Source organism: Onychomys torridus, chromosome 13, assembly GCF_903995425.1.
Source record: "Onychomys torridus chromosome 13, mOncTor1.1, whole genome shotgun sequence".
Classification (NCBI taxonomy): Eukaryota; Metazoa; Chordata; class Mammalia; order Rodentia; family Cricetidae; genus Onychomys; species Onychomys torridus.
The window spans coordinates 49,215,592-49,340,208 of NC_050455.1; the positions used below are offsets into that span (position 1 = coordinate 49,215,592).

General features: G+C 51.0%; 2 protein-coding genes, 1 long non-coding RNA gene and 1 pseudogene across 5 annotated transcripts; 3 read left to right on the plus strand and 1 right to left on the minus strand.

Moving 5' to 3' along the window:
• Positions 1-17,195: 17,195 nt before the first annotated feature.
• LOC118594877 lies at positions 17,196-27,202 on the plus strand. The gene is made up of 4 exons (XR_004946422.1): positions 17,196-17,373; positions 23,498-23,592; positions 25,254-25,318; positions 27,087-27,202. It is a non-coding gene; the product is annotated as an uncharacterized LOC118594877 (long non-coding RNA).
• LOC118595053 lies at positions 24,990-25,174 on the minus strand (annotated as a pseudogene).
• A 9,754-nt stretch (positions 27,203-36,956) lies between the features above and the next one.
• On the plus strand, positions 36,957-43,396 carry Arsi (arylsulfatase family member I). Its single transcript, XM_036205159.1, has 2 exons — positions 36,957-37,519; positions 41,180-43,396. Exons 1-2 carry the CDS (start codon positions 37,209-37,211, stop codon positions 42,594-42,596), a joined length of 1,728 nt encoding a protein of 575 aa, XP_036061052.1. The 5' UTR covers positions 36,957-37,208; the 3' UTR covers positions 42,597-43,396.
• A 6,940-nt stretch (positions 43,397-50,336) lies between these two features.
• Camk2a (calcium/calmodulin dependent protein kinase II alpha) lies at positions 50,337-113,301 on the plus strand. 3 transcript variants are annotated; one of them, XM_036204576.1, is made up of 19 exons: positions 50,337-50,590; positions 66,744-66,838; positions 73,819-73,878; positions 78,541-78,595; positions 79,382-79,447; positions 79,552-79,624; positions 82,595-82,697; positions 84,526-84,609; positions 84,711-84,805; positions 85,602-85,724; positions 86,030-86,113; positions 87,528-87,570; positions 91,219-91,259; positions 95,983-96,015; positions 96,952-97,000; positions 104,254-104,329; positions 106,855-106,949; positions 111,361-111,589; positions 111,847-113,301. In XM_036204576.1, exons 1-19 carry the CDS (start codon positions 50,529-50,531, stop codon positions 111,848-111,850), a joined length of 1,470 nt encoding a protein of 489 aa, XP_036060469.1. In that variant the 5' UTR covers positions 50,337-50,528; the 3' UTR covers positions 111,851-113,301. The 3 variants fall into 3 exon arrangements, with proteins under 3 accessions (XP_036060469.1, XP_036060471.1, XP_036060470.1); XM_036204577.1 differs by lacking the exon at positions 95,983-96,015 and having other exon boundaries at positions 50,340-50,590; XM_036204578.1 differs by lacking the exons at positions 95,983-96,015; positions 111,847-113,301 and having other exon boundaries at positions 50,338-50,590; positions 111,361-111,593.
• The last annotated feature ends 11,316 nt before the right edge of the window (positions 113,302-124,617 follow it).

Consider the following 124,617-nt stretch of genomic DNA (forward strand, 5'->3'; position numbering starts at 1 on the left):
TGGTGGACCACACCTTTAATCCCAGCACTCGGGAGGCAGAGGCAGGTGGATCTCTGTGAGTTCGAGGCCAGCCTGGTCCACAGAGGAGTTCCAGGAAAGCCGGAACTACATAGAGAGACCCTGTCTGAAAAATAAAAGGGGGGTGTTTATTGCAGAAACAGGACAGCCTGTGGTCAGGACAAGACAAGGACTGTGGGGCATCCTTGTACCAGAATAGGGCTATGGGGAGCCTGTAGGCTAGACCTGAGAGTGAGGTCTGGGGAGGTCCACAGTCTCCAGTTGGTGCTGCCCTCATAACATAAGGCCTTACTGGCCAATCTGATGGCCCATCTGAAGGAGCCTGTGGAGAGTGGGAATGAGTTAATGGAAACCCATGGGGGGGGGGGTTCGGGGCCACACCCAGGCCAACTCCTGCCGTGCTGAGAGCCCATGGCTCCTGCCCAGGCAGTTGCCAAGATTACAGGCTGGCATTGTTACCTGCTTTCTCAGGTGGTGGCTTCAGATGGTGGCCACTTCAAAGAAGTCCCATTTAAAGCAGGGCCTCCCTCAAGTTTCCTAAGGGCCTTGTCCAGGCTAATGAGATCATTTAGAGCCTCCTTGTTAAGTGGGTTTAAATAGAGTTTGCCTGTAAAGCTCGTGGTTGGGTATTGGCTCTGGCTGCTGTGTGTTTAATATATGGTGTGTGTATTTGTGATTCATGTGCACACTCAGCAGGCTAGAGAGTGCAGGCTCTAGCTCACACTGCCCAAGGCCCCAGCCTCAGGTAGCATGCCTTCAAGCTGTTCCCTAGCTATGCCTCTGTACCTCAGTTTCCAAACCTGTCAAAGTAAGGTAGTTACTGCTGAAATGTACTGCAGAGCCTTTCTCTATCTTCTCAAGGTGGTCAGAATGATGCTCAAGTTTCTTAGAACATCGATTTCTGTGGCCTGCTCTGGAATGTTCATCCCATTTCTCACCCTCGTCTCTGGGCATATGAATTCATCCTCTTGACTACCTTTTGGTTTCTGGTTTTTTGAGACACAGTTTCCCTGTGTAGCCCTGGCTGTCCTGGAACTAGCTCTGTAGACCAGGCTGGCCTCGAACTCAGAGATCCGCCTGCCCCTGCCTCCAGAGGGCTGGGACTAAAGGCGTGCGCCACCGTGTTCAGCTACGTCCACTTGTCTTCTACACATGCTTTACCCTGGACTCTTTCCCCTCTTAACCTCTCTTCAGGCCTCAGCTGCAGTATCCGTCCTGGCGAGCCCTTGCTGTGCCTCTTTCCTGTTCTGGTCTGTCAGAAAACACCTCGACAGTGCCTAGCACACACATGGTACTGCTGTGCCAACTCGGCGGCGGCGGTCTAGGCTAGACTGTAAATCGCATGAGGCCAGGGATTATGCCAGCTTCTCACTGCATCCCTAATGCTGCTTGGCAAAGCTTCTTAGTAAATTTCGTGGCTGGCTTTCAGTGCAGTTTAAGGTTGAGGCTGCCTCTGTGTCTCCTTCTACGTGTTTTTTCCTTAGTCACTCTATCACCTCTTCTCATCTTCCCACTGACCTTGACACAGAATCCTGCTCTCTCAAACACTGTCCCGAGAGCAGGGCAGAGGAGGACCCAGGTCCAGATGCTCTGAGCTCACTGGTGTGGCCTTTCCCTGGCATAAGATGTAGATTTGCAGCTGTCTGAATCTTTGGTATATTCCCCAGATTTTCTGGACTAGGAATTTTCATGTCCCTAGATGTTGGACGGAGGGTGTTAAATGAACCTGGTGGACAGACAGGTAGGGAGGTCTAGAGGTAGTGTAGCGCTCCGTGGGGGTGATCAGCAGGCTTCCTGGCCAGCAGGAGTTGAGCCAGAGCATTTCCCAATAGCACTATAGAGGAAAGGGTAGGAGGAATGAGAGGCAGAGTGGGGTAAATCAAGTTGGAGGCAGGGCCATGGGGAGAGGACCACAGCCAGCTCTCAGAAGAAAGTAGAGGCCAGCAATTCAGCATCAAGGGTGTAAGCAGAATGAACAGTCTGCCTGCCCTATGCCCAAACATGGGGAGAGCCTGGTGGCTCAGAGGGGCCACCTGGGACAAACACATACTTCCCCACTAAACTAGCTCCTTATAGGGAGTGATGTATACTCTTCACATCTGTGTCCTCTGGATTGAAGACTGAATCCCAAACTCTTTCAGCAATCAGCCCTCAGCAGAAGGGTTCTATCCCCTGGGTGCTTGCAACCGATAATACTTTGCTACTGCTAATAAAAATAGATATCATCTGTGGAGCAATTCCATGTACCAGGCACTGTGCTAAACACTTCACATCCATCATTTCAAAGACTGTCAGATCCACAAGCGCAGGAATGGGGCCTGTTTTGTCTCACTGTTACATCCCTAGGGCCTAACACAAGGCTGATACAGTAGATTCCTAATGCATATTTATTGCCTAAACAAACAATCCTGCCTATTATCCATGTTTTATAGACAAGGAGCTGAGTCTAAGACAAGTTAAGTAACTTAGGTTACTCACCCATCGGGACCGGAAGGCAGCCTTTAGGCCCAGGCCTGATTCCAAAGACTTAGCTACTCTCTACGCTGTCTTGATTCTTGCTGTGTGGTCTGGTAAGCAGGGGTATTGACATCACCTGGAACATGCAGGCTCTCAGATGTATTGACTCTGCATCCACACAGCAACAGGGTGACTCAGATATACATTAAAGTGTGAGAAGCGCTGACTCCCCAGCCACCCCACCCCCATAGGCTCCCAGGGAGTCTCTCCTTGGCAGCCAAACAGCCTCAATGCCTCAGTCAAACTACTTGATCACTGGGACCTTTGTCCTTTGCCACAGACCACTGAGTGTAATTGTAGTGCTGGCAGCTTTGACTTTGACCTTTAAAAGATTACATTTAAGGATCAAAAATGCATTTTTACCTTTTCTTTCTTTCTTCCTTTTTTTTTTTTCCTTCTTGAGACAGAGCTTCTCTGTGTAGCCCTGGCTGTCCTAGAACTCACTTTGTAGAGCAGGCTGATCCTCAGACTCGGAGATTCACCTGCCTCTGCCTCCCAAGTGCTGGAATTAAAGGCGTGCACCACCCACCACCCAGCTTATTTTCACCTTTTCAATCATGCATGTCTATCTGGTTTCTATCACCCCCAGGCACATATTCCCAGGAATAGAAGCAGAGTTTTCTAGCTGGTGGTCTTGTCTATGAACTGGACCACCTCAGTGGTGGTGATCCTGGGGTGGGGGGAGATGACTAATCTCTCAAGAGGCCTGTTTTGATTCCCCCTTCTTCTGCATCCAATTACGGAAGGTGTGGGGTCTCAGTTCCACATTCTGTTTATTGTGAGCAGATTATTTAATCCAGTGATTATATTCAGGAACAATTCCCCTGATGATTTAAGAGGCTTTGCTTGCGTGTGTTTTACAGCTTATGGGTTTTAGTCTTTCAAAACATTGTAAAGAACTGCTTGTCTAGCAAAAGGAGCTGAGAAAGTGGTTTATTTTACCCAAGTTCCCTTTAGCTTCCTCTGTCTCTGAACAGGTCCCCAGGCTGTTGACCTCAATGTGTCACTGTGGCCATCACATCTCTAGTCCCTTGTTAGAGAATTCAAGTCCCGAACTGCTCCAGATGTGCTGGACTTCCATGCATGAGTTTACCTAAGTCAGCTGTCGGCTACCTTCAGCACACAGAGGTTGTGTATCAGACGTGGTCCATTTTGTGTGGAGGGAGGTCGATACTTTTTGTAGACTCTTGTGAGGTCTCTGGTTACTGAAAGACAGTCTCACCTGTCTTGGATCTTTCCCAGTTGCCTGTCTCTCTCGCGGGATCTGAGTTTACTTGGATTTACGTTCTCCACTGGACAGGGACCTGTGTTTGAGTCAGGGAGCTAGCTCATGACAGACATTCTGCTGTTCGGGGCATGAGATCCTTTTGCACAGAGCACAGCAAAGAGCTTCCTCATGCCAACAAATTCGGATATCACTGTCATTTTGGGTGTCGTTTGCAGACAGTGCATGATGCTTGCACTATTTTCTAGATCTCTTAAAATGCTCAGGCCCCACCCGTTCTAGGAATCTGCAGCTCACAGGCCCAACAAGATCATCAGATAAGACTCTAGATAACAAGAGAAGCTGCATCCATGGAGATGAGTAAGTCTCCCCTCTCCATTTCATTGGTGAAGACCTTTGGCTTACAGAAGAGAAGTGGCTGGCCCACAGTGACACTGGCAGCACTGGGACTGTATGGCAAGTGCCACAGTCTCTCTGTGGCCTCAGCTTTACAGACAGTTCGAGAAGCATTTGTGGAGCCAGAGAGCAGGCAGGGCAAACAGCTGAGAAGGCCCAAGGAGGCTTTGGATCTGAAACTTGCTTTATTAGCCAAGAGAAAAATAAGAAAACCCAGTCCTCTCTCCTTATGGGTATGTTTCTCTGTCTCTGTCTTCCCCGCAACCCTGTTTTCAACCATGTTGATGTCACAGTTGGAGCCTGAAAAGACAGAGGACTTTTCTTCTTGGGGCATAAGGCTGATGAGCATTGATTTGATTGCATTTGACCACAACCTTAAACAGTAATAAGGGAATTTCTCAACCCACCACTTAAGCATGCGTGAATTCATTTGTCATTTATTTACTTATTAAGATTTATTTATTTTTATTGTATAGGTATGGGTGTTTTGCCTGCATGTATGTTTTTTTACCACATGCACGCAGTGCCCATGAGAGCCAGAACAGGGCATTGGATCCCCTTGGAACTGGAATCCCAGCTAGTTGTTGGCCACCATGTGGGTGCTAGGAATTGAACTTGGGTTCTCTGGAAGAACATTCAGTGTTTTTAACCCCTGAGCCAGCCTTCTGGCCCACTGGCAATTATTTAGTGAGCAATGCTTATGTGTCAGCACTGAATTGGGCTGAGGAGTGAGGATCAGTATATATAGGGATGACTCTGTTCTCTGGCTACCCACAGTCTATGAGGCAAAGGCTATACCTGCCTCACAGGTGGTGGAGCTGCCTGCCTCTATTTTCCCAGTGGCCAGTATGGCAGGGTCTTCACTGGGCCAAAGCAGCCAGCATGGCTCCCCTCTATGCAATCATCTTAGAGGTGGTGGGCACGAGTACACTCACTGTTCCCAGTGCCAGCACTGGAAGGAATTTAGAAGTCATGCTCGTCAATCTAATTTACTCATTTATGTACATATGAAATATGTAAATGTGTCAAGGCTCAAAGAAGCCAAGGGCAGGACCCAAAGTCATCAGTGTATCGGAAGGCCAAGGAGGACTATCACCTGGGTCTCAGGTTGATCTTCAGAGCCACACCAGAAAGGGGAGGGGTGGGCACAATGAAAGATTGGAGGATGGGGCGGGTGCAAGGTAGCCCTGGTTTGCTAAGGAGTCAAAGAGAGGCTGCCTTGGATGGAAGGCTGAGGTTACTGTCATGGAGAGGTCATGAAGCCAGGTCCTGAAACTGAGGCTAGGCCATGCCTGATGCCTGGTCTGATTTCTTGCAGAAAGGAAAAAGAAACACGGTTGATGAATCTATGGAGTGCTTTTGTGTCTCTCTCAGACATCACCAGGCATCCTCCTTTCTGTGGGAAAATGGCTGCATATCCTGCCCTTCCTTACAGAATCACCAGATCAAACAGTAACTGCTGCTGTTGTAACGATTGAGCAGATGCCGTCTGAGAAACACACTGAAGAGAGCCAGGCACCAGGCTCAGCTCTTGCCAGGGACACAGCGCAGTGTGTGTCCTTGAAGAGACGCTGAGGAAACTGAGTCACAAAGTGAGGTCATGCAAAGGGCCAGGGCTTTGTGGAATTAGAACCTGGGTCTTCCTGCCCAGAAAGCAGGGTCTGTCCTAACACCATCCTCACTCTGGCTCTGCAGCCAGCTCTCTGAGGCCACACACACAGCCTGGGACCTCTAACCTTGGACTGGGTAAGCATATACTGTTTCCTTAGTACCCCATGCTCATGCCTTGGAGGGGTGTCAACACCCCAGGGCTCTCTTTCCTCTCAGGCAAAGGACCACAGACCCAGGTGTCTTCTGACCTGGTGCTGACACAGGTGCGTCCTTCTCTGCCCTGTGGTATCTTCAGGGTCACTGCAGTCTTTCAGTCTCGGGGATTTGGCCTTGAAAGTTTGTAGCTTCCTAATGCAGGTTAATGTTGATTAAGCCCCAAATCAACAGACCGGTTATGCCATCGTGCAAAGAAGAGGGGAAACCAGTTGTGCCCTCAGGAGGATGTTTCAGAGTCCAGGTTCCTTTGCCCAGACCGCTGAGAGGCATTTTTTTGTCTGGTGGAGGAATATACTGTGTGGTGAACACAACATGAGCGATGTCAGGGATGGCGTTGAGAAACACAAAATCACTTCACGAGAGAGATGAAAGGTTTAGCTCGGTTTTCAGGTCTTTTTTGTCATGTTTCCATTTGGTTGAATGTGTATAAACATACACACATATGTGCACATATATACATACTTTTTTTTTTTTTTTTAAAGAGCAAGCCTTGGGCTTGGAGTCTTTGGCAAGCCACAGTATCCAGTTAGAATTTAATGGCATTGTTTTATTGTATTTATTTTTACCTTTACTCCTATTTATGGCAGGTGAGACTGGTTTTCCATTTGCAGCACTGACATAAACTTTCCATTTTAAAGACATTCACCCAAGTTAAAAAGAGCCCATTCAAAGAAAAACCCTAAATGAACAATAATACAGGTGCCGCGCAGACATACCTACAAGGTACCGAAATGAGCAGAATTTGGGAAACGTGGACACAGGCGAGAATGGAACAAAAAAGTCATATATTCTCTGAATCAAAGACCATTGAATTTTAGAAGCCCGGGATTCTAGAACCCCAGGACACAAAAAAATCTTAGCACCATAAACCCTAAAATAAACCAAATAATATGCAAGATACTATAAAACAGTCTCACGCAAAATGTTAGCATGTGGGGGAGAGAGTCTTGGCGCCATCTGCCAGTTCAATGCCCGCATCTTGATGTGGAGAAACTGAGGCCCTAGGAGACTAAGAATAGAATGAACTAACACATGGAAAAGAGCCTGTGAAATGAGCCGTGTTCTTTCAATAGTAGATAATTTATAAAGCTTCCCCGCCCCCAAGGTCATAGGGTTTCCATCAGAGAATGATGACTGAGATGAAGCTCCTTGACCTCTGGACCTCTGTTCTTGTGACTGCCACAGGCTCCCTCGCTATGACAAAGTTCTTGAAGCTCTTGTGTGCTCGGCCTGGCCATCACTGGGACCAGCAGTAACCTGTGGAGTGTCAGCCTGCTGAGTTCCCACCAAAGATGGCTGCAGAGGGAGGACAGGCCTCGCTTGCCGGTCCTGGGCAGAGGGACTAAGGGCTCATATAGTCCGCCATCACTGAGCTTAGCGTCCTTTTCGCAAAACCAGTGTATGCCAGGAAGTTTCCAGCGGAATCCAGTCTGTGTCTTGAACTCGGCTCTTTTTGGGGGACCTCAGATTCTCCTTCTGTGCGATAGTTAGACACATAAATAAACAAAAAATTTTTCCTGCCCTGTGGAGCTACAAGCTGATTTTCAGGGTCTCTTCTATAAAGAGCAAGGTGGGGTGGGGGGCTGGGGCTTCATCTCACTGGAGTCTTAGTCTCTGTCAGGACCATGAGGCAAGGCAAAGGTTTGAGGGCCTTTGATGTGAAGAAGGAAAACGTGCAGCACATCTTGTCGACAAAACATCACCTAGCTCCTTCAGGAGTGAACTTCACTTCTCCATAGACCTGGAACATACGGCTATTCTTGGTCAGCAACAAACGGCCCGGAAAACTGGGTCTCCAGGGTAGGCACCCAGCTGGGCCATGTGGCTGTTCTGTTTCGGTACATCTACATACTCAGATTTTAGAACTGCCCATCTACCCACGGGCACAACAGGGCCCCATAGGGGGCTCAGCCCTCATGACACTGTCGGGAGAGAGGGTCGTCTGTCTGGTCAAAGGCAAGCTGGACCAACAGTCGACACTGACCTCTCTCTGCATAGGCTGTTTCTTCTGATGATCGTACTTGGACCTCATCAAGATCTAAAGGAGGCCCAAGGCCCCAGTGCTTGCCCCTTCTCATGGTCAGCATCTTGTCTGCCAGGCGCCAGTTTTCACACTCACTTCTGCTGTGTGTGTACCCTCCCGATCCCCCACTAACCATTTCATGTGGCTCTGGGAAGGGAAATACCACGGGCAGTCACTTCTCTGTAGCTGCCCAGCTGAGGGTACAGCAGGCCTCTCTTCCTGAGGTTGCCCGCAGCCTGTCTCCACTGCTGCCAAGGGCCCTCGGCCTTCCACCATGTGGATTCCTGCACAGGTTCCAGGTGGCCTGCAGACATGCTGACCCTTCCCTGCCCACCATCCCCCAGACAGGCGCCTGGGGAGGAGGAAAGAAAGGACCATTTCTCCACTAGGCCTCTAAAGCATCTCAACCATTCTCTCCACATTAATCATGGAAAAGACAGCATTCCCTAGCCAGGGAGGGAAAAAAGAGCACCCTTTTCATCTGCCCTGCTACACAGTCCCAAAAGACAAGCTCAGCCCCCACTAGGCTCTGATCTTACCAGTTATCCCACCATCTCAGACCCTCATAGATGATGCTACTCTTTTTGCCCATAATTCTGAGGGGCTAAGGACTGAGTTGATGTCACTTTTCTGAGAAAATGGCCCATGCCTTGTCTTGCTCCCTGTACTTCATGGAAGCTAGCTAATGGCTCCTTGGCACAGTACCCAACTTCCCACCCACCCTACCTGGCATCACCCTGGACTGGACTAAAACTGTTAAGTATTTCCTCATTAAAGCCCTGGCAGCTGGGTGCAGGCCTGCAAGCCAACATCAATAGTTCCCACCGCCCAGGAATGTTTGGACAGATTTCTGCTGTTACGAGTTATGAAGTTGAAAGATTTTTATGGCAGGGGACCATGTTGGTGTTAGGGAGCCCATTTCTCCAGGGGCTTGAGTCCGCCTTAAGATCCTGGCAGCAGGAAGTGGAAAGGAAAGGCCCAGAAAGAGAAGCTGGAGGCCAACCAAGAAGCAATACTAATCAAGTTTGGCCCAGTTGCTTGGTCTGCTGTATTAGGGACTGAGCTGTGCAAGGGAAGGGATACCAGGGGGGCAGTTGAGGCCCAGGTGAGAAAACATAAACTTCACAAACACTACTACCAAATTCAGAGAACTCTTTAAAGTCAAAGGAATAGCTGTTTGATCTTCCTTTCTTTTCTGTTTCCCAAGCTGACAAGCTCAGAGCAAGATCAAGGGCTCTGGATCAAGCTTCAGGGAACAGAGACTTTGTCTAAATGATGCAAAATGTGCTTCACTGTGCAGAAGGCCCCTAAGTCGTGGTCAAGTTTGGAGGCATTTGTGCCCAGCAGTACTGCAACTATTACTCTGTGTGCTGACAGGCAAACTGAGGTCCGTTCATTCACTCATGTTCTCGTTCATCAAACAGACATTGACTGTCTATGAAATGGGGAGTCAGACATGAGGCTCCACTGCACAGTGCTGATGGCTATGGGGCTGGGGAGTAAGCTCGGCAATGAGTAAAGAAGAACTAGCTGATGGCAGGGTGTTCCGGGAAGGTGCTGGCATGGGCTGGTGGGCAGAGGCTGTGGGTGAGGAGAGGGTGACTTTTTAGAATTCAAGAGGGCAGCCAGTAGAGGGTCGGGGAAGAAAGTTCTCCATAAAGCCTCAGCCAGTGCAAAGACCCCAGAGAGAGCAAGCTTGGGGGCCAGGCAGGGAGACCAGAATGGCAGATGGAGTAGGAACAAGAGGCAGGGACAGGAGCAGGCGGGGCCAACAGGGTAAATCATATCTGGCCCTGGGGAAGGAACGGGGGATCTATTCTGGGTCAGCTGGGAGCAAGAGAGACGCTGCAGATGTAAGAGGTCCTAAGAGGACCAGATAGGGCTCGATAGAGCATCTCTTCCCACTCTACTGAATGACGTCTTTCCTGCCTGTGTGCCTTCACCCCATCTCAGTCATTCGCCGGAACACAGGGAAGGATTGGTGTGAACTGTGACTAGAGCCCCCTCCTTGGCTGTGGAATTAATGGGGTTATAGACTGATTGCACTGTATAACAGGACTTTATGAGGTATCCAGCCCAGAGAGGGAAGGGCCTGCCCAAGGTCATAGAGCACATATCTTCAAGGCGAAACAGGAACCAGTCTCAGCTTTTTCTCCATGCTGTTGTCTTCTGGCTGGTTGACATGATCTGATTGCTCATCACACATGGTGACCTTCACCAAAGCCTGTCTGGCACACCGACAGGGTGAGCAGGAGCACAGGGTAGAGGAGATGGTAAGCAGAAAGAGCCAAGTGGCCTTGCTATGGAAACCAGGGGAATGGCCAGGAGTCCCTGCAGTTGCTCACTGTCAGACAGATGCCAACAAGTACCTGCTTTTCTGTTTCAGAGAAAGCTGAATTTGGCTGGGCATAGCGTCCTATGTCTATAATCTCAGCACTTGGGAGGCTGAAGCAGGGAGATTGTCATGAGTCAGAAGACCATCCTGGGCTACAGAGTGAGACTCTGTCTCAGAGAGAGAGAGGGTGGTGGGGACACCATTATCTATATTCAGAATTGTTCTATAGAGAAGTAGAAGACAATCCACCTCACCCTCCCAAATGTAGTGATGGCTGAGCGTTTGGTGTAGCACAGTTGTAACAAACCAAACCTGAGCAGAGTGTAGCTTTCATCAAAGCCATTGTTTTAGGAGAAACAGAGACAGAGAAAGGAAGGAGTTGACTTCCAGGCTGGCAGCAGGTAGGTCTAAGCCCTGAACAAGTGACCAAGCAGTTGCACGGGACCCCATGCTCAGCAAGGTTTAAATTTCTGTCTAATTTGTGAACAAGTGTGTGCTTTCCCTTTGCACTGGGCCTGCAAGTTATATAAGTAGCCTTCCCAGTAGCATGTATAAGAACCGTGAGCTCTTGCACGTGACTTTAATCTCTCTGGGCCCCAGTTTCTTGGTGTGTCAGATGGGGTAACTAGAGCATGCTCCTTGCAGGGTCATAGGGACAAGTGGATGAGATGGGCTTCTCAGGATAAGCATATGTCTGTCTGCTTGGGTCATTGCTGAATTTTCCTTCCCTGCTTAGCTTTCTCCTCTCCAACAAGCTCTCCTTCATTCTGGTTAGGAGAGCTCCTGGTACCAACTTCCCCGTACCTTCCCCTGCACTCTGGCGTGTTTACAAGACCCCGCTTCCACTTCTGTTTGTGATACGGAGCCCCACTTCCTCCTGTACTGTGACCTCGGTGAGTTTTCACAGGCCAGGCACATTCCAAAACAGTCTTTAAAAAAAATCAAGAGCTGAGAGACTGAGATCGGAATGATCACTACTGTCTCTGGGTGAAGACACGGTTTCAAAGTTCTTGTAGAGGTCTGGGAGGTGGTTCAGTTGGTAAAGTACTTGTTTCACAATCGTGAGTACCTGAGCTCAGGATTTCAGCACTCACAAAAAAACTGAGACACAAGGAACTCAATGTCAACCCCCGGCCTCTACACTCAGGTGCACCCGTACACGCACACAGAGCTGTGATAGCTGGGCAAGACGCATGCCTGTCACCCTAGCACTTGGAAGACAGATCAGGAGTTCAAAGCTAGCTTTGACTATATAGCGAGTTTGAGGCTAGCTTGGGCTACATGAGACCCTGCCACAAATAAACAATCGCCACCCCCAAACTCAAAATACTCCTGTTAGCTAGGAAGAGTGATAAATACCGATAGTCTCAATCATTCAGGAGGCTGGGGCAGGAGGAGAATGGAGCCCAGGCGTTCAAGACCAGACTGGACAACATGGCAAGACCCCACCTCTAAAGAAACACACAGACGGTTGTTGTTCAGTAGTAGAGTCATCATTTCCTCAGAGGACTTTTTGACATCAAACGAGTCCAGAAGGGCAGAATCCTGAGTGAGCTGCGTTTAACCAGATGAGAGGAGCCATGCAAAACATCACTGCTCCTGTTGCCTGGGTTTGAGTGGCCAGCACACGCACAGCCTAAGGAAACCCTGCTCAGCTCCCTGCCCTGGTAGGAATGTTTCCCTCAACAGCTGTGATTTTTCAGGGTGTTTCTGTTTTGTTTTTTGTTTTTTGTTGTTTTTTTTTTTTAATTTTAAATTTCACCATGAAAGAACAGCAGTATCCATGGGTTCCAAAAACTTATTAATCCTTACAAAACTTCCATGTTCCAGCCAGCATGTGGCATGCCTCTCGATGTTTGTAATGCTGCCCTGTCCCTCTCAGAGGACTTCAAAGGCTGTTTATTTGCTGAAATAAACATGACTGGATGAAGCGGAGGGAAGTGGGGGCCCGTGGAGTGGAAAAGAAAATTTTTCTTCTAGAAGGATCCAGGCCAGTTACTGTACAAATGGCTTCTGGTATGAAGCACAAATGTTTCCAAGGTTGGGGATAATGGCTGGGGTTGTATAGCGGAGGTGTTGACCGGTCCCTGCACTCCTGTGTGTTCCAGGGCTGGCATCTGGATGGTGTGTGTACAGGTCTGTGTTACTGAGTGGGAAAGGCTGTGTCCATATGGCTGAGCTAGCCCAAGGACTGCCTGGGTCCAACTGCAGCTTCGTCACAAAGTAGCTGTTGTAGGTAAGGTTCTCTCCGACGCCTCAGTCTCCTTACCTGTAAAGTAGGGAGAACGGTTGGTGAGGAGTAAGCCAGTCAACACAGGCTCAGGTGCCCGGAACAGCAGCTGACACATACACAAGCCGAAGAGGTGGCAGCCTCAGTAGTCATTTACGAAAACACATGAAGGACAGCACCTCCACCCCCATCAAATTCCCTCCCCCAAGGTCTCACCAACCCAGACAAGTTCTATAATCTGGTCCTTCCATTTGGGAGAATATTCTCTGGAAAGAAAGGAGGCCCTTGGTTCAGGCAAGGCCTTCGGGAGTGAGGGACAGATGGGCTCTGTGTGGCCTACCCCTCAAGACAGAAGATGTGGGTAAAGAGTTACAGTGTCTTCGTTAGGGTTTCTGATGCTATGATAAAACATCATGACCAAATGCAACGTGGGGAGAAAAGGGTTTATTTCATTTTACACTGCCCGGTAACAATCCGTCACGGAGGGAGGTCAGGGCGGGAACCTGGAGGCAGGAACCGAAGCAGAGGCCATGGAGGGGTGCTGCCTACTGACTTGATCAGCCTGTTTTCTTACAGCGCCCTGGGCCACCAGCCCAAGAGTGGCACCATCCGCAGTGAGCTGGGTCCTCCCACAACAATTGTCAATCAAGAAAATGCACTACAGGCCAGTCTGGTAGGGAAATTTTCCCAACTGAGACTTCCTCCTTTCACATGACTCCGGCTTATGTCAAGCTGACACCAACTAGCCCGCACACACAGAAAGCTCCACACCCCCCTCCTCCAGCACGGAGCTCTTGATTAGCCTCTAATTAGGTAAGGATCCCAGGCCTCCATGTGTAAAAAAGAAGGAGTCTTCAGTAGGAATATGATTTGTACTAAGTAAAATCCTCCTGAAGACGGCCACCTTAGGAGAATGTCCTGCCACACCTCCTGGTCGGGCTGTGCCAGGGGCTCAAGCTGAAGGAAAAGGTGAGTGAGGAGAGAGCGGCCGGCCCGTGTCAGGGCGGCCAGGGCGATCCTGGGGTTCTTAGGGGAAAGCTTTAGAGTCTGGGAGCTGGGGCAGAGCAGAGGTCAGGATGGGGCTCCAGAGCTGAACCCACTGCTGAGGGGAGGAGGGAAGGGGTTCCCCAGGGAGGGGCCAGGCAGCCAGGAATCAGCAGCAAGGCAGGGGAGGGCCAACTCCCAGAACAAATCTGTGCAGAGGTGCACCAACATGGTGCAGGCGTGAGGTGGGTCTGCTTTGGTTGTTGTGGTCCCTTGGCAACTGGCAAAGAAGCATTTTTGTGGAAACAGGCAGAAAAGGCTAGGCTGAGGGGGTTCAGCCCTGTTCTTGGACTGCCATGGTCCTCACCAAAACAACTCAGGACCCGTATGACACCCCAGGAGTGGCGGGCACTCCCCAGTTCCTCTCTGCCCTATTTATCTCCCAATCTTCATTTGCTGGCTGCTGGCTGCAGAGCTGGCTTACTATGAGTGCTCTTTGTTAACTCTGGCCTTCCTCAGAAGATGTAACATCCAGGGAAGGACCTTGGGGCATCAGGGTCATACACATAGCCCCTGGGCCCAGCACAACTGGCTGCAACAATTATTGTACAGATTGATACAAGCAAAATCGAGCTCCGTGGTGATGGTGAAAGTGTGTGTGTGTGTGGGGGGGGGGAGGTGTTTTTAGTAACCACGGGTTCAATTCATACATGTTGACACAGTTTCCCCCACTCCCTTCCAAAATATACCAAGCATGGAAGCCAGACATGGAGGTACATGTGTGTAAACCTGTGAATTTAGGAGGTAGAGGCTGGAAAATCAGGAGTTCAAGGTCATCCTTGATACATAGCAAGTCTGAGGTCAACCTGGGCTATATGAGACTCTGTCTCAAAAGCAAAAATAAATGTAAATAAGCAAAATTTAAAAGACGCATATCAAAAACCAAGCCAAACAAAATACACCAAGTACTTGATAAGTACTCCTACCCCAGGCACAGGGGCAGCATCCTGAACAAGGTAGAGAAGACATGTGACATTATGGGTTTGTGTTCTACTGGGAGAGCCTGGAGAAAAGGTAAACCACAAATGCATGTTTATCACGGATATCCAGAGATAAGAAAGCACCAGGGCTGTATATCCACAATGGTGTTAGATGGGTGGAGAGGGATGGCCTTGCTGAGTGTGGAGGGCCTGAGTAGGCTGAACAATTCATCCTGTGGACTCTGAGAGCCGTGATCTTGCTAAAGAGCAGTGAGTGTATGGGTCAGCTGGGAACCTTGACTAGGGTAGGTCAAGGGTAACCTTGACACGTTCCCAAGGAGCTGGCTGTGGGGAAGTGGGTTGGAAGGATCTGCCTCCCAGCCAGGCTCTGCTGTAGATTAGAAGCACAGAGTCTGGAAAGGGAGGAAATTGCCCCAGCTTGTTAAAAGGCAGAGCAGGAGACAGACCCAGGGACCTGGCATTCGTTCGTCTCCTGTCACTAGTCCTGTCTGGTCAGGAGCCGGAAGCATTCTAAAAGGCAGCCTCTCAGAAAGATGGTCCAGACTAAAGACCCCTTACTATGCAAAGTTGGGGCAGGGCAGGCACTGAATATCAGTGATTCAGGGATGCTGGCTAATGTACACAGGAGGACCAGGGATGGGAAGTGAGATAGTAGCCCCGAGGTTGCCCTATGGCTGTCTGACTCCTTGGGAACAACAATTCCTTTCCTACCAAATCCAGACTGATGAAGACTTAACCAAGCTTGCCAGGTGTCAGCCACATACTGAATTAACACTCCGCTTCTAAGTCTCATCTTTGCAGGCTAGGGAGATGGCTCAGTGGGTAAAGTGTTCGCTGTGTAACCTTAAATAGCAAAGCTCAGATCTTCAGCACCCATTTAAAAGCTATGAGCTGCATGCATCTATAACCCCAGTACTGGTGGGGGTTTGGAGGGGGCTTGGGTTGGATGCACAGGTGAATCCCTGGAGTGTTGGCCAACCAATAGTTGAACTGATGAACTGCAGGTTCAGTGAGACACCCCGTCGCACAAAAAGTAAGGTGGAGAGAGTGGTTGAGAAGACATCTGACGTCAACTCTGGCCTCCACACATATGTGCACATTCTTTCTTTCTTTTTTTTTTTTCTTTTGTAAGATTGATTTATTTATTACGTATACAGTGTTCTGTCTGCATGTATGCCAGATCTCATTATGGATGGTTGTAAGCCACCATGTGGTTGCTGGGAATTGAACTCAGGACCTCTGGAAGAACAGCTAGTGCTCTTAACTCTTGAGCCATCTCTCCAGCCCCATGTGCATATAACTTTTATGAACACACACACATACATACACATACATCAAAAAATAAACTCATCCTTGCAACAACCACATGGAGTAGCAACCACTCTGTCACTTTACAGTGCAGAACACGTAGACTTGGGGCACTAAGCCACCCCATTAAGGGAGGGCAGGAGAAGGGGTGAGTTTATAGAGAAATTCAGGCCCTGCTGGGAGGGCTGAGGGTACAGTCTGGGTGAGTTTAAGTAGTATAGCTGTGCAGAGCAAGACCACATGTGCATCTTTCTCAGAAGCATGAGGGATGGGTGGCTGGTTTGCTGCTGCCAGGAGGCCTTAGCTGTGTCTGCCTTCCCCTGCAAAGCCTCTTCACATTCCCTGGCTCATGTGGATCTCCCAGGAATATAGCTGCTATTAAAGTGTGTGTGTGTGTGTGTGTGTGTGTGTGTGTGTGTGTGTGTGTTCATGTTTGCATGTGTGCACGCACACACACCCTTTTCATTTTATCAGTAGAAGGACTAAGGCTTAGGAGAAGGGAGGTCCCTATGACCATGGTGGGAGCTGAAGGCTGAGTCCTGGTGGCCTTGTTCTTGGCCTATCACTCTCCCCTGCTCTCTCCCTCCCATTTCTGAAGCTTCCATGGAGAAAGTCTGAAGTCAGTGGCCTATGTCTTCTGACCCCTGGGGTTATGGGTTACATTTAGTGTCCTGTTGCAAGAATTTCTCCCTGGTGAGATGTAAACAGCAGCTACCCCCTCCTCATACGGTCCCAACAGAAACCAATGTAAGACTCCACCAGAATTCCCCCGGGGGAACTGAGGAGTTGGCTGGGCTTACTTACATGAGTGAGGATTGCTTACCGGAGCATGGGCAACCCCAAGGCAGCTGCACTGGATAGTCTTGACCCAGAATGGATGATGGCTTCCCCATAGATGGAGCTCCCCTTGGTTAACCTCCCCCAAGCCTAATTTTTGAACCCCCAGATGCCCCAAGGCCATGTATAATTAGGACAGAATTGCATGCAAATGACTAGGAAGAGTGGATGGAATTTCAGGTGAGGGTCCTTCTCTGAGGGAACGACAGAACCACTGGTAAGGGTCTCTTGCTAGGAGGCACAGCTACTCTGACAAAGATGGTGGCTGTTTTGCTTCAAGGACTGCATCCTGTACGTCTCTCTCCCAAACACATGCGTTGTAGGGCCAACTCTAGCAGTGTCTGTAAACTTAAGATTATCTGGAAATGATGGAGTCTGGCCTTTGAAATGAAGAGACTGTTGTATCGGATGGATGGCGGCAGGGGCTAATCCAGCATGACTAGTGTGATTATTGGAAGGAAGGAGGCCACACCACAGCAGAGGCAGAGGCAGGCTGAGGAGAGGCTGAAAGAATACCTTCCTTCTGTTTTGAGATACCCCATTTATAGAACCTTGCAATGGCAGCCCACTAGTACACCTGTGTGAAGGTTAATAATCGACTGTCAACCTGACGGGATCTGGACTTCCCTAAGAGACAAACGGGCACGTCTACAAGGGAGTTTCTAGACTCGGGTAAGTGAGGTGGGAAAAGCTACCTCGAATGTGGGCAGGCAGCATCGTTTCATGAGCTGGCTTCGGACTGAATAAAGGAGAAAGGGGCTGAGCGCCAGCTCTGGCTGCTCTGTTTCCTGACTGGACATGATGTGACCGGCTGCTTAACGCCTCTACCGCCATCATGTTCCTGAAGACCATAACGTCCAACCAGGAGCCAAGACAAACCCTTGCTTTTGCTGACTAGTTTGTATGAAAAGGGTAACTAACATGGCCTGGCACTTGGTACCTGGCATCTGGCACCTGGCTTTTCCAACTGGTAACCAATGTGAATGGCCAGGTGTTAGGGAGAAGGTCACAGGCCATGATGCGCGGACGTCAGGAGATGCCTGCCCCCAGGCAAAATCAAGACCCAGGCGCCTCGTTCCTTATTTAGTCCCACTGTGTGCAAGGCCCTGACTAGCAACATGTACAGTACAGTGGGAGGCAGGAGATCAGGAGAGTGAAGACACTGCTCTGCTCACACCAGATGATGGCCACACTGTGTAACTTGAGCAGACAGGAAGTAGAAAGTGCCAATATTTGGGAGGGGGCTGTGGGAGGCCTCATGGAAATATGAACAGAGCTCCAAAAGGTGGGCAGGGCTTCACTAAGCAAAGACAATGCGGATAGTTAAATGTGTGATACCTCACTGTGTTTTCCGTTTGCTGCTCTGCTCACGGTACCCTTGCCCTAGCTCTGTGTGCAATTGAATCACACTTCTGCTTCCATTCTACAGCCCAGGAAACAAGCCCAGAGAGGCTAAGGGCTGGCCCCAGAGAGCAGAGCCAGTTAAGGCTCTGATTCCAGCACAGGAAGTCTTGTCATTATCACCCTGGGTCTGGCAGAGAGGGAAGTGCGTGTGGTTCCTGGCAGGTGGGAGCGCAGAAGCAGAACCCTAGGGGAGGAGTAGAGAAGTATCAAGGGCATTTGGGGGAGGTGGGTAGTTTTCCAAGGCAGTGGATTTGAGGGAAGGAGACAAAGGAGAAGCGAGCATTCTCCAAGGAGCCGGAAGGCTCTGCTGCAGTCTTGGCTTGGCGGGTGTTTCTCGTGTTCTAGCACAGTACGGTAATTAAGACTGTGGGCTGTGCTGAGGGGGGCTGTATCTTCAGTGTGATTCTGGATGGCATGCTGCATTCAGCCGAAGAGCTTCCATTATGCTGCAGTAAATAAGCATCTGAACTTCTTAACGGCCCTAACATCCCGGCTTATGCCTCTCTGGGGTTACATAACCAGTGTGGCTCAGCCGAGGGCTCTCTCTCCCTTGCACTGGCCTCCCTGGGACCCAGTGCCTGGGAAAGGAAAGTGCTGGACATTCTCACGTTATGAATTACGTGTTCTAACCCAGAGTCAATGTACAGGGGAGGAAGGGCTAGAACTTATCATATGACCTTCCCAGTCAGGAAAAAAAAAAGCTAGAAATGGTGTCTTTCCAGGAGCCAGTGAGTCAGAGAGCCAGAGGAGTCCATTGAATAATTAGTGGTGTCCAAGCGGCTCAGATATAGTAACCAAGAAGCATACAGTATGGAGGCTGGGGCTCCTCAGGCGACAGCTGCTTTGTGTTTTGAGACAGGGTCTCTCCCTGGCCTGGAGGTCACCATGTGAAGCGAAGCTGGCCATCTCTCTTTCCCCAGTGCTGGGATCACAATCAGATTCCTTGTACTTACAAGGCAAACAGTCTCCCCAGATTCCATTTGTCTCTTTCTCGGTAGCAGGGAGAGAGCAGCTTACAACTTAGTTCTCAGCTAGCAGCTGCTAGCCGGTAGTTACCGGCATAATTAGGTTCTTGTTGTTTTTACTGTCAAGCTTCATTTGCCAAGGGGTTGTGTTCACAATAATGATAAGTGACTTCTATTGACCGAGGGGGTTTAATGTAGTCAGGCGGTTGTAGTGGGTGGTTGTTTGTGCCATGCCCTGAAGCACTGAACCCAATGAGGCAGCAGGTAGCTGCTAGATACCTGATCCTTGGGCATGGATGCCAGGGACCCTTAAGACCTGGGATGCACGTATGTGCACTCTCCTTTCCTCTCTGCTACCTTGTGTGGTCTTGGCACAGGTCTACCTGGTGCTGGTCAAGGCAGAGCTCTCCTGAGAACCATGTTGGACTGTGCCCCACCCCTCCAGGATTCTGCAGCCAACTCCTTTATTCTGGTTGTGAGTTAACCCCCGAATATATTCCTCTGATCATCAAATAGACTCTGTGGATTTATCCCATTAAGCAGTGGTGGCACACGCCTTTACTCTCAGCACTTGGGAGGCAGAAGCAGGTGGATCTCTGAGTTGGAGGCCAGCCTGGTCTACCGAGTGAGTTCCAGGATGGCCAAGGTTACCCAGAGAAACCCTGTCTCAAAAACCCAAAAACAAACAAATAGAAATAAAATGGGCTTTAGTTAGAAGGCCTGGGTTTAAATCCTGACTCCTGGCCTTGGGTATATAATTGAAACTCAGCTGGGCAGGGCTTAGCTACCTCCAATATGGAGCTGTGTCCTGTGCAGGCTGCTGTGTTCCCCAGTCCTCACAGCCCCAGCAGGACCTTACAAGCAACAGAGACCATGCCAAGACTGGCCTGTGCCTCACTCTTTCATGCAGGGTCCTCAGCTCATGCCAGGAGCCAAACTTGAATCTTCGGTTTCCTATTTGTAAAAATGCCAGTCACCAGAGTAACCATACTATAGGGTGGTTGGGACATGCTGGTTGACCTTTTATCAGATGGCTTGACCCATTAAATTCTCAGGTGAGAGGACCCAACCCTCCCTGTGGCCTCAGTCTCCGGCTCTGAAGTGGGTTCATTGGATGATCTATGGTAGTCTCTAAATAGGGTTTCTCTGTATAGTATTGGAGCCTGTCCTGGGTCTCACTCTGTAGACCAGGCTGGCCTTGAACTCACAGAGATCCAACTGGCTCTGCCTCCTGAGTGCTGGGATTAAATGTGTGCACCACCACCACCCAGCGATCTATGGTAGTCTTAGTCATACATACGGTAGATTCAGACCCTTGAAGGCTGGGATAATTGGGCTCTATAGGCAGAAAGAGGGTCCCAGAGAACCTGGGGATCCCTCCCTCCTGTGCCTCGTGAGTCCCTGCAGGTGCTGGGCTGAGCTCTGGCTTTCAGCTGTGTTTGCTCGGTCTAGCAAAAGCCTTAATCATAAACAGGAGAAAGGGGTAACTCCCAAAAGCCTTATCCTAGAGGTCTAGCAAGGCAAGGCTCCTTGTGTCTGGGAGGGGTGGGCTATGCATTCCTCAGGTCCGTCTACTTGACAGATTGGCTCCTGGCATGTAGCTGAGGGCCCTTATGAACCAGTGAGGCACAGGGCAGCCTTGGTGTGGTCTCTGTTGCTCATAAGGCCCTGCTGGGGCTGTGAGGGATGGGGACACAGCAGCCTGTGCAGGGCTGTGATATGATGTCATCTTTAGCGCACCTACCCCACCCCATCCCCCCATCTATGAAGGCCAGCTTCTAGTGGACAGGATGCCCTGTCACCACCTGGATTCTCACATTTCTAGTCTCTGCTGAGCAGGCTCTGAATCCTTGTCTCCTGACTCTTCAAGGGCCTGTGCAATGCCACACATCACTTTCAAGCTTTTCTGAAGCTTCCGTTCATAATTCATCTCCCACAGATATTAAAATGATGGCAAGAATCTACAGCTGATGACATAAGAAACGTCTGAAATACATTGCAAAAAAAAAAAAATCAGGAGACAGAATAAAATGCATTTCTCTCCATATATACCTCTCTATAAGTAGAAGCACATAGGGAACAAAGTCTAGTGGATATGTATATATACATGCATGTTAATTATGATAATCTCTGAGTCATGAAAATCATGTTGATCTTTACTTTTTTTTTTTTCCTGAGGTTTTAAAATTTGCTTGCAACAGGAATGTTGCTTCTATAAACAAGTAATGGAGCTTCTTTTCAATGAAGAACTTTCCCTGTCTTTCTCTGACACTGAGATCTGAGCTGGTCTCATTGCCCCTAAACTGTTGCCTGTGTTTAGTTAGAGTAAGTCCCTTCTCCTCTCTTCATGGCTGAGACAAAACACCAGAGGACACTTGACTTGAAGAATGGCAGATTCCTCTTGACTCAGAGTCCATGGTCACCTGACTCTATTGCTCCCGGGCCTCAGTGAGGCAATCCATCGCGGCAGAGCAAAGCCACCCACTTCCTAGTGGCCAGAGGCAGAGAGAACAAGCTGCATCCTTCAAAGGCAAGTCCTTCACTTCCTGCTACCAGGCCGTACCACCTAATAGCCCTTTTAACAAGAACTCATGGTGCTTTCCTGCTCCAGTCACCTCTCAGTCACACCCTCTGCTGGCAATCAGGGTTTTATGGGAACACTTCATATGTAAACCATTAACTTAACGGTAGGCCTCGTTATCCATAAAACAAAAGAGCCATGCTCTGAAAGGGCTGAGTCAACATTCTTCCTGATAGAACTTATTTACAGTTGTGGGCTGGCGAGATAGCTCAGTGGGTAAAGGTGCTCGCCTCCACCAAGTCTGACATCCTTAGCTTTATCCTTAGGGCCTGCAAAATGGAATGAGAGACCCAACTCCTGAGACCTTCACATAGGCACCATGGCATTTTTGCATCTGTACATGAATACACAATAAATTTTTAAAATAAGCAAATAAATGTTTTAAAAGCTAAAAAAAAAAAAAAAACAAAAAAAAAACCGTTATACATCTTTGATGCCCAGGAAGGTACTACCAGTTCTTACAAGTGCACCAGCACCATTTTGGAACCACCACTTAGGAACGAAAGGATCTAAATCTAAATAGCCCCAGGTAGCCAGAGGTACCATGTTGATGGAGTACTGCTAAGATCCCTATACTCTGATAGTTCATTGACCCATTTTATTTATAGAGCTCAAGTTTCAATATCTTTAAGAATGTGCTTCCTCTGAGCCATCTACCTTCAATGGGAACTGTTATTTCATCACTAAGTCCCACCCCTAGGCTATGTTCATTGGTCAGGATGGACACTTGACCCCAATTTAGCCAATCCAAGTTCCTCTCTGGGAATTTAAATCTTTATATGGTAAAATGGATATAACCTAAAACTAAACATTCTAAGGCAAATAATTCAAGGGCATTTAGTGCATTTATAGCATACAGCTATCATGGTGACCTATTTCCAAAACTTTTCTGCCATCTCAGAGAGAAACCCTGCTTAGCTCTGCTTCCTCCAGCCCTTGGCAATCAGTGATCCACATTGTATCTCTATGGATTTACAGACTCTCTATAGCTCACACACTATGTGAACTTTTGTTTTTTGGTTTCTTTTACTCAGTGTAGTGTTTGGGACATTTATCTGTGTTGTAGGTACATCAAGGCCTAATTTCTTTTTATAGCCAAGTAATACTCCATTGTTATGTATTTACTAGTTTGTAGATTCATCCACTGAAAAGACATTTGTGTTCTTTTCACCTTGGGGCTATTATATATAGCACCGCTATGAATATTCATATAAATGTATCTATTTAAGTCCCTGATTTCAATTATTTTGGGTGTTTCCCTAGGAAGGGTGTTGCAGGGTCCTCTGCTTACCTTTGGGAGAGACTGTCAAACAGTTAAGCGCAGTGGCTGCCCTATTTTTTTGTTTTGTTTTTGTTTTTCAAGACGGGGTTTCTCCATGTCGTTTTAGTGCCTGTCCTCTATAGACCAGGCTGGCCTCGAACTCACAGAGATCCACCTGGCTCTGCCTCCTGAGTGCTGGGATTAAATGCTGTGGCTGCCCTATGTTACATCCTCACCGGCAGTGGGGGCATTTGAACTTGAGCCTTCCTATCACTCTTGAGGACCATTTACATGAAAGAGTGGAAGTTATTCCCAGAGTTGTAAAGGCAAAAGATGAACAAGTCCCAGGCACCCCTGAAACTCGGCTTTGTCCTGTGTCTTGGTAACACTGTTAGAGAAGCCCTCTGTTTACATGCTTGCTGGTTGGGTTTTGTTACTTCATCATGAGATCTCGATGGCTCAGGTCATGCTTGAGGGCGTTCTGGGGAGGGCATTCTGGGGAGAACACAGCACACTGTTGGCTGTGGTGTCTCTGTGAAGACCCCCACAGCTGGAGCTTTTCCCTTTCTTCTTACTTCTTCCCAGGTCTGGGGACAGGACCCCGGGCAGAACCTAGCCGCAAACTTGAGCCCTGGCAATCCATGTGACTGGAAGGATGGCGGAAGAGGCTTGTGGTTAAGGTGAGCGGGAGGTGGGTTGTGTGGGAGATGGCTGGGGTTCCCCTGAGGACAAAGTGGAGCAAGGAAATCAGAAGGGAGGCCAGAGGCCAGGCAGGGGTGTGGTGGGGTGGAAAGGAAAACCCAATAGGATTGCCAATGTTTAGATGGCCTTTCCTGAGGTAATTAAGACAGCTTGTCTGTGGCCAAACACTGGGGCATGTTCTCCAGGTTCTGAGGAGAAGTAACTCTAGTTTCATTTTCTGGATGGAGGAAAGGAATGCAGAGTGATGGAGAAGGGCAGTGGTGGAGGTAGAGACCAGGCCATGATGCCCCTAGATTCTTCAGTCTTACCTCTGACCTTCAGCCCCATCCCTCCTCTGTTAGTAATAGACCGTGGCAAGCACAGAGCACCAGGAGAAGGGGCCTCCAAATGTGTGAAGGGGAGCCCCAGCTGTGGGGAATGAGGAAAAAGCCTAGAGGGAAGAAGTAACCAATGTCTGGAGAAGGAGGAGAAGGAGGAGGAGGAGAAGCCGCAGGTGTATGTTGTACATACCTTTGGTAGGAAACGATTTCAGAATTATCTACAAAGAGAATAGCAAGATAATCCTACCCTTTCCCCCTGCATAGTAAATTGAAGTTCTCTCTAGTGTTTTTAATCTCTCTCTCTCTCTCTCTCTCTCTCTCTCTCTCTCTCTCTCTCTCTCTCTCTCTCTCTGTGTGTGTGTGTGTGTGTGTGTGTGTGTGTGTGTGTGTGTAAAGGACAACTTACCAGATTTGGTTCTTTCTTTCTACCATGTGGGTCCAGGAGATTGAACTCAGAAGTCAGGCTTGGCAGCAAGTACCTTTACCACCTTTACACACACACACACACACACACACACACACACACACACACAAAACCCCACCCCATTAGCCACCATGCAGGTCCTCTTTTTAGTTTTGTGAGCTGGAATACAAAAAGCCAGGTTTCATGTGGGCCATGCTACGTGGTCTCTCTCATTCACCCTAGTTTTCTAGGACTGCCTTCACACAGTACCTCAAATAGGGTGCTTGACACCATAGAAGTGTGTGGCCTCACGGTTCTGTGGACAGAGTTAGAGGTGAAGACATTCGTGGGGTTGAGCCCCTCAGAGCTGAGTGGGGCTGGTCCCTGCCGCTCTCCTGGCTGCTGGCAGTTTTCTGGCAGTCTTCCTGTGTTCCTCAGCTTGCAGAATCCTCACTCCAACCTCTGCCTTTATCATCATGTGGCAATCTTCCTCAGCCTATCTGCCTCTGTGTTTCAATTCCCCGTTTTTTAGAAGGACACCAGTCACAGCTGACCAAGGATCCATCCTGAAGACCTTTTAAAACCTAGTTACCTCTGTAAAACCCTTGCTTCCTAATAAAGTCATGTTTTTTGTTGTTGTTGTTTTGTTTTTCAGGGGAGAGCTTGAATTCAGTCCCCCACTACCACAAATTATGCTGTCGAGTTTCCTGCATTTGGGGAAATCGTAGGGGTCAGCACATCCGGAGTGCAATGTGTTCTATACATACATTCTTTGTATATCAGATCATCTCTAGATTAGTTATACCATCTGACACAGTATAAAGGCCATGTAAATAGTTATGCTATATTGTTCAGGGAATGATAACAAAAAGTTCAGTAGATATATAATTTTTAGAACAATATTTTCAACCCGCAGTTAATTGAATCTGAGGATTTCGCCCTGGGAAACCACCTTCGTGATCATGGTATCTACCCTGCCAGGTAAGTATATAAAGTCATGTTTTTAAGACTCCAGGTCCAACATATCTCTATGTAGTGCTGGCTGTCCTAGAACTCACTTTGGAGACCAGGCTGGCCTCGAACTCAGAGATTCACCTGCTTCTGCCCCCAGAATGCTGAGATTAAAGGCATGTACCACCACCACATAGCATATCTTTTTGAAAAAGTGATTTGTTAATAATTTACTTTTATTTAATGCTCATTGGTGTTTTGCCTACATATATGTTTGTATGAAGGCATCGGATCCCCTGGAACTGGAGTTATAGACAGGTATGAGCTTCCATGTGGGGGTGCTGGGGATTGAACCCGGGTCCTCTAGAAGAGCAGTCAATACTCTTAACTGCTGGGCCATCTCTCCAGCAACCCCCCCCCAACATATCTTTTATAAAGGAATACAATTCAACCTATAGCATGATACTTACTGTACATCACATACCTGCAAGCAAACAAACAAACAAACAAACAATGACCACAGTTGGGCTTGTTGACTTTCGACACTGATATTCCCTCATAGAAGGAGGGAGTGGGGAGGGTCATTGGATCCTCAACTGGCTATCCAGCCATGCCTTCTAGCTAGTTGCTTGCAATTCAGCCTAATTGTGCATGGTCTTGGGGGTCTCGGAGAGGGTCTGGAGTATACAGGCTGGGAGAGACCAGGGGAAGGGAGTTCTATCTGTGCAGCCCTTGGGAAGCCTTCACCCATGCTGGGTGCAGACTGTTGGGTGCATTTGCCTTAGAGTCACCTATGCTCCTGCCTGTGGCCCCTCCCCCACACTCTATAAGTCAGTCTAATCAACTCATTGGTTCCCTAGGGTGAGCTTTGGTAGAACCAAACGTTGATTTGTCATCGGGACATTTTGGAGAGGGTGTGAGCATCACATCATCTCCCTCCAGGGAAAAAACTCTTGAAATCCCATCAGAAAAGAAAAAAAAACCAATTATGGCACATTCGTAACTGTATTCATGCTATTAGAGAGACTCTTTCTGATGGGAAATAGTTCCCACTTTGTCTAAGTATCTCTGAGCACTGAGCCTTCTGCTCCCAATTTTTACAGTCTGATAATTGGAAGAATTTTCCCACAGCCTAATGTCTGGTTCCTCTGATTTCATTTCTTTTCTATTAATGTGATGGTGCAAGACCAGGCAAAAATTCCTCCATCTTGGATTCTTGCTGAGGCTGTTTCCAGGTTTAGCTAGAATCTGATCTCCTTGATGGAGAATTCCGTAGAAAGCTACCCAACTCCGTTCTAGGAACGAAAAGGTCAGAATGTCCTAGCTCACTTATCTTAGCTTCTGTTACAACTGCTTGCTTCATACTGCTTGTTCTGCGAAGCCCCCACTGCAGCTGCTGACTGAGATGCCTGAATGAGGTCTCTTCCCTTCAAAACCCCATATTCTGGACACTGGGGGCCACACGTAGGTCCCTGAACACTTGAATGTGGTCCCATCCAGCTGGAATAAAGACTTTCAGTTGGTCATACACTGTGTCCGAATGGTCATCTCTGATGGGCTACCTGTAACCTTTGAAGGTCCTGCCAAGATCCCAGTGACTGGATCCAAACATCACGGGTAGCCCACCAGAGATGACCATTCAGACAACATATAGCCAACTGAAAGTCTTTGTTCTAGCAGTCTGGGGCCCCACTCAGGTGTTTGGGGTGGAGGTCGGGGCAGCTAGCTGGAATAAAAACTTTCAGTTGTCTGAGGGTCATTTCTGGGGAGCTCCCTATAACATCACTTCTTTTGCTAGGCACGGGAGGATACACTGGCATCACCATCCAAGCTCAGAGCCTGCATCTTTGTGTTGCTATACGAAGTAAATTGTAGTGGGTAGCTGTTCCAGCTTTGACCTAGAAGTACCACCCCCAATGAGGCTTTGGTAACTGTCACGCCTACAAGGCAGGACTGAGACAGGAGCCCTTAAGATCCGGATGTGCCAGCTCTCTTGGTTCCTGGACCCTGGACGCTGAAGGCAGATTGAGCAGAGTTTTCCAGAGAACACCGCTGGACTGGGCTACACCATTCCCAGACCCTGTAACCTACCCCTTTACTTGTAAGTTACCCCACAAAATAAACCTCCCTTTTAACTACGTGGAGTTGCCTTAATATTACAACCAATAGTAAATCATCTTATTGGGCATCAAGAGTCCTGAGAGGACTGGAGAGATGGCTCAGTGGTTCAGGGCATTGACTTCTCTTCCAGAAGACCCAGGGTTCAATTCCCACCACCAACATGGCAGCTCACAACTGACTCTAACTTCAGTTCCAGGGGATCCAACACCTTCACACGAATATATATGCAAGCAAAACACCAATGCACATGGAACAAAATAAAGTTAGAAAGACAAAACAAAACTGAGAAGGTCCCGAGAGACAAGAATCACGACTTAAGCACACACGGGTGTATTAGTCAAGGTTCTAAAGGAACAGAACTGATTATATATGGGATTTATTATTCAACCATGTCTCCTGACAAAGTCCAGGGGTCATTTGTTCAGTCCATGAGACTGAATACCTCAGCACTCCCACTCTGGTGCTGGAGTCCCAGAGAGTTCCCAGAGAGCTGCCAGTTTTCAGGCCATGTTGGAACCCTGAAGAAGTAGATTCCAACACCAGCATTAATGCCACAGCTTTAAGGCCTGCCTGGGCTACTTATCCACACCTTCTTCCAAAATAAGAAGGGAAAAGAAGACTGGAAACTCAGTAGTAGAGCCCTTGCCCTAGGCCCTGGGTTCAGTTCCCAACATCACAAAAAAAAAAAAAAAAAAAAAAAAGTAAGCCAATAACTTAAAATTAAAACTCTTTCAAATGAAGAAAACCCAAAATTGAGTCCCTTTGAGCAAATGTTGGGTCTTTTTTTTTTTTTTTTTTTTTAACTACCATTCCTGAATTAGTCACTGGGGCTACAGGCAATGATACTCTGATGGTCCAAGCCTCCTCCTACAGTTGACCCACCAGTGGGATTGGAATAGTTTATCAAGGAAACTCTCCACTCTGTCTCCAGGAAAAAGGAAATGGTTGTGACAGACACCAGGTCTCCTTGCATACTGTTGGACAAAAGTCTTAAGGACTGAGCCGGCCTTCTGAGCCTAGGCCTCTCTGTGTGTCATGGGTGCTTGGTAACACTAACAACGGGCAGTCCACCCTTGCTTCCTTGCAGGAGCAACTGTGAGGTCGTAGGGAGATCGAGAGTCATAGTATAAGGCATTGCCAGGCAGGCCCTGTAGGAAGTAAAGCCTTTACATGTTTATTTTCATTTTTACAGCCATCCATCCTGCTGATAAAGGGCAGTCTGGGTGAGGTTACAAGGCTTGAACACTGTCACAGGGCCAGGAAGGGTGGAGCTGGCACTGAAAGCAGTGCCCTTAAGCACGAAGCTATATATAAACTGTAAATAATTTTACAGGCATAAGGGATTATTAGTAACGGCCCGTGCTGTTAAGAATAGTAATTTTTTAAAACCCTGAAAGGGAAATTCAAATAAATTCAAACAAATGTTTGTTTAGCACCTACTATGGGCTCACCAGGGGCTCTGAAGGAGACACATAACTAACTGTGAAACAGACTCACTCTGATCTGTAGAACCATAAACAGGCCCCAGGGGGTGTGGAAAGGGAAGGCCAGGAGGGCTTGGAAGGCTCTCTCTTGGAAGAGGAGGCATTTGAACTGCGCTTTAGACTTTAAAGGGATTCAACAAAGTGTGTGTGTGTGTGTGTGTGTGTGTGTGTGTGTGTGTGTGTGTGTGTGTGTGTGTAGAGGGTACCTAGACTGATCTAAAGAGTTCTTGGATGAGGGTTCGGTATTTCTATGCAAAACAACTTTCACACCAGCAAGAGCTTCAAAAGTGATTGACTAAGTTGAGAGCAGCAGTTACCATGGGAACAGAGGCATGCTTCATCCCTGTCATTAGTGAGCATCCCTGGCTTCTGGCTGTCGAGCCAAGGCCCGGAGGCAGTGGGGTGAGGAGAGGTGGGGTTGCAGTGTCTCTTAGAAGAAAAGCTTGGCAAGATTGCTGCCCTGGGGGTGTGAGTCTTTAACAGGGAGGCAGGGCTGACACCTGGGCCTGGGAAGATAGCAAGAGGAAGCCTCTGCCTCCTTCATGACATCCTGGAGGAACCCTAGCAGGCCACGGGAACTCAGGGAGGGACTGGGAAGGACAGGATCCAGAAGGGCTTCGGGGTAAGCACCTGGTCACCATGGATGTCAGTGTGCAGGGTAGCTTCCCTGGGCCACTCAGTCCTCCCAGGACCTCCAAGGTCCCGGAAGGGGTTGGTTTGTCATCTTTCGCATGCAGAGGGGACACTGTAAGTGAAATCTTGGGTGACAGACCTGGTAACAGGAGGGCACTGTGAGATGTCTAACAAAGCAGGCACTGGGGTTGAGTGAGGCCTAGGTTCACACGCTAGCTTTGACGCTGGTTAGCTGTTTGAATTTGGACAAACTGCCTTCCTTTTTTTCTGTGTTGCTTGGTTTGTTCTTCTGCGGGATACGGGTGATAGTAGTTTTGCCTAGTTCATAGAACTGTCTGAGAATTAAGTGAGATTGCCATTTATAAAGAGTCATGAAGATTTTTCAGTACCTGGCACATAGATAATCAATAAATGTGAGCTGTTAAATTACTATTGGGTTTGTGTGTGTGTGTGTGTGTGTGTGTGTGTGTGTGTGTGTGTGTGTTATACATGTTTGTGTGAGTATTTAAAATCTGTATTGCTATGCTTGCAAGTACACATGTGTACTTGTGCATGTGTGTACCCATGGACATGGAGGTCAGGAGACAGCCTCAGGTCTTCTTCTCAGGCATCATCCTTTATGTATGTATGTCTATGTATGTATGTTTGTATATACTCTTGATAGGCTTTTTCACTGGAAGTTACCAAGTAGACCACCTGACCAAGGGGCCCCAGGAATCCACATGTTTCTGCTTCTCTGGCCCTGGGAGTCTAAGCATGCACCACTATGCTGGCTGGGTTTTTTTTGTTTGTTTGTTTGTTTTTTGCTTTTTGTTTTTTGTTTTTTTTTTTAACATAGGTTCTGGAGATCCAGCTCAGGTCTCAGTGCTTGCAAGACAACCGTTATACTGACTGAACCATCGCCCCAGCCGATCCTATTGCTTCTGGATGTCGACTTGGTATGCATTCAGAGTCCCCTGCCCTTTGCAGGACCTCCTTAGAGTTTGTGCTAACAGCCTGTTAGTAAGCTGATGGTGAAGAAGAAAATAGAGATGGTGCTGGAACCCGTTTGCCTTCTGTGTGCCCCAGAACTGTTCTACAGGAGGACGTGATTTGTATTGAAGGGCAGCCTGGAACATTTCGCGACAGGCAGTTTGGCCCACTGAAAATTTCAGAGGAGGAAAACAATGGGATCTTGGCAGCTCAATACCTAAGTATTATGTGTGTGTGTGTGTGTGTGTGTGTGTGTGTGTGTGTGTGTACCTGTGTGCTTGTGCACACAGGTCTCTACATATGGAAGTCAGTGGTCAGCATCAGATGTTTTGTTCAACTACTTTCTACCTTATTTTTTGAGACGAGTTCTGTCACTGAGAACCTGGAGCTCAACAATTCAGCTAGACTAGCTGGCTGGTGAGACCCACAGATCCTCCCATCTCTGCCTTGCCGGCACCGAGACCACAGAATATGCTAGCATGCTAGTTTTAATTTTTTTAAATTATTTTAAATTTTTATGTTTTTAAACAGGTCATTATCTAGGGAACTCAGGTTCTCACGCTCTATAGACTGAGCCATCTCCGCGGCCTGACATTCTTTTTTATTTCTCTGAAAGTGTGAAACTTTTGGGTTGGGGGACTGGGCCAGGCTGGGGACTGGGTAGCCTATCAACCTTTCTTTTGGGGAGCCTTCAGTTTGTCTTAATAATCCCACTCTGTTTCTTTGGGAGTTTACCTTTTTCTTTGAGAGAGAGAGAGAGAGAGAGAGAGAGAGAGAGAGAGAGAGAGAACTTTGGCTGACCATTGACGATGGTGGCTTTCAGACATCAAAGTGGGCAGAGCCCCGGATGGATGGGCTGGAGGCAGGCCTGAGTCCCCTTAGGCTTTCCTTCCGAAGCTAGCAGAGGCCCTGGCGGGAACTTCTAAGAGCCCAGAGAACAAGTCCTTTCATGTGGCCTCTCTTTGAGCTGGCCCCTGGGCAGGGTTGGGGTCGATGGGTGGAGGGTGGGGTGCATGTGGAGAGGTGAGGCCACAGGCAGGTTGAGAAAACAGACTGGGCAGTGGCTGTGAGTACAGGGCACCCATTGTGCGGGAAGCTCTTGCTTTCAGTAACTGGCTCTGAAGACTGTTTCATTGAATACCAGAGAAAGGAGCCATTGAAATGCCTGGGGCTGGGCTCCACGAAGGGTTAAAGACAGGGGCTAAGCATCTGGGGCTCTTACTGCTCCTGGCTTACATTGATGCTCCATACAGGGATCCTGACCATTCAGACAAGACTCAGGGAGATCACCTGGGAGATCACCCCCACCCCCAGTAGGAATCAAAGGTCAAGAGAATGTATGAATTCTCCCAGAAATGCTAATGGATGTCTCCATATAAAGGAAGAAGCCCCCTTTCTTCCATGGAACCACACTGTCCAAGCAATATTTTAGTAAGCAACAGGCCCCCAAGATGCTCAGTGGCCTGCCTTCTGGGGACACACACACACACACACACACACACACACACACACACACACTCACCATAAGGCACTTCTTGGCTTTCTTATAAACAGTCTCTAGAATAGGATTCAAACCCCCCATCACCTCCTCTGTGCTGGGTGGTGACTGGGTAAGGCCCCTGGCTCTGTTAAAAGGCTCTTTGTGCCGGGCCGTGGTGGTGCACTTGGGAGGCAGAGGCAGGTGGATCTCTGTGAGTTCGAGGCCAGCCTGGTCTACCAAGCGAGATCCAGGAAAGGCGCAAAGCTACGCAGAGAAACTCTGTCTCGAAAAACAAAAACAAAAGGCTCTTTGCTCTAGCATCATGTGCTCCCAAATTCCTAGGCTTTTGGATTTTAGAATTATCTGTCTGATTTTGTTTATTCTTATATTTCTCTCTAATACTTTTTCTGTGTGCCTGTGCTACTATAAGATAGGCAATTGCTTCCAGCCATCTTTACATGCGTCCTCTGAGCTGTGTATGATACTCATGGACTGGGAATAAAAATGATATCCTTGCAAGAATCGTGTACAAAGTAAGAGGCAGAGGCTTAGAAGGAGGAAGGCTTGAGGGGATCCCTTCCTAGGTAAGGGATTGAATTCTGTGATATTGCTGATGGTCAGAGGCCTGTTGTCAATCTTGTAAGTCTCTGATAGAGTCCAGCCCAGACAAATGCCCTTCAGTGAGACAATGTCAGCATGCATGATCGGTAGACAAGGCCCTTGCCAAGGACTCTAAGCAGAAGGCTCTATCTAGCTGTATGTAAAATAAGATCACTTTAGTAAAAGATGACAAAATATACATCATCTCTCTCTACTCGCATGCATGCAGCTGTGTGTGTACATGTGTACACACACACACATGCACAGATATGGCAATGACAGAGTCACGGAACAGACTTATCCAGTTTTTCACTTCACTTTCTCTGCACCCTAAGAAGCTGCCTTGGAGACGAACGATTAGAATAACGACACCTTTGAGTAGGAAAGACCTTTCAACGTCCTCTCACATAGCTTTCCATTTTGATTCAGGAATCTCACTTCTAGACAGGTGGGCATTTTATTCCTTTCTTGCCTAGATCTGGGAATGGGGGGACCTCTCTTTTTTTTTCTGAGTCTAACTTCATGGGTGGAAATGAAATCTCTGACAGCTAGGAAGTAACAGAGCTACACCCCTGCCAGGTCTGATCTGCATTTCGTGGGAAGATGTTCAGCTCCGTGTAGTGTTTTGATGTGGATGTCTTGTGGGGGGTAAGGGATAAGAACACACTTATGTGAATGGGAGGCAGGCATCACCTGAGAGAAGTGAGCATCCATGATGGCAATCATTTAGGAAGCAGCTAGGTCTGGAGTATCAGAAGGTCCAAAGTCTGGCTGGATGGTGGTGGCGCACGCTTTTAATCCCAGCACTCAGGAGGCAGAGGCAGATGGATCTCTGAGTTCCAGGCCAGCCTGGTCTACAAAGTGAGTTCTAGGATAGCCAGAGCTGTTACACAGAGAAATGCTGTCTTGAAAAGGCAAAAAACAAACAACAACAATAAAAAAGAATGTGTAAAGTCTGAATTAATCACTCAGAGAGTGGCCGCAGACTTGAGATAACCTTAAAATTCTGTGTGTGTGTGTGTGTGTGTGTGTGTGTGTGTGTGTGTGTGTGTGTGTGTGTGAGAGAGAGAGAGAGAGAGAGAGAGAGAGAGAGAGAGAGAGAGAGAGAGAGAGAGGAGCGCCAATGGACTTCATCTCAGGAAAGAGGGCAAGTACCCTGGGAAAGACATAAAAGATAACCAGCTCATCTTAAAAGCCCCATGACCTGGATCTGCATTACACTGTGTGTTTATTTCCACCCTGTGGTCTCTGAGCCTTTGGAAAAGTCTGCTTGAAATATTCCAGCCTGGCAGCTGTCATGGTATTTTAAGAAGGAGACTTGGATCTGCCTTTATTTCTCCAGAGCTTTGATGGGGAACGGTGACTTCAGAGACACACTCTGGGTTTCCATGCTAGGTTTTAGGGATTACCAAAAGACTCCTAAAAGAAGGAATATTGGGAAACAAGAGCTGGGGCCCTGCGGTGCTCCATCCATCTCTCTTCACTGGGCATTCACCCGCCTCCGCAGATGATGTCCTTTTGTTCAGCAAGCTGCCAGAGTGCTTACAGAAGTAATCCCTTACATTGGCTTGGAATTTGTCTGCCTGTGACTTTAACCCTCAAGAGTCAGTTCTCAAAAGGAGGGAGCAGAGCAATTAAGCATCCACAGCCAGTGAGTGCTGACTCTGAGCAGGACACTTCACTGAACGCGGCAGTGGATCTCAGTTCCCATTTCTCATTATCCCATTCCACAGATGGAGAAGTGGATAGGGAGGAAAAGAAAATAACTTGTCAAAGCCAGACTCCAAATAAGTGGCGGGATTTGAACTTAAACAGTCTCATGTTAGAGCCACGATCTTGTCCCCTAAAATATTGTCTGTGCAGCCCTGTGGAGGTATGCAGCCTGTGACCCTATCCTCTTAGACTGTTTTGAGGGGACAGGCTAAAACTCCAGCTGTTCACCCGACTCTTTTTGTATGAGCAAGAGGAAGGCCACCTTGGCCAGTGGTCTGGGACAAATGTATTGGGCCCTGTGACCTCTAGCGACTTGTCTGCCTTACCTTGTCACCCAGGACAACCTTACTGAAGCCTCCGGAAGCACCATTTTAGCAACCCACCCCTCAGGAGGCTGTACTTTTCCTGTCTGTCCTCAACATTTCTTTTGCCAGAACAACAGGCTGCTTTCCCTTCTGATAAATCTGGTCACCCTAAATATGGGGCTTGGAGCAAACAGGAGCACTGGCCCCACGCAGCCCTCATTTCCAAATGCAGATTCAAATTGGGCTGCTATTTTGGAGGTCTGGTTTCCTTCCACACACAGTGGTTTTCAGTAAGAGAGGAGGAATCTTGGCAGGGAAAAGGTGCTAGGAGGGAAGACATACCTGGGTGTCTTTGTTCCTAAGATCCTGATGCCCTTAAGAAGATGACATCATTGTCACACAATAGAGGGCAGTTTGCCATTGCTCATCCCCTTTGGTGGCCCGAGGGGTCCATGTTAAACAGCTGAAGTCCTACAAGGAGCAAAGAAGCAGCCTAAAGCCCAGCAGGGTGGCACAGCAGCTAAAGGCCCTTGCCACCAAGCCTCCAGCCTGATGACCTGAGTTTGGCTCCAAGTTGCCTTCTGTCTTCCATGCGAGAGGGTCATGGCAGTCTCAAACCCACCCGTATACACACACACATGGAGAACTAACTAAATAAATGCAGCTTAATAAAAAAATGGAAACTTAGGTAGAGCCACATTAGGGTCCCACTCCCCCCTTAACAGTACCACGGGTATGTCCAGAATGACAGTCTGTGGTTAGCTCAGGCTGGAGGCTGACGGGGAAACGAGGATTGCTGGAGGAGACCAACACCTACTCTCAGCATTCATCAGAAACCTGTGAAATGGGTTTTTGTCTGCCAGGAAGAGCCACTTCCCTATCTTCCGGGCCTGTGGCGAATGGGGCATCTGGTTCTCTATGGGCATATGCCCGCGGTACATATCAGAACCCATGCTAACCTCCAGGGTCCTTTGGTCCCTATTAATGCGTACTGTCATGCATATCAAAGCCACTGGGCTCTTGGGGCCCACAAGCCCCCTTCCTGGCTCCTTTTACCTTCTCCACTATGTGAACTCCCAGGCTGTTCCAGTCTACAGGCTCGAGCCCCCCCCCCCCCCTCCCAGCAGGTTTCCTTCACAACCAGTTCACTACTTCTCTCTGCACCTGAGATAGCCCTGGTAGTCACCAGTCTTCACCCCCCCCCCCCCCATAGCCATGGCAGCTCTGGACTCCTCCCAAATGTCTCTGGGTGTTCTTTCTCTACAACCTGAGAGATAGGCACTCAGCAGTTTCCTATTTACAATAAACCTTTCTTCTTTGTATCCATGGAGTGGTCCAGTTCAGTAGCCTCGCTGCACCCTCGTGGGCGCTTACAAGCCAACGCTGCAAATGGGCACTTGGTGCTCAGGTAGGTTTGCCGTGGTGGCCTAAACAGGGCTTAAGTTGGTTGCAAACACTTAACCATTGGAACAGCTGCCCCGGGTCTTACCATAACACTTGGCTTGACTCTGCCAGCTCACCTTCTCAGAGGGGAGTTGGCCTAGGTGATCTTGGAAGCCCATTTATCCATTCACTCGTTGCATTCATTCATGCAACACACAGGGTTGAGCTCCTACTGTACATGGAGGGAGCCCGTGGATATAAGATGTATACAACACCTCTGCCATCTGGACCAGGGCGTGCACCTTACTAAGTACCCTACGGACTAGCTGAGAAGTGGAGGGAAGGGAAGCTGCCAGAGCCAGAAGGGAGCTGCCACTCAAGCAGAACCTTGCTCTGAGACCCAGCAGAGTTAGCTCCTTGTCATCTCAGGACCTCGGTCTCTCCATCTCTAGAAATGACCTAGTTGGCTTGGAAAATGAACTCGACTCTTCTAGGGTTGGCATTCCTATGCTAAGACTCCATGATCAAGGAATGTCTGGCCGGACCATTCCGGAATTGTTCCACTGGATTCCAAGCAATTCCCCTCCCTTCTCTGGCTAGTCCTGGCCAGGACCAGGCCTTAGAGCTGGCTGCCGCACAGGGCCTGGGCACCCTGCCGGTGGGGCGGGGCCCTTTTCGGCATCCAACCCCTTCACCTGGGGCTCTTCAGCTCCGCAGATGTTACAACTTTTTCGCCCTCTCTTGGGCTGTGTCCCTTCCCAGACCCGCCCAGACCCTGTCTCCCTCCCTCCCTGTGGGGTCCTGCCCACCTCCCTGCGGGGAGCATTGCTTTGCGGTGACTCCGGGCGGGGTCAGAAGCTCAGCTAGGGGGATCGGGGGTCTGGGAGGGAGGAGAAAGGGGAAGCAGAAGCGAGAGAAATTAAGAGGCGGGAGGGATCGGGGTAAAAAGACAGAGAGTCCCGGGATGGTGAAGAGCACTTTTGGGAAGCCGCCACTCCGGGACTCGGGCTGGCCAGGCTGAGCTGGGGAAGGGGGAGCGGGAGGCTGAGGGAGGAGGCTTGGCGCGGGCCCGGGCCTTCCCGGGGCGCCCTGCTGTTCCGCCGCCGGTCCCGGACGAGACCCCCCGGGGGCTCTCACTGCATCCCGGAGGGCGGACGGGCGGGCGGTGCGTCCCTGGCGAGGGAGGCTCTGAGGCCCTGGGAGCCCCGCGCGCCCGGCTCGGCGTCGCGATGCACGCCCTCTCTGGATTCTCCCTGGTCAGCCTGCTCAGCTTGGGCTACCTGTCCTGGGACTGGGCCAAGCCGGGCCTCGTGGCTGATGGGCCTGCGGAGGCCAGCGATCAGCCCTCGGCGGCTCCACCGCAGCCTCCTCACATTGTCTTCATCCTCACCGACGACCAAGGGTACCACGACGTGGGCTACCACGGCTCAGATATCGAGACCCCAACTCTGGACCGGCTGGCAGCTGAGGGCGTCAAGCTGGAGAATTATTACATCCAGCCCATATGCACGCCTTCTCGGAGCCAACTCCTCACTGGCAGGTAGGCACAGCCCAGACCCTAGGACTGGGTGTCCAAATCCCCAAAGCACCTGGTTGGTAGGCTGCAGACCCTGCCGAACAGCCCTGTGCAGGGACCCCAAAAGCACGTGTTATGGGGCTAGCTTTGTCTGTAACGTCCATTAGATCATCGGTAAGTCCCTTGCCTGTTTTGGGCCTCAGTTTCCCAACCCTCATATTCAATACTTCTGATCTTCTTGGAGACCTACTCTGCACTTCTAGGATACTCACGTTCCACGCATCTGTTCCTTTCTTCATCAGAGGAATCGTTTACTCTTATTTTGAATTCTGTGTATATTGACAGATGTGGAGTCAGTTGGAAAGTCACGGAAACTTTCAGTTCCCTTGTCCATAAAATGGAATGAAGGACAGTTTCTGTCTTGAGAAGGAGAGGCGAGAGGGGAATGGTTTATATGGAACCTTCCTGACTCTCAATAAATGGCAGCCTCTGAATTTATTACTGGAAAGATTCTGGTCCCTTGACGTTCATGGCTCCATTGGGAGAAGACCAAGGAATTGGTGAGATGAGACCTTAAGCTGAGGCTGGTGGCTTCCCTTCTCCAAGTCCCCAAGTTTTTCATAGGAAGATTCCTCCGTGGTGTTGCATCCTCTTACAATGAGTGGTGCTGGGGATTACAATTGTGTAAGAGTTGGGAGGCAGGAGGGGGTTGTCAAAGGCACACTCCCTTTACTTAGAAGAAAATCCTTGGACTGGGCTGGAGCTAATTTTCCCTGGAAGGATGCTGTGGCGAGCTTTGGGATCACTACTGAGATCTCAGGGCCTGAGCCCGTCTCTCCCTGTTTCCTGGGTGGGACAATGAGGCATGGAATGAGGGAAAAGCCAGCTTGGTGCCTCTGCCCACTTTCAGGTCAGAGAGGGTTGCAACATCAGCAGCTGGTGTCATGGGGCTGGAAATCAAATGTGGTGCCTTTCCTCTTCCCATCAGTATCCTGCCTTTAGATCCAGGGACCAAAGAAGAGCAGGAAGAGGGAGAGGGGAGGGAGGTTTGTGTCGCAAGCGTGACTTGGTAGTGGAGGTAGACCCTGGCAGGGGACAGTGACTCACCCCCTGAAGAGGGAGGGGAATCTGCATTCAGAGTTTTGCCACTGTGTCTCTCTCCCTAGAGCAACATGACTTTGGTAAGCCGCTGAATGGGTAGCCAGGGCAGCGCTCCAGGCTCTTATTGGTAAAGTTAGCAGAGCGTTACAGGGCCAGCCGGTGACTCCCAGCTGCCCTCAGCAGCTGCCTCTATCTGACCAGATGCTTACTCCGTGACTTCTGCAGCCAGTCCTGTTCAGTGGAACTGGAAAGAGCCAACGTTTCTCATGTTACTCACTGACAAATGGACTTTGGCAAGGCTTAGCTGGCCCACCCACATTACAAATTGATGCTTCAGGCACCCCACCCTTATGCAGAGACACTCAGCTGGGAGTCTGGGCCCTAGGTTGCTTCTCCTGTCAAATCCAATAATTTCTCAGTTTGCCTGGGGCCTGGAGAAGCTGTATCACACATTTTGAGCATGAGTTGGGTAGACCTGGGTTTAAAACAGTTCTGTTTGCCAGCTGTCTGACTTTGGGTCACATGTTAAACTTGGGTGGGGGGAGGGCAGGTTCAGTTTCATTATTTGTAGACTGGAGATTGTAATAGCGTTCCCTATGTATTTCACAAAAGAGGTTTAGGTTGGTGAGATGGCTCAGCAGGTCCAAGTGCTTACTATACAAGCCTGGTGACCTGAGTTCGATTCCTGGAACCTACTGTGGAGAGCTGACTCTGGGAAGGTGTCCTCTGACTTGACATGTACATGCCTTGGCATAAGTAGGCCCCAACCATGCATACACATTGCACACAAAGTACACAAAGTACACGAAGTACAAAGCGCACGCACGCACACACACACACACACACACACACACACACACACACACACACACACGTGTGTGTGTGTGGGGGGGGGAGAATTAAATGAATGTGTGGCACAAAGTCTTAAGAATGTCCTTAAGATAAGGAAAAGCTGGTATAAAATACCAAGTACTCAGGCGTTGGCTAACTCAGCTGCCTAGGGGGCAGGAAAGGTGTGGGATTCTAACTCCCTTGTGACATTCCAGTTGGCTTATTTGCTTGCAACTTTCAAGACACCTTAAGCAGATCACATGGGTCTCTGACCACAGCAGCGGAAGATGGGATATGAGTGAATAAAGGAACCCAAGGAACCCCAGGATGCTGCTAGGTAGTTTACTGATGCATCTGCCTGGGTGCAGGGTGCCTCTTGAAAGTCATAAAGCCCAGAGTGGGGTGCCTCTTAGGGATTTCCCATTCCAGCCAGCTCACTCATACTTGTAAACATCAACTGGTCCCCTGTGTAGGGAGGTGGGTAGTGTACTTTACTTGAAAACACTGCTGCTCAGACTGTTTGGACTCAAGTCTCAGCACTGCCCCTGACTGCTTAGTGACCTTGAGAAAAACCCCTTTCTTCCTCTTGGTCTTTGTTGTCTTTTTTAAATAAATTATTTAGTTTTATTTTATGTGCATTGGTGTTTGCCTGCATGTGTGTCTGTGTGAGGGTGTCAGATCTTGGAGTTACTGACAGTTGTGAGCTGCCATGTGGGTGCTGGGAATTGAACTTGGGTACTTTGGAAGAGCAGTCAGTGCTCTTAACCACTGAGCCATCTCTCCAGCCCCTATTGTTGCTTTTTTAGAAGTAGATGAAAAACCTAGAAGAGGCTTTAGTTCACATCTACTTGCCCATCTGTCCGTCCATCCATCCACCCACCCATCCATCCATCCATCCATCCATCCATCCATCCATCCATCCAATCCACAAAGTAACTGAGTGAGCTTTACATATCACTGGGGTGCTAGGAATACAAAGACAACCCTATTGTGTGTCATTGGGCCCAAGAGCATACACAATTGTAGTCCCAGGGCCAAGTAGACAGTGATGGTGTGTACCGAATCTCTGATGCGGGGAGGAAGAGGACCCAGAAATAAACTAACTCGTCCTTTGAGTGAGTTGAAGGAAGCTTCAGAGAATGAGCTTCCAAGGAGTAGGGGTTTGCCTGGGAGACTAGGACTTGGTGTACCCAGGCTGTGTTCTAAGTTTAGAGCACAGAGCTCAGGGACTCGGTCTGGAGCCTCTGCTGGGATACCCAGACTACTCTTTGTACTAGTCACGTGAATCGATATCATCCAGCTTTAGCTTCCTTATTTGGGAGGTGGGAATAACAATAATGTGTACTTCCTAGTGTGTGGCGAGGATTTGGTGAGCGGGATTCCAAGGGCAGCGTGATGCTGAACCACCCGGCCAGAACTTGGTGTCAGCTCTTGCTGTTGCCATTAGCAAGCCTGGTTCAACTCCTAATGCACTAACTTCCCGGCTGGGTGGTCTTGGGTAGCCGCCTAACTGTTCTGAGCAGCCGTTATTGCGTCTCGTCAACAAGCTGGCATACCTACTTCATTGATGAGACAATTGGAGATAACGTATGCTGGCGCTTAGGCCCTTGGCGGTATCTGGTGCTTTTGTTACTGTTCTTGCTGGTGGCACTGGACCAGGAGACCATCTCCGGTTGCTACTGTGGGTGGGTGATTGGGAGCAGTGGTCTGTCGCTCACCTGTATTTCCCATGTATCCATCCCCCACCCCCAGGTACCAGATCCACACAGGTTTGCAACACTCCATCATCCGCCCACGGCAGCCCAACTGTCTGCCTCTGGACCAGGTGACGCTGCCCCAGAAGTTGCAGGAAGCAGGGTACTCCACCCACATGGTGGGCAAATGGCACCTGGGTTTCTACAGAAAGGAGTGCTTGCCCACCCGCAGGGGCTTTGACACCTTCTTGGGTTCCCTCACAGGCAATGTGGACTACTACACTTACGACAACTGTGATGGCCCAGGGGTTTGTGGTTTCGACCTGCATGAGGGTGAAAGTGTGGCTTGGGGTCTCAGCGGCCAGTACTCCACCAAGCTCTATGCTCAGCGTGCCAGCCACATCCTTGCCAGCCACAGCCCTCAGAAACCCCTGTTCCTCTATGTGGCCTTCCAGGCGGTCCACACACCCTTACAGTCACCTCGGGAGTACCTGTACCGCTACCGCACAATGGGCAATGTAGCTCGGCGCAAGTACGCAGCCATGGTGACCTGCATGGACGAGGCTGTCCGCAACATCACCTGGGCCCTCAAGCGTTATGGTTTCTATAACAACAGTGTCATTATCTTCTCCAGTGACAATGGTGGCCAGACTTTCTCAGGAGGTAGCAACTGGCCCCTTCGAGGACGCAAGGGCACTTACTGGGAAGGTGGTGTGAGGGGCCTGGGTTTTGTCCACAGCCCCCTGCTCAAGAGAAAGAGACGGACCAGTCGGGCCCTGGTGCATATCACGGACTGGTACCCAACACTGGTAGGTCTGGCCGGAGGTACTACATCAGCAGCTGATGGACTGGATGGCTATGATGTGTGGCCAGCCATTAGTGAGGGCCAGGCCTCACCACGCACAGAGATCCTACACAACATCGACCCCCTCTACAACCATGCCCGGCATGGCTCCTTGGAGGGTGGCTTTGGCATCTGGAACACAGCTGTTCAGGCTGCTATCCGGGTGGGAGAGTGGAAGCTGCTCACGGGAGACCCAGGCTATGGTGACTGGATTCCACCGCAGACGCTGGCCTCCTTCCCCGGCAGCTGGTGGAACCTGGAGCGGATGGCCAGCATTCGCCAAGCTGTGTGGCTCTTTAACATTAGTGCTGACCCTTACGAACGAGAGGACCTGGCTGGCCAGCGACCTGACGTCGTCCGCACCCTGCTGGCTCGCCTTGCTGATTATAACCGGACCGCCATCCCTGTGCGTTACCCAGCTGCGAACCCTCGGGCCCATCCTGACTTTAATGGGGGTGCTTGGGGGCCCTGGGCCAGTGATGATGATGATGAGGAGGAGGAGGAGGAGGAGGAGGAAGAAGGCAGGGCTCGAAGTTTCTCCCGGGGCCGCCGCAAGAAGAAATGCAAGATTTGCAAGCTTCGATCTTTTTTCCGTAAACTCAACACCAGGCTGATGTCCCATCGGATCTGATGGCTGGGGGTGCCAGGGAATCTCAGTTTCCCCCTCAGATACTGTCCCCAATGCTGCTTCTCAGGGAGAAGGCCAGGGTCAAGTCTCATCTGCAGGCATGTCTAGGGAGAGCACAGAAGCCCCTTAGCTGAATAGTGTGGGACTTGGGGGTGGGCACCAAGCAGGCTGGGATGCCTGGGTCGGGGTCCTGCCTCTCTCTTGATGTGTTTGTTCCGTGACCTCAGGTTACCTACAGCAGCCTTCCGCCTCGGTCTCCTCACCTCTAAGATGACCTCTGGTGACTTTATGACTCCAGTGTGTGCCTGTGACTGGGGCCGTGGCAGAGTTCCTGGTTGACCTTGCCACCTTCCAGATGACATGAGGCCATGACCCTCCTCTTTCCAGGTCTCTGTGGTGCTCTTGGATATCAGCTGGATGGAGCATGGCCAGCATGCTCTGTTAAAGGAACTCAATGAAAATGGACAGTCGAGGGTATGAGAACCTTTACATTCCTGGAGCCGGAGGTGTGGCAACCTAGTGGAACGCGCCTCTGTTTTGTCCCCAGCACCCAGGGGAACCTGGCTGGGCCCTGAGCAGCTGCATAGTGAGGGTGGGGGAGACAGCTGGGAAAAACCGTCTTTGAACCAATCATCTCCTTTGGCCTTGGGCACAGTCCTTTCCCCCAGGGCCTTGATTTCCCTACCTGCAAAGGGATAGGGGAATGCTAGCCCTGGCTCGGCCTACCTCACAGTGCTGTAGAAAACTGGCCAAGCTAGTGGATGCAGGGGAACCTGTGAACTTGATTAAAGTGCCATTACCCACAGGCAAGAGATGCTGGACTATGTGTGTGTGTGTGTGTGTGTGTGTGTCCTGGCGGCCCTGTGTGAGCTCACGGTTAGCCAAGGGAACAGGAAGGAAGGTGGGAAGGGAGCCCCTGTCACAGGTTCACTGTGTGGCTGTATGCAAACCCCTGACCCTCTCTGGGCCTCAGTGTACAGTGGATGATCCCAAAGTCTTTACTTCTGGTCGTTCTGAGCACCACTGTGCACGTTTGCATCTGGGGGACACAGGCTCGGTGTGTGGTGAGGAGGGGGTGGTGTTTGTAAAGCCTGCCTGCTGCATCACACACCGCTCCATCCGCACACTGCGTTCTGCATATCTCCCTTCAGGTTCCAGTCGGCACAGCGTGTGTAGGCGAAGGCCCTGCTGTGAAATTTGAAAATAGTTATTTTTGTCACTGGCAAAGGAGGCCTGTTAGGACTCGTCAGCTTGTGGATGAGGATGGGTGGGTTGGGGTGGGATGGGTGCAGTGCCGTGGGGGTTTGGGTGCTGGTTGCAGGACTGCATTTCCACTGCAATGACCGAATCTTGCATGAGGACCTGGCCTGAGCTGCAGGGAGGAAGTGACCATTGCATTCTGGGAGCTTCCTTACAGCCCTGCACTTATTTTTTTTTCCCCTCAAGACTTATTTTTAATGATGTGTAGATGCGTGTGTGTTTGTGTGTGGGTATGTGCACGTGAGTAAAGTGCCCACAGAGGCTAGAGGCCTCAGATTTTCCTCAAGCTGGAGTTACAGGAGGTGTGAGTGGTCCCACACGGGTGCTGGAAACAGAACACCGTATGCCCTCCGGGAAAGCAGTGTGCGTTCTTCACGACTGAGCCATCTTTCCAGCCCCAGCCCTGTCCTTTGTGTCTTTTCTCACCTCCCCTACCTGTCTGTTTTGCCCTTCCGTGGTAATGTTGCTGCCCAAATGGTAGGTGGGGCCCAGGACTGGCAGAGGTCTCTGGGCTCCTGTGGCTGTGGCATTTGTGCCTGCTCAGGGGGGATGCTCTGAAGAAGATGCTTACTAAGGTGGTGTCTTAGCCTAGGGTATCCCAGAGGGGCTATTCATAGTCTGCCCACTGCCTGGGACACTCCAAGCCTGCTGAGGTCTGTTCTAGCTATGACTGCTGGCTTGCCACACCGGCACACAGCCTAGGCTTCCCTGCGGATCCAGGCTTTGGAGAACTGTATGGATGCTTCTCTGAGGACTACTGAAGGGCCCCTGCCCGACAGGGTTTTCCACCTTCCAGCTCCTTCATCTACTTCCCTTCTGAGGACCCCTTTGGGGCCACAGGAGCAGGACCATACATGATGCTTCCTGTTCTCTACTGGGCCCCCAAACTCCATTCCCTGCCATCAGTCTGGCCCCGAAATATAAAGAATAATTGGTGCTGTGGCTGGTGTCTGTTTCTGAAGTTCAGACTTACACTCAATGCAGAGCTCAGCAAACTCTGGCTTCTCCTCAACCCAGACGCCAGTGTAGCCCAGGAATCATTCATGCTTCCGTCTGCAACCTGGTCCCCAGGAGCTAGTGCCTGAGGTTGATGGTCTTTGGAGTATGGTACTGAGAGGCCCAGCATAGCGGTCAGCGTGACTTACTACCTGTTCTCTGCTGTGGTCCGAGTTCCCCACTCAGTAAGCATACCCGAGTCTATACTATATGCCAGTTCCCAGTTGCTGTCTTAGAGTTACTATTGCTGTGAGGAAACACTATGACCAAAACCAACGTGGAGAAGAAGGAGCTCATGTTTCACTCACAGTCCCTTATAAACGGTTCATCATTAAAAGCAGTGAGGGTGGTAAGTCAAGCCGGGCAGGAACCTGGAGGCCAAAGCTGATGCAGAGGCCATGGAGGAGTGCTGCTTACTGGCTTGCTCCTTGTGGCTTGCTCAGCCTGCTTTCTTACAGAACCCAGGACCACCAGCCCAGGGGTGGCACTGTCCACAATGGGCTGGTCCCTCCCCCGTCAATCACTAATGAGAAAATGCCCTACATCCTGGTCTTATGGGGGCATTTTCTCAACAGAGGTTCCTTCCTTTCAGATAACTCTGGCTTGTGTCAAGTTGACTTAAAACTAGCCAACACAGCACCTCTAGGCTTTTGCTTCCGTCACCCAAGTCCATTTGGAGAGGACAGAATGGAAGGGCACCCGGAGGCAACCCATAGGTCACAGGTCTTCTCTGAGGCCCCTGTTTCTCCTTGGGCTGGATTAGCTGGAGCATACCTGTTAGCTGCAGGAGTGAAGTTCTAGGTAAGAGTCTGCTCTTTGGCTGGAACTTGGCTGTGGAGTCCTTACCTCTAATGACCAGCTCCCTAGCATAGCCAGGAGGAACCTTACATCTACCTGCCTGGGCCAGGGCTGTATCTCCTCTTCCTCGACACTTCTGGCTTCCCTGGGACACAGGCTAGCATCCTGGCAATGCCACGAAGGGGCAGCACTCAGGGAGCCAGAAACTCCAGGCTGTTGCCCTGACTGCCACTAACCTGTGCACCCGTGAGAGGGTAGCCTCTACTCTCTGTACCTCGGTTCCCAGCTCTAAGGGATATGTGGCCCCTAACGGTCTTCTCGGCTCTATATGGGGCCTAATAATGCCGGGCAGGCGTGGTGCAGTCACACAGACCTAGATTGATTCCTGAGTGTGCAGTAAGTGAGTAGTGTCATGGCTCTGCAGAATGGGACCATTATACCTGTATTTATCACATTGCTGCAAGGTCCAAACAGTGTCATGGAAAAAAAAAATGCTTAGCATGGGGCTTGGCTCTGATGTAGGAGTGACTGCTTCACGTCTTTGGGGTCCGAGAATGAGTGTTTTGTCCCTGACCTTCCCAGGAGGAAATGAGACTCCTGGGAAAGCTCTTTCTAGCTACCCTCGCATAGGAATGGGACCTTTAACTGCAGAGTGTGCACCACTGCCTGCTCAGCGAGGGCCCCTGCATGGGACACCTCAGGACACAGTGCTGCTTCCCTCCCCTTCTCCCAGGCCTGCCGTTACTCAACAGACTGCCCTACCTCAGTTCCCCTCTACTCAGACCCTCGCATCCCTTCTCTCCTGGCCCACTTTCTACTGAGCCTGTCCCCTCACTTTTCGCTGCCCTTAGTGGGACAGGCCCCACGGGATCACTCAGATGGCACGTTTTTTTTTCCCGTGGTGCGTGTTCAGGCCCTGCAAGACCTGTGGCATTTAGCATCTGCATGAGAGCACCTGGAGGGGCTGTCTCGGTGCCCTTAGCGCTGTAAGCCTCCCTCCCGTCATCCTTCCTGGAACTCAGCCCAGCCGCCTTCTGTTCCTCCCATTGACACACGGCACCGTCTATGTGCACGGCCAATCTCTTTCTGGCATCGCCATGCTGGCTCAGCAAACTTCGGGTGCCCACCCCTGGCCACCAGCCCACGGCACACAGGCCCGTGCTTGAGTAGCGCACACGTGTCGCAGACGGGGTGCACACGCTGGACTGTTTGTTATGCCTACTGTGGCCCCGGGGAGTGGAAAGTCTGGCAGAAACAATCGCCCCGCCCCCCACCGCACCCCTCAACCCCCCCTAACCCCGCCACCCCCATGCGATCATCAGCTGTGCTTCGTTGCCACACAGGCATGGCTGAGTCCTTGATGCCTGCTGCCACTAGGCTCGGCTGCCAGTTTTGTAGGCACAGAGGATGTGGTGAATTAGCGGTCATGCCTCCTCCGTGGTGTGACTGCAGTCGGTATGCAGGTGCCCATCAAAGCCAGTGCCGGCACCCCTAAAATTGTCTCTAGACAGTCCCAAGAGGTATGCACACACGCAGGTTTAAGACAGACCTCCACGGCCTGCTTCTGTCCAGCTAGTTCTTCTCCATCAGGTGAGCCCAAGATCCGGAGACCTGCCTGTCACCTAGCTCTACATGCACAGGAGAGAATGGCATCAGCAAGAGGAAGGGGCAGGGAAGGAGGGGTGCCAGGGAGGAGGGCATGAGGGAGAAAGGCAGGAAAGGGAGCTGGAAGTGGAAGGACAAACAGACACGCTGACCACAATGCTGTTAGGACCCCATGGTCCCTGTCAGGCAGGCAGGTATCAGGCTGGCCAGTGCCTTCACATGCTCCCTTGAGCCCCTGGGGTTCTTCTGAATGCTTTGCTGGCCTCTGAGCCAAGCATTGCATCTCATCCATGAGGAGCGACAAGAGCAGCAGCCAGGCCAGCACTGGTCTGAGAGGATGGCCACCTCTGTTCACAGGGCTACATTTCCATGGTTACAGCCTTAGCAATTCCCTTTAGTGTTTTACTGATTTTTAAAGCAGTTGCCATGCCCTTGGGCCCTAATAAGTGAGGGTCCCAGCGACCTCTTTTTCAGCCCTTGACGTGTGTTTTTCAGGAATTACTGCAAACAAGGCCAACGCCAGGCCAATGTCTACCATGACCTAACCCCCAGCAAGGTCTCTGAGAATGGTGCCCCAAAGTACTTCCATAGTTCTGGGAGGAATATGAGGAGAAATGATTTCTAATTCCTTAATGATGATTCCTTCTGTATCAGCCTCTGGGTTCATCCCATTTCAGCCACAAAACAGCCTTACAGGTGAGGAGCATCATTTACCCAATTTTACACTTGAAGAGGTCCAGAGAAGTCAGGACACTGAACCAAAAATCACAGCCCGAAAGTCATGTAGCCACTAATAATTGATCAACACTGTTTCCCCCCAAGCAGTGGCTGGGTGGTCCCGGGAATTCTCCTGGTAACAGGCTGGACCAGTGGTTCTCAACCCTTGGGTCGCGACTCCTTTGGGGGACTAAATGACCTTTTCACAAGAGTCGCCTAAGAGCATCAGAAATCACAGATATTAACAATACGACCCGTAACGGTAGCAAAATTACAGTTATGAAGTGGCAATGAAAATAACTTTATGGTGGGGGGGGGGGTCACCACAGCATGGAGAACTGTATTAAAGGATCGCAGCCTTAGGAAGGCTGAGACCTGCTGAGCTAGAGGATCTGAGGCAGGAGAATGGAAACACAGCTCTACCCCACCTCTGCCTTCCTCTGGTGCTGCTAGCCTTGGCCATGGTGTTCTGTGCCTGCTTGCTACCCACCAGCTGTGCAGCCCTGCGAGCGCAGGCCTCTCTGCTCTACCTCTGAATTGCCACGTTGGCGGGAGAAGCGGGAAGCATATTGTGTGCAGAAACAAAACTGAGTGGTTTTTCCTTTTCTGAAGGTGGTAATGGTGCAATTAGTGGCTAAGCCATTACCCCCTCCTCCCTGGCTCGCCTCCCTCCTTCCCCTCCACTTCCCCCCTTTTTCTTTCCTGAGAAAAGTGGCTGAATTGAACAGCTCTCCCTCAATCTTCCTCTGACTCTCAGGAAGAGGATAGAGCCCCCTGCCCCCCAATGTCCCCAGGGTCCCCTTCCCTCAGTTGGGTCAGACATTTGTTGGTATTGGAGAAAAATCGAAGGTACCACACTAGGTCCACAAGTAGAGGTAAGCCATACAGTGACTAATGGAGTTTGAGGCACAAGTTGGAAACTGAGAGAATCTGTAATTCCAGGTCCTTTTATCTGTCCCTTGCTCATTGGGGACAAATGCTGACATGAGACCTCTGCACAGCCACCTGTGAAACATACTGAGGTTTTTTTTTGTTTGTTTGTTTGTTTTGTTTTGTTTTGTTTCTGACTGGAAGGGATAGGGGGTTCAAGACCAAGCTGCATTGTAGGAGTGGCCATGGACTCACTTTCAAGCTTCCTTTTTTGCTTTTTGGAAATTCAGGTTTATCTACTTCCCAGAGCCCATTTATGACCTCAGGCCATGCCATCTTTATGGGAGTTTTTTGCAAGGATGACTTTCTTCCTGTTTTCTAGAAAAGGATATGGGGGCTCAAAGAGCTTCCTCGGCGCCTTGCCCAGGGTCCCAGAGCTAGTGAGTGCCAAGGGCTGGAACTCAAACTCAGATCACCAGTCTTAAACTCTCTGCCTCGGGGCGTGATTTGTGGCTGCAGGTGTGGTTGATACCCTGAAGAGGTGAGATCATCAGGAAAGATGACTAGAGTTCGGGAGAGAGCACTCCAGGGCAGGGCACATCCATGCCACTGGCCCAGCCCTGGGCGAGCCAGACCACGCTCACCTCATTAGAGTTACCTCTCTCCAATTCTTGATATGAAGCAGAAGCATAAACTGGGACATGAGCCCCAGGAGACCAAATCTGCACGGTCCCTCTGGGGGCACGGGTGGGGAGAGCTTGTAGAAGAGGCCTCAGGAGGGGCCCAGCTGCACCGCGGTGACAGGTAGGGGTGAGGAAGCAGCCAGAGCCAGAGTCCTGGGTCTGCTCTGTACTTCTTCCCCGAGCGAGAGCGACAGTGTGATACATACACTGGCTAAGAAGCAGGAAGAGCAAAATAAGGACAGAGGCAGAGGCCAAGTCAACCAGACCAGTTCCCAGAGGGAGCAGAGAAACGGCAGAGTACCAGGGGGAAGGGACGGGGAGAGAGAGAGATGAATTAGCCATCATTCCCCTGTAAACCTTAGAACCCAGCTGTTGCCAGGGCAACGGGGCAATACCTGTCTCTCTAGAGGAGATGAAGTTGCCAGGGTAACTACATCCTGTCTTTCTCAAGGACCATCCCAGAATGTGGCACCCACTAGCCGTTACCATAGCAACTGCCTCTTTGCCCCACTTTAATCCCATCCCGTCTGTTAAAAGGGCCCTATAGTTGGAGGTGGGGGAGGTAGGAAGAGAGAAGAACACTTGTGGACTAAGTTTGTTCTCTTCCCCTTCTCCATCCCTTCAGCACATCACCCTGGGAAAACAGGGTCCACTTGCTCCTGGGCCCACACAGTCCTGCCGTATTGTGTATACGGGGGCCAGGGCAACACAGGAGCAGGTTTTTGAAGTGGAAGGCAGGCAGGTGTTGGGGAGGCAGTTACCGGGGCAACGGGAACAGGGCGTTTCGGAGGTGGTTGCCATGGGGACCTGGATGCTGACGAAGGCTCGCGAGGCTGTGAGCAGCCACAGTGCCCTGCTCAGAAGCCCCAAGCTCGTCAGTCAAGCTGGTTCTCCATTTACACTCAGGAGCACGGGCAGGCGAGCGGCCCCTAGTTCTGGGAGCAGAGCGGCAGCATCCCAGTCCTAGCTCTCAGCCTAAAGCCTCGCCTGCCTGCCCAGTGCAAGGATGGCCACCATCACCTGCACCCGATTCACAGAAGAGTACCAGCTCTTTGAAGAACTAGGAAAGTGAGTCACACCTCAGGGAGTCTTGGAGGGCATGGGGGATCAGCCTCCGGGGCAGGGGGCGTGTGCTTGTGTGACTAGAGCTCTCTGGTGCATGCAGAGGGAGGTGTCCTGCATGATTTGGGAGCACCATGTGTGCACAGAGTGTCCAGAGTCAGGCGTTGACACATTTATGTGCCCATCTAGCCTCGGTGTGTGTGTGTGTGTGTGTGTGTGTGTGTGTGTGTGTGTGTGTGTGTTGAAAGGGTAACAGATTGATGGTATATGCACACAACTATGTACATAAGTACACATGACCTGGGTGCCCAAAGATTCTTAGAAACTTGGGATTTTAAAGGGATTTTCCCACTTGGCTGGGTCCAGACTGGAATCTTTTCTGTAGTTGAACTTAGATGCCTGTGGTAACAGAGAGTTCACCACCACCCACCTGGAGGTCCTGACTTTAGACACTGTGCAGAGTGGCACATCCCTTCCCCCTTCCCAAGTTCCCTACCAGGAGCAAGGGCTCTGGTACCGAAGGGGTTAACGTGAAAGCGATTGTGGTGTTGGGAGGAGGGGAGGAACAATCAGCAAGCTGGGGGGAGATGCTACTGTGGCAGCAGGCTGCTCACTAGAAACGGGGGTCCTTTGGCAAAGTTACCCCTCATGTTGTGCCTGATGTTGAGAGAAGGGTGGGAAGCAGGGAAGAGAAAGGTTCCCTGGGGTAGACCAGCAGGCTACAGATACAAGGGAAGGTTTCTAGGTGTTCTCGGCGGGGCTTGTGGGGGTCCTGGATGCATCAGGAGTTGGGGAGCAGTTTGGCAGAGTGCCCCACGGACGCAGAAGTGCCTGTACCAGCCCTGTTCGGTCCCTGTTGTAGCAGTAGGGATATGAGACAAGGGGCCCTGTGAACAGATGTGTGCCAGTGTGAGATCTGGAGATACATGTACCAGTGAGCATTTTTGAGGAGAAGCTCTATATGACTTCCACGGGGAGCAGATGGAGTTGTATAAGAACTGACACTGGGCACAGTGTGAACTGAAAAGGCGTGCAAATACGAGTGCAAGTACACCACGAAGAGATGTGCAAGTGTGTCATTTGTGTGGAAAGCCTAAAAATGTCAGTGTGCCCTGCAAAGACGTGTGTGTGTGTGTGTGTGTGTGTGTGTGTGTGTGTGTGTGCAGTTATGCAAGGGATGCTCCTGGTTAGATTGCAGCAAAAGTATGGACATGCATCTGTGTGCACATGTGTGGCAGGACAGAGCTGTGTGAATATCAGTGAACATGTGTGTGTGTGTATAAGGCGTATAAGGTCACAGATAAGAAATGTGGATAGAATGTTCTTGAGTGCATGTGTATCTTGAGGAATATGTACAGGAAGTGTGTGTGTGTGTGTGCACACGCCTGTGTGAGACCTGCCTGGACTCATGAGCTCGTGTGCGTGTGTGGGTGCTGTAGGCATATGTGAGCTTATGCTGGTGTCCGCATATGTGTGGGAGGTAGACCTATGGCTGTATATAAGCATAGCCCCTGAATATACACACACACACACACACACACACACACACACACACACACACACACACTTAGATTATCCAGACACCTACACATACCCTGGCTCCCTGTGCAAATGTGTGTTCATGTTTGTCTCCAGACTTCCTGTTGTTCTGCGTGTCTTTGTGTTGGGGGGCAGGTGGGGGGGCAGGAATACTATTTTTTAAGGCTGCCCTGGAGGAATGTCTCTTAACTTTATCTGGGACCCCTTTCCAGAGTATGTCTAGTGTGCACCTGGAACCTAAGGATTTCCTGAATAGACAGGAGCTGTCTTTCAGGAGCCTCTCCAGCTGGTTCTGGCAGGGACTGCGTCACAGAGCACAATGAAATGGAGTTGAGATGTGATTCCAGGGGTCAGAGAAACACAAAGTGCTCTTTTGCCCTGAGAAGAGATGGGGGTTCATTAGTACTGAGCTCATTTGCCTGATTGGCCTTCTCAGCCCCTCTGCCTGCCTGGATGCTAAGAGGTGCTAGGGTAGGAGCAGAATTTTAAGGGACCAGGAACAGTGGTACGGCCACAGCAAGAACACCAAGAGTGGCAGGGATGCTCAGGCCTTGTCCAATCAATTTCAGACCTCTTCCTTCCAGAACTATTGGTGCTCTTAACCTTTTTTTAGGTCATTTATTCCTCCAGGAATCTGGTGAAAGCCTAAATAGATATTCCCTAGAAAAATGCATAGACCTACAAAATGTTGCATGCAGGGTCTGAGCTTGTGGGACCTTCGGAGACTGTGCATGGACCTGCACTTATGCAAAGGAGAAGGGGTTGTGTTGGGCCGGCTTTGTGGCTCGGGTATTTGAGTAACACAGGCCAGGGGACCCCGTGGAGGGTGAGTCCGACGGCGTTTGCTCTGCACTTTAGCCTTAGTCTGAACTGAGGTGTGGATGTTCAGAGAGGGGCTGCCCCACGTGTGTAGCTCTGTGACATTGGGTGGGCTGCCACTCTTTCTGACCTGCAAGCTGGAGCTTTAAAGGGCTGTGAAGATTATACAGATGGTGTGTGAAGACATAGCCTCAAGCTTGGCTGACACACAGTGGGCCTCTGGCAGGACAGCTGGGGTGGTTGTTATCCTCCAGGATTGGGCGAGCCTAAAGGAGGAGGTAGAGCCTTCTCAATGTTTACCCTTTGTGCAGAGGGTATCCTGTTGAGGGGAAATGTTGGTCAAGGTCTCCTTGGGCTCTTCTTCCGTGACAGAAGCAATGAAGGAGTCTGTCTGCAGAGTTCATCCTTCAGTTGGTGATCCTGCATCTTCTAGCTAGGACACTGTGTGGCTACCCAGATGCTGAACGCCTCACCCAGAACTCTGTCCACACAACCAGCTGGTTACCTAAAAAGAGACTTTGGTTAACCCCTGCCAGGGCTCAGATTGCCACAGCACAGAAGAGGGCTAGCACTCCATGAAGACTTGCTGGCATCTGCCCAGTGAAGATTGGCTTGTCATCAGCGGCGTTAAGGAGCCTAGGGTGTAAACAGAGATTCCCTCTCCTGCCTGGATAAAGCCCTGAATAGGGGTTTCTGGAACTTCTAGATGCTACCAGACTGAAGGTCCCCTCTCTACCTGGGCACTGAAGCACATGAATTTAGATAAGCTAAGAAGCTGATTCTGGGTTCCCTAACAGGTTAAGATGGAGCTATTTCTAGGGACCCAGAGATCAGCTCATTCCCCTCTTCCTCCCTGGGATGGAAGAAATGGAAGCCCTTGCTTGGGGTGGGGGGCAGTGCCAGCTGCAGGGCCAGGGTGGGCCAGGGTAGCCTCCAGAGTTCCCTTTCACTCCCTCAGCCTTGATGTCCAGAATCAATAGAAAGGCAGGAAGGGTGGTAGTGGTGGGGGCGGGGTAGAGACTGGCAAGGAAAGCCCTAGAGAGCTTAGGCAGACCCTGGGTAGGAAGCCTCCTCTAGCCAGGCCTCCCCGGGCCTCCATCTGCCCCGACCTGCAGAGGTTAGTGAGGCAGAGGTCTGCTCTCTTGAGCCTTACAATTGCTGCTCTGGACAGAAGGAACCTCAGGAGGAGATTTTACTGGGGGGGGGGGGGGGGAGAGAGCGCTCAGCCCACTCTTTTCTCTCTAGAAACAGAGATCTGAAGTTGACTCAGGCAGTGCAGGGTAGGGGAGGCTGGTGGGAGTGTGGGTGGCCACAGGTTGACAGGGACTTGGGGGCTGGCCCCTGAGCCCAAAGCTCTTTCTCCATGGCTTTCCATCCTGGACCATGCTTGGGTGGACTGATCTGTGGGTGGTGGCCTGGCTTGGAGGCAGCTCCCTGCACTGGGTTTCTAGGTGCTGGGTGTACAAAGGCCTCTTCGGGACTCAAGCTCCAGCACCCTGTAGCATGTGCTCAGCCATTTTCCCTTTCCCTGCTGAGCTGGAAGGAAAATGGGCACTGTCATGGTGAGCGGACACCTAGGTACCAGAGCCCCACCTAGAGTCAGGGTCATCCTGCACCCAAGTCCTTCTCCCAGCAGCGCTGGGTCTCATGGTGCCTTTCTGTCCATTAGCTTATGCCCGAGGGAAGTGGGCAGGGCTTGTGGACCCATTTTACAGATGAGCAGACTGAGGCTAAAAGGGGGGTAGCAGGAAAGCTCTAGGGACTGTGGCCTGGTCTCTGGGAGGTTGCTGAGCAAGGATCCATTGGGTGATGTATCTATGAAAGAGCTTTCCTCCTGCCCATGAGCCAGGGTCAAAGGGCAGTGTGGTCTTGGTGGTGGTGGCAGGGGGCAGTGAGGGGGATAATGATGAGCTGGTGTTCATTTTCTGGCCGCAATTCGGCCTTGAGTTTACTGGTCTACCTTGGGTGAATCACTTGTTCTTTGCGCGCTTTAACTTTACCGTCAGTAAAATGGGGGTCCTATCTCTGGAGATGTCTGAAATGCCCTCTGTGGCCTCCCTCGGATCCTGTGCTCCCACACTGGGTGGGCTGTGGAGACTGTCCATGCACGGCAGAGATGGAGACACCTCCTAGAGGGTGGTGATCTGTCTGAGGCTGCAGTGAGTGGGGCTGGAGGCCAAAGGATGGGAGACGGGGAGACAAGTCCGGGACAACAGGGAGAGAGAGGTGTGAGGGCAGGAGAAGGGACAGCCTTCCCCGGCTTCTCGGCAACATCAGAGCAGCAAGCAGGCACATGTTCTGGTGCATGCCGCAGCCCTCCACCCCCACACAGGCGCCCCCACACAGGCTGAGACACACTGACACTCTCCAAGCCTCCTCCCTCCCTCCTGCCTCCCTCCAAAGCACAGCGACACTGCTGTCAGCAGCTCCTGCAGCCTGGAGCTGCAGCCCTCTGTCTGTGTGGTGTGAGGGCAGCCCTCTGGGCTAATGCACGTGAGTGCGTGCACACACGCATGTGCGCGCACACACACTCTCGCATGTATGTGCTTCCGCTGGCACAGAACATATAGCATGCATTCACCTTCCAGGGCAGGAACAGCAAGATGGCACCAGATGGGCTCCTAGACTCTGTCTCACCACATATCTCTTTTCGTTTCTCTGGTCTGTTTTTTTCTCTCCCACTTCCTGTCTCTGGACAAACCTTCTGCCCTAGCTCACAGTGTCCCTGGATGCACACTGCCCAAGGCCTGCTATTTCATGATAATTTCCATGAACTGTTAGGAAAAGCGCACTTCAGGCAAGCCAAGTGCCACCCACCCTGCTGAGCCCCAGCCCTGGCACGCTGGACCCTTGGGGTACACGGCTGCACATAGTATCAGGTGGTGCTATAAGGCCCCCAGTACTTATGGAGCCATAGAATATAGAGGGCCTTGATACCTTGGGGTCCTATAAAGGAGGAATTTATCTGTCATTCTTGTGGCCATTTCCACATGTCTGTTTCTTCCCCCCACCCCAACTTGGGTTGTGCTCATCATGTGTCAACATGCAGGGCTCACGTGGTCTCTGCCCTCATGGGGTGCACAGTCTGGCACAAAGCCAAAGCTAAATCTCTTCTGGGCTGATTAGACAGGGGCTGGCTGTGGTGGCACATGGCGGTAATCCCAGCACTCGGAAGACAGAGACAGGTGGATCTCTATGAGTTCGAGCCAAGTTGACCTACATAATGAGTTCCAGATCAGCCAAGGCTACACAGTGACACCTTGTCTTGAAATACCAAACAACAACAACAACAAAAGAAGTGGATGGCTACCCCAACCTCCAGTCCTTAAAATGCAGCTGAATAAGGGCTAGGAGCACAAACAGGGCCTACGAGACTTGAGACTCTGCCTGTGAGGGGCAGAGGTACTGGAGAGGATGCCCTGAGGAAGTGGCACTGGAGGCTGGAGGCTCAGTGAAAACTCTTCAGAAGGAAGAGGGCATGAATATGCTCCCAATCACAGTGCAGCTCAGGCGAAGTCTGTGAGGAGTGTCATTGGTACACATCCTCCTCAGGGGCACATGGGGTCCCACTCTTCTCTGGTCTGCAGAGCCCATTCCCCAACTTCCAGATGCGAGGTCTTACAAGGACCTGTGTCCATAGAGGGGGAGGCTGGCAGGGTGGGGGAGTCTGGAAGCCAAGTCAAGTACTGAGTTGTGGGGAACTTGAACAAGTCACAGAGCCCTCTTTAGGACTCAGCCTCTCTTCCCAGCTGCCGAAAGACTAACAGGTCACAGAGGACAGTGTCAGAATGTGCAGAGAAAGACAGGCAGATTTGATCTTAACACCAGAGAGAACTTTCTAAGGATCAGAACTGCACCTGGTGCCAACAGTCTCTGGAGATGACACTAAGGCAGATAGGCAAGCCCCTGTTCACAGCCCTTGGCCTCGCTGGCACATTCCTAAGGAGCACCCCTGCCCTCACATAGGAACATGCTTGTAAGAATGATCTGGGGGACCACGGGGGTGGGCCTGGGATACTCTCCATTTTGTTGAGAATAACCCAGGGCCTGGTGCTGTTGCTCTGCGGATAGGAACTATGGTCTAGAAGGTCAGTGACTCACAGAACTGGGCCTTCCAGCCACTTCTTAATCCAGGGCATGGCTCTCTGGCCCCAGAGCCTCTCTGACCCTGGAGCAAGTCTCTGGAGGTGTACACCATGGCAAGGGAAGGCCAAGTCAGAAGAGGTCATGGACAAGGATGGCTGTTTGCCTTTCCCCTGCTTTGTCCAATTCTGGCTTGGCCCCTAGGCACTGAATACACACACACACACACACACACACACACACACACACACACACACACACACACATATTTTCTATTCTTCCTTTTTGTAACCCATTCAAGAAATGGCATGTGCAACCAAAACAGGGAATATGTTGGAACTTCTGTTGATTCAATGTTCCCTTCAACAAACAGAATCTTCCGGTTCTGAGGCCTTCTGTGTCCTCCAAGAGACTTCTGCTGGGTTGGCGTTGGAGCTGGGGGGTGCAGGACAGTTCGCCCCCACAGCATCTTCTGGAGCCTGGGAGAGTGGGCGGTGCACCGCCGCCAGGGACAGGAGGCGGGAGGCGAGGTTTCAGTAGCAGGTCCTGGGATGTTCTGGTTGTATGGTGCTGTGGCATGTGGCCATCTGTTCACAGAGGTGCCGTGGAGACAGGAAGCGAGGGCACATGAAGCCAAGGGCATCATGGGCCCAGCCCTATCTCTTCTCAGCAGTTTGCCTCTCATCTGGAATTGGCATAGTTCAGTTTTGTCGCCTATTGTTAAGAAAGGACTGTTGGGGATTTAGCTCAGTGGTAGAGCACTTGCCTAGCAAGCACAAGGCCCTGGGTTCGATCTTCAGCTCTGGGGGAAAAAAAGAAAAAGGAAAGAAAGGACAGCGTCGCCCACAAAGAACGAAAAGAAGAAGAGGGCCGTGGCATCACTTCATCCATCCTCAGTGTCACCGACAGGCAGGATCTACTTAAGATGACACAGGGCTGAGGGCTGTGAAAACACCTCATGTAAGATTTCCCTGTTGCTCCCAAACCGACTCTGCTGGCCACAGCTTTCTAATGATCTTGAGAGCTGAGGGATGCTTGTCTAAGCCACGGCCACCCTCCATGCACACTGCTCTCTTTTTCTCACACATGGAATCCTGCCCATTTCTCACAGAATAAAAGCACAGCTGTGGATCTAAAGCCGGCGCTCTCTCCCACCCCAACCCGTGTGGAGTATTGAAAACCAATGGGCAGAGCTAGAGGCCTGGTCCAAGTTTTCCTTACTTCAGTTTCTTTCTTTCTTTCTTTTTTGTTTTTGTTTTTTAATTTTGTTTTGTTTTTGTTTTTTGAGACAGGATTTCTCTGTGTAGCTTTGGAGCCTGTCCTGGAACTCGCTTTGTAGACTAGCCTGGCTCAAACTCACAGAGATCCGCCTGCCTCTGCCTCCCGAGTGCTGGGATTAAAGGCATAGGCCACCACCTCCTGGCTGGCCTCAGTTTCTTTGCCTATTGACCTTTGTAGTAAGATATACTGGGCATGCCAGCTCCCCTATAGCCACGTGGGTCCCACACTGTGGTCTAACAGGTGACACCGCTCAGGTGACCGACCTTAGCTCTTTGCCATCCTGGAGATGATGTTTTAACCACACCTGCTCTGAGCTCCATGTCCTGGGCAGTCAGATCAGATTGCCTAGGAGAACAATAGGACCAGGTTCAAATCCTAACCCAGACAGCAGGTCCATCTGTATCGGATCAGGATCCTTCTGAGATCACCTCAGCTTGACCCAGAGAGGCAGAAGGTTCGAAGATCTTAACAGAGGGAGGTTTGGGGGAGCGACCAGTTGGAAGACACCTGCCATGTAGCTAGCATCCAAGCTGGAGAATGAGGAGCTCAAAGGATGGGACTAGGATTCTAAAAGCAGCATGTGTACAGATCTCGAGGTGATGGCTAGAGTGGATCCAACCCTCTGCAGGAGTCACAGGCTCCTCTGCGAAGTTGAAGAAGGCAGTCTCGGCCTAGAGCATCACAGACACAGAATCATTTTAATGACATTGTAAATGGGCTCATCAAAGCCTAGAGCCTTCCTGGCGGCCCAGCTAATAGCCCTGCAGGGCCGGAGAGGAAGTAATAAGAGGACAGATGCAAAGGAACAGGGAGTGGCCCTTGGCAGGCAATGGGCAGAAAGAGTGTTGCAGTTGAGGATGAACCACAAAGCTGTGCGTGTTCAGGGTATCAAGTTCCCATAGGGTGTGGTGGGTGAGGCAGAGTAGGCCTAGGGGGTGCTGCCAGGGCTGGGGGAAGGGGAGGCACTGGGTGGGCGAGCCTGGCATACGCATTTCTTCTATGGAGCCTTGGGGGCGGTGACCAGATTGCGGTGGGTTCCCGGAGTGTAGGAGGTGGGAAGACGAGGCAGCGGATGTCGGACATTTGTTCTGGAAGTTTGGCAGCATGAAGGAAGGGGGAATCAGGCAACCAGGCTGCTGAGTTGTGAGGACGGTTGTTTTACTTTGTCGGGGGAGGGGTATTTATGAAAGCAGTCAATGGAGGGAAGTCCTGAGGACTGTAAGGACACCCGGAGAAGCAGACTCCAAGGGTGCAGGGTGCAGGGTGCAGGGCAAGTCCGTGAGTAGTTCTTACCCAGAAAGTCCCCACGCAGAAATGCTCCTCTCTGCTGAGACCCTGAAAAGCTCTGGAAGGCGACATGACCTGTCTCAGGGTGTCCAGGAGGAAGTAGGGTTAGGATTCGTCATACCTCTCTTTCACCTAGGGAAACGGAGGCCCACCAGGATAAGTCAGCTTGTAACCAAGCTGGGCGAGGATTCTGGACTTCTCATTTCCCATCTAGTGCCCTTGGTGCTGCCCCGGCTGCCATGGCAACCCTTCAAGGGGTTCCAGGCCAGAGATGATTATGGGCACCTGTAGCTGGCAGCCAGCCACACCCAGGACACCAGGGCACCAGCCCTGCTAGTCAGCCAGAAAACAATTTCCCAGTGCTAGTGGCTCTTCACAGCCCATTAGCACGTTCCCACATTCTCAGTGGGTAGACCCACTTTGCTCAGTCCTCATGCTGTCTGCATGGTGCTGGGTGGGGCCTCCTTGCCTGCTCACATCCACTCCTGGTGCATACACTCAGGAGAGACTCCTTAGCTCTAGGGAGAGGACCCTTCCCCCTTTGCCAGCACCCCCCCCTTTCCTTAAGCTCAGCTGACAGGGTCCATTTTGTTTCCCCGACCAGGCTGTTTTTATCCTCTTGAATGTAATGATGCCCATACAAGGCATCCTTTCTTGAGCATTTACTATACTCCAGGGACTCCGCTGAACACATTGTCTGCCTCATTATCGAATTGAATCCTTGAAGCAACTGCTCAGGGTGGGGACTCTATTGTCCACAGTTTCTGGGGGAGGAGGCAGACAGACCAAGATGACATCACTTGTTAGTAAGGGGCTGAACAACGGTGGTAATTTGAACTGGGGTTGGACCGCTCTTACTTAGGACTTCGTTTGCCAACAGGCTAGGCAGGAACCATTGACTAGGCTGCAGTACTGAAGTCAGACAGGCCTCTGTACCATCCAGCCTCAATCTTTCCTCAGGCTCACGTTGCCAGTGAAGAAGCTGAAGCCCATGGGGCCCACCCCTGCCTAAGTTCTCCCAGAGTGGCTGAGATCTGAAAGTCCCCCCTCTCTGATGCCTGTTCTCTTGGTCTCATACATATATCTCTCCCTCACTTCATCTCTTGATTACATGGGGCAATTCTGAGGGTGACACACCTGTGCTGTCTCATACCCCGGACCTCATGGTATCACAGACCCAGCTGGAGCCAGGTGATTATTAGCATCTGTCCCTTTGTACCTGGGAGCAATGTTCCACTTTCCCCCCTTTGCACCCAGGAGCACAGTCTACACTCCCCCCCTCATATACCCTCCCAACACACACCCAGAACAGTCTTGTCCTTGGGCTAAGGAAACACCCTCCCCCCAATCAGAAACACTTTCACAGGTATTCTCAAGTCCTCCCCGCCACCCCACTCCAGCATCCCATCCTCTCTTCCTCCTCTGGGGTCACTTCTTCCCTCTACCTTCTCCATCTTGGCCCTCTTGATGCCCCCCTTCTGCCTGTCTTCCCATTGCTAGGCCTTGGCCTGCCTACTCACCTGCTGGCCTCCGCTCAGCTCAGAGCCCTGCCTGGGAGGGGTGGGTGGGTTGGCTCCTCCACCGGCCAAGGCTTCCAGGCTGTGGTCGCTTCTCACGCAGGTCGAGAATGAACAAACGTGCTTTTTCTAAACCAAAGATGAGAGCAGCCGCAGCCGCAGAGAGAGCTGCAGCCTGGCTGCCTCCCTCACTCTCGGGTTGGCTCCCTGACTCTCTCTAGTCTGTCTGATCCCCCACCATGACAGGAAGGGAGCCTTCCTCTGTGCGGATGGAACCCCATTCATTCTCTACTGTGCTCTGTGCTCTGTGGTCCTAGTCCTGGGCTACGTGTTCTGAAGTGACCACCTCGCCAAGTCTACCAGAGCACCCAGAGTGAGGCTGCCACTGCTCTCTTTAGGGGAGAAAGAGAATCAGAGGCTAAGTTCAGAGTCACACGGTCAGGAGGGGACAGCGTGGAGGGAACCTTTGTGTGTTAGAGGCCCAGCTCTTGAAGACTCCACTCCCCTGCCTTTAATGGAACCAGGAGGAAAGGCTGAAGTGCCCTGAGTTCTCTTCACTGCCTCCCTAGAAATATTCCTTCTCATTTGGGGCTGCAGTTTCTGGATCTGTGAAGTGGGGCTCTGATTTCTTCAGGTGGCTGTGGGATCAAAAGGACTCTAGCAGTACCTGGGCTTGAGAGTATCTGTACCCTGGGGTCAGGAGCTGGGTCCTGACTCAGGAAGTGCCTCCTCTGAGTACCTGAGGAAGGCTGTGCATCTCTGCCCATGGGCAATGTGCTCAGGATGTCCTTCGGGGGCTCAGTGTCCCTGAGTAGCAACCCCTAGTTCACAGGAAAGCTGTGCTGTTCCTGTTCAATGAGAGAGGCTTGTCTGGTTCAGTAGAGGTGGCTCCTAGGCCCCTGCTCCTTGGGTTCTGTGAAGCTTCATATAGAGTCCATTCAGTGGCTCCATCAATGCTGATTCCAGGAGGTGAGCTATGAAATAGGATAGGAAATAACTGCCTGCAGAGGAGAGAGTTAATCTCTCTCCCCCCCCTCTCCCTCCCCCCCCCCCCCGTGTGAATGTTGCAATATTGATTGCATCCACCCGACTCACACTAAGAAGGTCTAGCTGTGAACCCCCCATGGGCCTGGTACCGGTGAACAAGGCTAGGCCCTACCGTCTCTAGGCTGCTCCTTCCCAGATGAGGCCACTGAAACGCTTCCCTTTAAGGCCTCATGGAAATCGAGGTCTATAGCTGGGCAGGAACCTAGTAATGGCTTTCAGGCCCATTCCCCTACCTAGGAAAGATGGATGCCTCTGAAATATCAGTTGTCTCCTTGTCTTCAAATGCCTATTTCTGTCCCCAGTCTGAAACCCTCCTTCCTGCCTCATTTCTGCCCCCTTCCCTGTTGTTTAAAATCACTGTCTGATCTCGCAAGTTCTGTTTATGGAGGTGCTAGTTAGTGGTACTTGACACTGGGTTCCAAGCGCTAGATGCTAGGTTCCAGATGCTGAGTGTTGGGTACTAAGTGCTAGGTACCAAGTGCTAGACATAGGAACTCACTAGTTGGGTGGGGGAGACAAGAAAGTGGGTAAGCAGCCCCCACAAGGGCCAGGACATGGGTGGGGTGGGATCATAAAACTGATAGAATATGATACATTTTCAGTCTTCTTATCTGGCTTTTGGTGCAAGGCTCCTAAAACTCTTGCAATTTCCTGAGTAATTGGGGTGACCGGAGAATTTTTTTGTTGTTGTTCTCATATTTGATCTCCAATCCCAGTTCCCGACACAAAAACTCTTAATTCCCCTGGGATTTCCAGGGCCTAGAAACATCTTTGGCCCTTATGGGGTGACTCATTGTGGATTTCTGTATGGAGATGGCCATCAGAAAAAAATCAAGCGCTGATTGGACGCTGGGAACCTTCAGCCTCGTTCTTCACTCTCCAGGGAGACGAGAGAGCTGGAAATCAAGTTAGTGACTGGTCACAGTTACATGATGAAGTCTCCACAAAGACCCTACGGGCAGGGGTAAGGTCATATCTAGGACAGGGAACACATCCAAGTGGCAGGAGCGTGTCACGTCTCAGCTCCAGGGGGTGGAGAGCTGTACTCAAATCTCCCAGGCTTTGGCCTCTGTTCCTCTATCCAGCTGCTCATCTGTATTCTTCACCATGTCTGATATTGTATAACAAACTAGCAAATGTGTTTTCCTGAGTTTTCTGAGCTATCATAGAAAATCCTCCAATTTGAGAACAGCAGTAAGAACTTCCAATTGTTAGCAAAGTTGTACAGGAATGTGGGCAGCCTGGGGAACCACTTCCTACAGCTGGTATCTGAAAGAAGGGCATGGTGTTGCAGAGTGGAGCCTTTAACCTGTAGCTCTGCCCTAACTCTAGATGGCATCATAACTGGCTTGTCAGACACTCAGCGAGGGTACAGACAGCACAAGGATAGGTTGGCATAAAAGAAGCCACCCTTATTTGGTGGCCAGTATTGTGGGGGATAGCTAATAGTAGGTAACTTTTTCCTACATGGGGCCTTCATGGAGTACAGTGGAGGTCCTGTAGTAGAGGCAGTGTCTCAAGGAAGTGACTGGGGTCTCTCTGCTTTCTTACTGGTCAAGAGCAGGTGGAGCTCGGCATCCCAGGGAAGACCTATTACTGTGTGAGGCCTTCAGTATACATGTGATTCTGGCCATTCCTTTCTTCCTTGTCCTTCTCTGCCACTTCCCACCCACTTACTTTTCACTGCCCTGTGTTGAGCTGGCTAGAGTGTGCTCATCTGGGGTCTATGCCGGACTGAAGGCTTCCTTGGGGTCCACTAGCAATTGCTCCTGCTTCACATGTTAATGGCAAGAAAAGAGATTATGACCCAGCTTTCCAGATAATAGGGTTCACAGGAATCATCTAATCATCTTGTGGCTTGGGCATGCTCATCATCTTAGGTGTGGGGGTGGAAGTTTGGAAGCTATTGGGAGCTGAGCATGGTCAATAGGAAGTTTGAAGGGTACTTGGTGTAGGCGTTAAAAACCCAGAAGTGCAAATGTTTGGGGCCTGGGTGCAGCTCTGCTTGTAATCTGTAGTGTGAACTTGAGCAACCTACATGGAGCTGAGCACCGGAGCTCAGCATCTTGATCTCTACTCCACACACGAGGCCTCTGAACTATGGTTTTGCACTGTGTCTGGATGATTCATAGGATAGTGGCACACTTGCATCTAAGAAGTCTTCCTAGGCTCTCTCTTCTGGTCACTAGTGTGAGGACCGTGATGATGGTGACACCCCTTACACGTCTCTTCTGTGGTGTGAGAGGTTGACAAGATGGCCTTCACGAAGTGCCAGGAAAAACGGCAGCTCAAGCCCAGATCCAGCCCTCAAACTAGTGTCCTTTGGTTCTCTGCTCAAACTCTTTTGAAACAAGGAGCCAAACACTGATGCACGTGCCTTTAGTCCCAGCACTGGGGGCACAGAAGCAGGAGGATCCTGAGAATTTGATGGACAGCCAGCGTAGCCACTTCCCAGGTCAGTGAAAGACCGTATCTCAAGGCGATAAGGCAAAGAGTGGTAGAAGTCACCTGACGTCCTGCTCCGGCCTCCATAGTGCTTGCATGAGCACATGGCTCAGCACACTCATGTGCACGTAGCACACACATACGTAAAAAACTGAATCTGTACCAAATTGGCATTTCCTACCCCTCTTTACCAGCAAATACAAAAAATGTTTGGTAACACACCGTAACAAAGGCAGAGAAAATTGGTCCCTACACACACACACACACATACACACACACACGTATATATACTATATTGGTGATTTTTTTGTATGTCTATGGCAAAATTACCTGACAGAAGCAACTTCAGAGAGAAAGATTCACCTTGGCTCTCGGTTTCAGAGGGTTTCCATGCTTTGACAAAGTAGAGTGGCTTAGTTCGTGAAAGTAGCAGCACATGATAGTCTGTTCATATCATGACAGATCAAGAAGCAGAGAACAGCCAGGATGGGTGGAACATACCTTTGATCCCAGCACTAGGGAAGCAGAGGCTGATGGATCTCTGTGAGTTCAAGGCCAGTCTGATCTTCAGAGTGACCAAGTTCCAGGACAGCCTGTTATAAAAAGAAACCCTGTCTCAAAAATCCAAAAAGAAAAAGAAAAAAAAAAAAAAGAAAAAGGAAGAGGAAGAAGAGGAGGAAGGAGGAGAGAGGAAGAAGAAGAGGAGGAAGAGGAAGAAGGAGAGGAAGAAGAGGAACAAGGCTGCATCCAAAGCTAGGTGGACCCTCCAAAGACTGGGCCCTAGAGACCTGCTTCTGCTAACCATACCTAACTTCCCAACAGTTCCACAGCCTCCCCAAACAGTGCCAGCAGCTGGGAAACAGGAATCAAGACACTGGTCTGTGGGAACATTTCAGATTCAACCCATAACACATACTATTGGGAAAATAAGTTCATACAGCTTCATTATCAATCAAAATTGTCAAATACCACCTGCCCACCTCCAACCAAAAAGCACCAGTACATAGGGCTTATCCCATAGACTCAGGCATGCACAGGAAAGGCAATGTTTTTTGGTTGTTGTTTTTTTGTTTTTTTGTTTGTTTTGTTTTGTTTTTGTTTTTTGACACAAAGTCTCTCTATGTAGCCCTGGCTGTCCTGGAATACACTAGGTATATCAGGCTGGCCTTAAACAAGAGAGAGAGAGAGAGAGAGAGAGAGAGAGAGAGAGAGAGAGAGAGAGAGAGAGAGAGAGAGATGGAGACCTGCTTGCTTCTGTCTCCAGGGTGCTAGGATTAACTCAATTCTAATGCACACATACAGGGTCATTGGAGTATTGTTTCTAATAGCTAGAGACTGAACCCAACCTGGCTGCCTTTCAATAGGGGACTTCGGTGAGGAAACTGGCCAAGCCACTAGGCTATAGGACAGTCATATAATTATGTATTATGTAATGAAGAGCCGTTTATGAAAGAGGGCCTTCAAAATACATTAACTGCATTGACTGTGGTGACACATGACTTTAATCCCAGCACTTGGGGTGCAGAGGAAGGTAGATCTGAGTTCTGGTCAGAACCTATCTCAAAGGAAAACCAAAGGTAACTGCAGAAAGAAGAAACCAGTATGGTATACCTACCTGGTGCTGTGTGTGAGGAAGGATCTGCAAGGAGGGACTCCAGGCCCCAGCAACAGAGGCCATGGTGGAGAGGAGCCTGTGCAGGCTGGGGCCTGGGAGTGGAGGCTGGGCATTTCAGGGTCTACATATTTACTTCCTTTGAACTCAGAGCTATGTATGTGATGTATTACTTGTTCAAAGAACAAAGCTCTGAAGATTCTCAGAGACCTAGATTCTGTGGTTCTCACTCCAGGCTTCTAACGTTTTATAACTTGGTGACCTAACTTTTATAGACCCAGAAGGCTCATCTTGCATGAGGCCAAGGATCTGGGCCCCTCTCTGAATATTCCTGACCAGTGCTGCCTTAAGCCAGGCCCCCCAGCTCTTGTGACATAGGTGGGTCCCTTCCTGTATGGTCTGGCTGTACCATAAAGGCACAGGAGTACCATATAGGTCCAGGAGTATCAGTTAGGTCCGGGAGCTATCAGTAGCCTGGGGATACAGCTCTCAGGCTCCTCACTGTATGATGTTGTTCTCTGTCCTCCAGGGGAGCTTTCTCCGTGGTGCGCAGGTGTGTGAAGGTGCTGGCTGGCCAGGAGTATGCTGCCAAGATTATCAATACCAAGAAGCTCTCGGCCAGAGGTAGGTTCTGTGCTGCCTGCCCACTGCCAGCTTCTCTACTCTGCCATCGTCCTTGCCCTAGACCCGAATTCCAAGCTTGACCTCTGGGAGACACTGCTGACAGGCTAGGAGCCTCTTCCTTCAGGGAATCCAGACTAGAGGTTACAGTGTCTCCCAGGCAGGTCAAGCCCTCGGGGGTACTCCCTCCCCCTTCTCCTCTGCTATGGCTTATCTCCCAGCCTTTGCCTTTGCCGTATCTCTGCCAGAGTGTTTAGCTTAGCTCCTTTTATGGGCTCAGGGTCACGTCCTAGGAGCGGTTTCCTTGCCTTCTCCTCGGTCTCCATTTTTTTCTCTTGCATCTATTTCTTATTTCCATGGAGCCTTCCCCTGGCTCACCTCATTCTGTTCACCACTTTGGCTCCTTGTTCAATCCCTGGCTCGTGGTGACTGTGAGTCCCAACAGAGTGGCCAGGACTCAGCCACTGCTCTGTGCTCAGCACCCAGGACAGCACCCTCGCCAGGCCTCTGTGCTCTGATGTGGCTCTGCTTCCACCACACTGATTTTTGAATAGGTGCTCTGAGGTGTGGCTTGCTTTTCAAAAGGACATCCAGCTAATTCTAGCTTCAGAAGCTTTAGGGACTTTATCCCGCCCCCCAACCTTAAAATGATCCCGGCCAGTCGCCGCAGCAGGCTTCCCTGGGAAATGGCCCCCATTCAGGCCCAAAACAGTCAAACTTGAATCTTAATAAGATGCCCAGGGGCACTGGAGTTTGAGAACTCTGCCCGGAAGACTCCTGGTCATTCCTGTGTGTTTAGAACAGTAGTGGGTGACAGCAAGCCAACATCCACCCCCAAATAGATGCCTTAAAGACTGGTGTGAGGAGAATTCTGTTGGGTAAGATGGGTGCAGAATCACCGGAGAGAGGCAAAGCATCTACGTGTTTGATAGACTGCAGCTGAGTCTGGATGAGGGCCCAGCAGGTGCATGGCTTAGGAAGGTTCTGTGAGCTGTTCTCTGTGGACCTCCCAGCAAGCCCTGGACTGGCCTGTGGTTGCTACCTTTTGTCTCCAGCTCTGCTGTCTGGCCCACAACTCTCTATTTACTTACTTCTCTGCATCCTGCAAGGAGGAGAGGCTCTGAGGGTCCCCAGCTGGCATGCCTAGTGTAAAAAGGCCAGGCCGGTGGAAGGTCTGGAGTCGGAGCCAGAGGCAAGGAGCAGGTGGGCAGGAAGTCCATCTAGAGTGCTGCCTCCCGTCGGCAGGCCCGGAGCAGCCTTCTGTTGCTGTGTGCCTAGTTGTACCTCAGTATCCTGGAGATAGAGACAGAGCAGTGGTTCTCAACCTTCCTGCTGCTGAGACCCTTTAATACCACTCCTCACATTGTGGTGACCCCCATCCATAGCTAATTGCATTGCTACTTCGTCACTGTAATTTCGCTACTGTTATGAACCACGATGTAAACACCTATGTTTTCTGGTAGTCATGGGCAACCCTCATGAAAGGGTCATTCTAACCCCAGAAGGGTGGCAACCCCCAGGTTGAGAACCCTGGCTTAGAGTACTACCAGGTCAAGTTTTGTCCTCAAGAGGAGCACCAGGAAGGAAGAAGAGAAGGGAGCATCACGTTGGATGCTGCCGGTTCTTGGATCGGTTCACCACCCACCGTCTCAGGGGACATGCATAGAGAACTAGAGGCCATCATTCCTGTTTGGGAAGGTAGTGACTAAGCATCCCTGTTTGTGTCAGCAGCTACTACCTAGGCCTTCTCTTTCTGGCTGTCTGTGGAGACCTTGACCTCCTAGCAGGAGGGAAGTAACCCTGCCTAGGAGGCTAAGCAGGGAGTGGTATGAGGTAACTCTCTCAGAGCCTGCTGCCTCCTGCCAGGCCTCTCGCCAAGCAGGGAGGGGAGCAGACTCCTTCAGCAGGTCTCTGTGTGTCACGCCTCCACAGGGGGCTCTAAAGCTGTCACAGATGACACTATTCTCTAAACGTCTCCTGCTGACTCTTTGGGATGACTTCCTGCTGCTCTCAGCGGGGAGCTGGACCCACCCAGGGCTTCTATCTGCTCCTCCCAGCAAGCTCTGCTTTCCCCTAGCACACCCCACATGGCCTCCTCTAGCAAGTAGTTCCCAACTCTGGGAGATATTTTTATATGTCTTTTAAAATTAGTTCTTAGGAACAAAACCTTCGTAGTGTCATTCAAAGGAACCACAAGCAAATAAAATGAAACATAAAAATGTTGCCTGTTCACATCCCCGCTAGTCCCCAACGCCAGTCTTAAAAACAAATCGCTTCACCCTGAGTCTGAGCTTCACCCTGGGCTTGAATTGTCTCAGTGAGACTCTTGGACAGCAAACATCCTGGCATAGTAGATGAGTTAGAGCCTACCAGGTGCTCTATGGACCTCCTAGGGACTCTGGGTACAAAGATGTGGTTGGTGCAGTGGTCAGGGGGTGGTCTTCTCAGGCTCTGGGCTCAGACTCATGGCACAGGCTCATGAGCCATCTCTGGGCTTCATTGAGACGCCTACTACAGAGCCCTCTGGAGGCTTGGAGTCTGTCTTACCCCCACACTCTCTCTCCTGGCACCCCTGCTCTTCTGATGATTTCTCTCATATCTCAGGATGGGGAGGGGCCTTTTCTGCTCCCAGCACCCTCCCCCATTCTTCATCTTTCCTGCCACAAACCTGTGTTCACCTGTTGGCAGTAGCCCAGCCTCTCTAAGGCAAAGCCCCGTATTCTGTGCGCTTGGATGGGTCTGGCCCTACCTAGTCTTACTGGGAATGTCTGGCTCCTGGGACTAGTCTGTCTCCAATTGGGCCTCAATACCCTGAGGATGACCCAACCAAGGTGGGATGAAGGTCCCCAAAGGTGTCATCGTGGGTATTAGAGGCCATGTTCTCAGGTACCCGGCAGGGTGTGTTCCTTGGATGTCTCATCAGTGTGGGCTGGGACTGAGTCATGCGCTAATTGATGATCAGTGTAGTTATTAGCAGGAACTGACAAGCATCTCCGCCGCTTGCCTATGCTAGGAGTTTGGACAAGCCTCTCAGAAGCTCCATGCTAGGCCCCTGGAACTTGGCAGTAACCAGTGGACAAGGCTGTGTTCCCACTGGGCCTGTCTTCTTGGGAATGAGACATGAAACACACCTATAAAGTAGGTAGAGTGAAGAACTGAGGAGTGTTACCAAGAAAACCACATGGGTATGGTGGCACACGTTCAAGACCAGCCTGGTCTATATAGTGAGTTCTAGGACAGCCAGGGCTATAGCATAGAGAGACTCTGTCTAAAAGAAAGGTCAGACCTGGTGATGGAGAAGTGACAGGCAGAGGGACTCTTAGAAACGGCAGCTGGGGAGGCTCTCGGAGGAAGCGACTTTGTGCTGGGATCTGTCTGGGGAGGAGGAAAGCCCAGGGAGGGTATTCTAGGATGGGAGCACAGCAAGTCAAAGGTCCTAAGAAACATGGTAGAGCCGGGTGGTGGTGGCGCAAGTCTTTAATCCCAGCACTTGGGAGGCAGAGGCAGGTGGATCTCTGTGAGTTCGAGGCCAGCCTGGGCTACAGAGGGAGTTCTAGGACAGCTAGGGCTGTTACATAGAGAAACTATGTCATGAAAACCAACAAAACAAACAAAACAAAACAAAATGAAGCATGGTGTATGCCAGACTAGAAAGAGGTCAGTGTGACTGGGCTTCGTGGCTGAGATGATAGGACCTTGGGTTGGATCACAAGCATGTTGGGGAGTCTGTTGGACATCCAGGAACAGCAGGGTCTTATTTATACCCCCCCAAAAAGCTCTTGACCATCAGAAACAAATAGCTAGGATGGGGAGTTGGTCAGTCTAGAGTGAGGTCCTCAGAGCTCTAAGTTCTGAAAGGGCTTGGCTGCCTTGATCAGTGACGCTGAAGAAAGGACTACTCCTTTATCACCAGGCCTCACTTTCTCTTCCTATACCCAGCAGAACAAGAACAGTCCAGAGAACACGGCCCTTTGGCACCTGAGCATCTTGGTGCGTTAGCAAATGAAAGCTTTGCAGACAGGGCTAGGAAATCCTGCACAACGTTCTGTTCCTACGCAGCAGATAGATGGGTGTGGCTAACGGGGAAAGTCAACAGGCAGGGCAGCTGTATCGCGCCTGCAGCTGGCCATCAGAGTCTTTTTTTTTTTTTTTTTTGGTTTTTTGAGACAAGGTTTATCTGTGTAGCTTTGCACCTTTGCTGGAACTCACTTGGTAGCCCAGGCTGGCCTCAAACTCACAGAGATCCTCCTGGCTCTGCCTCCCCGAGTGCTGGGATTAAAGGTGTGCACCACCACCACCCGGCATGGCATCAGAGTCTTAAAAACAAGGGTTTGGCAGTTCCAGCAAGGAGGTTTGGTAACCAGAGAGAGTTGATGGGTTTGTGGCCAGTGTTTTTCGGCACCCCCTGTATAGTTTTGCCAGTGGGACTGCATTCCTGGGTCATTTCATGTGCAGGAATTGGCACAATTCCGGATTTAGACTTGTACCCTCTCTCTCTGAGTGCCTGGGCCAGAAGATCCCATTCCTTCTGAGCATGGAGCAGGGGACTGGCTGGGGTCCCCTCCTCTGCTGAGGAATCAGCATTCCGTGCCTGAGGTGTTGAAGGAGGCTGGGAGGGAGGGAGAAGAAGGTATGTGGAGCTAGTCTTGCTTTGCACCCCATCCCCAGACCCCGCAGCCTGCAGCAGGTTTTCAGCTGGGGAGCTGAGCCTATCAAATCAGAATTGAACTTAATTGCTTTGCTGATGGTAAAGCCACATTGTAGCATTGATCTTGGTTTCTGCAGTCCGCAGAGGGCAGCCAGCAATTGATCTAGTGGAGGGAGCCAAGGAAAAAAGGGCTTTCTCCACCCTCACCACACCTGCTCTGGAGGGGCCATCCTGTGGTCAGGTTTTAGTCCTGGGTCAGCCTCAGACTGTAATATGACTGTCCTTCTATGGGCTCCAACTTCCTGTCGGGGCACAGGCAGGTGGAGTTGGTAGTTCTGAGTCAGGTTCCAGAGAACAGTACAACATAGGGTTTAAAAACCAACTCTAGTGACACTGGGTCCTTAACTCCCCCTTCCTCTGTGACACCAGAAAAATGACAGTGTGCCCTAAAGATTGCTTGAAAGGTGAACAAATGCTCTGCCCTGTGCCTGGCATCAAGTAAATACAGGTTGAGAGTCTCCAACTAGAAAATCCAAACTCTGAGGATGGATGTAATCCGGTAAGTCGAACTTTCCATACCAGGAAAAACTGGGTTTTATGCACAGTACCATGAAAAAATGTCATATAAAATTACCTTTGGGTGCCAACTTTGGCACATATACTGAAGTCAAATTACTCTTACAGTATATGTATGTATGTTTCATATACATACACTCTGTGGTTAGACTATGATCCCTTTCCTAAGACAACTCATTATGTATATGCATTATGTATATTCCAAAACCCCAAATCTTGAACACTTTTGGTCCCAGGTTCTAAGCATTTTGGAGAAGAGCTACTAAACCTCCGTTCCACATTTGCTAGCAATTTCTCTTTCAATGGTTAACTCAAGCATTAACTACTAAAGTGTGGAAGAACAGCACAAAGGGGATTGAAAAATGTACAAGGGCCACTGTAGCCCCAAGACTGCCACCGACTTGGGCCACGTGTCCTTATCTGTGAAATGGGGATGGTAGTGCCACAGACCACCATGGCAGGCACTGACTGGGGTGGTGGCTACAATTGTGCCTGAGGTAGAAACCACACAGTCTGCAGAGCTTCTACAAGCTCTTGTAGGTGTCTAGTGAGACAGGGGGCTTTGGAAAGAGGTCTTGGAAGGCAGGTGAGCAGCTCTGGGCCAGCCGCAAGAGAAAGACACACCAAATTCTACCCTGTAAGTCTTTGGAGATGTCTGTTCCTGGTTCTAGTGTCCTATACAATGGAGGGGCTGTTGGGTACAGCTCTTCTGAAGAAAACTACCATAGGAAACTTGTGTCATTCATTCATCCATCCACCCACCCATCCTTCCATCTACCCACCCACCCACCTATCCATCCATCCACCCATCCATCCATCCATCCATCCATCCATCCACCCACCCACCTATCCATCCATCCATCCATCCATCCATCCATCCATCCATCCATCCACCCACCCACCCATCCATCCATCCATCCATCCATCCATCCATCCATCCATCCATCCACCCACCCACCCATCCATCCATCCATCCATCCACCCACCCACCCACCCACCCACCCACCCACCCACCCATCCATCTACCCATCCATCCATCCATCCACCCACCCACCCATCCATCCATCCATCCATCCATCCATCCATCCATCCATCCATCCATCCACCCACCCACCCACCCATCCATCTATCCATCTACCCACCCACCCACCTATCCATCCATCCATTCATTTGGTGATTTTCTTGAATAACTAATATGTATCAGGCATTCAAGTAGATGCAGGTGGTACAACAGAGACCCTCTGCCCAAGGATGTAGACATGAAGATGTTGCCTCTCCCTCTGGAGCCCAGAGGAGGGTCCCTATAGGCTTAAAGTCAGGGTGGGCTTCTAGAAACCAATGACATTAAGGGGAGGTAGGATCGAGCAATGGCTGGTGATATGGTGTCCCTGCTGAGTGAACTGGGCACCAGGAAGGGAAAACTCTGAACTTCGTCTGCCTGTAGCTAGGGTTTGAGGGCAGGCCTGGAGGAGCTACAGGGAGTTGTATCAGGGCTCCAGACCTCTGGGTGATTGGGCCTGGCCGTACAAGAAGGGGTCGGAGAAGGCTGTCCTTGAAGGGTCCTGGGTACTGAAGCCTAGAGAGGGAGAGAGACTCATCTAGGTTCCTACCACCACCCACTTGCCCTTTCTGGGAACTCAGAAGCCCTGGTGTGTAGGCCACCTTTTCCAGTGCCTGGGGCCACCCTGGGAGGGAAGGACCACAGAGGCAGGGTGGGAGTCTAACTTCCCTGGGATTTATGTGGCAATCTGTATTTCAGATCACCAGAAGCTGGAGCGTGAGGCCCGCATCTGCCGCTTGTTGAAGCACCCCAATATCGGTGAGCCCTGGGAGTGGAGGGGGGTCCTGGCGTGGGGTGGGGTGGGAGGGAGCAGCCACTTTCTTCTCTGGAGATGGAGGCTGTGGAGAGAGATGGGAAAGGGGGCGTCTTGCTCAGGACCAGCTTGCTTTGGGGGAAGGTGGAAAAAAAAAAAAAGGACCCTTCCTCCCTCCCACGCTGCTGCCAGCAGCCTCCTTCGGAAAAGCTGTTTCAGGAAAGCTCTCGAAGCTGAAAAACGGAAGATCAAAATAGGCCAGGGGGGAAGCTTGGCCTTGACCAGCAAGGCCCACGCCCCGACCCACCACATGCAGTGTCAGCCTGGATCTGTGTCCCAGTCCGGCTCCTCCGCTGGCCTCTGGCCTTTCCCGGAGCATGGCCCCCGCCCCAGAGTTAAACTGAAAGCAACAATCTTCTGGAGATGCTTGGTCCATGGAGGCAGGACCTTCATTGTCTCATGCCCCCTTCCCCCTCCTGTGCATCTGGCTTGCACATCTGGGCCAGTCAGGGAGGAGCGGGGGGCTGTTAGGTCCTGTTCTGTCAGGGAATAGCTGTGAGACCTTTGTGAGACCTTAGACCCTCTCTGAGCCGCTCCCTCATCATCATCAGTGCCTCCATGACGGGCTGAGGAGTGGAAGTTCTCACAGCTTCTCACAGAGGGGAGGCTAAGATGCTGGTTCCCAGGGCTTGTTTTCAGGTGAGCTGCCTCTGAGTTCTCTGAGGTAGCTCCAGCTCCAACAGCCATACCTTCTCCCACAGAGGGGAAGCAGGCTCCTGCACAGAGCAGGAAGGGTTAACTCTCCCCAGGGAGGATGCTCCATCTGCTATTTATACCAGAGGCCCTGCCCCTCGGCACAGCAGCCAGAGGCTGGCCAGTAGCAAAGAGGCAAAGGCCACAGCTGGAGGAGGCCCCTAGCTGGACCGTGCTCCACTCACCTGGGTCCTCCACCCCTCACTGCTGCTGATGGATGGTTTCAGTGAGCTCTGACAGAAACCCCATGTCCTCAAGGAGGCTGTCAGCTTGGGAGGACAGTGGTATACATGTGCTGATGTGTGTGTGTGTGTGTGTGTGTGTGTGTGTGTGTGTGTGTGTGTGTGTGTTATCTATGTATGTTTGTAAAATGTGTTTGTGCATGGTCTCTGTATGTGTGTCTGTGTCTCTGTGTGTCTGTGTAGTGTCTATGTGCATATGTTTCTGTATGTGTCTCTCTTTGTGTATGTGTCTCTGAGTGTTTGTCTTTGTGTGTGTATGTGTGTGTGGTATGTCTCTGTGAATGTATGTGTGTGTGTGGTATCTGTGTGTATGTCTATGTGTAGTATCTCTCTGTACATGTGTGATGTCTGTATGTGAGATCTATGTATGTGTGTGATATCTCTGTGTATGTATGTCTATGTGTGGTATCTCTCTGTACACGTGTGATGTCTGTATGTGATATCTATGTATGTGTATGATATCTGTGTGTATGTATGTCTATGTGTGGTATCTCTCTGTACACGTGTGATGTCTGTATGTGATATCTATGTATGTGTGTGATATCTGTGTGTATGTATGTCTATGTGTGGTATCTCTCTGTACACGTGTGATGTCTGTATGTGATATCTATGTATGTGTGTGATATCTGTGTGTATGTATGTCTATGTGTGGTATCTCTCTGTACATGTGTGATGCCTGTATGTGATATCTATGTATGTGTGTGATGTGCACACGCATATGCACGCACACACACACACACACACACACACACACACACACACACACACACGCACACACGTATCTAGATGGGTTTGGGCATTGCAGCTGATCTGTCTGAACTCGGAGCTCCTGTCTATGTTTCTCTCCCTCCTGTTCTCATCTGAAGGGGGGGTACATGGGCCGTGGGGTAACAATTTGCAGCTCAAACACTGCTATGTTACTGTGTGACAGACCCTTCACACATTGCCTCACCACTCTGAAATTCAGAATTATCCTATCCTGGCTGGGTATGGTAATTCAATAGAGCATAATGCAAAGAGGCAAAGTGAATGTGCTTTATGCTGCTCAGCTGCCCCAGGCCCCAGTCTGCCATTTTTTGACATGATCTCCCCAGGAGACAAGTTTTACCTGTGACCCCCACACAACCATCATTGCTCTGCCCCATCGACATGGGGAGACACCTTGACATGCTGAGGTGCAAGAGCCCAGAAATGAGTTACCACCTTTCTCCCTGTCTCCATGGAGCTGTTTACTCCTCATTCACACAATGTCAAGTTCGCTGGAGGTTCTACCATATGTCCAGACCTCTTCTGGGCATTGAGGCTGTCTGGAGAAATAAGGGCGGGAGTAAACATGGCTCCTTGCGGGGAGCAGGGTTGAGCATGTATCCAGAAGAATTTCAGAAGAGCAAAAGCCATGAGCTACTTACTGCTGGGGAGCTGGAAAGGCCCTGGCCCCTGCCCAACAGTTCACTTTAAGCTCTTGGCGATCTTGCCAGAGAAACCTAACATGGTATAGACGTGGTGTAGAAGCCCAGAGGGCATCATGCCTGGAGAAACCTCATGAGATCTTAGCCTGCCTGGCAAATCGAGGCAGGGTGCATGGGCTGTTATCTGCTTGTGTCCACTGCCCTGTCCAAGGGCATGGGAATGGGGATCTCAGCACAGCCTGATCCAGCTGTGTCTGCAGACCTTTTACCCCTGTTCCTGCCTGGGTGAGGGCAGTGCTGTCACTACTTGTGATAGACAGACCCCAGAAGTCCATGCCCATGGTAGAGTATGGGAAACCTTGTTGGGGCTATTCATAACCTGAGAGTTCAATGAATAGTTTGGGACATGGAAGAGAAGTTGAATTCATGAAGACATTCATGTATCATGCTCTATATTCCATTCAGCTATGCACTCCTCGATGGAAGCGTGTGTCAAATGAGTGAGGTTAGTGTCCCCGTGATCCAGTCACTCCCATAGCACTGCTTACTACAGAGCAAGCCTTTTTGGGAGACACTTCATACCCAAAGCCGTAACAGCTTATCAGCGTTTAAGAATGCTTTCACAAGCTGGCAAGATGGCCCAGCGATTAAGAGCCCTTACTGCTCTTGCAGAGGAACTGACTTGGGTTCCCAACACCCTCATCAGGTGGCTCACAACCACCTGAAACTCCAGTTCCAGGGTACCCGAGGCCTTCTAGCCTCTGCCGGCACCTGCACTCATGTGCACATACACACATAGACACAGAAGTAAAAACAAAAATAAAACTCTCAAAGAGAATGCACGTTTCACATTTGGCTTTCACATTACAGGCACATGGCGTGCTTGTAATCCCGGCACTTGGGAGGCAGGAGGATTGCGGATTTGAGGCTAGCCTGAGGCTAGCTACGCAAGGAGACCCTCTCTACAAACAAATGAACAACAAACAGCAACAACAGCAACAGACCAAGGTCTGGGGATGCAGCTCAGTGGTAGAGCACTTCTTGGCTCTCTTTAATCCTAGCACTATAAAAATGGAAAAGATCTTAACATTTTCATTTAAGTCTGTGCAAACCACACCCCATCCCATCATCTTCTATCTCTGGTGGCTATCTCCTGTCTCTTGAGGCATCCATTCAGGAATTGCCTCTCAGCCCACCAAGCTTGTGTACGAGTCTGAGGGCCATGAGCCCCTCAAGGGCTCCAAACTGAGTTGTAGCTCAAGGCCATTGGCACACACCCAGTGAGGCTAGCTATGGTTTCCAGTGAGAAGGGGGCCTACAATTTTGTTGCCCACTTCTCTACATCTTCCTAGACAGACTTGCACCAGACCTAAGCTGAAACATCTTAGAAAGAACACCGCAGCTCTTACACTTTGCATTTCCATTAAACGACAGAGTTTGGAGAAAGCTCCCAACTACAGGTGAACTGCCGAGTCATTTCTATAGCTGTGTGACTTCGATCATATCGTGCAGGAGGATCCTAATTGTCCCAGCCAGCCCCCCCCCCCCCAATTACACTGATGGTCGGTCTATGGCACAGAGAAGGACCGGTCCCTAGCTTGTGAGAACTGGTTCTGGGCTGACAGCACAGACCTTCCAGAGTCAGTCCTAGGCCACAGGCCCTTCTTTTAAAAGCTGAGCAATTTAGGGAGCTCTGGGCTCCTGGGAGCCTTGCCTCTGTCCCTGGTAAATTGGCTGCGAAGGGATGACAAATTTGTAGCCACCAGAGTTCAGGAACCAACTGCTGTCTCTCTTACCCCAGCCCTGGGAACACTATTGTCTCTCAGACTGCGAGCAGAGCGGGGATGTCAATCCAGGGCCAGCACTGAGTGGGAATGGCCGAGCACCTCATGGGACTCTTGTAACAAGCTAGCGAAGTCTAAATAAGGAGAAAAGAGGCTCAGAAAGGCATAGCAACTTGCCCACCCACCATCACACAGCCAGTCTGTGGCAGAGACTGGCACCTCGGGCTCTTTTACGAAACCGAGGGTTAGAACGGGGAGAGGGACCAAGCCAACACACAGAGGTCTTCGTCTTTACGCTTGGTCCCCTTCCAGTAATGCTGGTGAAGGTCTTGGTGTGGTGAGCCCATTCCACTTGCTTTTGTCAAAGTTGGTTGGTGCTCAGGGACCGAGAGTTGAGGTGGTAACTCCAGGAGTCTGGGAGAGAGAGGGTGGAGAGCAGTGAACCACTGTGTAACCAGCTGCCTTGGCCCTACCCACAGTCCGGCTCCATGACAGCATCTCCGAAGAGGGACACCACTACCTTATCTTCGATCTGTAAGTCTTTTTACACACACCCTAATGGGCCATGGGAGAAGGGTGCCTAGGCAGGGATGGCACTTACGGACTCTTAGGCTCTGGGCAGCTCGTAAGGCTGCCCAGAGTTCCCCTAAATGTAGTAGGCCGCTCCCCAAGCTGTGCAAGCTCGTCTTTCTGTTTAAAACACCAGACACATTCAACTAGCATTATCAGTTTATTTTTTGCCTCTCTATTTGTGGCCAGTGATGCTGCCTTGCCATTCACGGTGGTGATATCAAGTTTCATTTTGAAATAGGGTTTGTCAAAGAAGGAACAAAATGACAGGCCTCATTTGTTCTTGGGTGGCCAGTGGCAATCAGTGAGGATGCTGGCTTGATCTGTAAAACACAGTGATGTTGAGGAAGGGGGAGGGGTAGGGGGGGACATGTTGGGGATAGGAGCACATGAGAAATCGCCTCCACAGCTTCCACTCAATTAAAGAAAATGATTTAAAAATAAATAGAAAAGTGAACAAAATAAGCTAAAAGAAACCAAATGGCCCATGGGCCTCCAGAAGCCTTATGAACCCAATGACTGCTTCTGAGCTGCTGTCCCCATCAGTGGAGGTGTGTCAGGGAAAGCGGGCTGTGTCAGAAGACAGGAAGGGAGCATCAGCAGGGACATTCACAGTCCAGTTCTGCCTTTGGGGACTGAGATCCTACGGTCCCTGGCCCTGCCCTTCTCAGATGATTTCCAGAAGGTTCCTCCAGGTCAGGTGGCACCTGGAGTCTCAGTGGAAGGGTGACTCCATGCCTGTCTCCCCAGGGTCACTGGTGGGGAGCTGTTTGAGGACATCGTGGCCCGGGAGTATTACAGCGAGGCCGATGCCAGGTGAGTATCAGGGGCAGCCCGGCAGAGGCTCCTGGAGGGAGTGTATCCTTGCTTCCGGTCAGCTTCCCCGAGGGGCCTGACCTCCCCCTTCCCTTTCTCTCCAGTCACTGTATCCAGCAGATCCTGGAGGCTGTGCTGCACTGTCACCAGATGGGGGTGGTGCACCGAGACCTGAAGGTGAGTAGCCCTGGAGAAGCCAGGCCCCTGGCCTCTGCTCTTCCCTCCAGCCCCCTTCACAAGCACCGCCCAGATTCCTTCCACCCGGGCCTGGGGAAGGAACTTGGTAATGCAGCCCAGGCCCTCGGCTATGATCTGCATTCCCCGAATTCCTTTACGTTGGTCACCTTGAGGTGGGTGGCTGTGTTTTCCAGTTGTCAAGGCTGTCAGGTCGGGAAATGGAGTTAGTTCAGGGAGGTAGGGCTGCTAGGTGTAGGCCCCATGCCTTTTGTGCCAGGAGGTGAGGGTGAGGTGCATGAAACTGGGGCTGCCCAGTGGGCTGGGAAGGAAGCTGAAGCTGATCTCAGTCTGCTGCTGCCTTGCAGCTACTGGCTTTTTTTTTTTTTTTTTAACGTGTAGGAGTGTTTTGCCTGCATGTGTATATGGGCATCACATGTGTGTGTGTGCCTATGTACACCACATGCCTGATGACTATGGAGACCAGAAGAGGACATCAGGCCCCCTAGAACTGGAGTCATTTAGACACTTTGCACACCTTCATGTGGGCACCAGGACTCAAACCCTGGTCCTCTGGAAGAGCAGCCTGTGCTCTTAACCATTGAGCCATCTTTCCAACCCCTTGGCTGGAGTAGCTTGCAGGTGACTCAGCTTCCCTACAGAGGAGTTGTCATGGCAACCTCTGCCCCATTGATGAGTCTGTCAAATGAAACCACGGCATCCCTGGGATACAGACATCCTGTTACTCTTGCTCCTGAGTCTCTGTCAGGCGGAGGAGAAGAAAATGGGGCTTGGGGATCCTCTGTGCCCCCGTTCGCCCACCTGAAGGAAAGGGATAGCACTAATGACTAGTCTAGCATTGTTATGGGCTGCGTGGCCTTGCCCAAGAAGTAGGGACCTCATGGATCTCCTCTGTCTGCCTTATGGCATCAGTAGTCAGTAACTCATAGAACCCACATTTTACAAAACAGGAAACAGACCGAGAGAATCCAGGGGCTTTGTCAAGGGTACGCACTTCAGTGGAGTCTGAGCCGGGGACAAGGACCCCTGGCCTGCTCTCACCCCAGAGTCTGTGACCCCTCCCCCACAGTGCAGGTCCAGCAAGCTTTGCTTAATCCAGTTCAGCTCCTGCAGCAGCCGCTCTGGGACGAGCGTGTCCGGTGTCCAGCAACCTTGGTCATCAGCAACTGTTCGGACATCCTATGGGGTAGCCCTGGCAAGAACACTCCTGCTTACACTCACTGTGGGCACTGCCTGCAGACCCCAGTTTGGAATGCAAAAGGACTTGGGGGCCCCAGAGTCATTGAGGAATCCTCTTCAGCCTTCCCAGAGCAGCAATCCCCATTCCCATCAGGATAGGCTCCCTGGTCAGCAACCAGCCAGTCTCCACCCTTCTTCAGGGCACAGTGCTCTGAAAAGGTTCCCTGGCTCGCTCTTATTACCTCAGACCCTCCTTGAGGTCTCAGCCGTGCCCCAGCTGAGTCCCTTCTACGCTGGTGACAAAAAGGTGGACCCGGGAACAAGGTCTCAGTCTGAGAGCAGAGTTGGTTTTCCCCAAGGGTCTGTTCTCGGAACAGACCATGCTCGGGAAAGAGGGAGCAAGAGAGCTGAGGAGCGGCCCAGATTTAGGCCACTCTGGAATCACTAATTAAGGGTACATTTGTCAAATCAGGGCAGGACACTACTGAGACACAGGACATGTTGGGAACACAGCCCCTGAGGACGAAGGAGGCCTCACCAAGCCAGGTGGAAGGGCCTTATTTCTTCCGCACCACGCTAGCTTTGGACTGTGAAAGGTCTGGTGCGAGACCCCCTGGAAGTCCTGCAGTCCAGGAGAGTGTGAGCCAGAACAGACACCAGCTGTCTCTACAGAGTGCTTCAGCCCCACCCCAGCAGGAAGTTTGAGCACTGGGGCCTGGTGTTCAGAAAGCAGAACTGCTGTTTACACACCTAGACACTGTGCTACAAGACAGGCATCTGTCCCTTTTCTCTGAAAGGAAGCCCAACCATCAGAGAAGGGAACTCGCTTGGCCAGGCTCCATCACAGCCGTGGCAGCACTGGAATTAGGAGCTGAGACAAAGCGCGGAATCCATAACCCCAGCTCCCCTTTGTCCGGGGTCTCAGGGCAGTAGGAAGATGCAAGGAGTGGACAAATCTGGGTACCTAAGCCAGAGGCAGCAGCCTTGCTGCCCCAGACGTCAGCTGTGGGCATCCTCCATGTCAACCATGGTCCCACATCCAAGCCTTTAGGATGGAGTCAGCCTTTGCCTCGATTCTGACACCCATCATTTAACAGCTGTGATAAATCACAAATCCCTCAGAGCCCCCACTTTCTCCATTTTAGACACATGATAACACATAGTTAACGAAAGGAGCTGGGGGAGGGGAGGACTGGTGAGAAGAGAGAGAGAGAGAGAGAGAGAGAGAGAGAGAGCTCTTTGAAAGGCTAACGTGAGTCTGAGAGTAAGACAGAGATATTTGGGAAGAGAACAAGCCATGTAGGGAGTACAGGCAATGCAAAGGCCCTAGGCTGGGGACTAGAGGACAGTTTTGAGGGGTTAAAGTGGTCACTGGGGGAAGCCAGGACTAGGACATGTCCTGAGGTCTCTGGGGTGACTGGTGGGAGGTTGATGGCGGACCACAATACTGTGCTGGTTCTAAAAGATGCCGCTGTTCCCTTAATGAGGCTGGGCTCTGCCACCCTAGTCTGTCTCAGCTCTTTTTAGCCTCAGCTCTCCACCCTGGGGAAGCTGTGATAGGAGAAAGAAACATTCTGTTGCAAAAGCTGAGGGTCTTGCCATAGTCCCCCTCTTGGGCACAGGGACTCAGGATCGTGGATCTGGAGGTGTGGGAGGGGGTGGGATCGTGGGCCATTCAGCCATTCTTGTGCGCCCAGGCTGCAGGTGAGATTCCAAACCTACTGACTCTCTCTTGATCCCTCTTTCCATCTTTCCCTTCCTGGTCCTGGGAAGCCTGAGAATCTGTTGCTGGCCTCGAAGCTCAAGGGTGCTGCCGTGAAGCTGGCCGACTTTGGCCTGGCCATAGAGGTTGAGGGGGAACAGCAGGCGTGGTTTGGTGAGTGGGGTGTGGAGTGGCCGGGAGGGGAGGGGCATACTTTGGGCGACCTGTGTGCCCCTGGGAACCTTCTGCTTGGGATGAGATGAGATGGATGTTTGACCATCTACGGTTGCACCCAGCCAGCCTCTGGGCCAGTGGGCAGTGCCTACCTCTTTCCCTAAAGACTAGGTATGGGCACAGGATCATCACTAACCAGGGGTGGTACATCTTGTTGTGAGAGCATGCACTTCTAGGTTGGCAGGAACTCTGTGGGGTGCCCCTGACCCCTGGATGCCTGGGTGTCACTGAGAATGCATAGGCTAAGCAGCTTGGGAAAGGTCAGGAGAACTTGACAGGTATAGAGCCCTGGTGTTTGAGTGTAGACAACCCAGCATGCTTCAGGATTGGAAATGATGGGGCATGCATGGTTCCTCCTTCTGGGTACTTCTTAGTGAGCAATGTTGACCAGTGTCTAAGACCCAGAATGCGTAAGCTGGGTGTGGTGGCACCTGCCTCTAATTCCAGCAAATCCACAGGAGTTCAAGGCTAGCCTGGGCTACATATATGAGACCCTGCCTTAAAACAAAACAAAAACAAATAAGAAACAGAGTTCTGGGTTCAAATCCTGGCTCTGCTACTTACAAGGTGTGTGGTTTTAATCAAGTCTTGTTTTCTTCGTCTCTTAGAAGAGGATAGTAGCATGTCCCCCAGGGAATCCAAGACGGTAACTAATAGCAGGCATGTGAAGTGACCAGCCCAATGCTTAGCACACATCTGCAGCAACTAGTAACTACTCCTGAGAGGACTAGTTAAGATATCTAGTTAAGATATCTTGATGTTCATTGTTCCAATAATCTTCTCAGTATTGAGAAGTATTAAAGGTAAGACCATCTAATCATTTATTTGATAGATTAGGAAACTAAGGCCTAGAAGGTAAATACACACGCTCGTACATGTGCACACACACACACACACACCCCACACACCCCACATACACACACCACACATACCACACACCACACACACACACCACATATACCACACACTCAACACACACATACACACACACCCCACATACACACACCACACACATCACACACCACACATACCACATACACCACACACACATACACCATACACCACACACATACCACACACACCACACACACACACACACACACACACCACACCACATATACCACACACTCAACACACACATACACACACCACACACATCACATACCACACATACCACATACACCACACACACATACACCACACACCACACACATACCACACACCACACACACACACACACACACACACACACCACACACACCACATTTACCACACACACAACACACACATACACGCACACATACACACACACCACACACACACACACACACACACACACACACAACTTAGCCAGACTTAGGACCAAATCTCTGTCACCTCATGAACAGCCCTTGAACAGAGTATAGGGTATGGGCAATGAATGGATCAGCTCTTAAAGGCCTCCAGCAAGTGGTAGGTGATGGCTACAGGGAAGGTTGGGACCTACAGAGAAAGGAGCTCTGTGATTGATTACTGTTGTCTACCTGAGGCTCTGGATGGGGAGTAGAAGGCAGGTGTGCTATATACCTGTCTGGTCCAGTCTGGTGCACAGGCCTCATCAGCTTACCAAGACCCCTGGGTTTGCACAGTACAACCCCAGCTTTGGGGCAGGGCTGTGTTCTCCAGCTCCAGGGCTATCCTCGTCCCCTCTCCTGCAGGGTCTTGCTCCAGGCTACTCACGTGCCAACCTCTGTGTGTGTGTCTGCCTGTCTGTGTGTCTGGGGAGCAGGGTTCGCAGGGACACCTGGATACCTCTCCCCAGAAGTGCTGCGGAAGGACCCGTACGGGAAGCCTGTGGACCTGTGGGCCTGTGGTAAGTCCGTCCGAAGGCCTAACTGTCACCCAGGCCTATGGGTCCCTCTCGGCTTTCCTCACTCGCCTGCTTCATCTCTCCTCTCCTGCTCCTCTCCCCAGGGGTCATCCTGTACATCTTGCTGGTTGGGTACCCCCCGTTCTGGGACGAGGACCAGCACCGCCTGTACCAGCAGATCAAAGCTGGTGCCTATGATGTGAGTGTTGCTCTGCTCTCCAGCTGATGCTCACCTTCTGATGGGAACCAGTAGCCTAGGAGGTCAGAGGTCTGGGGACACACCATGACTCTCTACTGCTCAGTCAGGGTTGCTCCAAGACTGACCAGCAGAGTCAGGCTATGGCCACGTGGTGCCTAGTCATAGAATTTATTCCGTGGAGCAGGAACAGGCCTCAAGCATTTTTATTTATGTATTTATAATGAATGAATGAATTTTAAAAAAGATAACATCTCATGAGACCAGGATAGTCTGAGAGTCACTATGTAGCCAAGGCCTCCTTATTCTCCTGTCCCAACTCCCAATTGCTGTCTCCCATCATACCTGACTCTGAGACATGCTTTTTCCCCCTTCCTTATATTAAAATAACTGAGCACTTCTGTCTCATTCCTCTGAATATTTTTTCTTTTTCTTTTTTTCTTTTGAGCTGAGGCTCGAACCCAGGGCCTTGCGCTTGCTAGGCAAGCGCTCTATTACTGAGCTAAATCCCCAACCCATTCCTCTGAATATTTCCCATGTATTAGCACATGAAATTGTCACCCCAATCACTATCTATTACCCTTCATTATACACAGAGAGAGGTTGAAGACAGAGAGGCTTAGTGCCTGGGTCTAGAGTTTTGCAGTAGGGTCTGGCGCCCAAACTTCTGAGTACCTTGTGGATGTCTGAGTGGTTGGGCATGAGAACCCCTGCCTGCTCCCCTGCCAGTCAGGGGCTGGAGGATTGCAGGGGTGGCCTGGGGCAGGCTAGGCAAACCTGGCCCCTCTGCCCCTTCCAGTTCCCATCGCCGGAATGGGACACCGTCACCCCCGAAGCCAAGGATCTCATCAATAAGATGCTGACCATCAACCCGTCCAAACGCATCACGGCCGCTGAGGCTCTCAAGCATCCCTGGATCTCGGTGAGCCTTTTTCAGCCCAGCCCAGGCAGGAGGCCTGGTCCCTCAGGGTCTTGTCCTTCACCCCACAGCCTCAGTATGGGGTTGAGGGGGCCTTATCCAAGAATCTCTGGCTTGCTGTGGGTCTCAGGGGCAATATAGAAATGAGGAATATTCTGGGTTGGCATCATGTTGCGGGGAGGGGGGCGTCACTGGCATTGGCTGACTGGTGCCAGGATCCTAACCATCCCATACCATGTGGCAGGGTGAAGGATTGGGTTGGTCTGTCCTCCCACAGTCCGCTCACAAAGCTCTCACCCTCTCTCCAGCACCGCTCCACTGTGGCCTCCTGCATGCACAGACAGGAGACCGTGGACTGCCTGAAGAAGTTCAATGCCCGGAGGAAACTGAAGGTAACCGGTCCCGATCCTTGGCATCCCTGGATCCACTAGTTCTTCCCCTCACCGATTTCACGTGTGTTTAGTGGACATTCTTGCACCCTGGCCACCAAGGGTTTGGGGGAGCAAACAGCCAGTCTGACCCCATTCCACGCTGTCTGCACTCTTATGGAGAGGTCAGACAAGCAGGACTCTGCTGGGGCATGGTGAGTACTGTGCCTGACGGAGGGTGACACAGTAGGGGGATGGCATTCCCTGGTCTGGAGGATTCTGGGAAGGATTTCAAGAGGCCTTCCTGGAGGCGGTGGCATTTGAGTTGACTCTTCAGGACAAATACGTGTAGAGTGACAAGGGGGGATGTTCCAGACAGCATGGCCTGTACAGATGTCTGCAAGTGTGAGCACTACTCTAGGGAACCACGGATGGTTTAAGAGAAGTTGTTTTTTTTTTCCCAATGGGGGAGGGGAGCAACATGTGACCAGACATGAAACCACAGTTGAGAGAGAGAGAATCCCAGTTGTTGAACATGGAGGAAAAATGAATGTGTCCATCAGAGATAGGTTGAGGGGCCTGAGAAAGCCACTGTGGAATCAAGGTGGTTCCTGAGCTGAGCCTTCTCGGCAGGTCCTGCACTCGGCAGGCTAAGAAGGCTTCTCTGTGATAGCCAGCTGTCGGCGTGCTTGATGGGAACACTGAGGGCAGATGTGGAGGCCTTGGCTCACTGGGGACTCCCTTACCTACTGCTCCCAGACCTGGAACGGAGGCTCAGGATGGGGACTTGAACCGCCAGGGTGACGACTGGCACTATGTCAGAGAAGCTGAGGCTCACTCCCACCCCCGCGGGAAGTGTCCCAGAAGAAGGAAGCTTCCTACTGTGGGAATCTGGGATTCTTAACTTGAAGGGCTGCTGGATTTGGGGATGGTCCGAGTCAGGTCTTAATGAGACAGCACGAGGGCCTGTTGGGCCCTGGTTTCCAGCTCCTCGCCCACAGAGGGGGCTTCTCCAACTTGATATCCTCCGGGCTATGGTCCAAGGGCCATGGAGGGAAGGACTGAGTCTACAGCCAGGTCCTCCAAGCCTAGAGCAGCCCAAGCCTAGTTGGCCTTCCCAACCCAGGCAGGGAACTTCTATAGCTGTTAGGAGCCCCCCCTGCTAGGGTGTTTTGGAGTCTACTAGTTTTGGCCAGACCACGGCACCTATTAATGTCTGCTCCTGTCTCAAGACCTGTGCCTGCCAAAACTACTCCTCCAGGGAGAGTGGATGGGCTCTGGGCTAGAGGGTGGGGTGGGGTCAAATGGAGGGGCAGGGGCAGAGGTTTTGGCTTGTCTCTGAAGAGCACACCGCCTGCTCTTCCCCGTGCCCTTCTGTTCCTGTCTATGCTCCGCCCCTCACCTGTGTCTCCTCTTGGGCCTGTCTCATCTGTTGCAGGGAGCCATCCTCACCACTATGCTGGCCACCAGGAACTTCTCCGGTAGGTGATGGGGCTAGAGTCCCCGGTACAGGATGGACATCCTGCACCGGTCTGTTGGATGCCATTGCACTGTTGGGTAGCTGGGTGTCCCCAGAAGGTTTGCAGAGGATACCTGATCCAGGCTTAGCTCACCTATCACAATTGGCACAGAGAAAGGAAAGAAGAGATTAAAAGTCAGCAAACCAAGGCCTTGTTAGAGGTTCAGTCTGACTTCCCAGTCCACAGCAGTAGCACTGGGGTTTTCAGGCCAGACCAGCTAGAGGGGCAGACAGCTATTGCGGTCTCATCCAGCAGGAAGGGTCAGGTCAGACTTTAGAGCTGTAAGCCAACAGGCACTTAGCTTCAGCTCAGGTTGCTTCACAACAAGCAGTGGGGTGACACTTCTCCCTTTTTCCAGATGGGACAATAAAAGCTAAAGAGAGTATTCTCTGTCTCCTCCCAGGTCCCAGAACTCAAGAGAGGCAGAACCTGTCTTCAGCACAGGGCTGACCCACTCAGAGAAGGTGCTTTTATCTAGACTGGATTACCCAGGAGCCCAGGGCAGGAGACTCCCAGGCAGGGAGTGGCCAAGTACTTGGGCATGTAGCTCCAAACAGGAGGGAAAGGGATTATTGTCAGAGCTTAGCAACTCCTCTTGGCACAAGGGTCAGTGACAGGCCAGTGCTGCTTCAGGCCTCTCCCTAGGGAGTCTGGGTGCTGATGGCGCAGCAGAGCAGATATGGACAGTGGAAGCGGCAGAGCTCACTGCAAGGACCCTGGCACTGGGCCAGCACAGACAGCTGCATGTACAGACAGGCCAACTGCAGCCAGGGGTCACTTCTGAGCAGAGGGCAGGCATGGGCCCCCTAGGAGGGTCTGCCTATATGATGGCCCAGCAGAAGGTCCAGCTTCGGAAGTGGGCTGCATCCACTTGGTAAGCCAGGGCTGTGAGGAGAAGTTTTTTTTTTTGTTTTTTTGTTTTTGTTTTTGTTTTTATTTTTCCCTGACAGTGGCACAGGGATGCTAGAGAGATGGCTCAGCATTTAGGAGCATTTATTGCTCTTGCATAGGACCCAAGGCTTGGTCCCCAGAATCTACATGGAGGCTCACAACTGCCTGTAACTCCAATTCTGGGGGATCTAATGCTCTCTTCTGGCTTCCATGAGGTCCTGTACAATGTGGTGCACATGAATTCATACAAACACACATAAAGAGCTAAACAAATCTTTAAAATAGAAGAAGGAATTTTGGACCTAACTTTGGTTTCCAATACAAAAAGGAAGAGGAGAGAGAGAGAAGAAAGAAAGGAAAAATTGAGGAAATACATTTCTAACCATTAAAAATCAAAGATTCGGGGGCTTGGGAGATGGCTCACTGGGTAAAGTGCCTGATGGGCTAGCATGAGGAACTGAGTTCAGAGCCCCAGCACCTATGTGAAAAGCTAAATGTGTCAGTACCTGCCTGTAATCTCAACACTGGGAGACAGAGACAAGGTGAGCTGGCCACCCGGTCTACCAGATCAGTAAACTTCAGGTTCAGAGAGAAACCCTGACTCTAAAATCAAGGGGAAGCTGGTGGTATATGCCTTTAATTAATCCTAGCACTCAAGAGGCAGAGAAGCAGGTGGATCTCTGTGAGTATGAGGTCATCCTGGTCTACACAGAAAGTTCTAGCCAGAGCTACATAGTGAGTTCCTGTCCCCCAATCCCACCCCAAAAAGGAAGAATGTGATCAAGGGAGGTATCCAACATTAGCCCCTAGCATCCACATGTGAGCACACAGACATACACACATCAAAATTTTTATACACACAAAAACAATCAAAGAGATTTCACACACACACACACACACACACAGAGAGAGAGAGACAGAGAGACAGAGAGACAGAGAGAGATAGAGAGACAGACAGAGACATACAGAGAGAGACAGAGACATACAGAGAGAGACAGAGAGATTTCTGTGATCTTTGAAAATCATTCTGGGAACTAGGGATGTAGCTTAGATTGTAAAAAGTACTTGCCTAGCATGCATGAAACCTTGAGTTCCTATTTGTTTGTTTGTTTTTTTATTTTGTTTTGTTTTTCAAGACAGGGATTCTCTGTGTAAATCAGGCTGGCCTCAAACACATAGAGATCCACTGGCCTCTGCCTCCTGAGTGCTGGGATTAAAGGCATGAGCCACCACTGTCCGGCTGAAGCCTTGAGTTCTTCTCCAATACCAAATAAAAATCAAGGGCAGCCTGGTTTACAGAACAAGTTCCAGAACAGCCAGGGCTACACAGAGAAAGCTTATATGGAAAAACAAAATAAACAAGCAAAAGGCCAGCAGCACATGTGTATGGTAGCACATGGCTGTAATCCCGGGATTCAGGAGATTGAGGCAAGAAGATCAGAAGGTTGCATGGTAAATCAAGGCCAGTCTAGGCCTATTCTGAAAAGAAAAGAAAATCAGGGTCTGGTGACATTGGACACAAACCTGTACAACAGTGGCCTAGAGCGGAGAGTCCCCAAGGTGAACACTCTCCCATGCTGAGCATTCTGGTCCCACTTGCACAGCCTGGAGAGAGAGACTTTCAGGGATGGCACACAGAAAGGACCTCTACCCTTTGGGAGTTTTGAGATGTCCCATGTGGAGTTATAGAGGGGCTGAGAGCTGAGGCATCTTGAGCTCATCCCTCAGAGCCCCTGGGGCATCAGTGTCCTGTACCTTTAACGCCCTCCACCCCCATCCCCAGTTCACCCTCTTGGGGCTCCCTGGAGAAGGACTAATCATAAATGTCATCGAGGGCCGACTATATATATCCTGAACGCTGTGCTAAGCACTTCATAGAACCATGTCTCATTTAGGGCATTTTTTTTTAAAGGTCTGAAGTGGTTAAATACCAGGCAGGGCAGGGCTGGGCATTCATGCTACTTCTGTCTCATACCCATTGCCAGGGCTCCAGTCAGGAAATGAGGGAGGAAAAGGGAAATGCATGGTCCAAGCGGTGGCTGGGCTTTTGCCTACCTCCAGGACTCTGCCAGCCCTACATGGGATTCCAGAGGCTGAACTTAAGTCTGTGCTGCTGAGAAGAAAGGGAGAGTGTTCTGGCAGAGGGTGGGCCTCAGCAGGGGGACATCTGCTTCTTGTCACCAGCAAAATGCAGTCTGCAGCTGTCCAGACTGAGTAGGCGGGGCTGACACATGACCTCAGCAGCGGCATGGGGCTAAAATTAGAGAGGGCCAGGGCAGGTGGGGGCCAAAGCAGGGAGCTTCCAGCCCTCAATCAGGCTGCAGGCCTCTGAGTTGGCCACCAACAGCCTTGGTGACAGGGAGCCAGAGGGAATCCCCAGGCTCAAACAGCAATCCTACAGTCCCGGGACGCGTTGGGACACCTCTTCCAGCTCCAAAGTCCCAGGGCTATCTATCCCTGAGACTGCTGCGAACTGGGGATCGCAGGCCCACCCTGGTTAAAGAGGGAGTAGAAGGTGGAAGACCAGTGGACGGAGAGGAGGAAGAGGAAGTCTCTCGTTTGGTGGCCAAGCCAGCTCTGTTCCCAGACAGTCCACAGGCCACTACTCCCAGCAGGCCGGCCGGCCGCCCTGCTGCGTGCAAATGCTGCTCTTCCTCACCCTGTGGGCTCTGGTGCCCTGCCTGGTGTTGCTAATGTTCTACTTTCTCTCCTCCACAGGAGGGAAGAGCGGAGGGAACAAGAAGAATGATGGTGTAAAGGTAAGTCCCCGGGAGCCCCGCAGGCCTGTCTCTGCCAGAGACCTGCTGTCAGGCCTTGGGCAAGCCCTGGCCTCGCTAATGGTGACATGTCGGATTCAGGGCCAAGCTCTCCCCAGATCAACCCAGTTTGTGCTCCGGGGCCCACCTCTCACCATGTTTGCTGGGAGCAGGTGGCCTGGGTTGCCTGGAGCACAGTAAAGGGGCAGATCTTGAGGAGGCTTCTGGGGCTCTACGGGGCTGTGACTAGAGGGTACCGAAGGGACAGAAATGGTCACTAAGGTGACCTCATCCCGCCCAAAGTGTGAGGGGACTGGATGGGCTCTGGCCTGTGCGTACACTAGTGTAGCCTGTAACCCATGGAGAATGGGCAGTGATTTTACCAGGCTTTGGGTCCCAGAAGGCCCACTTCTCCAACAATGCCTGTCCCCTGTGCCCACCCTTGATGCCCAAGCTACCTCTCTCCACACCCCGCTGGCCGCTCTTTCCTGTTTCTTCTCACTTCTCCCTCCGCTGTCTGGGGCCTAGTCCCTTTGCTCTCTGCAACCCCCTCCCCGCCCCCTGCTACCTGACTGCCTTATGGGGTCTCATCTCTGGAGACTGCCTTATTCTGGACTCTGCACCCACATACCCAAGACATTAGAAGGTGTGAGGTGCTGAACGGCCGCCCAGGCCATTCAGTGTGTGCTGGTGGCTGTACGGCTTCAACAAGAATGGCTATGAACTGCCTGGGACTGCATGGGGAGAGTCTGGGCTGGGTGTTAGGCCAGAATTGGGCTTCCCCTTTGTCCATCCCCTTTTTACACCTGAGGGTCTCTTAGGTGCCTCAGGTGGGATGTGGACTTGGTGATCATTTCTAAGATTCTAGCTCTGAAAACATACCAAAGAGCAACTGTTCTTCCAAACCTAACCAATCTCCCTTCTCATCTCGTGTTCTTGAGGGCTGTGGCCACATGCTGTGTAACGATGCTTGGTCAGGGACAGACTTTATATGCAAAGGTGATCCTCAAAGACTACAGTGGAGATGTGAAGTTCCTATTGCCTAGTGGTTTTTCTCTACCCTCCTCCATTTTTCCTTCACTTTCCATTTTGAGATAGGATCTCACCATGCAGCCCAAGTTAACCTTAAACTCTCCACCTGTTTAGCCAAGCCTCCAGAGGGCTGGAATTACAGGTGTACATCCCTATGTCAGGCTCTCACCATACCTAAGCATGCTTAGATTTGTTTAGGTGCATAGTTCTTACCATGTATTATACATGCATACTGGATTTGGCATAGTAACATGCTGTGAGGATTTGGAGTCTAGGAACAATAGAGATATCATATGCCCTAAAATCACTGTATGATACCTGCATAGTGGCATAATTTCTCATGACACATTTCTCAGAATATGTCCCTGTCATTAAGAAACACATGGCTAGACACAATTATTTGGTTATTGGACAAAAATCAAGGCTTTTCACAATGAACTCTTTGGACCCAAATATTCTGGGGAGGTTCCTCTGGCAGCAGGTGGAGCGGAGGAGGACTAGAAGGGGGAAGACCCAGATCCCTGGGATTCCTGCAACCTCAACAAGTTCATGCCAAAGTCATCGTGGTGGGTCAGTGAGTAGGGTGGTTTACTGACAGCTGGGGCTTGGCTGGTTCAAGTCCCGGGACTGTGCTTCCTTCCCTCCCTCCTCCTTGGCTGGCTGTGAGGATCAGCTGGGCTAACACATGTTGACAGTGTGGGCAGTGCTCACATGCACAAGAAGTCATTGAGTCAGGAATACCTTTCCTGTTGCGTGTGCCAGGCTTCGTTTTCTCTTGAGAACAAAGCACGCTCAAGCAAACACTTGGAAACCTTAGAGGAAAAGTTAACCCACACTTGTCATAGAATGAACACACGTGTTGGGGTGGACTCTGGTCTGCTGTCTGAGTGTCCTTGAGCCCAACTTTTGCTCCCAACTTGAAATGGGTCCTAGAGGGGTACACTCCATGGGGCTGCAGGTGTAAAGTGCCTGGGGACCCTCTCTACCCACACTGTGTTGATGCTGAGTTGAGGTGCCCTGATCTGCCTGGCTCTTGGATTGGCCCTGGCAGATTGTTGAAGAACTCCTGGGTTTGGGGACAGGAAAGGCTCATGTTGGGCCAGGGTTAGGGCTGGAACTCCAGATCCAGCTGCTCTTGGACAGAGGCAGAAGGTAGCACTTGTAGCATGATGCTTTGCTAGTCACCAAGGTGCTTTCCAGCGAGTACAACTGGACAAAATGTCCCTGCTTCCTTCAGGGTAGGACAAACCCTAAATGACTTCTTAGGGTGGCCTAGATGTGGACAAAGAGAAACTCTAATGTTGTCCCTGGCCCAGCCTCCTCTTACAGCACAACCTCCCTCCTTTCCTAGAAATGGAGGAGGGAAGAGTAATTTGGGTCTGGCCTGGGACTAGGGGGAACAGCTGGCTTATACCTTGCTCCTCCATGGAGTGGAGAGGATAGCAGGGCTTGGGGAGGTGACAGTCATATACTCTCAAATTCTCAAGTCAAAAAGCCATGTGTGGGGTTGAATGGGGGCCTCGCTGTTCCTTCTTTCCAGGGATTGGTCCTGGTCCTGCTACCTCTACCAGGAGAGTAGAGTTGTTTCCAAAGGTTGGTGAGATGGCCTCACCAGAGAGACCCCCAGGAAGTTGCATCACGCAGACACACACCCAGCGTAAGGGGGGAAATCTGTGCTCTTTCTACAATTGTGTGCTGAGTGACAAATGGTTCTATGTGGAGCTTAAAGGAGAGGCTAGCGGCCTGTTCTGCCACCAAGGGAAGGGCTGCTCGGCCTGAGTGACAGGAGCTTCTTGAGCCTTTACAGGCTCTTCAGGGCTGAGATTGACAACACTGCTGTTCTGCAACCCTTGCTGACCTTAGAACCAGCTTCCATTGGCAGTTCTAAGAGAGGCGACTCTGCTTTTGCGGACAACCCCTTTCAATCCAACTCTCAAGTGCTGGTCAAGATGGTGGTCGCCTCATTTGTGATTCTAGGAGATAGAATCTCTGTCCTCCAGAAGCAGTGCCCAGCCCTGGCCTGCTTTAGGCCTTGGTTTCCACAGGAGTCCACTGCTCCCACCCCTCACCTCACTCACTGCCCTGTTGGTGTCGCATCCGTGACGTTGTTGCCCTCCCCCCATGTCCCATCCTGTCACTGTACGTCCGAATCTGATACAGTCTCTGCTCTGTGTCTCCTCTTCATGTTCCACCTGGAACCTTCTGGCCCGTGTGGGCCTCCTCGGGTTTCTGCTGACAGCTGAGCTCTATGGGCCTGTCCCCCTTCCCCACACACTGTCTGGCCAAGCTGCAGCCATGGAGGGAGGCCAGCATAAAGGAGAGGAGAGGAGAGGAGAGGAGAGGAGAGGAGAGGAGAGGAGAGGAGAGGAGAGGGGAGGGAGCAGTTGCAGTATTTTGCAATGAAGCCACACTACCCAGCCACCTAGGAAGGTGAGCATTCATGCCTCCTGAATACATGAGATCGAAATGTCCACCGAGGTATATTGCCTAGTGTGTGGAGGCCCTGGTTAAAAGGCACACATTTAGACCCTAGCATATAGATTATGCTTACTGGATTATAAAAGCAGGAAGCCCAAAATCTAACTTGAGTCTCTCAAGACCTATCCAGTGCGTTTTGTAGCACAGGCCTACACTGGAGAGGCCGAAAGTCTCTCCTTTACTTTCTTCGTGGGCTGGGAGGCAAGGGGCTCCCGGCTCTCCAGCAGGGAGCTAAGATAGCATGAGCCTTTGAGGAGTCTCTGTGGAGTCCTGGACAGAAGAAAGAGCCTTACCCTCAGCGCCTGTGTTTCCCTTAGCATAGCTCTTGACTTCTGAGAGAGCCTGTGAAGACTGCCATCGCTCTTAGGGCCCCATTTGTCTTCTCTGGACGTAAGTGTCACTTGGGACCTACTCTACGAACAAGTCTTCAGGATGCCTGGCTCTGAGAACCGAGTGAAGGAGAAGCAGCCCCCTTGTCCCCACCTCTTCCCTGGACCCCAAAGCTAACACATGGCTGGTGCAGCACACAAAGACTGGATTAGGCCAGCTGGCAGAGCCACTAGACTCAGGTTCCAGACATCTGCCTGTGCCTCAGTCTCCCTGTCAGAATACGGGAGCTGAATAACACAGTTGCTGGGAAGTTGTGAACACAAAGGGGATCGCAAAGGTATCCCCAGGGTCACCTGAGAATATTCTTGAAAGTGGACGTGACCAGTCCCACCAAGACTTAATCAAAGTCCTTAGAGAGGACCCGCTTCTGTATAGGACTCCGTGACAGAGAACTTGCTGGTATACCTAAGGCCTTGGGTTTCAGAAGGGACAAAAATTAAAAGGCAAGCTTCTCCAGTGACAAGATGCTAGAGAGTGGGGTCTGCTTAAACAGAAATGCATGGAGAGTCTGGGGCTCATGTCCAGGTCTGAGCACCCTACTGTCCCCCTAAAATGAACAGCCAGCCCGCATCTAAGAGTCAAGACTAACTTCCCTGACAGAGTGAGGCATAGTAGGACAGCCCTAGTTGAAGGCAGGCTTGGCCTCAGATGTTAGATCCATAGAGAGCCAGGTCCAGGCGTTTGAGGACCTAGAATCTGCCAGGCCTCATGTTGCTGATCAGAAAGGACCACAGAGGATGGCCCCGAGGCCATCCTCCTTCCTAACCTCCCTGCTCTTTTCACACGGTGTCTTTTCCTGTCCCATCTCTTCTCCTTGTTTTTCCAGAAAAGAAAGTCCAGTTCCAGCGTTCAGTTAATGGTGAGTGTCCGCCGTCTCCCAAACACCGGTAAATGCTGGGCCTCGCTCCCTCGCTCCTGCAGGCTGCACAGGAACCCGGGGCGGGGAGAGTGTGCTCAGGGCATGCGTGGTATGTGTGCATTGTGTGACAATATGTGTGTGTTGTGTGTGTGTGTGTGTGTTGTTTGCGTGTTTCTGTTGACACCTCCAATTCCATGGCCCAGACCAGCAGGCCAACAGCAGATCCAAGGCCTTCCTCCAGTCCAAAGGTGGATTTGAACCAAGTCCAGCCCTTGTCTTCTTGCTTCTCCCACGCCCTCTGCTCAAGAGCTCATCTCAGGGCTTGGTTTGTACCGTTTGCTGCTAGGGTGGGGCTTGCTTTGGCCAGAGAAGCAAGTGTCATGGAGGCTACTGGAGCTTGTGCGGGCCACTCCAGCAGAGGAACCACAGCCCTGCCTCTGTCAAGAGTGCCAGGGGTGACACGGTGGCCCATGTCCCTCTTCTTCTGGTTCCATGACTATCTCGATTGCGCGGTTTTTCTCCCCTCTGAAAAGCCCACCCTCTCTCACCCTGGGCCTGCCTCTCTCTGTCTTCTTTTCCTGCCGGTGTGTGCATTCCTCTCCCATTCTGTGGCTCCCACGGTGTCTTTCTGCTCTTCTGTACCCCTTCTTTGCCTCCTGAGCAGAAAGGACCTAGGAAGCCCCTCTCAGCCCCCACCCCCCCAAGAGGCCAGGGATCTCCTTGCAGGTACTGCTTCACAGGAGCCCTGCCTCAGCCACCTGCTTAGCTGGGTCCCCTCAGGCTGGAGGCTCTGGCAGGGTTTGTATAAAGCATCTGGACCACAGAGCCTGGGAAGCCACAGAGCCCAGCGAATCACCAGGCAGCCAGGTCGCCAAGCTGACCCAGCCCCTCCCGTCGCCAGGCCCTCCTCACCGTACCCCCGCTTCTCTTTGGCAGGAGTCTTCCGAGAGCACCAACACCACCATCGAGGATGAAGACACCAAAGGTAGGAAGGCCTGGCCTGCTGAGCAGACCCTCACCGTTGTACCCACCACCACAGCCTGGAGTTTTTCGGCTTCTGATAAGCAGGACATACTGTGGGCGTGGCTTCCCCAGACAGTGCCCAGCACTGGGGGTGGGGGTGGGGTGGGGGTGGGGTAACATACTTTATCTTATGGATTTATTTCACCACCTATCAGAGGGGAAAAAAAATTAACATTGAAGCCATAGATACATTGGAACACTGTGACTTTTCCTTTAGAAATAAGTCATTGTATTTATTTAGTTTTGACCGACTTCATTTTTAAAACATGAAGCAGTGAGAATAAAGGAACAGAGAACAAAAATCCAGGCAGCTCATTCAGCTGGAGCGCATGAAGTCAAAACCAAAGGCCAGCAAAACTAAAAATGCAGGGGTTTTTGTAGCTCACCACGCATTGCTTTCAGAAGCCAGCTGGGGTGGCACTTCTGTAGTCCCAGTGCATGAGCGGCCAGCGGAAGAGGCATGAGCTGAGGCCAGCATGCCGGAGGAACCTGGGCTCCCAATAAAACCTATCAGATGGATAAGGGAGCAAAGAGCCCCACGTGAAGAGGAGTCTTGAGAAAGGAAATAGCAGGAGCCTTCTTTGGTTCACGGACACTTGCTAAACCCAGGGCTCCATCTGGACCAATATGTGGGTGTGTCCAACCTGCAGCCTGCAGGCCGCTTGTGGCCAAGGGTAGCTATGAACACGGCCCAACACAAAATCACAAACTTACACAAAACACGACATCTTGAGAAGATTTATTTATTTTAATTTTATGTGCATGAATATTCTGGGGACATGTGTAAGTGTACTAAGTGCATGTCTGGTGTCCTCGGAGGCCAGGGAGGGGGACACTGGACTCTCTGAAAATGGAGTTATGGGTGGTTGTAAGCAGCCATATGGGTTCTGGGAACTGATCCTGGCTCTTCAGACAGGTCTCTTAACTGCCGAACCATCCTTCCAGCCCTAAAACGTGACTGGGTTTGTGTGTGTGTGTGTGTGTGTGTGTGTGTGTGTGTGTGTGTGTGTGTGTTTTGCAATTTATTTTTAACTCTTGTGACTGTATTGCATAATTCTTGTTCATGAACACTGCAGGTGATAACATTATTTCACAGTGTGAAAAGAGCAGACCTGGAGCTGTGGTTCTCAACCTTCCTAATGCTGCTGTGACCCTCTAATGCAGTTCCTCATGTTCTGGTGACCCCCACCCCGCCCAACCATAACATTATTTCATTGCTACTTCATAACCATAGTTTTGCTACTGTTATGAATCATAAGGTAAATATCTGATGTACAGGATAGCCAATATGGGACCTGTAGTAGGGTTGCGACCCACAGGTTGAGAACCCGGATGCTTTCCACGGTCTCACAACTTACCTTCCCACGAACCCTCTTCTCCAGCCAAGAGTACAGGACGGAGAATTTAGGGGAAGGTGGACTCAAGGTGGGGTCGGGATCTGAACCCAGGTAGTTTGCATCTGGACCCTGGCGAGCAGACAGTGTCCTAGGAGGCCTTGGGAAGGTATCCTGGGAAGGAGCCGTGTGCCAATTCTGCACAGGAAACACAGATCCTTGACAGGTCCCCCCCCCTGCTCTCTACCTCTCCTCCACTTCCCAAGTTAGGGAAAGCAGATAACTCAGCAGTCTGCAGGCTGGGGAGGAGCTAGAGATGCCCTGCGGGAGGGGCTTGTTGAAGTCTGGAAAAGGGTTGCTGCCCAGGAGGAATCTCAGTGGTGCTAGTTGAGGCAAATTTTTTTAGGGGTGTAGATATTTTGCTGTGAAAAAAAATACAGTGGGGATAGGGTTGATGTCAGAGCCCTGGGTTTGATCCCCAACACTGGAAAAAAAAAAGAGATTGTGTTTATATGACAAGCTTTTTATAATGTCCTAATGTGGCGTGGGGTGCAGTGAAGGCTTGCATGCAGTTTTTGCAAAGTATGGCAGCCTTCTTTTCCTGCAGGGACCTGGGAGAAAGTCTGTCTGTCCATGTGCCTCTCTGGTCATTCCCAAATTGGTCGGGGAAGCAGTCTGGTGCTAGTAGATTGGTGTCCTGTGTTGGCTCCATGGACAACCTTGCATGTGCATTCATTCATTCGGCCCTGTGAGTCTGTCTGTAGCACATGCCCAGCCCGACCCCAGGTCATAGGTCTCTGGTCAAGCTAAATTACTTCTTAGACGTTCACCATATGGGAGACTCTCGGCCCCAGTGTGAAGAGACAGGCTCTGGGACTCTGAGACGACTCAATCTTATTCCTGGCCTTAGGGCAGATAGAAACCATGGAGGTGAGTTGGCTCTGTCCTCCATTGGCTGGGTGACCTTTGACAACTTACTCAACTTCTCTGAGTCTCAGTTTCCTTAATAATAAACGGGTTATGATAACAGTACCAACTTCTGATATTTCTGTGCAGAAGAAATGGCAGCTGTATGTACAGTACACGCACAGCATTTGGCATGTGTTTAAAAAAAATAAATCTTCATTTCTTTTTTTTTTTTTTTTTTTCAAACTGGAATTCCGTGGTTGAGTGACAGGAAGCCCCATGACATTTCCTTGGAGTGTCAATTTGATTCAAAGACTATTTTAAGACAAATATTTATATGTTAAACAGACAGAATATTTGGAGTAGAATACAAAATGTGTATGCACTGGTAATGTAAAATAGGAGCTGTCAGTGATATATTCCACCTGGATGGTGACTTTGGGCTGTGCTGTGAGGCCTCACATTTGCCAACAGCCTCCTCCGCTTTGAGGGATCCTGGGAACAATTTGTCTTGGATTTTAATTTACTTCTTCCCCTTTTTATAGAGGGAGGAAAGGCCCACATGGGTTACAGTATTAGTTATTTTTCCTGTTACTGTGGCAAAATAGTCTGTCAAAAGCAATTTAAGGAAGTGTTTGTTTTGGCTCCAACTTTGAGGCACTATCCATTGTGGTAGGCAGCCAGGGATGTTGAATTTGCAGCCAGGAACCAATAGTCGGGAATCAGAAGCAGATGCCCATGCTCAGCTCACCTTTTCCTTCCCAGTCAGTTCAGGGCCCCAGGCCGTGGTATGATGCCACTCACATTCAGGGTGAACCTTCCCTCTTCAGGTGAATCTTTGTGGAACTGCCTTCAGAGACACACTCAAGAGTGTTTCTGTGGTAATTTTAAATCCTGTCCATTTAATGACCAAGATTAACCATCATGGTTACTAGCTGGAGAACTGGAACCTTGTTCCCTGCTCCAGCATCATCTCTTCATGCATAAATGGCCCAGTGACTCAGTGTTCTGAAAGCACCCTCCTGTGAGAGAAGAGAAAAGCCCTTATATCTAGCCCCCCCCCCCCCCCCCCCACCCCCCACCCCCCCCCCCACCCCTCCACCCACCCCCACCCACCCCACCCCACCCCCCACTTTCCAGCGCCAATTCAGAGGAAGTTCCTGGAGTACCATGCTGTTATCTGGCATGAACCTGTTAAACCTTCTTACCAAGTGAGAATAGTAGTCAGCTTGGTCGACTCCGACCCAGCACTACAGTTAATTGGAAATGTTATTCGTCAGAACAGCATCCCTGGAGAGAAGTAAGGGGCGAGAGTTGTTCTGAGCACCTCTGGCTTTATGCAGTGCCCCTGCTCTCTGAGCTGTACCAGACCTGGTCTCTCTCCAAGCTAAAGAGCTTCCCCAGAAACTGGGTAGACACTAGGAAGTACTAGTTATCAGTGCAGGCCCCTGCTAGGCCTCAGTGTGTTATGTTGTGATCTTAAGAGTTTTTCTTCGGTTTTGGTTTTGGTTTTTTGAGACAGGGTTTCTCTGTGTAGCCCTGACTGTCTTGGAACTCCCTCTGTAGACTAGGCTGGCCTCCAACTCGGAGATCTGCCTGCCTCTGCCTCCAGAGTGCTGCAATTAAAGGAGTGTGCCACCACCGCCTGACCAAGAGATTTCCTTAATCTCTCTGGGGCCTCAGTTTCCTTGTCTGTAGGGGAATATTCCAGATCATCTGGATGAGGTAACTAGCCAGCAGTATGCAGTGAACAGCTGGAAGACTGCTTGTAAAGCAATAGGGGGTACTGGAGCCCTGGGAAAGGACCCTAATGGAATGGCCTTCAGATCCATCAGCACCAGGAGCCAGCCAGGTCTTCGGTCCCAGAGAACAAAGCTAGGGAAAATTCTTGGCTCTTGGAAAACTCGGCGCCCTGGTGTCTGAAGACATAGCGAAGCCAGGCTCACCTAGCAATGAACTCCTGGAGATACAGTGTTCAGTGTGACTCCAGACCTAAAACTGTACCATCTGAGACTGTGTGTCACACTCAGAGGTGTGTTCAGCCAGCTTCGGGAGCTTTGGGGACAGATGCAAACTTGCAGTGGATCTGGAAACCACAGAGAAGAGAAGACGGGTCAGGGGCTCCTTTGAGAGCCCCAGGAAGCAGAAAAAAGAGCTCCTACATGTAGTTCAGAGGTAGACTTCAGCCTGGAAGGCCCCAAGCCCACGAGGTACATACACATAGTCAGGTTTGTCTAACAGTGGTGGTTATTGTAGCCTATAACTTCGGTAGGACTGTGGCCTGTGACTCAGGCCTCCAGGAAGCATGCAGCCCGCCTGGAGCCTTGAGGCAGGGCTTGGACAAGTTTCTGCTTCCTGGTTTGCAGATGACAGGTATGACAGCTGTCTCTCGGTGAGTGCCAGGCCTTGCTCTGAATGCTTCAGTTTAGACACTATCACTCAAATGATGTGTTGATATGGGGTGCTTGCAACACAGGTGCTCCCAGGTAGGGCTGCATGTGATTGCTCTTCCTATCGCGTCTCAGAATAACCCCAAAATGTAGGTACTTCTGCTAGCTCCATTATCCATATGGGGAAACTGAGGTCTACCGTAGTCTCTTAGAGCTGTGAGGAGACAGAACAAGAATCCAAGCCTAGAGATCTTGACCCCAAAGCCCAGGCCTGGCCTGGACCACTTTGCCACATTCCTTGTGATGGTAGCAAGAAAGCAGCCTGAAGGGGGAAGGAGATAAAGAGACGCCTGTGGAAAGACATACTGGAGGGTCCCAGGGCACAGGCAAGGGCTCTGGCTCAGCTTCCACAGCCTGTGAGGAGCACGTGGGTTTGCTCTTCATTGTCCCCCCAGAGCTCACGGGGGAGTGGCTAGTCTGTAGTCCCTGCTGGCAAAGTCCACTTGTCCCGTGACCTGTCTCTGCTTTTGAGAAGAACAGCATGGCTGACCAGGAGCCCAGGTTCCAAAGCTCCTAAGAACAGGCGTACAGGTAGCTTGGGCAATTCCAGAGGCAGGGCAAAGGTGACAGCCCAGACTCTAGGTGGCGCCATCTGCTCATTCCTTCATTCATTCACTCCATATATGTATGTTGGGTACAACTTCTGCCCTGGTGGGCCCCTGGAAAAAGGGGAACAACCCTCACAAAGAATGACACCTAGGATCTGATAGACATTCCAACTGGTCAGGGCACACTGGCTGATCAGGAGCATCATGGTGGCTACATTGCTGGAACATTGTCTGCCAAGCACACACTCACTACAGGCCAAAGGCTATGCCAGGTACAGATGTGGGGAGAGTTCAGCTGTGGTGTGGAGGTGAAGCTCTGGAACTCCACAGGCTAAGTAAGTCCCTGGCCACAGCTGTGCATACCCTCTTGCTTAAGTCTGTACTGTAGCTGGTAGGGTCGGGCCAGCTCCAGGTTTGCAAGGAAGCTTTGGCCCCACCTCCGTGAGCTGGTACTGAGTTTACAGATACGTAGCAGGTGCCAAGCAGTTACTGTTCTGAGGGGTTAGTGTTCTGAGGACTTGGGGTGTGGACATGTGGGCCAAAGCACCAAGATCCCATAGAAAAAGCTCTGGACCGTGAGCCAGACTGCACCCTATGTTGTGTGTCCTTGGGTAAGCTGCGACCCTCGCGGGGCCTCAGTTTCCTTGGAAGCCCAGAAAGGAGTTTGGGTTTTTGGTAATTCTTCCAGCCTGGATGCCCTCAGAGTCCATCTCCCCTGGGTCTGAGGTGAGTGCCTGAGGCGGCATAGGCAGCTGGCAAGAAAAAGGGCAAGTCAGAGACTCAGCCAGGCTTGGTTCCGAGGCTGGGGGATGCTGAGACCCGCAGAACCCACATCCTGGGCAGTGTGACCTCTGCCTCACCATGGAGTGGCCAGGTTTGGGGGAGAGTTGCATCTGAGGGAAGGAAGGAAAGAGGGTCCTGCCCTGGACTAACTAAGGTCAGGTCTGTTTGGCTCCGCTGGGGCCCAGGATGCTGCAGATTCCTTCATTATTGAGGGTCAGTCAGGTCCTGTGTTGCCCACCTGCCGGGGGTCTGGGAGGAGCAAGCAAGGCAAGCTGAAGTGTAAGCATGCCGACCATGGCTGTGCTTACCATGAGCACCTGCTATAGGCCAGGCTTAGGGACACTGCTTCATGCTCACCACATTGTCCCACCCTCAGACCAGATCTGGGAGGAGGTCACTTTTGTCTCCGACTGACAAGCCTGTCAGTCCTGTGGTCCTCAGGCCCCACAGCTCATGAGGGCCCCAGTTGGGTTTTAGATGAAGATCTGTCTGGAATTGAAACCTGAGTTCTTGGCACTACCGGCTGGTTCTGAGTGAATCTTGTTCCACAGGTGGGGATGCTGAGGGTCAGGCCATGGCACGTCTAATAAGGGGACTGGTATTTAACTCTCTACCAGAAGATCAGCTTCCTGTTTTTCCGCGGAAGACAGGGGAAAGCAGTTGGCCCTAGAAGTTTCTAGGCAACTTGGCCTGAATCTTACAGTCACTCAAACTGAGCAAAAACTACCCAGATAACACAAGGGATGAGGAGTGACCTCAAAGACTTTCCTTTGTGACCCCATGTTTGCCTGTGGGGGACCCCTGGTTTGTGACTTGCCAGTCATCATGCAACGTGTAGCATTGTTTTGATTCACACGGCAAATCAAGATGGCTATTTTGGAGTCAAAACCTGGCTTCAAACAAGACCCAGAGTCTGAACGTCCACCATGGTGTTTGGAGGTCAAGGCTGGCAGCCCAGGCAACGCCTCGGCCTTTTGTAGCTCAGGGAACGACATTTCCCCCACCTTCAGCCTCAGTCTCCTGTGGGAAATGGGGCTAATGATCTCTCTCTCCCAGGGATAACAGAAGGTTGATTGAGATCATCTGTACACAGTGTCAGGGTCGCCGCCACAGAGCCTGCTGGGGACTCGGAAGCTGGTACTTGGCCCTTCGTGACTGTCGCTGTTATTATTTGTATCCTCTCCTACCTTACAGTGCGCAAACAGGAAATTATCAAAGTGACAGAGCAGCTGATTGAAGCCATAAGCAATGGAGATTTTGAGTCCTACACGTGAGTCAGCCAGGCTCATTCTGCATGTCCTGCCTGGATGGGGTTCCGGGGGTGCTAACCGGGGGTTTCTGAACCGACTCACTCTCTGCATGTGTGGCGAATGAATGAGATGGAGCTCCGTCCTTTCTGGTCTGCACCTGGTGCTCGTGACGCTACCTGTTCCTCTTCCCTCCAGTCTGGTCCCAGGAGGAGCTCCAATAAAGCTGCTTTTGTTTTCCGCCCCCAAAGAAAAGTGGTCTGTGCCCTAACGTGGGAAGAAGGGAATGGAGGCAGACCCTTCTCCATCCTGCCCAGTGGGTCCATCCCCTGGATCTCCACAGGTCTTTGACTTCAACTGAGCAGGAATGGGCAGGGACCCAAAGGGTGTTCACCATCAATGAGCAAGAGTGAGCAAACCTTAAACCCTCTGGGGAACGAGGCACACAGTCTGAAACAGAATATCCTTTGCTCACACACCGGCTCCAGCCCTTGGAAGGGCGGCTTTGGGCATAAACTGGGCTTCAACGCCTCCTAGTGGTCACCACACATTTGCTGGTCTTTCTGCCTGGCCCAGAGAGATTAGATGTTCTGGGTATAGGCGTTGGCATTTTGACCAGGGCTGATGGGGTCTGGACCTGGCAACCCCACACCTGCTTTTTTGGTGGGCAGAAGCTTCCAACCAAGACAGAGTGACCCTTGCCTGTGGGGTTAATGTGAGGTGGGAACAGCCTGGCTGGCGTGATCTCAGTTCACCGGAAGCTGCAAAGTGCATTCTAACCATGGGAACTAAATTCAGTCATTGGCAAGTCATTGGCTGTCTCTGGAGGAACAAGGTGCTTGAGAGGCATATGTGAAGCCCAGGGTCCTCACATAATATGTACACACACACACACACACACACACACACACACACACACGCACGCACACGCTTGTACATGTACTTGTATGTGCACAAGTTACAAGTATATTCTCAAGGAATGCGCACAGGTGTGTGTGCGCGCCAGAGTGTAGCAGGGTGTTGCATAAGGCATGGAAGCAGACTAGTCTTTTGGGTAGTTCTAGAGATGCTAAGCCAGGATGTATCAGGTCGGTGACTCTGAAGAACCACAGCCAGGGAACAAAGAGCCAGTGAGGTGGCCTTTCTGGGTGTCATGGGAAAACTTTCTCCCTCTATAAAGTTACAGGCTATGCTATCAGCCTACTCTAGGCTTTGAAACTTGCCTTGGGGCCTGTGGTGCCCTGGAATTGTAGCCTGCCTTGCTCCTGAATTAGCCCGTTCATCTCTCTGAGTCTCAGTTTCTACATATGTACGATATCCTTAGAGCAGATAGCCTTCAAGTCCTTCATGGGTGCAGAGGACCCAGACACCCCGTTAATGAAGTTTCTGCCGCAGGGCTGCACAAAAAAGCTTTGTCCACCTCAGGCAAGGCCCAGCCTGATGTCCCCTTCTGAGATTCCCAGTTCTAAAGTGGACAGGAAGCTTAGCCTATGCAGGGACATTTCCTGACCCTAGCTTTTTCGCTATGGTCACAGGGGTTTATGTTGTACCTCAAAAGATCCTCCAGCTGTGTAAATGGCTCCCCATTTGTGTCCTGCCCCTGCCTTGCAGTCACACCAAAAGACTGACAGCTGGAAGGGGCAGTCAGCTGAAAACACACAGCTTCCTTTTCCTGGGGGGCCTCCCCTGCCATATTCTCTGCTTCCTCTTTGATATCATTTTTTTTTTTTTTAAAAGCTGAGGATCGAACCCAGGGCCTTGTGCTTGCCAGACAAGCGCTCTTCCACTGAGCTAAATCCCCAACCCATGATATCATCTTCTTAAAATTTTATTATTTTACGTGTATGGGCATTTTGCCTGCATGTATGTCTATGTACCACATACGTGTCTGGTACCCGTAGAGGCCAGAAGAGGACCTGGAGTCACAGATGATTGTGAGCTACCATCGAACCCAGGTCCTCTGGAAGAACAACCAGCGCCTTTAACCACTGAGCCATCACTCCAGCCTAAGGGACATCATCTTCTTTAAGGCTCTTTTTCCTCATTTATAGCAGAGGAAACAGTCAGGGTGTTCCTCCAGCCCTAGGGTCATTTTGTCCAAATTAGTAAAATGCACCTCCTTCATGTACACACCTGACTTGGGGAGCTGAGGTCCGTTTATGTAAAGGAAAAGGCACCTCACTCCTGTACCCCAAGAGACAAGTTAGGAAAAGCCCCTTTGGGTCACTGCCGGGGAGTGGGGTACAGTGTGGAGAATAAAGAGCAGGCTGTACAGCATGACGCCTCACCCCCTCCTGGTACTCTTGTTCCCAGAGGGAAACACACATGCTGGGGACCTTATCATTAGTAAGTTGTAGAACTGAGACCTGAACTTGGGCTTCGTGGGTGTAGCTGGCACCCACCTGTCCTGCTCCACAGTGTGTTAACTCCTCCTTTGTTGATCCCTCAAGGAAGATGTGGCCATTTCCATTCTCCAGCTCACCCTCCAACGGGGTGACGAGAAGGTCATCTTCTCAGACCCCTCTTTCCTCTGGCTTCCTTCCTCCAGGAAGATGTGTGACCCTGGAATGACAGCCTTCGAACCTGAGGCCCTGGGGAACCTGGTCGAGGGCCTGGACTTTCATCGATTCTATTTTGAAAACCGTGAGCAATCCCTTCTCTCTGCCTGTTGTCTGCTCTCCTTCCATGTCCTGCTGGATGGCACAGCAGGGTGACGGGCAGGGCCTCAGGGGCAGCTCAGGAGCCAGTGAAGAGGAAGATCCCATGTGGACAGGGGTGGGTACCTTCTTGGTTCCCTCTCCATTGATTGCCAGCTGGACTACCAGCTGTCCCTCTTGTGGCTGAGGCCGGGGTGAAGCCAGGGTGGGTCCCCAAAGACCAAAGACACCTATGATAAACCTCCCTAGCCCCTTCCTGCCTTCTAGCCTGGGAGAGTTATGTGGAGAGTCTTTTTTCCCATTTATAGACAGGGAACCTTTACTAACTCACGCCAGGTCATCTGGAGGCTTGGGGCCATCTCAGGGGCCCAGTTGCTGACACAATGGCTCCTGGGCTATGATGCATATAACCTTATAGGTAGGGAGGGCCAGAGATTTCACACTGCTGTGCCCTGCCTGTTTGTCCAGGTCTCTGTCCTGCATGTCTGTCCTTCCTGGGCCTCTCCTCTGCAGGAGAGGTCTCAGAAGCTTGCAACCAGGGTGGGCAGGGTGCTGAGCCTGGGCCTGAGCCAGTGAGCTTCCTGCTTGTCTGTGTCTTCTTACCCAGGCCAGGGGTCAGACAGGGACCGAGCCAAGGCTAGGATATGAAGGATGGACCTCAGGGGTGGTCTAGTGAACCTACCTCCAAACCACCGGCGCAGACCACACGCACGCTTTCTGGTATTTTTAGGCACCACATATAGCATTGATTTAAATAGCAAGAAAGCCCTCCTCCTGGAGTGCTCAGGCAGAGAAGGACTCAGCTCATACCTCTCTGACAGTTCCTAATTTCCCTCTTTTTTTCAAAGGGCAGCGAGGGCTCAGATGCCTTGCAGGCAAGAGTGCTCTAACTATTTTCCCTTCACTGGACTTCCTGTTCCTTGTTTATGCTGTGCAGCCAACTGTCCACTAATGATAATGCTGGAAAGTTTTATTGGAAATAACCACATTAGGGCTGGAGAGTTGGCTCAGAGCTTAGGTGTGTGCACTGGCTCTCGCAGAGGACCTGGGTTCAGTTCCCAGTACCCATGTCACGTCATAACTGCCTAGAATCCCAGCTCCAGACGATCTTACGCCCTCTGTTGGCTTCCATGGGCCATTGCATTCCTGTGCACATACTACCCCCCCCCACCGCCCCACACATACCTTGCCCACATCAAGCACACAGACACATAAAAATAAAATCCTAAAAATAAGTAAACACATTATGAAGCTAACCAGGACAGTCATTTTGTGAAATAAGCACAGATGCTGTTTACATATGGTGTCAAAAACAAAGCGCAGGTGGTGTTGGGAGACTCAAGGTGAAGCACTGTTCTGTTATCCAGAAGACGTTTCCACTATGGCCAAGAGAGGGGAAGTGACTTGTCCAGAAGAATCCACAAAGCAAGCTGCAGACTTAGCTCTGTCTCCATCTGGTGCCCTTTTCTTTTGCTGACAGGCCCATTCTGTCAACATAGCAGCAGGACTCCCCACCTCCGGGCTTGCACCCCTCTAGTTGTATTTTATGGAGTACAGGGGTTCCAAGTATTCCCTCTTTAAAAAAAAAAAAAAGAGAGAAAGAAGCTACATTTCCTTACAGTATCAGACAGGATCCTCCATGCTGAGTGATGGAGACTGAATTCTTTTAAGAGAGGAAGCTGGACCTTGGGCCCTCTCATCCTGTGCACAGCTCCCCACGGTTGGGGGAAATCACCGGGGTTGTCATTATACCTCTGTCCTTTGGGGGTGCTGTTTCCCTGTTTCGGTCCTCTAGCCTCCACAGGGCCGGGCAGAGACCAGGTTAAGGTTCCACTCCTAAGGTGCAGGGACCACCACCAGTGGATCCGAAGGCAGAAGGAAGTCCATGTTTCTGGTCTGCTCAAGCAGCAGGCGCTCTCTCAGCACTGGCTCCTAGACCCTGTGCTTAACCCTGTGCTCACTTGTAAGGAAGACTCACAGGGATGTGACCCAGTACAGCCTCTCAGCCCTGCAGAGCTTCCTTCCTCTGCCTGCCCTTCCCAGCATCTGGCCCTGTCTCCCACCTTGTCCATGAGGAGGGTATCACCATGCTATGTTAGAGTCCCTGGGATTCCAGCCATGATCAACAATGGCAAAGCTTGTCCCCCACCACTACCAATGCTAAGATGTTGGTTCCTTTTGGAATGGACATGGATGGTCCTAATCCAACCACTGTGAGCTTGTCTTCTGCGGTTCCCCTGCCCCCTCCCCCCAGAAATTGACAGCTTCAACCAAGTCAGATAGTGGTTTTGGATTCATTTTCCATGCATATTAATGGACACGTTGCCTCCAGCCTCATGCATCATATTCAGGAACATTTAGGGAAGTCTCATGCACTTTGGAAAAGGGAAACTTGGTGACCCTTAGCTTCTAAAGCAGTGGTTCTCAACCTTCCTAATGCTGCGATCCTTTAATACAGTTCCTCACGTTGTGGTGACTCCCAACCATAAAATTATTTTTGTTACTACTTCATAACTGTAAATTTTTTTTGTTTGTTTTTGTTTTTCAAGATAGGGTTTCTCTGTGTAGCTTTGTGCCTTTCCTGGAACTCACTTGGTAGCCCAGGCTGGCCTCGAACGCACAGAGATCTGCCTGGCTCTGCCTCCCGAGTGCTGGGATTAAAGGCATGCGCCACCACTGCCCGGCCATAACTGTAATTTTGTCAGTTGTTGTGAATCGTAATGTAAATATCTGTGTTTTCTACTGGTCTCAGGCGACCCCTGTGAAAGGGTCAGTTGATGCAAAGGGTCATAACCCACAGTTTGAGAACCACTGCTCTAAGATTATTTTAAAAATTTACATTTTCTGTGCCTGAGAGCTCAAAATTCTGAATCTGTTATTGTTTGAGACTTGCTTATTGAAGGCCCGGGGAACACAGTGATTACAGTACTAAAGGGTGAGTGCCATTAGGTCCTTTTTCCCAGTCTAGGAAAAGAAAAAAAAAAAGACAGCTTACATTTTCCAGGGGATATGTGGTTTGCAAATTGTGTTGGGTCATAGAATCAGACTGTGAGGATGGAGAAGACATACTGGTGTTACACAGTCTCAAACTGGGGCATCTTGGGTAGTGTCGAAGACTGCACATTGGAGGCTAGCTGCTCACACAGTTGGAACCAATGTTCAGGCTACCCTAGGGGAGGACACAAGGGTTCTTGTCACAGTGAGAACCCGATGGCCTCTGTCTGCCCCTGGGTCACTGTCTTCTGTGCCTTTGTTTTACATCTTGATGAACAACTTGAGGGCTTCTTCCAGAATACTACAGTGATGTTGAGAATGGCAGTGGGAGCCATTTCTGGGCACTCTGCTTAGTTGTTATGACAACAAAGTCTTCCCGTGTCCCTCTTGCCCTAGAAAGTTCTATGACCTCACGCCATGATGACTAACACAATCCCCCAACGCTGAAGGTTCGATGAATCTACAATTCCATTTCCTCTGTTTCTATAATTCAGTAGATGGCAATAGAGTTGATAAAGACAGGGTGGGGCCTGTCCAGATTACAGACATTTCATCTGGTTTACAGGCTGTGTTACATTTGAATAATAGAACAACAGTTAAAAGTGAAGGCTTGCCAGGTGGTGGTGGCGCACGTCTTTAATCCCAGCACTCGGGAGGCAGAGGCAGGTGGATCTCTGTGAGTTCAAGACCAGCCTGGTCTACAAAGCGAGTTCCAGGAAAGGTGCAAAGCTTCACAGAGAAACCCTGTCTCGAAAAACAAAAAACAAAAAACAAAACAACAACAACAAAAAAGTGAAGGCTTTCCATATGGAAATCCAGAGAGATTTCCAGACTCTCTTGAGCAATAAGGTGTGAAACACATGGTACCCAGAGGAGCTGTGGGCAGGGTGCCCTCTAGATGGGACAAGGTGTCCTATTGGACACAGTCCCCATCACTCCCTACTGTCTCCCTGACCCAGAGGAAGTGGCTTGGTTGCCATCAGCATCTTATATCTAGCTCAGCCTCTATCATTTAAGTGCTGACCTGGTCCCAGTGTGCATCTGTGTTCAAGAAAAAGCAACATTACCTGGTTCAGTAAATTGTCTGGGCTTGGCTTCGTGCTTTTGTGTGTACAAGACGACACTAATTCTAAAATCCCACTGCCCCTGTGTTTGAGCAGTTTGGCATGTCTGAAGTCCGTTGTACCTTATCTGGGAGGTGGTATCCTGTTACCTAGGTTCCATAACAGTTCTGCCTTGACTCTCGGGTAGCTGGTCCCTGTCCCAGAGATTCCCCTACTGCGTATGAGTCAGGCAGAGGTGTCTTCTCCCTGGAAAGCAAAGCTGGAAGCTGAGCGCAATGGAACGAGGCAGGAAGTCCCCCTGGGTTGCATTGCCTCAGCCCCTTCCATCCCTGCCTCCAGTGTGGTCCCGGAACAGCAAGCCCGTGCACACCACCATCCTGAACCCCCACATCCACCTGATGGGTGACGAGTCAGCGTGCATCGCCTACATCCGCATCACGCAGTACCTGGATGCCGGTGGCATCCCCCGCACGGCCCAGTCAGAGGAGACCCGTGTTTGGCACCGCAGAGATGGCAAATGGCAGATTGTCCACTTCCACAGATCCGGGGCACCCTCCGTCCTGCCCCAGTAAGAATCCTTTCTTCCTGCGCCGCTAGGGGGAGTTAAGGGTGTTGACCTGGTGCGGGGTAGGGGTGGGGGCAGCGGGGCATGCCCCAGGGAGCAGGCTGCTGCCTTCTGCCTCTGAGTAGCTACAGAGAGGGTGGCGACAAGAGGCTGTGGCTCTGCAGATCCTGGGGAGAGGGTAGGGGGTGGGGGAGCTGGGCGGAAATCCTGGGAGGCCGCGTTGACGGTGTCTAAGGCGGTGGGCTTACCGTGTCTTACAGTTGAAGGACCAGGCCGGGGTCCCTGCGTTGTCGCATCGCAGAGATCCAGTCTTTGTCCGTGGAATGTGGCTGCTGGTCCTCTCTTGGATTTTGTTGGAATTCTCCTTGTCATATCACCCTATTGTCACCTCCTGCACCCGCATCATGAAAATCCGCTCCTTCACAAAAGCCATCACAGCATCAAAGCAAATGGCCAGCTCTTCCCGGCTCCGCCTCTCCCTCTCCCGCTCCAGTGGGGACCTTCTTCGGGCTGTTGTTGGCTTGGCCTAGCTTTGGCTGTAGGTGAGGAGGCCTGTGTGTTTACTGGGAAGGGAGGAAGAAGAAGGCAAGTGTGCCCCCTATCTTCGATCCCTCCTCTTCTGGGGTCCCCAGGGAAGCACGGATGAGCCCCTCAATTTCCAAGCCAACTCTTTATGGGGGAGAGTAAGAGAGGAGCCAACGCCAGGAGCCCCTGCCTAGAACTGCTGTCCTCATCTATACTGGCCCTGCGTTGACCAGCCCATCCGCTGTGGGGGAGGGGGTAGGCCCTCCCCCTTCAGGCGCCCCCCTGACTGGCTCAGCCCTTCTGTGAAGATCGCCTCCAGCGTTCCCCTTCCCATTCTGCCCTCCAAACGTCCTTGGAGAATTCCAGCTTCTTCGGTCTGAGAGGAAATTCGATGGTGTTTCAGGGGCAAAGCAAGCAAGCAACATTTAGGTATCCCTTCTACTTGGACGCATGCCTTTTTACAGCCAAACTTCTGTGTATTTCGTAAATGGATTTCGCGTTAATGGATATTTATGTATAACTAGACCTCAAGAGTTGGATCGGGTTGGGAAGTGGGTAGGAAGAGGGGTGAGGGGAAGTTTTTACTCTGTTCCAGATTTTTTGGGGGTGGGGTGGTGGGAGATTCCTTTCTGAGGTGGCCTCACCCCCCAGGGAGCACAGTTTCCTTCCATTCTGGTCCCCGTGGTCAGCTGACAGGATTTCTCCCAGGGCCAGCATGACTAACTTACAGCGAGTGAGTCAGGGCTGGGGAGGTCACCAGGATGGGAAGATCAGACTTGACATGTCTGGAACTGGAGTCCTCACTACTGAGCTTCCCAGGAAGTCTTTCCCTGTATCTTTGTGCCATCCCCTCACCCCATCCCTCACTACCTCCTGAGCACGCACCCTCATTGCTTCTCTTAACTTGGACGAAACAGAGCACCAGAAACTTATTTTCCTACTTCACGCTGAACTTGGGCGGGCCCTAGTGCGCCCGCCCGCCTGCCCTCCCTCCCTCCCCCCCCTCCCTCCCTCCTTCTCTTCTCTCCCTTCCTTTTTCTTCCTCTCTCTCCCTCTTCTTGGCTCTGATATGGAATGCTGTGTCTCGTCCATGGGGATCTCCTGTCTGCACTGTCTTCTTTGCATGACTTTATATGCAGTAAGTATGTTGAAAAAACAAAAACAAAAACAAAAAAAAAAAAGAAGAAAAACACTCAGCAAAATCAAACGACATGTTTTGGACAAAATAATATAATAATAACACTAACATCCGAGGTTGTATTCTCAATGTCCAACTTGGAATTACGTTGCTGCCTCTCTGTGCTTTTGGTCTCCGTGTGGCCGTGTCCCACCAGCATGAGACACTGTCCCCTCTGGAGGATTCTAGGGGAGGGAGAGCCGTGTGTCCAGGGGTTTGGAGACAGCATCGATCCTCTCAGCTTTTCTGAGGGTTGACTGGAGCAGAAGCGGAAGGGATGTTTAACCCAGAACTTTCTGGTGTTCCCCTTCCCCTCACGTAGTGAGCTATGTGCTGGGCTCTTCTCTCAAGTCCTGCTGCCCAGGGACACGTGCAGGGCAGAAGAATGGCTCTGTTGTCTAAGCCACCCCACTGTAGTCCTCTGCCCTCGGTAGAGACACTGCTGCCCCAGGCCCAGGCATGGGCCCTGGCCCTGCCTCAGAACCAGGCTTCTTCATAAGGCCCAGCGAACCCATTGTCCCCAGCCATCCCCAGCCAAAGGTAAAGGAGGGTGTGGCCTTTGCCAGGGGATGCTGCAATTACCAAGTAAGATCTAATCCCTACGTCAAGCCTCAGTTTCTCCATCAGTGTTCCTACCCAGCTTGATGGAGGGTCAAACAAGATGGTGACATGAAGCCCACCTCACTTAGGAGAGCCTGCTGGGTTGGTCACTGGCTGGCCCACTTATGTGCCAGGCCTGACCGGTCCCCGTCCATTTCCCTACCTGCCCCTCATTTTCCTCTTTGGTGCCCGTCTGTTGCTTGCCAGCAATGGACTTCAGGGGAAAGAAGTGTTTGGGGACTTTGGTGGCTTTGATTCCAGTCGCTGCTTTGGGTGAGTCTTTTGCCCCTCATGGGGCCTCAGTTTCCCCAACCAGAAGACGTCTGTGCCCTGCCTTCCGTTGGCTAACATGCCCCCTGTCCACTCTGTGCCTCTCCACATGTGGGAGAAGTGGAGGCAGATTCCTACCCCGGTCTGAGACGGCCCACTCTGCAGAGGCCGCTCCTGTGGGTGGGCAGCCAACTGGTGTAGACCTTGGGACACTCCAAGGTGGCAGGCAGGGGACCGGCAGAAAAAAAAACTGCCGAGAGCCCACGCTCACCAGACAAGCTCCATGCTCCTCCCAAATACCCTCTAGATGCAAAAAGAAAGAAAGAAAGAAAAAGAAGAAGAAAGAAAAAAAGAAAAGGCAAATCAAAACTCAGGCTCTGGTCAGGGTTATAGGAAAAGCATCTCCAGCCTTATGTGCCATAGCTCAAATCCTGCCCCGGGGCTTCCTGGCCCCCTTCAAAGGGAGACCCTTGGGGGAATATGTTTGCTAGGCTCCTGTGCTGGTTTCTTTGTTACTATCTGTTTAGGGTTTTGTTTCAGTTCTCTCTTTCTCTCTCTCTCTCTCTCTCTCTCTCTCTCTCTCTCTTTCTTTCTTTTTTAATACGTGGCTGTGAACTTGAATGACCACTGCTCAAACTTTCTGCTACTGGGGGGGGGGGGGGGGGGGGGGCGGGGGAGAAGAGATGTCTGTTTTATTCTTGGTGTTTTCAGTGCAATAAATAGCTACAAATTTATGTGACTCCATGTCTTCTTGAACTAGGAGATGTTTTTGGTCCAAGTCTCCCCTGCTGCAAAATAAAAGTCCCAGTCAGTTTTTCAGACGGATTGAAATAAGTTGGATCACATGCTCAAGGGTGAGCCGGTCATTACGCAATTGTCTGGACCACACACTTGCACCCTTAGGACCAAGGATGGAGTCTGCTTCCTTTTGGGCATTTGGGGTACCCTTAACAAGAATTAGGGGGGTGGGTATGGATTGTCACAAGCAGCCAAGAACTCAAGTCTCTCTGAGGGGCCGACAGGTCAAGGTTCATCTTCTGTTAGGGCCTCAGTTTCCCTTGGACAATAAGACAGGTTGTCCATACTTTTCCTTCTGCATGACCTCACAGACAATCCCTAAGCTTCAGAGTCCCTAATGAGCCATGTGACGATGAGCTAAGAGGAGGGAAGGGCTCCAGATTACAAATGTAGTCTAGAGAGTCTAGTGCCAGGACAGCAGGAAGCCCATGAGAGCCACCATGGACTACAGGGCATTTCTCTGTGGCCACACCACTCACCTTCAGCACAGCCGGGCTGGTGTGGCAGTGTACCAGTGCTGCCCCCAGCCCTCTGCTCACAGCAAAGACCAGCAAATGCATCTGGTTAGATTGGGACTGTCCCAGATGTTGACACGAGCTTTTTGGTCCTATAACTAGGACAATCAGCCGGGCATGGTGGTGCATGGCTTTAATCCCAGCACCCTGGAGGCAGAGGCAGGGGGAGTCTATGAGTTTGAGGCCAGCCTGGTCTACAGAGTGAGTTCCAGGACAGCTAAGGTTACACAGAGAACCCCTGTCTTGAAAAACAAAAACAAAAACAAAAAAACAAAACCCAAACAAACTAAGACAGTCTCACGCAAACCAAATGAATCAGCCATCCTAAGCCACAATCCTTCTTCCCACAAAGGCTCAGGTTTCATGGGGCCAGGGGGATTGTCTAATGGCATCCTCTTAAACTGTGGTCCTTCCTTCTACTGGTGCCCCAAAGTCCCTGTATCAACTGCTTTCCAGGTCTGTCCTTACGGATGATATTTGGGGTAACGAAAGGGAAATTACTTCTAAGAGAAATGTGCCCTTTGCACACAGCTAAGGGTCTCTACAGTGAGAGTACAGACTAAGGCTCAGAAGAGCATGAGAGCACACAAATAGGATCTCAGCTCTGCATTCATCGCTCAGGGCACCTGGGCAGTGCAGAGAGACTTGGGAGCTTATGTAAGCTGCCATTGCAGATTCTCACCAGCAGGTGGCAGAACATGAGTGGGTTACAGGCGTGTGTCAAGGCGTGGTCTGGGCGGGTCCAGTTGATCTCAAGAGAGCTTTTGAACTCTCAAAGTGTACCAGCTCAGATTAGAACTGTGTTTTCAGTTCACAAGAGCATGTAATGCTACAGTTCACAGTGTGTTTTCACAGCGCTTGCCCTCGTTACAACAGTTTTGGGGAGCGAGGAAGACTGCAAGACTCAGAGAGCTGCTTGGGAACTCTGAGCCAAAACTCAACCAACTTTTAGATCCTCTAGGGATCCCTGTTCCTCAGTCCTGGCCTTTCCGACTCTGGGCATCAGCAAATAGTAGGTGGAGGTCTGAGAAGCTTGCCACCTTCTGACTCTCGGTCCCCTTTCAACTTCACCTTTATTGTCTACTCCGTGGTTTCCAAACACTTGGTTAGGTCCCAGGCTCTCACAATGCCCTCTACCTATCTCACCCATAGGCCTAAACAAGTGTCCCTAAATTCATGTGCTTCTCGAAAGCAGGCAGGGCAGCAAGTCCCCATTCAGGACACATGTGGTAGGCATTGCCATTCTTGTATGGAGCCAACCCTGGTAAGCATGTTGCTGGGATTAAAGACACACAGACATGATTCAAGCAGAGATGTATCACTCCATCAATCTGTAACAGCAATGGCCATCACTTACCAGGTGCTGACCAAGTCCCCACATGTCCCATCTGTTTTACTTGAATTCTCTCAATCCTCAGCTCAGGGCTACACATGAATAAAGAGACTGAGTCTGAGGGGTAAGAGGAGCCAACCAATGGGGCTCGGGTTGGGGGAGGTAAGTTGGACCCTGAGCCACAGCAAATGCAGACGTTTTGGGGGCTGTGCTGGAGCCAGGCTGGAACCTCAAGAAGACTTGAAAATGAGCTTGAACTAGTTCCTGTTTTCCAAGAATCCCTGACGCTGTGTCGGACTACAAGAGCCAAGACTCAAGACAGGCAGGGTGGAGGCTAGACCTGGAGCTGGAGGAGAGAAGAGAGGCGTGACTTGAGGCTTGGGAGGCTGTGTGAGGACACTTCACAGGATGGATGGGAGGGAAGTCTAGAGACAAGAGGAGCTGATAACCTGGAAGCCTGTGAGTGTGGGAAGCAGGCTTAGGAGGAAGTGGTGGGGACCGGAAGCAGGAGAGGGCCAAGGGAACCCTGAACCTCCTGAGACATGGTTGTGCCATTCCAGGACATACGTGGGTCCCCAGCATTGGAAATGGCCTCCCCAGGCCTGGGGTGTAAATCCTTCAGAAAACACCCCCTTGTGGGTTCTGGGGGTGCTTACTCAGGAAGAGACGGAACAGATACCAACCCTGTTGGGAATGGCTTCTTTCCTTTTCCTTCTCCATTTCCCCACCTGGACTACCAAGGTCCCAGAGGCCACTTCCTTCAGGGAAGTCTAACCCAGACACCTCACTTCCCAGACCTAGGTAGAGGGGCGGAGGGAGCTAGAGGGAGATTGTCCTGTCACTCAGGAGAAAAGGGGTGGAGACTATTGTCCTCTCCTAGTATGGCTCTTGGGGAGTCATAGCTCCTCTCTGGATCCTCCATTATAGCATGGATTTCTCATTATAAGCATGACTCTGGGGATCTGGAGAGAGGGCTCAGCCATTGGGAGCACTGACTGTTCTTCCAGAGGACTGCGGTTCAATTCCAAGTACCCACATGGCAGCTCACAACTGTCCGTAACTCCAGTTCTGGGGGATCTGACACCCTCACACAGGCGTACATGCAGGCAAAACACCAAGGCACATAAAATAAATAAATTTTAAGAATGATCTTTGAACCTGTGGTTCTAAACTGTGGGACTTGGGTTGGCTGCTGCAGATTCACTCACAGAATCCTCTAGATGTAAGTGTGTATCAGGTCCTACTCTTGGGGAGTAAGATCTATTAGACTGAGCAGGGACCCAGGTAGCAATGGTTTTACAAACCCCTGGCTCTGCACTGATTGCCTGCTCTCAGTCCCCAATGTTGTGCTGGATGACTTAAGATGTCATTATGCGACCACCTACCCAAGGCTACCCGCTTCATCTCCTCTGACCCCCGGGCTCAGAAGGAAGATTTTGATGACAGGACCCTCCCCTGCCTCAAATTCCTGAGCCCCAAAGCTCTTTAGGACCCTGACTGCCATAGCAGACTAAAGGCCAAGGCAAAGTGTGGGATCAGATTTTTTTTTTCTTTTGAGAGAGAGGCTCTCATGTAGCCCAGGCTAGCCTCTAACTTGTTTCATACCCAATGACCCTGAACTTTTGATCTTCCTGCCTCCAACCTCCTGAGTGCTAGGATTGCAAGCATGCACCATCATGCCTCATTTTAGGTTGTATTAGGGTTTGAACTCAGGGCCTTATACATGCTAGGCAAGTGTTCTGTCTATGGACTGCAGTCTACTGGCATCCTGCTGGCTTGGCAGGGTTATTCTGTCCAGTTCACTGGAAGAACTGTCAGGGCTCCTAATCATTCAGCCTAGTGGGGAGAAGAGATGACATTTCCTTCCCAAGAGGCAAAGAAGGGAGTCCACGCAGTGGTATTCAGCAGAAGGCCTACAGGATGGATAAGGGCAGCCAGGTCTCTTTTGTTCCTGTCTCCCCCTTGGTAGAGAGTCCATGATTCCTCTACAACTTACATGATTTACAGATGGGAACACTGAGGTCTGCTGTCACAGTACTGGTATGTCCTGGGCCTGATAGCTTGTTCCAGCCTTCAGAATTGTGAGTCCCTGACCTCCTCCTCCCCAGGCTAACTGGAAGTAGAAGATGAGACTGTTTCTTGCCTGCATAATCTTACCTACCAGGTCTCTTTGTATTCATTTTTGTGTTAGGCACTTTGATGATTTTTTTTTTTAAGTGTAGTCTAGGGACCTAACAATATCACATTTAATCTCTTGCAAAAGGGAAAGGAGCTCTCCATTTTACACTGGAGGGGTCTGGGATTTGGAAACATGAAGTAGCAGATTCTCAGGCTTGCAGGGCCAGGATGTGACTCGGACCATGTCGCTCTGCCTTGGCTCCTGCGTACAGCAATCCTCTAGGGGCCAGTGCTTACAGATGCTGTGGACATTAATGGAAAAAATGTTTTTTTTTTTCCTCTCTGCCTAACAAAAACAAGCCTGGATGAGGGTGCTGGGAGGAGGCCTCCCCGAGGATCAGGATTGAGGGGGCGGACTGCTGCCCAGTCCCTTGGAGAGAAGTCCAGGGTTACAGGAAGTCAGGCGGAGACAGGGGGAGGCAGGCCAAGAACATGCTGTGGGCAGACGTCCCTGGACGCCTTTGCAGGGCAGGACCAGTGTCATTGAGAACTCAGGCCTTGGAAGGAGTGGCCTGAAGCTAAAAAAGCCAAACTTTCCATGAGCCACCAGCAAAAAAATGAATGTTAAGGACCGCACACCACAATCCCGAAAGTTGAACAACCCAGGACCCATGGTATTCCCAGGAGCCTGCAGCTCTCTTAACTCTTGACGGTTGTCCCCAGTGCCACCAGAGAACTGTGTTCAGTTTGCCACTCTCCTGTGCATAACTGTGAAAGATCAGGGGTGTCCAAGGTTGGTCCTGGAGGACTGGGGAAGGGCCTTCAATCAACAGATGTATGCCTCAGTTTGTGCTGGGGCCTTGCAGCATCCTCCCCCATACCTCTCAGGCCTACCGAGGTTCCCGCTGAAGAACTGTGGCTACCCCACTACAGGGAAAGAGCCCAAAGATTGGAGAGACACAGCGACTTCCTTTGATCACATGGCTCAGGCAGACAGAGCTGAGAACAGGCCAAGCCTGTGGCTGAGCAGCCGGAGCCCGCTCTCTGCAAAGTACCCAGCCACATCCTAAAGTGCTCTGAGGTCCAAGGAGTATGAGACAAGAATCTCCATGGCATAGAAATAGAATACATTGTCTCAGAAGAACATGACAGCCACAGACAGAAAGGCTTGGCTCTCTGGACTCACCAGATGTGGGGCTGAGTCAGACTCAGGAGTCACATGTGGCTGGGAGCTGAGGAAAGCTCATGCAGGGGGTTGGTTGGCTAGGATTCGGATGGCACAGGATCAGGGTGGAAGGACAAACAGTCCAAGCAGAGGATAGCCTGGGTCTGTGTGGGCACAGGCAGAGATGAATTTGCTGGCCTGGTAGAAGGCAGCAGGAGTGGGACCAGCTCTCCCTCCTCTCTGCTGGTTTTGGGGATATGGCTATCTTTAACCGGACTGAGGAAGAGGCCTTTGCCCCTCCCCATCTAGGTTGCTATCCAGAGAGCATCAACTAGAAGTGACCGCAGGGAGTCAGGAGCCTGGCCTCAGTCTTTCCCGCTACCCAGCAGGACACTCACTCTAACACATTCTAGGGAAGTGCAGGCCCACATCCTCACCAGACTGACACGCTGCCTCTTTGTGCTCCCCATTAACTTTCCAAGTTCAGAGGTGCGTGGGTGCAGAGATCAGCTGCGGCTAGAGGCAGATGACTCAGGAGGGATGGAGTCTAGGCCTGGCCTCGCTCCAGAATGGTCCCAAGAGACTTTGGCAAGTGCTGTCCTCTGAGCTGCTCAGCCCTGAGTTGGCAGAGCTGAGAACCTGCACCCCAAATCCATACTACCAGCTACTCTTTGGAAGCTAGGACACACAACTGGGTTGCCTTCTGAGAGGAGCCGGGACACGCTGCAACCAGACTACCTTCTGAGACGTAGCATAAGTCTCAAGAACACGATACTCATGGTATTCCTTTTCCGGTTCCCGAACCCCTTATTCCCTCTTGTCCTGTCAACACCCACTAAGGGTCGCTTGCCCGTCATTCTCCCACCCATACCAACATTATTGCTCACCTTGCCTCCCTAACTGGTTCTACAGATCCCTGGGGTGTCGCCCAACCAGTGCCTTCTAGACCCCAGGCTGGGGTCCTTCCTATTGTGGATAGAGCTAGTGTCCCCTCTGGTTTACCTCCTATGCTGTCATGGAGTCCTCCAGATAGGGTCTCTGGTTCCCAGTTAGCTCTCCAACCTGGCTGGTGTCTACTCAAGTCTGTTGTGACTCAGAGATCTGAAATCAGTAAAGGGCTGGGACAGGGGTGTAGTTGGGAGACTGTAGCCCAACAGGAAGGGCAGTTGCAGAGCATGGAAATGGAGTAGGCATTCTGGGCCAGAGACTGAGCAGAGGTAACACAAGACCTTGCAAGTCCAGGGCCTGGGCTGGAGAGCAGGGTTGGGAGGGTGGAGGAGTCGGAGGTGCAAGGGGAAGCCTAAGAGCTGAGGTAGTAGCCCACAAAACGAGGTGCCCCATAACCTTCCATCTCACGTTGCAATTTGAGAGACGTGAGATCCCAGCTCCAAGATCCTCCAGTCTTATGCCTTGGTCACCAGCTGCAGCCATGACAAGGTGCCCAAGGCAAGGCCCTCGAAACCATGGCCCCAAGTGAACAGAGTCAACTCCCCATATGGGTGCGGCAAGAAGGCTGCAGGCCAGGGCCCCTGCCAGGAAGTGGAGGCTGTACCTGGTGTGGCAAGAGGAGCCTGCCTTGGGGAAAGGGCGCTACATCATCCTTTTCCTACTTGGAGTACCAACAAAGCGATAGGTGGGCCTGGCCCTTTGTAAGTGGAAATGTATTAATACTCAACAGCAGCCACCTTCCTTTCTTCCCCATCAAAGCCTTGCAGACCCCTGGATCTGCATTAGAAAGGCTTGAGGCCCTTTCATGTGTTGAGGCCCTGCCGGAAAGGGCTGAGAGCACCAGGAGATTCTTCTGCTTAGAAAACCCAAGACCAGTCCATCAGCTCCAGCCTCACTTGAAGAGATACTTTGGGGTGGCGGAGGACGCTGCCACGACCTGCTATCCTCTCCACTTTGGGCAAATCTCTTCCCCCTGGGGCTCCATTTGTCTTTACGTACAATGGGAGACTGAGCAATTTCTAAGGGTCCAGCATTTATCCACAGAGACAGGACAAAGCAAACGCCGGAAGTCAGGGTTGCGAGAAGCAGGTGGCCAGCCTTGGGCCCCTCCTCTGTCCAATGGGAGCTGGCACGTACCCTGTGATGCCCACTGTGCCCTCAGTAGCAAGGAGTCAGGTAAGGAGGGTGACCTCATTTGGTATTTATTGACAATCAGCCAGCAGAACACAAATGGGCTAGGGAGATGCCAGGAGAGAGGTGGGCACGGCGGCCACTCACTATGCTGCATGAAAGTGCCCTGCTCTGCTGGGAAATGCAGTGTCAGGACACCTGGTGGCCACACCTGAACGCCATCTCCCAGGGACCCGGGATGGAGGCTGCCCTCATGGCTGGCGCCCTGCAGCATCAGGACACATGTCCTATGCGGAGCATCTCTGAGTCTTGGTCGTCTTTGTCACAGGGACAGGGGAGAAGGGTCCTGATTGCAGCCTCCATCCCGACCTCCATGGTGGGTGCTCCTCAGGCCTTCTGCCAGCCAAGGCACAGCGTCCATGTGGTGAAGGGTGAGCTCTGTCTATTTACTCCTACCCTAGTGCCTAACTCCAACCCCTAGGACCTCTCTCTTACCTGTCCTTCAGAAGCCTCCCATCTCTATACCTGTCCCTAAACAGACCTAAAGCAATATGCGGTGCCATGCAAGTCCCCTCCCACCCCACCTTTCTGGCTCCCTCTCCCTGCGGCTCCTCACTCCCTCTCATAATCTGTGAGCATCACCCTCTCCAGACATTCTCGGTCTCTGCTCTGGCAGGTTAGCCTCCTCCTGGCTCAGGGACAGCTCTGGCCCATCCGCCCTCCCTCCTGTCTGTTCTGTGATCCTTCACATCCCCCAGCCCCCTAGTTCCCATCTCTTGGGAAATGTGGCCCTAACACAGGAACCCACAGAGATTTTTTTTCTGCCCAATTCATTTACTAATTCTCCATATCCAGGAACCCCAGGTTTAAAGTGGGCTTGTATGGAAATGTGTCTTGTCAAAATGTCTGAACAAAGATATCAAATATGGTGCCCGCTGACCCCACGAGAAAGAGGTGGCTGGCTGGAGGCTTGGGAACAAGACCTCTTAGCCATGTGACCTTGGACCAGCTTTTCCCTCTCTGGCTTCAACATATCCCTCTGCAAAGTGAGAGCTGAGCTGGATCATTTCAGCTTTGAATGGGCTACATAGTAAGTGTGTATGTCCCTCTAGATGGAGGTCCCAGGAGAGGCAGAGGCCACAAAGAGGGACTTGTACTAGGGATTGGCATTGCTGTAGCAACCCCTACCTGCCTTTCAGAATCCCAGCAGGCATAGCTGTCCCTTGCAGCCCCCAAGGAAAAGACTGTGAGGCCCTGGCCAGCCCTCCAGTTTGGTGGTTTCCAATCTCACATCATGGACTCTTCCTCCTCCTCGGCGATCTCGCGGTCCACCTCAATGGCCGTATTCTCAAAGCTGGTGATGCCTCCGTATTTGCGCATGTGTACCATCAGCGGCTTTGGTGACTGGCTCCCAGCCAGTGTGGCCACATACATGCCCGTCCGGTTCTCTTCCAGTGATGGGCCCCAGTCTATAGCAGGTCTGCTGGCCTGCTGAAGCCGCTGTGGCAGAGCAATGATAATGGACGTTGAGTGTTTTCCATGGCCAGGCACCCAACAAAGGCCTGCCTGTGCCCAGTGGGAATCTGTTCTACCACATCTGGAAATGGTGGCTTCAGGTACCATCTGTAAAGTCCACACTGGGGCATTGTAAAGAGGATGTAACTAGTTGGTGCTGGGAATAACATGGCTTCCAAGGTTAGGAGACAAGACACACACACACACCCTGACAAGCATCTAAAGGTAGATTCAGGAGCCCACTCAAGCTCCCTACTGCTGAAAGCCAAATTCAGACTTGCTGGAGGCTTTTATGAAAGAACTGGCAGCCAGAACAGAGGCAGGGCTGAGGTGGCCTCCCTGGATACTTCTCAGAGTCCAGTGTCCAGGAAGGAGGGAACTGACTAAACCTACAAATCCAGAGACCCTTCATCCTTAGCCACATTCCCAGGGCTCTCTGCCCATCCTGCCAGAGGAAGAGCCCTGTACCCTGAGAAAAAAGAGGCCACTGACAACTGATGAAGCCTATTGGCTTCATCAGTTCCAAGGGCACAAAGTGAAAGGCTCTTGGGCTAGTGCCAAAGTCATTGGCACTCCGAGTGTTGTGGCGTTTATTGAACTGTTAGAGCCAGCTCCTCACAAACTTGCCAATGGTTTCTTCTCTTTCTTGGAATGAAATCTGAATGTTTGCCATGCTCTCTGTGACCTGCCCTGCCTACCTTCCTGTAGTGATTGGTTTTTGTCCACTTGACACAAACCAAATAAAAACCCTTTCCAACCCAACTTGCTTTTGGTCATAGTGTGGGTTTTGTCTGTCTGTTTGTTTTTTAGTTTATTTTTAATTTTAAATACATGTATGTGCATGTGTCTGTGTATAGGTATGTACACGTCAGTGCAGGTGTCTGTGGAGACCAGAAGAAAGTGTCAGATCTCTTGGAGCTGGAAGCTAATCTCCTT

Coding starts and splice junctions, on each gene's coding strand:
- Arsi (XM_036205159.1), top strand. CDS start 37,209: ATGCACGCCCTCTCTGGATTCTCCCTGGTCAGCCTGCTCAGCTTGGGC. Junction 37,520..41,179: donor AGCCAACTCCTCACTGGCAG/GTAGGCACAGCC, acceptor CCCCACCCCCAG/GTACCAGATCCACACAGGTT.
- Camk2a (XM_036204576.1), top strand. CDS start 50,529: ATGGCCACCATCACCTGCACCCGATTCACAGAAGAGTACCAGCTCTTT. Junction 82,698..84,525: donor GGAACAGCAGGCGTGGTTTG/GTGAGTGGGGTG, acceptor TCTGGGGAGCAG/GGTTCGCAGGGACACCTGGA. Junction 84,610..84,710: donor TGTGGACCTGTGGGCCTGTG/GTAAGTCCGTCC, acceptor TCCTCTCCCCAG/GGGTCATCCTGTACATCTTG.